The following is a 144,179-nucleotide window of genomic DNA, read 5'->3' as shown; positions in this document are numbered from 1 at the left end:
GTTGTGTCTGTGATGGCAGTAATGATGACTGATATTCTCCTGGGCGATTTTGTACCTACTGTCAGACCTCTATTTCCATAGTAGATTATAGACCAATTTGTGGGAAAACAAAGCTTGGATGATGTCATCAGTGATGCCATCATTAATGTCATTTGAGATGTCATCAGTGATGTCATAAATTATGTCACAGAATGTGTCATTAGTGATGTCATATGTGAGTATATGTACACAAGGGAAACCCAAAGGTCATAAGGACCACGGGCATTTGAGTAATTCTAGAGACAACGGCCCCTTAACAAAAAATAGTAGTGTTTTACTTTTAATAAGATGTGAGCTAAAGGTGTTATATTAATGTTGGTCACTGTTTGTCTGCCTGCATATGTCTATATGTCTTTTATTGTCAGTTTTTAACACCTGGTTGTCTGTGCATTATTGTTTTTTTTCTCATTGTTTGTTGCAGTTTATTGTTTATTTTCGATCTTGATATTTGGTTTATGAAACTATTCCGGCTGGGGTAATTCAAATTTTTGATTGAATTGTGGTAATAAAATTGAAAACTCTGATTATTGAATCTGTTTATGGAACTGATTTTTGTATCCAGAACAACTATATTTAATTTTTTGTTAAGGGGCCGCTGTCATATGTGAGGTCATAAGCAGTGAGTGGCAGGGTGCAAGTTATAGTTAGCGCTGCTAACTTTAACTGCTGAATTTCTGTGTTTTTTTGGTTCAAAATGGTAATGTTGTCACTGATAAATTCACTGAACTATAGCATTCTTTAACCTTTGATTTTTTTCAGTGAATTTCTAAGGTTAACATTTTTATTTTATTTTTATAACATCTACCTATAATGTTACGTTAAACTTTGTTTTTATTAGTGATTTTCTAGGGTTCTTTTAAAGTAATATTTAATTAATATACGTAAATGTAACCCCCTTCTCTTGGATGACAGGAGTGCATAGTATGTGTGAGTCGGGACTAGACCGTCCACTGAGACCTGTCTCTGCATGACAGAAGTGCATAAAAGGCTCATTCTGAAACTTTGCAGCAACAAATGAAAAAAAAAGCAAGCACGGTCTCCTAAGCTTGTTTTTAATCAAGTTCCTGGGTGAGCCAGGTTCCGGGGACATGTAAATGTTTATTTAAAAAAACGTGGGCCACATGTGTCCCGGGGCCACCACCTTCCAGGGACTACATAAACATACAAGGGAGCCGTGTGGATCCACCCCAGGACCAGGTGACCACCACCTCACTGGGGCTGCATTTAAAAAAAGGAATGAGGGTCATACTAATCCCCCTCCTTGGGCTTTTAAAAGCTCCCGGGGATCACCATCTTCCCGGGGATAAATACATCAAAATGGAGGGGGTCTGTGCAGACCAGTGGACCCAGGGACCAGCACTGTGACAGCTCCTGCCAACGAAAAGCAAGCACTTTACTTCAGCAAGTGGGAACTGTCAAAGTGCTTCCACTTGCTGGAAGTGGAGTTTTCAGCTCTTTCCCTGCCCGCAGAGATGAAACGATTTCTTTCACACACTGGGAACTGCATTTCTAGCAGCTCCCTGCATGCAAGAGCATTGCCAGCACCCGCAGGCTGGGACCGCAGGGAGCCATGTGGCCTCCCCACCCCCATCGACTTTGAATGTAGGGATGCAGGTCCGAGTCTTGGCAGGGACGCTCAACATCCTGTGATTCTGTGCAAATCACTTAACCTCCCACGTGCCTAACAAAATGAATGTGTCTGTCTGTAACACAACTGGTGCTCATGTAAGGCGCTCTTTTACCTTCCAGTCAAGTTTTAGCTATATAAAACTCCTCCAAAAAATCTGCAGAGAGTGGGGGGCGGTGCGGCCCCCCTCTGACAAAAAGGCCTTTTTGGCCCTTATACGCAATTCACAGAAATGAAACCTCAGCAGGAGGCTCTTACAAATATAAACATAGCATGTGCCCCCATTGAAGATCCATTTCTGTGATACTAACTTCTGGGCTTGGCCAAGGCAAAGCAAGTGTGATTTCTCTGCAATTCCTTATTGAAAAACGATCTTAAATCCTTTGTGGCAGTGACTGCATTGTTGATCTATTGCAGCACAATTTGTTGAGAGCAGAGTCCATGGTTCTTCCTTTAAATTACTATGAGTATGAAAATATGCAAATCACTTGGAAGCTTCACCCTTTTGGTACTGTCCACCTTAGTAATGTGCAAAGGTCTTTCTGCTTGTTGCCATGATGATGGACAGCTTTACAAGTGCCCCCCCCCCCTCGGCATTTCCTGCCAATTATGGTGAGGAGTTCTTGATGCTAGGGAATATGAGGACATCTCCATCAAACAAAGAAGCACTTACTTCATCTAGTTTGATGGAGGTCTGCCTCTTTGTAGTCTTGTTGTCTTCTCTATAGGAGGATTCATGTTTCACATATTTCTGGATAAAGAAGCACCAGGAACAATCCCATTGCCAAAACGAACACAAGGTCACTAGTGACATTTCCTCTTTCTCAAATAGTCAGCAGTAGTATAGAATACCTACTGGACATTTACCCAAGAAGGTAGCACATAGTAATTCGCCAGTAGAAAGTACTCCACTTGGGTATTTATTTTGCACAAAACAGTGGATAAAAGGGCAGGTGATGTTCCTTTGTGTCAGAGTCACTCGCACATCTACTGACACAGCACACAGACATTTAGACATCCACTCAGGTACTCACACACCCACTGACAGACCCACTCAGACACTGATATACCCACTCACAGACCCACTCAGATACTCACACACCCACTCACACACTCATTGCTTTAGAAACTCACAAAACAATAAAGGTTACAATAACATTATATTTAAAACAACATTACAAAAAGCTTAGAAATTCACTGAAAAAAGCAAAAGTTACAGGGACATTATAGTTAGGAAATATAATTTGAAAACCATGTAAATTCACTGAAAAACCAAAGGTTACAGGGATGGTATAGGTAGGCTCATATTTCACTTGTACAAAACCATAGGAATTCAGCAGTTATAGTTACCTTAGCTAACTATAACTTACGTCCCCACAATGCACTGCTTCTGACCTCACGTTACATCACTCATTACATAGGCCGTGGCATCACTCACTACATCACTGATGACATCTCAAATGACATCACTCATGACATTATCCAATGATTCAGAGTGTTTTTAAAAGTTTATAAGGATTAAACACATATATCAAGCTACCGCAGAAGTTAAATTAGTATAGTTGGTGTACTACTAATGAGTTGACCTGCATCACTTGACCCCAAAACCCAGAGTGACTCCAAGGGCTAGTTGGCTGGCCTCCTGATCTGAAGTCTCAGGAACATAATAGACTTCTAACCACCGTGCTTCTGCACTTGGGCTGTGCCATCTATGAGTCGACCCTGCCAAGTGGTACTACCCCAGTCCTGGAGACTTGGAAGCAAGCCTAAGGTGTTTGCACAAGCAGAACCAAAGTATTGCTGTTGCTGTGGAGATCAGAACAGGTGCATCGATAACACTGCATAGGTCAGCACCAACACATCAACGCTGCTGTGTGGATCGGAGGTGATGCAGCACCTTCAGAAATGTAACTGCAAGCCACTCTAGCCAGAGCAAGGTCCTTACACCCCCGTCAACGGCAGCCTCAATGATGACACTGAAGCTCTGTATCACAGCTTTCCTACTGATAGGAGCCGATACATAGCCTCAAATGCACATCTCAACCCCGTTGACGGCATCCTCGACATCGACTCATCCAGAACCAAGGTACTTTTGTTCAGTGGGTCAAGTCTTGTTGCTGGAAATGGCCCGCGCTCCATTAAAGTCGGCCTGAACTTTTGACTTTTTCCCAGACAAGAGCAACCAGCTATCCCTGTTAGCACTTTTAGCTTTTTTGTGCTATATTGACATATAGCGAGATCAATAGCTCCGGTTTTAGTTATTAGATGATTGTGGTTTAGATGTAAAATTATTTATTCAAATTGAATCTATTTTTCTAAATTGGTTTGGTATTTTTCCTGTGTTGTGCTTTCACTTTATTACTGTTAGTGTGTTGCATAAATACTTTACTCATTGTCTCTAAATTGAACCTGACTGCTTGTATGACAAGCTACCCCCGGGTAAAGCACAGGTTCATTTAGGGGCGCGTTTTGTGGTTCACCCTGCAAGGGATTGTGGCTGTTGCTTGATCAGGACTCATACCCTTGTCAACCAACAACCAAATTTCTCACATATATGTATGGGGAGTGATATATATATCTACATCTTATGTCACAACCATTCAAGGGGCCATATTGCATGCAGGAGTTCTGGGTCTCAACCTTGGTGGTGTGGTGCACTGGGATCTCCAGAGGTTGGTCCAACTATGACTCTGAAAACTGGGCCAAGTACACCCCTTTTGCACTTGACTCTCAGGGTAGCGAGGGTAAGTAGGCCAAGGCCTCTTAAGAAAGTAGTTTAGGGGTAAAGACTCTGAACTCAAGCAGTCAAACAATAGACAAAATGAGCGATAGTCCATCCCAGTGCTTATCTTTCAAGAAAAAGAGAAGTACTTTAATCACACCAGAACTCATTGCTATACACAAGGAATGTGCAGTCCTACAGGGAGGTTATTCTACTGATATTTACAGACAAACAAAAGCTGTTAGATTAATGTACAGATACATGTTAGCCATGGTGAAATAGAGTAGCTTTCCTGAGTTCCGTGACCCGTACCTCTGTTTGTATGCTTTGACTAGGCACTTTTCCTAAGTGACTTTCAATAATTGTAACAAAGTCTCACTAAAATCTGTTAGCCAAGTTCTCTGTCAATGTTCTGTTCAGGTGGTAGCATTACCTGAGGTGAATCTCACTTTGGATCTCCAAGTGCATGTATGCAGCCTTCAATTGTATGGCCCAGGAAAATCATACTCCAGGGGCTCGCTTGGGCAGTTCCACTACCTTCTGTCTGCGTCAGGCTGATGGAAACTACAGTTGCACAGGCAAAGGCACTCAGATCACTCGATTACTTGCAATCACAACTGGAGAATTCCTCCCTCTAGTACGTATGCAGGGTTGTGGTCCTCAGGGTGCTGCAAAGGTAGAGTCTGAGCAGATCCTCTGGTTTTCCTCTTTGGTGGTCACTGGAGAGGGCATACCCGGAGAGTTGCAAGTTCACATTGGCTTAGATTGGGCACACAGGGAGCCTGAGAAACATTTGGTTGCACTGGGTTAACTCTGGAAATACTTCCACAACAGTCAATTTCCCAAGGTCCACTCCCTTCTCTGGATTCAGCGGCTGGGCTTTTCCTTTAAACAGCTCCTGCTGGACGTATTACTCCATTTCCCATCCTAGCAGGCAGGTTCCCAGTTCTCTGTCAGAGTCACAAATCTTAAGTACATATGCAGTCTTGAGCTGAAGTTCCCTCAATTCTGGGTGAGCAATACTTGCTCTGAATAACAACAGTTCTCTGGTATTATGCAGAGTACCCCTACCCTTGTTCAGGTAAGAAGAATGGAATGGGAACAAAGTCTGAAAGTATGGGTCCCACCTTTATACACAGTTTCCAGGTAGGGTATGCGGAATCACTGTCTGGACCCAGTGGCCCTGAGATCCTGTGTAGAGTTCTGTGATTCCAGGTAAGGGATAAACAACCACATTATGAACCGTAGCATTACAGCATTCTTCAGTTGTGTGATTGAATATAATGATTCACTAGGTTTCTAGCCTGCCATGGTTCTCCCTTATATACACCAATTAGTCGTATTGTTTTCCATCCTAGTATCCGACTATAATAAATTCTGCAGTAATGTGGCCAAATATATAGTCATCTATTGTCAATATTGCAAAAAATGAAAGAGTCCTGTGAAGATTGTGATGTTAATTGATTATTTTTTAAATTGCCATTAGAATTAGAAGTAATATGTTGGTTGACTCTTTTCCTTTCTTACATCTATCTGTGATATCTCTCTACTATCCATTTATCTTTTCTTTCACCTTTTCACTCTTTTCAAATTGTCATTTTATTCACTTGTACAAACTAATGTTAAAACAATAATTATTGTTATTAACTTGGCATAGATTAGATAATTCTAAGCCCTGAGGAAGCAACAACATACCTATAGTGCTGTGAAATGTGTTACCCACTTTATGTCTTTGTTGAGAAGTTGCAGTTGATTTGGGCATCCATATTTTATTATCTATTTTGATATCAAATGATTTGAATCAATAAACTTCTTCATATGATGTCTGATGAATAAGGAGAACTATTGTTTAGTGTCCAATAGCTCGTCAGCTTGGGGAATCAGTTGTGCATGAGCCTTGACCACCTTACTAAGAGCCCTACAGTCCACATGCAAGTTTACCTCTATCAATACATGTTTAGGAACCAACACGACTGGGCATACTGATGGACTAACAAAGCGCTCAATCACTCACAGGTCCAATATCTTAGCAACCTCTGCTTTTAGGCACTCTTGTACCTGGTCTGGCATTCTGACATTCTGTTCATCCTTTTTTTATGAGCAAGCTGTTCCAGGTGTTTGTCATGTGCACAGATTGATGTCAACACTGGAGTCAGCAAGACACAATGAAGAAAATCATCTCAAGACCTCTCTACATTCTTCTTGCTGTCTAGGAGTCAGTTCAGGGCCACTCTGTACCATTTCTACAGAGATGTCTTTCTCATCACTGTGCCACAAGTCAAGGAGTGGTTTACGGTGGTCCCCAATCTCCTCTGCCATTGCTAGAATGTTCATGGGAAAATCTCATTAGAGGTATGGCTTCAGTGGGTTCACATGAAACACCCACGTTCCTGTGTTACACTTCTGCCCACCAAGTAGCCCACATCAGAAACCACATCAGTAGACCAGCCCACACTACCTACACTCCAATGTTGTGGGATAAATAAGTTTCAGTGCCAACACCTCCCAATCCTTTTGGTACACAGTCAGCATTGCTTTCTGGATTTACCATTGCTCTATTAGCTCTTGACTGGCCTGAAGGTTTTTGTTGGCCACACCCTTGTATTGCAGCATCATCTTCCTGAGGCCAACCACATAGTCTACCACATTTTTCTGGGATGACTGAGAAGTTACTTTGCTTACTTCCTAGTCTTCTGTTAGCAAGGTGAATGTGTACACACTATGTGTCTCAAGAGAAGATCAAAGGGACTGAAACCAAATCCCTTCTGTGGAATTTCTCTACAGGTGAACAATAGCCATGACAAGAGAAGATCCCCCTTCCTCCTGAGGTTATTTGGTAGAATTACCATCATGCTCTTAAGGGTCTTATTAAAGTGTTACACCAATCCATTGGTATGTTGATAGTACATTCTGCAGAAGAGGTAGGCCACATCATCTTGCTTCCATGTCTCTTTCATGTAAGAAGAAATGAAAAGGATTTCTCTGTTGGAAATCACCAACTTGTGAAATATTTCCTGTGAAAAGATTCCCTCGCTACTAACTTAGCAGTTGTGCTCCTCACAGGTACCGTCTCTGGATACCTGACATGATCCAATCTCCCCTGGATCTTTGTAATGCTCAAGTATCTCTTCAAAGTCACTTCATGGCCCAGTGACAACAAGAAATTCCTGTACGACACTAGCCTCTAACTAGAACCTGGTTCAGTCCTACTGGCTCACTGTAGAGCTGTCCGTCCTCCCAGCCAACAGTGTCTTCCTACCATTACCATGCTGACCCGGTTCTGGGCTTCCTTCCAAAGTTCCATCAGTGTAGGTGTAGGTGTAGTGTAGGTGTAGGTGTAGGAAAGTGTCCTGTTTGACATCGCCACCCTCCACCTTTTGCCTTGTATAAGATGTGTGTTCCTGCTAACCTGGTCTAAGTTCCTAGCAAATTATACCTCTGGTAACAAGAGCCTGTTCTCCTGTTTTGTTGTCGGTGGCTGTGGCGAGAGGCTGCGAGGCTGCGAGGCTACGAGGCTGCGAGGCTGCGAGGCTGCGAGGCTGAGATCGCGGTCACTTCACTCCCCCGCCTCTTCTGCTCTTCCGCTCTCCCCGCTCTCGATCGGCTGGTTATCGGTGTGTGTGGGGGGGGGATTACCGGTCCCCCTGATCGCTAAGGGCAGTCCTGCAGCAGCTGGTGCCGCGAGGGTGCCTCCGTTGTCGAAGGGGGAGCGAGTCGGAGGTGGCGGCCTCTCGGCCACGGCAGGAGCCAGGTGGGTCCCGAATTACACCGGAAGCGGCAGGAACCATCTGAAAAAGCATTAAAAAGCCCCTGAAAGCAAGAAAGCTGAGAAATTCATCCTGCTGCAGGAGTGCAAACTGACATTGGAGCAGCAGTCAGTTGTTGGTGTATGCGGTCGCATGATAAGTGGTCAAAACTGATAAAAGCTGATAAAAGCGGACAAAAGGGAGCAAAGGACCTTGCGACACCTTGTGAGAGGTGAGCGGTACAGCTTTGTTGGTAGTGGGAGCGCGGCCGTCATTAGTGGCGGTCGCTGAGTAAGAGCCCTCTGTGACTGCGGAGGCGGCCTGACTAGGTTAGGTGCAGCCTGCAGTTCTCTGTGTGCCCCGCTCACCCTACCGCAGCCTTTTCCTTTCAAACAGTGTCCACAACTGCCAAACTACCCTAGAGTCTTCTCTTAGCCTTTCACCCGCTCTCCCTCAAGGATAACCGTAAGCAAACTAGAACTTTTTGGTAGCACTTCTCCCTACACTTCTACCTACCTTCGAGATAACTCTGCATTACCCTGCATCATGCACTACTTTGCACAAACGCAACAGGTGAGCACCTAGTGGCTGGGTGTTTTAAATTCTCTTTTCTGCAAATTGTAGAGAGTACAACGCGGTCTCAGTTGCAGTAAGGAGTGACTCTTAAAAGGTGGCGCTGCAGCTTCCAGCTTACAACAACCTACCACAGCTTCATCAGCGAGCCTTAGTGAGCCTTGTTCTCACTAGGCCCCTCAATAGCCCCGACACAATATTACATAAGAGCGGCAAAAAGTCCTGAATGAGATCAGGGAGAATAAGAGACGCAATGCTGCCCATGCCGCTCAGGCCAAAGTGGAGAAAAGAAAACCTCCTGTGTTGAGCACAGCCCAGAATCTGAACTCATCACTACAGATCAGGACCAAAGAGAGACCGCAGTGCGGACAGGATCAGTCAGTGTTATGTGTTCTAACCAGCCCAAGATGCACACAAAGTTTCACTTTTTAAAGGATATTGGGTCGGCTCTTTACTCAAGTAATGCTGTCCTTACAGGCCTATAATCTCCGCTGCTGCCTTTACAGCCTCAATCATCAGCTTCAATTGCAGAACCCAGAGACGTCGAGAGGGCCCAATCCCAGGAGAACCAGGAGTATCATCAATCCCAAACTAAGCCTCAATCACGAGGTGGGCTTAGGACAAAAACGACAGGAATAACAACTCCAGAAACGCTTGGGAATTTAGGATCCTTTCCGTCAAAAACTAGTCAACAAGGCAGATTACAAGGAAACCCGCCCGCAGTTCACTTGTTAAAAGAAATCTCAGAAATCTCAGAAACTTCAGAACCAATATTACAACATATTGCTAGTGATGGAGGTCACCCCAATAATAACAGCATGGTAGAGAGAGCCACCAAAGAACATGCTAGGTGTCAAGCTGACGAATAAATCAGCACCGATAACATCACTAGCACAAAAAACAGTACGTACAGTAGCAATCACAATAACTACAATAACAACTTTAACAAGGAAAATGATCCAAGAAGCAAAAACTCAATAGAAAACCTCCCCTTAAATACCCATGGGAGCCTTCCCATTCACCAAAGAGGTGAAACAGAGGATCCAGGATTAACAGTTGTAGATCAGAAAGGATATTCAAGACTGGGAGGACATGCTCAAAGTCTACTTACAAGATCAAGACCAAGATCACAGGGGCATATTATCAAGGGGGTTTATCTCCGCTTTTTTGGCTTTAAAAGCCAAGAAAGCGGAGATAAAATTATCTCCCTATTACCTAGCTGTCGCTAACACCAGTTAGCGACAGCTAGTAGGAGATAGCGACCATCTTGGGCCCCACTTTGCATGTCAGTGATATTTATCACTAATGATATGCAAAGTGGGCGTGCCAAGATGTTTGCGACTGAAAACAGTCGCTAACATCGCTATCTCCTATTACCAACTTTTGGAGATATTTGCGCGGGGAACCTGTTGCGGGTGGTGGTGAGTCGTGGTCTTTCTGAAGCTGAAGTGGACGCAGCTGTGGTCTGTCCAGTGGAGTCCGGTGGAGTGGCTGAAGGAGATGTACTTGCTGGAGGAGAAGACTGGGTCAAGCGTGTGTCTGGCGTAGTGGGTAGGGGTGTTCACCAGTTGCATGAGTCCGAGGTTGGTGAGGTTGTCCAGCAGGGTGGTGGTGGTGTTGTTGTTGTTGTTCTCCAGGTGGAAGTTGAGGTCCCCTAGGAGGATGTAGTCAGCGGAGGCGAGGGCGTGCGGGCTAATGAAGTCTGCGATGTCTTCGCTGAATTGTGTGCGAGGTCCTGGGGGTGTGTAGATGAGGGTGCCTCTGGGTATGGTCTTGGGGTCGGTGTGTATCTGGAAGTGAAGATGTTAAGCGCCTGTGAGGGTGTCGTCTGAGTTGGTCGTGATGCGGATGGTGTTCTTGTGGACGATGGCGATGCCTCCTCCTGTCTCGTTGACGCGGTCTCTCCGGGTGATCTTGTATCCGTCCGGGATGGCAACGGCGATGTCGGGCGCTGAGGAGGCGTTCATCCATGTTTCTGTGAGGAAGGCGACGTCTGGAGATGTGGTGTCGAGCAGGTTCCAGAGTTCCACGGCGCTCCCGAAGACGAAAAATGGCTCGCGAACGGGTCAAGCAAGCTACTACGCATGTTCGCGGAGCTATGCGGAGTTCGCGGAGTGCAACTGCATCTTCGCGGAGCTCCGCGGAGTGCGGCTACACGAACTACGCCCAGGCCTAATCACCACCCCCTTTTGTACCGGTTTAAGATTAGAAGCGCCCCCACTCACCCGCTTAACCATCTGTTGTGGCACGATTAACAGCACAGGGAGCATTCCCAAGCCAGAGACTATCTTTAGTTAGCCTTGGAATCCACCAAACTCAAGGGGCTATGGGATGCCCAGATAGGCCATCATAACTTCAAAAAACTGGTCTGGAAGGCCATTTTACAAATTTTACTGGGGGAAGATAAGGGAACCTTTTTAAACAGAGCTCGTGCATGGATGACCCTCAACTTATATAAAGCACTTGCTCCCCAGATATACTTTCAACAGGGGTACCCTAAGGCAACAAAAATTAGCCACACAAAGCACAACATGAGAAATATTTGAGTATTAGTTCCCACACATAACAAAGCAGTGCACAAGAATGGACTACAAAGTCAATATCATTCTTCATTAACTCTAGCAAGTGGCAAGGATTATTTACAGGGAAGCACTACAGCTGAGGTATTGATTTTGCTAGGTCATGACACAACTTTTTCAAATACGTAGCTGAATTACTGCAAATACAAACAATATTATTCCAATCTTTGTCAAACTTGGTAAGAACGTTTTGCAGTAGCATTACAAGTGACAGTGCGTTCCATGTTTTCCAAATGACTTGTGTTTTCACCACTGTCCCAGATGCTTGGTGACAGAGCTATTTTCACATATACCTGTTACTACACCTTTCAATAAATGTTTAAAGCTTGGGCTGTTTAGTAATTCACCTACTATCAATACTGACTCACTAGAAAAGGGGGCTGATGTATCAAAGGGTTTCACCCATTCTCTGTCTGTGGGTAAATGTGATGGTACATATTAGGAAAGTGAAGATTCGTATGAGATCAGCCATTTTACATTTGATGTGATTTCTTTTCACATTTCATTTTCTGGGCTTGGTGCACAGTGATTGCTTAGAGATCTGGGTTGCCAGGTAAGACCACTTTCCCATTGGTAGGGATGAGGCTGGCTCCAAGTAGGAGCACCCTTAGCAAGAGCATGGTGTGAAATTCTGCACTTGGCTCTCATCAGCTTTCCTGGATGCGCACTTCAAGGGTAATAGAAAAGGACTAGGTCCTTGTCAGAAACATTTCTCCCTCTAACATATGAATCTGTTGACTCGCCAATAATTCTCTAACCATCAACCAAATAACAGTGCTCAGGAAGGACTAATCAGCATTCCTCTGCTAAAAAAGATACCATGAATTTCTAAAGGCAACCCATTCTCCATCCCTCTACACTTGGGTGTTTGGGGTTACTCCCTCTATCTCAGGAACGCAGGCAATATAGCAATATACATCCACTATCTCAGGAAGCTGTATCACAACCTCCATTTTGTGCCATTTCAAATCAGTGGCAATGTGATCCCATTGCATCCCATTGGCCTAGCATTCACAAACCATAAACAACATTGAGTCCAGCCAGCTACAATTCACTGTACATATATATGGATTCTACAGACATTCAGGACTGTAAGTGCAATGTCTGGGTATGGCATGTAAAATGAAGTTTACACAAGCGAGCCTGTAAGTACCACCCTCTCACTTTGAACAGGTAATAAGACCCGTCCAATACTATTGATTCAAAAAAGGTGTGCTGAAAGCACAGTTCACAGTGCATGTCACAAAGGACACAGGCAGTATTTTTGTGTTGGCTAGAGTATATGCTTCTGGCACCTGTCATCTCAGAACAGGCGCTAGGTCTTGTGGTCAATTTTCAGCCTAGGTGCCAGCGAGAACCCTGGATTGCATGTTTGCTGGGGCCAAAACGAAATCAGGATACCACTTTTATATGCACTTGTGTTACTCTGGGCAGGGAGGTACATCAGTTTACCATGCAGGGAACTCTCCTAAGATCCTAATTTGAGTTTACCCTGACTAATGCAAAGGTTGAAACCTTACTAGATGAAATATATAATGTTTTTACTGCTTGGAAGAGTAGTTAAATATATAAGTGATTTTGTATTTTGTTTGTGGAGGATTTCCATCAATTCAAATATGTACATAAAAAAGTATAAAATAGGAGGAGCTTCGCGGGCAAGCAAGATGGCCGCGTAAGCTCGGAGCTCCGGAGACCCTCCGACCCTCCGCATAAATCCTGGAAGAAATCTTGATCCACGGTGGTGGATTCTAATTGGTGAATGGTCGTAGACACGGGATCCACTTTCCGTTTCCAAATCCGACACTCCTGGACGAAGTTACGTCGTGTCGAAATCCGGTGCCAGGGGTGCACCACTGTCCCGGAGATGGCCGACGGCTGCGATGGCGCAGGGCATGATCGATATGCTGAGTGAGCGCCTCCTGTTTCGGCTGGCGGAGCGAACATAGCTGCGGAGTGGCCTGTTGCTGACTGGACATTTGTGGTGGCTACGCTCCGCATTCGCTTGAGTGCTTGAAGTGTTAATGGAGCAATACCCTTTGTTCTGCCTAGATCCAACATGGCTGGCAGGGGGGATTCTGATAGAACGGTGAACCGGGCTAGCAGGAAGACGGTCCAACCTCAGACCAACAAGATCGACCGGTACGCCCAGCAAAGGACCTCGCCAACTGTTTCCGCTCAATCCAAAGACTCTCTACGTGCGGGCTCGCCCGACGGGTCGGAGCCCACGTCCGTGACATCATGGGGGCTATCGCTGGCATCAGAACAGAGATGCACAAACAGCACGAGGTCCTGGCGCACAAAGTGGACACCCTGGCGATCGACCTCAACTTGATTAGGGCCGACCTTGGCAAAACAAACGATAGAGAGAAATCGCTTGATATTAAAACTGCCAGCCTCACGACCGATGTCTCGGACCTGCAAACGGAGGTCCGTAATCTGCGGTCCATCAATGACCTGTTCTCAAGGCGGCTGGAGGACTTTGAGGGACGTGCCAGGCGGCAGAACGTGCGCATTATTGAGGTACCGGAGGGTGCGGAGGGATCGGCCGCCGACCTCTTTGTCGAGGACCTGATCAAGACTCATCTGGCCCCGGCGGGCCTCAGCCACTTCTTTTTGGTCGAGCGGGCCCATAGAATACCGGGTGGTCCTCTGAAGACGGGCGTTGCACCGAGACCCATCATCGCCCGCCTATTCAACTTTAGAGATCGAGATGCGATCCTCCAGGCTTCGAGGCGACATGGGCCCCTCAAGTTCCAGAACGCGGATGTTAACTTTTACCCGGACTTTACTAGGACTGTTCAGAGACAGCACCAAAGTTTTGCGGGAGTGAAGCGGCGCTTCAGAGACTTGGGGCTGAAATACTCCATGATGTTCCCCGCTGAACTGCGCATTGAACGTGATGGCGGTGCTCTGTTTTTCGACATGCCCGAGACTGCGAGTGACTGGCTGGACACTTTGCCGCACCGACGCGAGGAACAGGAGGAACATTCCGAAGGTGCCTCTGGAGGCCCCGATCATCAGGAGTAGTACTTTTCACATTAACTTTGTCGGTTGGTGTGCCTGTTGACTATGACCTATAATGCCAAGCTGTTGCACTTTATTGGGTCTATCCTTTTTCTTCCATGGAGGGTGGCAGGGGGGGACTACGTGATCTCCTTTCTCCTCTAGGGTCTTCTTGTAGCTTAGTTTATGGGGCGACAGGCACACTGCTGGTTGGGGGGGCTTTTTAGTCTACTGCAGTGGTGCAGGGTGGGGGGTGGTGCGAGGGCTGGTTTTGTGTGTTTTCTTTGTTTCTTTCTTCCTTCTCTTAGGCAATGTACTGTATGCTCTGATTCGTTTAATGTATCGGTGGGGTCCTTTGGGGTCGGCGAAAACTTGAGGTACGACGATGGGGGGTAGGAAATTGAAAGTCCTGTGTTGGAATGTTAATGGCTTGGGTGATCGTATTAAGAGAGGGGTGGTATTGCAACTGTTCAAAAGACATATGCCTGATGTTGTTCTGTTACAGGAGACACACTTGGTGGGGAATACGTGACGGGCGCTCAACAGGAAAGGTTTCAAGATGGTGGCACATTCAGGGTTCTCTTCGGGGTCCCGGGGGGCGGGTGTTATGGTGCGCACGTCTCTCCCTTTCGAGATTGACTCCACTATCGTGGACGAGAGGGGGCGGTATGCTGCCGTCGCAGGTCGGTGGGAGCGGCGTGCCTTGATTCTGGTTTCGGTTTATGTTCCCCCGGGGCTGCAAAACAACACTTTTCAGGACCTTGGAAGCGCCATTTTGAACCTGCCTGCGGGGTTGCTTATTGTGGGAGGTGACTTTCATTCGGTCCGCTCAGAGACCTTGGACAGACATCCGCCTAGAGACCTCCATAGTTCACAATTGTGGCTGCCCAATTTCCTTGATACTATGGGGTTGGTCGATTGCTGGAGACTCTTGCATCCCACCCAACGCCAATACTCGTTCCATTCTGGAGCACATGGTAGCCTCTTGAGAATAGATTATGTCCTTGCCTTGGCTGCCCACGCGCCGGCGATCTCGGAGGCCTGCCTATTGGCAAGGGGCATCTCGGACCATTCCCCGGTGTGGGTGTCCTTCGATTTCAACATTGTGGTTGCCGAGCGGCCTGTGGTGGTCAACCCGTGGTACTTTCGGAATCCAAAGACGCGTGGACTCTTGGCCAAGGCTATTAAGCTCTACTTCACTGAGAATGTTGGGTCGGTTACATCAGCCGCCACCTTATGGGAGGCGTTTAAGGCGGTCTTGCGAGGTGAGGCCTTTGCCCTCACAGCGGACGTTCGCAGGAACAGGGACGCCGACATGGTCCGCATTGAGGCTGAGATCATGGAGCTGGACTCTCAATTGGAGGTGGGCCCCATGCCCGAGCTGCTTCATACCCTCTCTCTTAAGCAATTGGAATACCGCGATCTTGCCTCTGACGCTGCTATCGTCATGGGTAGAGAACAACAGGGCCGGATCTATGATGTCGGTGACAAGGCGGGCAAGCTCCTGGCTTGGCTTGATAAGAAGGAGAGAACCAGTCGCGTAGTCCCGGAGGTGTTGGGGGATGACGGTTTGCTGGTCACTGACCCGAGGGCAATCGTTGAGTCGTTCTCGGACTACTTTCGGGGCGTCTACTCCTCGGTCTCGGACCGGTCTGAGGCCGACTCTCGCGCTCTCCTGGCAGACATTGATCTCCCGTGCCTGTCGGAGGCAGATCGTGACGATCTGGACAGGGACATTACTGCGGACGAGGTTGCCCTCGCCATTCGCTCCCTGCGGTCTGGCAAGGCGCCTGGCCCCAATGGCATTCCTGTGGAACTTTATAAAATCAAACCGGAAGTAGTTTCCCCGCATTTGCGGAACATGTTCCTGGAGGCGCGGGAGGCAAGCATGCTTCCCCAAGACCAGAGGTTGGCCACCATTCTGGTTATCCATAAGGAAGGGAAGCCAAGAGATTTGTGCCGATCGTATCGCCCCATCTCTCTGTTAAATGCGGAGCCTAAGATTCTAGCCAAAATGCTCGCCAACCGACTGATTGGCGTCATCGGCGACTTAGTGCACCCGGACCAATCGGGCTTTATTCCACACCGCAACACTGCTCTTAACCTTCGGAGACTTCACGGAGCCCTGGCTAGGGCCCACATGCTTGAGGAGCCGGCTGTCCTGGCATCGTTGGATGCCAGGATGGCTTTTGACTCCCTTGAATGGAGTTACCTGTGGGCAGTGTTGGCGAAGCTCGGCTTCGGTCCGGAATTCGTAGGGTGGGTCAAACTTCTGTACGCCGATCCGTTGGCTAATGTAGCGGTCAATGGTCGAGTTTCGGCACCCTTTGTTCTTCAGAGGGGCACCAGGCAGGGTTGTCCTCTGTCGCCCCTCTTGTTCGCGCTTGCACTCGAACCATTGGCGGCCTGGCTACGCAACCACCCTGACTTACATGGCATCCGATGGTCCCCTGACTTCGAGGACCGGGTGTTGTTATATGCAAATGACATCCTTCTGTATCTCACTTCCCCTTGCAAGTCTCTCATTGTGGCCTGCGACGTGTTACGACTTTTTGGTCAGTGCTCCGGCTTGGTTATTAACTGGTCGAAGTCGCATTTGTACGTTCTGAAAGGGGGGACGCCTCGCCTCCCGAGAGGCTGCGGTATACAAGTGGCGAGACGGGGATTCAAATACTTGGGGATCTATATCTCCGCTGACCCTAAAGCGCGCTATGAGAATAATTTGCTTCCCCCTCTTCTCCGCCTCCGGCGAGACGTGGAGGGATGGCGTAAACTTCCGCTTTCTCTTCTTGGGCGCGCGGCGCTGTTCAAGATGATGTCCTTGCCCGGATTCCTCTATGCCCTGCAAAACACTCAGGACCCGGTCCCGGCCCGATACTTTGGTGAGATTGAGAGCTTGCAACGCGCCCTACTTTGGGAAGGTCGGCCCCGCATTGCTATCACGAAGCTTACGCTCCCGTGGTATGATGGGGGGATGGCGCTGCCTGACGTGCGAAGATATTACTGGGCCTCTCAGTTGGCAGCCACTAATCATGGCCTATATGGACCAGTGGACAATCCGGGGTACGCCATGGATCGGTGGCTCCTGGGTGGCGGGAAATATCATAGGGCACTGTACACAAGGTCTCTTGATAGGCGGATGTCTGGACCAACGAAAACTGCGATACACATCTGGAGAGCGATCACAAAGGCACAGGGGTGGAAAGACAGGCTTACAAAGGTGACCCCACTTTATGATTCTGACATATTGGGTAGGCTATGGCACACTAAAGGCTTTGATAAGTGGGACTTGATCGGCATTTCCAGGGTGGAGGACATGCTGCTGCGAGGGGAGGTAAAGTCTTTCACCCAACTACAGTCAGAGTTTCAGCTGGGTGAGACGGAATATTTCCGGTACGCTCAGCTGAGACATGCGCTGTTGTCCGCCATGCCGGAGGGTGAGGTGATTCCCGACAGTTCTCCCTTGGAGGATAGGGTACTGGATGGCCACATGCCGGACAGTGCATCTCCTTGATATATAAGAAGCTGATCAATGTTCGCACAGACCTCCTCCTGGGGGTTAGAGATCAGTGGGTGCGGGACGGGATAGAGATTGACGAGGAAGACTGGCAGTGTGCTGTGTCACCCCCAAGGAGGTCGCTATTTCCGCCCGTCTTCGGTTGGTGCAGCTAAAAATCTTGCACAGAGTCTATGTCACTGGCCCCAGGCTTATACATATGGGACACTCTGCTGATGGCCTTTGTAGGCGTGGTTGTGGCGCTCTCGCCACCTTCATGCACATCATTTGGGAATGCAATGTGATAGCTTTCTATTGGAGGCGAGTGCACATGATTATGAGCGAGGTGCCCGGGGTGGAAGTGCATGCGGAGGCCCGAAGATGCCTCTTGAATATCTGGGGCCCGACAGATCATAACATTGCCCAGACCCAATGGGTGACCCTTGGGAATATGGTTGCGAAACGGGACATCGCACAGATGTGGGGAGCAACAACAGCCCCGAAGGTGGTACAGTGGAAGGCCAATATGGATTGGTGTATGTTCCGGGAAAAGACTGTATATGTCGCCAGGGGTAAACCTAAAAAATGGCAGAAACTATGGGGGGCTTGGAATGAGTACAGGGGTGACATTTGCGTACCTCCAGAACCCGCTCCACAGGAAGAACACTTGTCCCCATAGCCTATGATTCCAACTGACGGTTCGATATCTTTGTTATCCTGTGTTTCCCTCTCCCACCGTTCTTAGTAACTCTATTGTACTGATTATCACTGTGTCATTGTGCTTAGCCGGCTCCTTGATTACGCCTCAGTGTTCATTGGTTTCATTGCATTCTTTCTTAGCGCCCGTTTCGGCGCCTCTCTCTGTATCTTTCCCTCTTTTTCCTTTTGTGACAAAAAATTAAAAAAACTTAACCTTCATTCGTTCTGACATACTGTTTCTTGCACTTTGATTTACTACATTCCGATCTGCTGCCTAGCCTCCGGGATGTAAGGCTGAATAGCTGTGTGCACTAAAATTAAGGTTTAAATTTTTTTTTTTTTTAAAGTATAAAATAGTGGACCTACTTTGCACGGCAGATAACTTTACCACAAGTGTCAAACACACATTTCATTACTTTGAGCTAGACTAATGGCCTGGTTTAGATTTCGGCGGACGGGTTACTCCATCACAACGGATATCGCGTCCGCCAAAATATAAATCCCATAATAACCTATGGGATTTTTATTTCGGCGATTTGTTGTAACGAGTAACCCATCCACCAAAATCTAAATCAGGACCTAAACTCCTGTGCTACAGATGATCATTTGTTTCACATTTGACCACAGAGGACTGAATGTTTTGACACTAGGAAGTGCTCAAGAATCAACAGAACCTGCCTTCTTTGCTCGTGGTGAGAAAAAACTCAACAAAACATAAGAACTGTAAAGGATGCTTAAGCTTTGACAATCAAATTGAATGCTAATAGCCATTGCTATTCGACAAGTAACATGTGTGTATCTTAAAATAAGGAGGGCCTTTAAAATAAAATAGGTAAGAAACTGCAACAACATTTTCCAATTAATGTATAGGAAATCTCACTGTAATTTTGATATTCACTGCTATGGGGCCCAAGTATTAGTGGCACGGTTCCAGACCCCAAATCCTCTCCCTACTCACCTCCCCCACCCCGGTATTAGCAATACAATTGCTAGGTTTAACCCATTACTTGCCCCATCAAGCTTACTGCCCAGGTTCAAGAGGCCTCAGTGATGAGTTGCTTTGATCTGTTTTCTCATCAAAAACCTTGCAAATTATGGAATAGCAATGAAGCCTTTTTCTGTGGTCTTTTTCCATTTTTTAAATTCATTTTGTATGGCTATTGAGGTAAACTCTAGGGGGTTAGCCTCTTGGAGTTAAAGTTCAAGGTCTCCTTTTTAGGTCTCGTCCTACGCAACTCGCATGCGTTGCATAGGAGGGGACCTCATGTAATTGACTTCCTTTTTGGGGCAAGCACTTGCACGCTTTCCATTGCCTTCAATGGCAATGCGTGCACATCAGGAGATTCACTCACGGGAGCGCGCGGCCCATCTGTTCGCAATAATCGCTCCCGCGAGTTATTTGTGCCCGCCCCCCTCCTCTTCCACCCCCACCCGCCACCGCCACTGCGCGAGGCGCTCGTGTTTGTTGCTTGTTTAAGTTGCTGTTTGTTCAGGGTTTACACTTAGAAGCTCCAGTACTAATCAGCATCTGTTACAAGCTCAACACAGTTATTGATGGCCTTTATTTGCACAATTGATTTTTTGCCTGCATCGCAGCGGCGCTGCAATGAAAAGTATTGTCTTGGAGCCGTAGGGCAGGCCAGCACAGGTGGGGGTGGGAGAGGGGAGCAGCACTGAGGCAAAGATGGTTGGGGGCCAGTAGACCATTCCAATCATGCTGCAAACATTTTAAGACCCAGACACCCATATCTGTGGCATACTATAGCTGTGTGTGTGCACAGACAGTTCAGCAACACTGATGCCTATGTCCAGCCAGAAAGAGGCTGTGGCGTAACCTCCAGAGGTGTTGACTCCTTCCTGCAAGTCTTTTTCTCTTCACTAAGGGTCTCTTCCGTCGCACACGCTTGACTTGACATTTCTCCCCTCGTTCTCTTTTTGCAGGTGTAAATTGAGTCGGTTACTTGCCTGTGGAGGGAGCACCTGGCAGTGTCAAGGAGGAGTGGTTATATAGGGAAGAAGCTGACAGTGGTCGGCATTCATGACTTGCGCATAGGATTCCTGGAACTGGGTGTGTGGACGGCTGCTAAATTCTTTGGATGTAGTGGATTTAGGTAAGTTAAATAATTAATGTTTAGATTGCTGGGATGTTTAGGCCTCATGTATTAGAAGTCTTCAGGACTTTTAATAAATGTACTTGTTCGAGTCCTAAGAAATCATGTCACACAGTCTTTTACACGAATTAAGTTACAGCAAAAATATAAAAATTGCGTAAACTGTGTAATGAATAAAATAACCCAGTGCCTCATGTGAATTGGCACATTACCTGTAGTTGTATTTTGTGTGCAAATAGTTCATATATGTTAAAAGCATATCATTTCTGGTCATTGGCGGCTCACGGAAGGACATTGACGTCGATTCACTAAAATGTCAGTGTTAGCGAATTTACTCACAGACTGGTTAACCCTAATTATAACACGGGCAGTGGCATCATGTGACCTTTGACCACGAGTATTTGGAGGAAGTTGTCACATGACCCTAAAATAACCCTGATACCATGATGACATCATAATAATTGCTCAAGTTTCATTATAATTACATTATTAGTATATCAACACAACAAAGACAACTGTCAATTTAGATACCACTTAGATTAGAGGGCTGAAATTATTTTTGAAAGTGGTGGAACAATATAGCATGAATTGCAACAAGTAAGTCGGACCCCTGTTGGTGGGATTAGGAGGGAGGGTCTCCACCTACAAAAATAGGTAAAATAGTGCGTTTAAAGCAGTTTTCACATAAAGTTGTACTTTGCGTACCAAGCCAATGAAACTTGAGGCTCTCCAGAAGTTGCCCCCGATTTTTTTCAAAATGTGCCATGGGTGCCCCTTATCCTAATATGTCCAAAATTACCTCCATTGTGCCAGGGCCATCATTTTGTCATGTGTGCCCTCCATTTTCCCTAGTTGGCCTGCTTACACCAACAACAAGGCCCGTCAAGGCACTGCCCCCGCTTTCATCTCCTCGCTAATAAATGAATACGTCCCTACCAGAGAGCTTCGCTCTTCTTCCAAATCCCTCCTCCAAATCCCACGTTTCAAACGTAAAAAGTGGGGTGGAACTAACTTCTCTACCCTAGCCCCCACGTTCTGGAACTCCCTCCCTGATCACCTCCGCTCTGCCACTCATTATCTTTTCTTTCGTAAAGATCTAAAAACCTTTCTCTTCAAACAGGCCTTTTCCGTGTAATTTCCCCTCTTTTCTACGACAGGTTTTATTTTGTCTCAGTTGCCGAACTCTCCACTAGCGCCAAGAAACCGTACGGTGCACGCTGCGCTTTATAAATGTTTTTTTAAAAAAAAAAAAAAAAAAAAAGCATTGGCAGAGCCAATAGGTCTCGCTTTTGGGACCTTTATAAGAGTTTATTTATCCAGCACAATATCTTTGGTGCAACAACATCAAGTGTTGCATGGCTAAACTCTTATAAGGTCCCAAAGATGAGACCTATTGGCTATGCCAATGCTTGTTGACTCTTGGTAAGTAGGACATTTTGTGGGTCACTGTCAGGCGTCAATGGTTGAACTTACATAGTGACAGCTATTTCTATTATACATATTTATATATATTTAATATATCTACATGATCCACTCCCATTATAATTCAGATATTCTGGAGGCGGCCATATTAATTCTGTTTAATTCTATTAATTATATTTTTTATCGCTCTGGTAGCATCTTTTGATTTGGCAGTTTCCAGTGGCACGCAATGTGCAATGCTTTGCAAATGATGTATGTAACAAAGCTTAAGAAACATGGCGGGCACCAGGTTCTCCTGAAGCATTCTTGTTTCAGTGCATTCCTCTTCAACTCATTATGGCCCACCAGTCTTGCCCCCCCCCCCCGGGGGGGGGCAAGAAAGAAAACATCAAAAGCCTAGGGGTATGGCTGGACAGGAGTCTTTCTCTTAACACCCAGGCCACAAAGCATTCCGCCACCTGCTTTGGACTGCTCAGGACATTGAAGAAAGTTCTTCCTTTGCTCCCAATGGAGGCAAAGCAGACAGTCATACAGGGCATAATACAGTCACGACTGGACTCTAACAACGCCCTCTGTGAGAAGTTGGCCTGGTATATAATGCTCACTAATTCTTAGTGATCACTTTGTACCATGCCAAGCAACCCTTATGATGATGGTTAAAATTCAACCTTGTAGACCAGTTATCCTAGTGGTAACGTGGACAAAGCAGTCTTAGGCTAAACTCTGAAAGGCATGTGAAGCCAGCTGTTATACCATACACAACCCCCTTGAATACCAAATGAAAGGGACACCACACAGATATATATTGAAAATATATATTGATTTATTAACTATAAAATCCCCTGGACTCTTTATGAGCACAGAAGCACAAGCGTTAAATCACAAGACAGTTTAAAATACACAAAAGTTGCACAATATGGATGAGCCCTAGGGGCCACCTAAACCATATACTAAGAAAGTGGTATAAGAGATACCAGGAGGAAAGTGAAGAGGCCTAGGGCCTGGGGAATCGCTGGAGCTATTCGAGACTAGCAGTGACTAAGTCGGGAGAGGCCCACGGGACTCGGGTGCAGTGTTCAAAGTGCACGCACTTTCCAATGCAAAGTCTATGGTGCGTAAAAAGTACAAAGTTAGAAAGTTAGGAACCTTCCGAGTGACCTACGGAGCTGAAACTTAAAACACAGGCCCTTGGGATGTGTACCAGTGCAGGAGCACCGGCGGAGCTGAGTTACCTCACCCACAGGAAGCGGGTGCACAGGGTCGAAGTAGTGTCGGGTTTCGTCACGCTGGTCGATGGTGCTTGGAGCTGAAGATGCTGCAGGCGGCTCGATGCGAAGAGTTCCGGTGGATGAAAGGGTGGATCTGAAGATGTGAAGACCTGAAAGCAGAGGGGACAGTGTTCAAAGTCACTAGCCAGTGACTACCGTGGAACCAGATTGGAACCAGGCGATGTCGGGTGCAAACAGGCGTTGTCGGGTAGCTTCTTTCTGCAGCCACGTGGATACCCAGGGTTGAGGACATCCAGGAGTCGGTCACGAGCTGTCACACGCAGGCTTCTCGCTGTTGGCGGTGTCGGCACCTTGATCGGAGCAAACAGGCCTTGGCAAAGGCAAGCCAGGCAGAAGTTGAAAGATGCTTTCCACTCGGACCAGCAAGGTCAGAGCGGGTGCTCCTTTTCACAGGAGCTTGGGTAGGTCTGGAGCAACCAGACCTGCTGTGTAAATCTTCGGGTTCGTCGCCAAGATGGCCGCTGACCACGTGGCTAGTGGACGGGATGGCGCGTCGAGTGGCACAATGCAAAAGGCCCCCACGCAGATCGTGGAGATGCTGGAGGGCTGATCTTCGGTGCAAGGGCTGCTCGGTGGTGGGGGTTTTCAGTCCCCAAAGCACAACATCGAGGATACCTCAGAAGCTGCGCAGTCAGCTTTTCGAGTGTCTTCCAAGAGGTCCGGTCCCACGTCACTCGGTGCCTCCACGGGTCCCTTCTTTGCAGGGACTGTGGATCGGGCTCTGAGAGGTCTGGGAATCTGGTTCTTGTTGGGCTTTGAGCTCGGGCTCCGGCGGGAGGCGGCGGCAAAGCAGATGTCGAGTTGCTGGTTGGTACCTGTGTTCACAGGGTGGCCACTCCTAGGCCACAAGGGAGATTCTTCTTCAGTCTTCTGTGCAGCAGAATGTCGAAGTCCAGTCGTCTTCTTAGTTTTAAGTTGATTCAGGATGATCTGCTGTGCAATGGCACTGCTCCCACTCTTATTCCCAATCTGAGGGGTGGATCACCTACTAGGTCCCTCCTCTGGGAGGAACCAGGAAGGGGGGCGGTTACACCCCCTTTCCTTTGTCCAGTTCCGCGCCAAGCCTGGGTCTGGAAAGTCCCAGGACCGGTTTGGACTGGCCTATGCACGGGGACACCTTGTGTGCCCCGGGCATGTCTGATTCTATTCAGCCCTGTCCTACCCAATACACAAAATCCTGTCTGGGGTGGTGCTCGCACCTCCCAAGGCAGGAAACCCTTTGTCCAGGCCACCATCTGCCGAGTTTCGGTCAGCAGCAGGAGGCCAGACTCGTGTCTGTGGTGGCAGCATCCATTTTGTGATGCTGAGGCTCTGTTTAACTTTAACCGGGGTTAAGGCTACACACATGTCGTGTCCCTCTAGAAGGGTGGAATGCTATCCCCGTCACCAGAATTGGCGAGGGGATAGTATTCCAATTCGTATGACACCTTACTTGACATGTTTTGATAAAGCCAAACCAAAGATAGCATTTAACCGCGAGGATTATAATGCACTTAAGAGTATATGGTATGGCAATATCCCGGAACAGCTTAGGGAGTGGTTCCCGACAGCTGCAGACAGGCTCAGCTCATGCTAGAGCGCCATCTCACATATTTCCAAGCACTCTGCCTCCAGGATTGATGAGGCCTTCCATAGGAGTGGCTGATAGGAACATATGTGTCCAGTTTAGGGTTAGGCACAGACATACTGTACCTAAGTAAGAGGTGGTTACACCGACTTACCCCAGCTGAGTGATCAGCCAGTTGTGTCAAATATGGAGGCCAGGCCAGGGGTGGCACAATACATGCTGCAGCTCCTGGTAGGCCTTGGATACACCTATGCCCTGGGCACCTAGGGTGCACTAATACAGGGGCTCATAAGGTGAACCAGTTCCAATTCGTAATGCACCTAAAGTGCATTGGCAGTAATTTAGAGAGAGAACAGCAGGCTGTGGGTCTGATTAGCAGGCCCACAGCCACATTAAGTCAGAAACCAGTGAAGCAAAAAGCAAAAATTTGGGGTGACCATAGGATAGCAGACCCTACTCTCCTACATAACCCCCCCCAAACGCAGGGACATTAGACTAACCTTGACCAGTTGTGTCTTCATGTTCTAACTGGAAGTACCTGGAGAGACCATCTGCGTTGCCATGGTCAGTCCCTGGGCGGTGCTCCACTGTAAAGTCCATCCCCTGTAGGGAAATGGACCACCTGAGTAGTTTGGGGTTTTCACCCTTCATCTGATTAAGCCATAAGAGGGGCTTATGGTCGGTCTGAATCTTGAAGTGAGTACCAAACAAGTATGGCCTCAACTTCTTCAGGGCCCACACCACAGCAAAGGCCTCCCTCTCTATCGCTGACCAACGTTTCTCTCTGGGGGTCAGCCTTCTGCTAATGAAAGCAATGGGCTGGTCCTGGCCATCTACATTAAGCTGTGAAAGCACTGCTCCCACTCCCAACTCAGAAGCATCTGTTTGGACAATGAACTCTCTTGAGTAGTCAGGACTCTTCAGGATAGGTGCAGAGCACATGGCCTTCTTCAGGTCATCAAATGCCTTTTGACAGATTTCTGTCCACTGAACCTTTTTGGGCATCTTCTTGGATGTCAGATCATTAAGAGGAGTCACAATGGACCCATAGTTCTTAACAAACTTCCTGTAGTACCCAGTCAGGCCCAAGAAAGCTCTGACCTGAGTCTGGGTAGTTGGAGGGGACCAGTCCTTGATGGTCTGGATCTTACTCTCCAGTGGTTGAACTTGGCCTCCACCTACAAGGTGGCCCAGGTATACAACCTTACTCTGCCCTATCTGGCACTTTGTTGCCTTGATAGTGAGGCCTGCCTTCTGCAGAGCCTCAAGCACTTCCTTCAGGTGGACCAGGTGATCCTCCCAGGTGGAGCTAAAGACAGCAATATCATCCAGATAAGCTGCACAAAAGTCATCCAACCCAGTGAGGACTTGATTCACCAACCTTTGGAAGGTGGCAGGTGCATTTTTCAAACCAAAGGGCATCACCACAAACTGATAATGCCCACTAGGGGTAGAAAATGCTGTCTTGGCTTTAGACTCCTCAGCTAACCTGATTTGCCAGTAGCCAGCTGTCAAGTCAAATGTGCTCAAATATTTGGCAGAAGCCAACTTGTCAATGAGCTCATCTGCCCTTGGAATAGGGTGTGCATCTGTCCTGGTGACAGCATTGAGTCCTCTGTAATCCACACAGAACCTCATCTCTCTCTTGCCATCTTTGGTGTGAGGTTTGGGGACCAGGACCACTGGGCTAGCCCAGGGGCTCTCTGAAGGCTCAATGACACCTAATTCCAGCATCTTTTGCACCTCAGTCTTTATACAGTCCCTGACGTGGTCAGGTTGCCTGTAAATCTTGCTCTTTACAGGAAGACTGTCACCAGTGTCCACCACATGTGTACACCAGTTAGTCTGACTGGGTGTCAATGAGAACATATGCCTGTATGCCTGTAGAACTTGTCTGCAGTCATGTTGCTGATGTTCAGTGAGGCTGCCACCTAAGGCCACACCATCAACTGAGCCATCCTCAGGGTTCTGAGTGAGCAGGTCTGGGAGAGGGTCACTCTCTTCCTCCTGCCCCTCATCTGTAGCCATGAGCAAGCCCATGTCTGCCCTGCTGACATATGCCTTCAATCTGTTTACATGGAGCACCCGGTGGGGGCTCCTGGGAGTTCCTAGGTCCACCAAGTAGGTAACCTCTCCCTTCTTCTCCAGAATTGTATAGGGTCCAGACCATTTGTCTTGGAGTGCTGCTGGGGCCACTGGCTCCAACACCCATACCTTCTGTCCAGGCTGAAATTCAACAAGGACAGCCTTTTGGTCATGCCAAGCTTTCTGTAATTCTTGGCTAGCCTCAAGGTTTTTGGATGCCTTTTCCATGTACTCTGCCATCCTGGAGCGGAGACCAAGTACATAGTCACTATGTCTTGCTTAGGCTTTTTGAGAGGTAACTCCCATCCTTCCTTCACTAGACACAGGGGTCCTCTTACAGGGTGCCCAAACACCAATTCAAAGGGGCTGAAGCCAACCCCCTTTTGAGGGACCTCTCTGTAAGCGAACAAAAGGCAGGGCAGCAGGATGTCCCATCTTCGCCTGAGCTTTTCAGGTAATCCTTTAGTCATGCCCTTTAGGGTCTTGTTAAATCTCTCAACAAGCCCATTGCATTGTGGGTGATAAGGAGTGGTGAACTTGTAGTTGACACCACATTCCTTCCACATAGCTGTCAAATATCCAGACATGAAGTTGGCACCTCTATCTGATATTACCTCCTTAGGAAACCCCACTCTGGAGAAAACTCCAAGTAAGGCCCTGGCCACAACAGGAGCTGTTGTGGTCCTAAGTGGAATTGCCTCTGGGTACCTGGTGGCATGATCCACTACCACCAGTATGAATCTGTGCCCAGATGCTTTAGGGGGATCCATTGGACCAACAATATCAATCCCCACTCTTTCAAAGGGAACTCCCACCACAGGTAGTGGTATCAGGGGGGCCTTTGTTGTTCCACCTGCTTTACCACTGGCTTGGCAGGTTTCACAGGAGTGACAAAACTCCTTGGTGTCTTCAGACATGTGAGGCCAGTGAAAGTGAGGGACAAGCCTGTCCCAGGTCTTGTTCTGGCCTAGGTGTCCTGCTAAAGGAATATCATGGGCCAAGGTGAGTAGGAAGCCCCTAAATTGCAGAGGTATAACCAACCTCCTGGTAGCACCAGGCTTGGGGTCTCTAGCCTCTGAATAAAGGAGTCCATCGTCCCAATATACTTTATGGGCACCTTGAGCATTCCCAGCAGCCTCAGCAGCAGCCTGCTGTCTGAGGGGTTCAAGAGAAGGACAGGTTAACTGAGCCTGCCCCAAGTCTGCCCTAGAAGGTCCCCCTGTCCCCAGAAACTCAACCTGATCAGGTTCAAGTTCTTCAGAGACAGTTCCTTCAGGGGTCTCAAGATCAGTTTCCTGTGAAGCCTGATCCTCACTTGTAGGCAGTTGGGAAGGCGCAGCCTTAACCCTCCTGTTCTTCTTCTTGGAAGGTACTTGGTCCATTGTTCCAGGATCCAAGACCTGAGGTTCAGAGAGGCACTTTTTGGCCTGTGACCTGGTCACAGCAAGGACATGTGATGATATCCCTAACATCTCTGCATGAGTCCTGTACTCAACTTCTGACCATAGAGAGTTCTCCAGGTCATTGCCCAACAAACATTCTACTGGGAGATCAGCACTAACCACAACTTTCTCTAGGCCAGTTACCCCTCCCCAGGAAAAGTTAACAAGTGCCACACTATGTGTAGTAGTGACATTGCTGGCATTGGTCACCAGGTAATCATCGCCTGGCATGTATTGTCCAGGGTCCACAAAGTTAGGTGTCACCATAGTGACACTGGCACATGTGTCCCTGTAAGCTTGAGCCACTTTGTTGTTGATCAAAGGTGTCTGTCTGTATTTGCCCAGGTTACTGGGACTTATGTCAGGGGTCAAATCTATGTCCCCTTCACAAACCAGAACAGCCTGTGTAAGGGTTCTGACTAGGTCAGAATCTCCTTCAGTTCCCAAAGTGATACCCACTAATCCCTTGGCTTGAGGACCAGCACTGCTAACTGTACTAGTGGGTGCAGGTGCCTTAGGGGCTGCAGTGCTGGGGGCTCCACCCTTTTTACACTCACTTGTCCAGTGAGAGGTGTTCTTACAAGTTTTACACCAGGGTTTCTTCTGACCTTCTTTCTTCTTCTTCTTGGAAGTTTGGGACCCACCCTCTGTCTCAGTTTGGGGCCCTGTTGAAGACTTCTGGTCTTTAGCTTTCTGCTCCCCACCCTTCTGGTCTGTTTTCTTCTGGTCACCACCCTGGTTCTGGTTCTGGTTCTTTTGCTTAACTCTGGTTCTTACCCATTTATCTGCCCTCTTTCCCAATTCTTGGGGAGAGGTCAAATCTGAGTCAACCAAATGTTGATGCAACTGCTGGTTCTGACAATTATTTAAAATTTGTTCTCTCATCAGCAAATTATACAATCCTTCATAGTGTGTAACCTTGCTTCCCAGCAACCATCCCTCCAGAGCCTTAGTGGCACACTCAACAAATTCAGACCAGTCCTGAGTCTGTGTCTTCTGGGTATCTCTGAACATTAACCTGTACTGTTCAGTGGTTAAGCCTAACCCATCAATCAGAGCACTCTTCAGGACCAGGTAGTTTCTAGAATCCCCATCACTAACTGTGAGGAGTCTGTCTCGGCCTCTACCTTCAAAGGAGAGCCACAAGATTGCTGCCCACTGCTCCTGAGGGATCTGCTGTACTCTGCAGGCTCTCTCCATTGCAGTAATCCATTTATGGATATCATCCCCAGCTTTGTAGGGGGGCACAATCTTACTCAGGTTTCTATTATCAAAAGACCTGTCTTTATCCTTGTGGATATTGCTGCCACCAGTGGGTTCTATTACCCCACTCTCTCTAGGCTGTCTTGCTCTAGCAAGTTTCTCTTGGGCCAGGGCAATCTCTAACTGTTGTCTCTGGACTCTCAATTCAGCCTCTCTAATTTGAGATTCTCTCAATTTGGTCTCATGTTCCCTTCTCTGAGGGCTAGTCATCCTTCTTCTGGAGTGACCATGAGAACCTCTAGAAGCATGGGAGTTGTCAGAGTCACCTGAGTGAGTCCTTCTCCTCCTAGGCTCCTGGTTAAGTCCACCTGGGGGTCTGAATGGGTTGTTACCTGATTCATTCCCAAGTAAGCTTAAGTTAGCCTGGTTCAGTCTACTGACCAGCACCTGACTATTTCTGTCATCATCTGACTCACTGCTTTCCACCTCATCCTCCTCTTCCTCTACATCTACCTGAGGAGCTCCAGTGGTGGAGGCTTCCTCATCTACCAGGATGATAGGGGCAGGGGTGTCTACAGTGTCATCCTCTGAAGGATGGCCTCCTTCAGCATCCCCTGTGGGGTTTGCCTTAGAGGGCTTTAGAGTCTCAGACTGGTCTAAGAGCTCTCTTAGGTGGTCTGTAGTAGGGGAAGGCCCTGTCTTCAGACCCCTTAAGAAACAAAGCTGTCTTAATTCCTTAAAGGAAAAAATAGCAAATTTGGATGGTGCCCTTGGAGGGTCACTCACAACACCTATCTAGTAGTTGTAGCTAGGGTGTGCTACTCCCTTTGCTCTACAACAACTAAGTTCAGTAGAACTTAAGTATACTAGTCTTGTTTTATATGTACCTAGCAGGTACCTGTATGATCTTTCAAATGATAATCTCAAAGATTGTAATGGTAAAACAACAGCAAGCTCAGATCCCAATCCGCTGCTCACCAATGTGAGAAGTTGGCCTGGTATATAATGCTCACTAATTCTTAGTGATCACTTTGTACCATGCCAAGCAACCCTTATGATGATGGTTGTAATTCAACCTTGTAGACCAGTTATCCTAGTGGTAACGTGGACAAAGCAGTCTTAGGCTAAACTCTGAAAGGCATGTGAAGCCAGCTGTTATACCATACACAACCCCCTTGAATACCAAATGAAAGGGACACCACACAGATATATATTGAAAATATATATTGATTTATTAACTATAAAATCCCCTGGACTCTTTATGAGCACAGAAGCACAAGCGTTAAATCACAAGACAGTTTAAAATACACAAAAGTTGCACAATATGGATGAGCCCTAGGGGCCACCTAAACCATATACTAAGAAAGTGGTATAAGAGATACCAGGAGGAAAGTGAAGAGGCCTAGGGCCTGGGGAATCGCTGGAGCTATTCGAGACTAGCAGTGACTAAGTCGGGAGAGGCCCACGGGACTCGGGTGCAGTGTTCAAAGTGCACGCACTTTCCAATGCAAAGTCTATGGTGCGTAAAAAGTACAAAGTTAGAAAGTTAGGAACCTTCCGAGTGACCTACGGAGCTGTAACTTAAAACACAGGCCCTTGGGATGTGTACCAGTGCAGGAGTACCGGCGGAGCTGAGTTACCACACCCACAGGAAGCGGGTGCACAGGGTCGAAGTAGTGTTGGGTTTCGTCACGCTGGTCGATGGTGCTTGGAGCTGAAGATGCTGCAGGCGGCTCGATGCGAAGAGTTCCGGTGGATCCAAGGGTGGATCTGAAGATGTGAAGACCTGAAAGCAGAGGGGACAGTGTTCAAAGTCACTAGCCAGTGACTACCGTGGAACCAGATTGGAACCAGGCGATGTCGGGTGCAAACAGGCGTTGTCGGGTAGCTTCTTTCTGCAGCCACGTGGATACCCGGGGTCGAGGACGTCCAGGAGTCGGTCACGAGCTGTCCCACGCAGGCTTCTCGCTGTTGGCGGTGTCGGCACCTTGATCGGAGCAAACAGGCCTTGGCAAAGGCAAGCCAGGCAGAAGTTGAAAGATGCTTTCCACTCGGACCAGCAAGGTCAGAGCGGGTGCTCCTTTTCACAGGAGCTTGGGTAGGTCTGGAGCAACCAGACCTGCTGTGTAAATCTTCGGGTTCGTCGCCAAGATGGCCGCTGACCACGTGGCTAGTGGCCGGGATGGCGCGTCGAGTAGCACAATGCAAAAGGGCCCCACGCAGATCGTGGAGATGCTGGAGGGCTGATCTTCGGTGCAAGGGCTGCTCGGTGGTGGGGGTTCTCAGTCCCCAAAGCACAACGTCGAGGATACCTCAGAAGCTGCGCAGTCAGCTTTTCGAGTGTTTTCCAAGAGGTCCGGTCCCACGTCACTCGGTGCCTCCACGGGTCCCTTCTTTGCAGGGACTGTGGATCGGGCTCTGAGAGGTCTGGGAATCTGGTTCTTGTTGGGCTCTGGGCTCGGGCTCCGGCGGGAGGCGGCGGCAAAGCAGACGTCGAGTTGCTGGTTGGTACCTGTGTTCACAGGGTGGCCACTCCTAGGCCACAAGGGAGATTCTTCTTCAGTCTTCTGTGCAGCAGAATGTCGAAGTCCAGTCGTCTTCTTAGTTTTAAGTTGATTCAGGATGATCTGCTGTGCAATGGCACTGCTCCCACTCTTATTCCCAATCTGAGGGGTGGATCACCTACTAGGTCCCTCCTCTGGGAGGAACCAGGAAGGGGGGCGGTTACACCCCCTTTCCTTTGTCCAGTTCCGCGCCAAGCCTGGGTCTGGAAAGTCCCAGGACCGGTTTGGACTGGCCTATGCACGGGGACACCTTGTGTGCCCCGGGCATGCCTGATTCTATTCAGCCCTGTCCTACCCAATACACAAAATCCTGTCTGGGGTGGTGCTCGCACCTCCCAAGGCAGGAAACCCTTTGTCCAGGCCACCATCTGCCGAGTTTCGGTCAGCAGCAGGAGGCCAGACTCGTGTCTGTGGTGGCAGCATCCATTTTGTGATGCTGAGGCTCTGTTTAACTTTAACCGGGGTTAAGGCTACACACATGTCGTGTCCCTCTAGAAGGGTGGAATGCTATCCCCGTCGCCAGAATTGGTGAGGGGATAGTATTCCAATTCGTATGACACCTTACTCGACATGTTTTGATAAAGCCAAACCAAAGATAGCATTTAACCGCGAGGATTATAATGCACTTAAGAGTATATGGTATGGCAATATCCCGGAACAGCTTAGGGAGTGGTTCCCGACAGCTGCAGACAGGCTCAGCTCATGCTAGAGCGCCATCTCACATATTTCCAAGCACTCTGCCTCCAGGATTGATGAGGCCTTCCATAGGAGTGGCTGATAGGAACATATGTGTCCAGTTTAGGGTTAGGCACAGACATACTGTACCTAAGTAAGAGGTGGTTACACCGACTTACCCCAGCTGAGTGATCAGCCAGTTGTGTCAAATATGGAGGCCAGGCCAGGGGTGGCACAATACATGCTGCAGCTCCTGGTAGGCCTTGGATACACCTATGCCCTGGGCACCTAGGGTGCACTAATACAGGGGCTCATAAGGTGAACCAGTTCCAATTCGTAATGCACCTAAAGTGCATTGGCAGTAATTTAGAGAGAGAACAGCAGGCTGTGGGTCTGATTAGCAGGCCCACAGCCACATTAAGTCAGAAACCAGTGAAGCAAAAAGCAAACATTTGGGGTGACCATAGGATAGCAGACCCTACTCTCCTACACCCTCTATCTGGGTGCTCCAGAGTACACACTAAAGAGACTACAACTAATACAAAACTGTGCTGCCCGCACTCTACTGCAGATCCCACGCAGAACCCCAGTCAGAGAGGCACTGACCAGCCTACACTGGCTCCCAGTGCGTAAGAGAGTCACTTTTAAGGCAATGTGTATTGCTCACCAGGCCTTCTGGGACTCGGGGCCCCAAATCACGCGTAGCCTAGTTAGTCAGTATCGTCCAGGCAGAGACCTGCGCTCTAGCCAGGCTTTTATGGCAACAGTCCCTAGAATTAAAAAGACAAGATCAGGCGGAAGGATGTTTGCCTTCAACGCCGCTAAGATCTGGAACTCCCTTCCTTTTCATTTGAGATCCAACCCTGACCTCGCTTCTTTCCGCAAACAATTAAAAACACACCTGTTCAAATCTCTTTAATAAACTCAGCTTTACTTCCCTCTTTCCCGGTCTGCAAACCTCACTCAGACTTCCAACAGGTTCCTATAGCGCTTGGACGCCTCAGGGCAGCCATTTGCGCTCTAAAAATCCACTTTCATTCATTCATTCATTCATTCATTCATTCATTCAGTAATTGCCATCTTCTCTGTGTCAGCATATCCAACGTATCGCTTACGTGAGAGAAATGTCCTTCTTTGTTGGTGGTATTGTAGGGAGAGTGCATGCTGAGATACAAATTATTTGAGTTTTCACGACTAGCCCACTTTTTGGACTGGCTCAATCCTGCCTGCCTGTAAATGCAACGGCTCTAGTGAACATTTGTGGTCTGAACTTCAAGACAAGTATCGCGAGCTCTGTTCGTTCTGTTGACATGATGCTTTTGTACTGGCACACATGAGTTCAAGACAGCAAGGGAAGAGTTTTAATATTTTTATGTTTAAATTGTTCTTTGAAATTTCTAGGGAAAAAAGAAAATTGTATTTAAAAAAAGAATAAAAGGAGGGAGGTCCTTTATCTCCTTTTTTTACACACATTTCTTAAGCCAAACAGTGGTCTTTAGAGACCACTATATAATCTTCCCCTTAGTTCTCTGTTTTCATCATGGAGCACAGAAAGTACTCTTCTAACAGGCATCATTGTTCAAGGGATGATAATGGTGCTAGGAAAAAGCAGAGGCAAGATAGGTGTCCTGTCTCCGCTTGTGGGGACTGCAGCTCTCTAAGCAACAAATGCAATATTTGATTGCCTCTTTTTGGATACATCAAGCAGTCAATATTCTCCTTTCAGCCCCACTTCTTCAGTTTCCACCATAAATGTTTCTTTGTCCTCATCTATTTCCTCAAGGCCATCTACCAAGTATGAGAAGGAAGAGGTTCAGGATCCTAAAACAACAAATAGACATCAATTCAGTCAGACGGCTGAACTCCCCTTTTTGTATATATCTAGCTGATAACCTTTCTATTCTTTGGAAGATGAGATGACAAGCATGAGTACCGGTTTGCTCAAACATTTACAATTTCACCCTCTGACTTCTTTGGCTATAAACAAGGAAGACATGGATCTACTTTTAAGTTAGTGTAGAAATCCAAAGAAGGCTAATCTTTCAAAGTGTCTAACTCAATAATTTCCTTTAGCAAAAGGTGATATGGAAATTCCTTCGGCCATTAAAAATGATCCAATTTTGACTTGCCTTGGAGATCGTGCTACTGTTACAGCTGAGACAGCTCCAGTTAAGAACATTGTTGATTGGCGTGTGGAAGCATCCTTGAAGAAGGGCTGTGCAAGGTTAAACCCGGCCTTAAGAGCAACAGTGTATGCTCTATATGCTTCTCAGTCATTGGTGAAAAATTTTCAGGCTGTAACTTCCTCCATTCAGGAGAAGACAGAGTGCTCTAAATTATTTTCTGATATTGAGATGCATGACAAATTCCTTTCAGATGTTTCTTGAGATATTTTGAAAGCTTCTGCCTTTTCTATGTTCCCCAAAGTGGTTGATAGATCCCAAATTTAACTCAGAGATTAAAAGGTAGAGGGGCCTCAGAAACTGGGATGTCTCCTTATGCCTTTTTCTGGAATCCAGTTATTTAGAGATTAATTAGAGGATTGGCTTCAAATGGCTTTTACGAACCAGAAACATGCACAGCTGTTCAGAGCCCAGGTGAAACCAGACACCTCTAAAAAAAGTATAAGGAGAAGATGTCAGAAAAGCTTTCAATATTATTTTCAAGCTGAAAGAATCAAACCCAATTCTAACAGAGGGTCAGAACGCAGGGCCTCATCCTCTACTAAAGTCCTGGAAGCGCTCCTTCTAAGCCGAACACCTGGTCAGAAGATGCCTATCCTTATTCCTGTAGAAGTGGGAAGACGATGTTTCAAATGTATGGGTTCTGCGGATACTAGAAAGAGTAAAAGTGTGGTGAATGTTAGAATGAATGGTTGAAGAAAAACAGCTGTGGCTGACTGAGATTCAAAAATAAGTTTATTTGACCTTTTTAGTCTTACACTGAGCCCTGTCCCGTTCGTTTAGGGGCCCCTCTCATTTTGCCTTCCGGTACTAGAAAGAGGCTATGTATTGGAATTTGAAAAGATTCCTCTACACATGGGTCTAGTTCATCTAACCTACTCAAGAGATCCAATGCAAATCTTGGCCTGCGTTTTTGGTCCCAGGCTCAGTGGCCATCTAGGTAAATCTACCAAACCCAGACATTTCGGAAAACTAGACACCCATGGGAGTCCAGTGATGTGTGGCTTGCGTGGATCTCCCAACATTTTCCTCCCAGAATCCCCGGCAAACCTTAAATTCTGCTAAAATAAACCACATTTTCCTCACCTATTTGTGTGGCATCACGGGCTGCCCCAAATTTCTTACCACCCAGAGTTCACTCAGGTCTCCTAATAAAAATGGTACCTCACTTGTGTTGGCAAGCATAGTGGCCGCATCAGGAAATGACCCAAATCATACTGTGGAGACTTCAAAATACCTACCATAAAATAACCTGGTTTTGCAAGGGGGGTTACCCTGGGTGTTTAGTCCCGGGCTCGGCGGCCATCTAGGGAAACCTACCAAACCCAGACATTTATGAAAACTAGACACCCTGGGGAGTCCAGGGAGGTATGGCTTGCATGGATTGCCCAACGTTCTCCTACCCAGAATCCATAGCAAACCTCAAATTTAGCTGAAAAAATATAATTTTTCTCACATTTCTGTGTGGGAAAGTTGCGGAATCACCAGGCTGACACATATTTCCTACCACCCAGCATTTCCCTGGTGTCCTGATACAAATGGTACCTTACTCGTGTGGGTGGGCCAAGTACCCGCGACAGGCCAGGGCCCAAAACTTATTATGGAGACATCAAAATTACCTATCAAAAAACGACCTGGTTTTGCAAGGTGGGCACCTGGGTTTTTGGCCCTAGGCTCGGCGGCCATCTAGAGAAAACTATAAAACACATGTAATGGTCTTTGAATCATGCAAAAAGAAAATTATTTTTAGAGCACAATATAAAGTCAGCTCTGTCCCTGCATACATTTAGGGGCACATTACGATCGCGGACGGACTTGTGTCCGTCCACGAGCCCTGAGTAGGAGGGAACGTCCGCATGGGCTGCGGCGTTCCCTCCTGTGCAATTAGGATGTGCTGCCACCCTGGCGGTCACATCCTCTATGTTTAACATTGCGGCTTCAAGCTGCACCCGCCGCAATGTTAAAAATGCATACATTGCATTTGTATGCAGAAAGCGGCAGGCACCGCGCGGTGCCTACCGATTTCTGCATACACATGCAGGGGGTTACCATAGGTACCCCCCATGTGCACCCCCCACCCCCTTCACCCATGGGGCCCGCTACGGGCCCCCGAGGTGAAGATCCGTATGCTTTCCCACGGCAGAGAACCCTCAGCGGAAAAGCATTTTTTGACAGCTATCCTAATATGTCTGGCGGTGTCTGAGAGACACCGCCACCATATTAGGGCTTTTCCGCCGCAGTTGTAAGCCAACCGCGGCGGAAAAGCGGCGGACTGAAACCAAGACCCACCAGCCATCCTAATGTGGCGGTGGGTCATTGGTGGGTCCGCAGAGGATTTTCCGCCTCCTCCGGGCAGACGGTGGCTTCCGCCGGCCCGGAGGATGCGGAAAATCCTCCATCATAATCGGCCCCTTATTATGGGATATAATTTAGTGAGAAACTCACTTGTGGTCAATTGAAGTTTAGGAGGCCCGTTGCCCTTGCAAAAACCTCAGAGGCGGTTTTCAGTCTTTCCACTAAAATAGGAACTGAGGTCCTGATTTTCATCTTGGTTGACGGGTTACTCCGTCACAACAGAGACGGATATCCCAGCTACCGAAATATAAGTCCCATAGGATATAGTGAGATTTATATTTTGGCAGATGGGAAATTCATCACCTTTGTGATGGAGTAACTTGTCCCCTAAGATATAAAATCAGGCACAACACACATTAAAGAGCTTGTCAAACACAAATGTTGTACAAATGGCAGCTATGGGGCTGGTGTCTGGGGATTTGGTGACCAAATTGGGTTGAAGAGGATTGAGAAGGGTTTTATCAAAAGGATATTAGCTGTTCTGAAGTCCACTAGCTCTTTTATGTGCCACTCAGAAACTGGGCTAGGGTTTATTAGTGACCCTATAAAATTGCAGCTACTTCTTCTAAGGCTCAAAATATGGACAAAGACCCAAACCTCTTTTAACTAAGCTGTTCTTACTGAGTTCCTAAAACTGGATCATTGTCTGAAACTTCCCTGGAACAGGTACATTTTCAACACTTGTACTAATTTGGACAGGAATATTGCAGGCCAGGTTCCTGAACACTTTGAAAATAGTATTTTTAGATAAATGTAATGACAAGAGATTGCGACTAGAAGCCAATAAACCCAGTGTTCGGGTATACACTGGAATTTCTACCTGTAATGGCATCGAGCCGTATCTAAATTAGGTCACAAGTCCGAATCATAGGCTTCTGCTGGTGAGATTGAGACTGAATACCATTCACTTTTTAGTAGCATATCCTATACAGGGGACGTACATTGTCACTCTGCCGATAATGGCAAGGTGGGACCCATAGCATAGGCCATGATTCGAACGACCCCACTCTCAATTCCGTTGTATTACTTGGCATGCCCATAGTATGTGAAAGAATGAGCCAAGACACTCCATAACCCCTAGCACACAAAGCAGTCTTGCACCTCCGAAGGTGATGTAATAGTGTCCTGGAGTAATAGGGCGGAAAAAAAGTAGGTCCACTCGATCTATCAATTGCCATATGTTTATCCAATGAGAGCAACGCAGCCTATTCAACCTGATCATCTCCAATCATGTGACGCACCCCATATAAGTGCCTCAACTTAAAATGGGTGCTCCTATGTGGCATAAAGCCTGATTGGTTGAGGTGTATTTCTGTGAATATGAATGGCCCCAGTTTATTTGCTAGAACTTTGGCTAGGACCATTACCTATAGATTCAGCAGCAAAATAGGTCTATATGAGCTACACAATGTAAGCCCAATTCAACTAGGTAAACATACACTTTTGTGTAAGTTTACTACTTTAAGGTATTCACAAAGGTATACTAAGATCAAAAGTCTAAATTTACGACTTTTGGTATTCACAAAAGGCATTTACAAGTAGTATCTTTACATCCGCAGTCTGGGCAGAACCGTCGCACTGTGTGCGGAGATTCCAAAGCAAGTGCAGAGAGTACACCGATTGCGGGCGTAAAGATAGCACTCGTACTGAAAGCCGTAAACTTAGACTTTTCGTCTCAGTTTACCTTTGTGAATACCTAAAAGTAGCAAACTTACACAAAAGTGTAAGTTTACCTTTATGAATCCAGCCCTGTAGGCGGTTTATCCTTTTTGGGAATAACCACCATTGATACGATTCTTTGATCTTCCAGTAGGCACCACTCATCCAGAGCCTCATTGATCATGTGCGCAATGTGTCCAACTACTTTGAGGACCACACACTTATATAGTTCCACCGGCAGCCCATTAGGGCCAGACGCCTTGCCGGACTGTAGGTCACAGATTGTCTGCTCAACCTCATCTGGTGTTAGATCCTGATCTAACGTTGCTGCATGTTCCCTTGAAAGGTTCAATAGGGGGATATCCCTCAGTAACTTGGCAAAGTCATTCCCCGTCCTGTTAGATTTGGAGAAGTATATGCTCTCATAGTATTTAGCGAATACTTCTGCTATTGCTTCTCCAATCATATAGAATGTGTCATCTGCATCTCATATTTCTAAGACCCAGTTCCTCTCCCTATCTCATTGTTCTAGCAGGCTATCAATTTACTAACATTATCGCTTACATCGTATAGCCTGTGCTGCATAGCTAGGGCATATGTATGGGCCTTCTGTTCTGCCATTTCCTTCATTTTGTGTTGCTTTAGGCTGAGTGAATGGTGTAGGTGTGGCGCTGCCCCCTGCACCCCTTTGAGCACTTGGGTTTCCAGAGCAGTAATCTCTCTTTCCAGAGCCTTGCACTGTATTTTCTGCTCTTTCCTCGTACCCCATATTATTGCCTGCATGTATCCACGGCGGACGACTTTAAGTGCCTCCCGTAGGACGTAGGTCAATCGAACAGTACCCTCATTTTCTTGAAAGTACTGATTGGTTCACTCAGATATTTCATCTTGGAAGGGCGCCTCTTCAAGATACCAGGGGTCAATCCTAGGGAGCAGTGTAGTATCCCTGAGAGGGCCACTCAGGAGTACCTCTACAGGGGTGTGGTCTGATACACATTGAGCCCTATATGTGGCGTTGCGGAACCGGCCAGCAATGTACTTGTGAAAATATGATCTAGTCTAGAACGACTGCCATGTACTGCCAGAAAATAAGTATATTGTTGTGTGTTCACACCATAAGTTTACCAACCCCATTGCCTCAGTGAAAGCCTGCAGTGGACCAGTGTGTCCAGCCGTGAGGGATTTAGGGTCTTTGTCAAGCACTGAGAACATTATCGCATTAAAGTCCCCTCCTAATATGAGAATACCAGGAGGCACGTTCAGTAGTAGAGACCCCAAGTGCAGGGAATGTCTCTGCCTCAAGCCGCGGCGGGATGTAGGCCCAGAATATATTGAGTGTATGTCCCTCCCAAGTCCCCGTCTGTACCACAAAGTGTCCCAGCCGGTCTGTCCATGAGCGTACTGGCATATGGGGTATTGAGTTTCTGAGCAGTAAACCTATGCCCCTGGAGTTAGTGGTTAAGCCCCATGTGCCCTTAGGACATATCTAAGGTGGTCAAATGCTTTATAATGATTGCCTTTCCAGTGGGTCTCATGGAGGAGGACTATGACTGGGGCCTGCCTGCAAAGATATTGTAATACCACAGTTGGCTTGATTTTCTTGCCCAGGCCATTAGCGTTCCACATTAGGACCTTTAGTGCCAAGTGAGTATGGTATACCATGTAACATAGGTAAATATGCGGTCATGTCTAGGCATGCATGGATAAGGTAGTGTACCAACCTCCTCCCTATGCGCCCCTAAAGCCAATTGTTGTGTATCTATGTCCACTGAGCAAGAAAAGGAAAGCAATAGAAGAAACACTAACATTGATCTGATCTTCCCAACTGTGTAACTCCACCCACCTCATCACCCTGCATAGTAGGCTTAGAACTGCTCCCCTCCCCAACATACAGAGTGCCTGTCGCCCCAATAATAGCATACTGTTAAAGAGGGCTGGTTAGCATCGCCACGATCGGTCAAACTGATGCAATAATAAATACTTTCCCCTGTAGCAGTTTGCAAGTTCCTTGTCGGCTTCAAATAATGGTACATCTTCCATCGCTCCCCTCCACCCTGGAGTCCCCATCATTTCATACCTGGGCCCTGATACCTGGTAGTAGTCCATATATAATCAACGTGTCTCATAGTTTTGGGTGACTGGAATTGCTGCTCAGGGAAGTCTTATATTCAGCCGTTTCCCCCAAGCCCCATCTTTGGATTGGCCCCATAGGTCTCAGGGTCAGCTGCTCCCTGCCACTGGGCTGGGCGCCCCTTCTTCGCATCTCATTGAGAGCGACGACCTGTAACATGCCAGCCCTCCAGCCACTCCCAGGCCTCTTTCAAATTGGTGCAGTGCCATGATTTGCCATCTACCACAACTCAGAGCCTCGCTGGATAGAGCATCATATCTTTCAGTTATTTGGCCCGCAGTTCCTTTCTTACCGCCTTGAAGCTTTGGCACTGACACTGCACCTGTAGGGTAAAGTTCAGAAAAAAGGGCACATCACCTTGGTAGTGTGATGCCTTTAGGATGGCGTCCCTGTCTCGATAATTGAAGATCCCGGCTATTATTGGCCGTGGAGGTGCTCCAGATCTTGGTGGCGGGATGGGCGCTCTGTGTGCACATTCTATAGAGAAGAGGCTTGAGAGTCGTTTTGGGCATAGCTTTGTAAGGATTAAGTCTTCTAGGAAAGATCAATACTGGGCCCCTCTGCCCTTTCAGGGACCCCCACCACCCTAATATTGTTCCGTGAGTCCTTCTCTCATGGTCCTTCAGTTTCTCTGCCATGTCTTCCTGAGTATTGAGGTACCGAACCTACTCTACCAATTCTCTGGACTGTAACTGGTTAATATGGGATTCAGCCATTGTCACTTTGTTGGAGATCTTCTCAAATTTGCTTAAGGGGAATGACATCCACAGTTACTGCATCTATCTTTGGTTCCATGGTGCCCTTCAGGTCGCTTATGTCTGCCATAATAGCCCTAAGGGTTGGTTCAGTCATTTCTGTTTGTTCCGTCTGGCACAGTTGATGCTGGTCATGGCACAGCGTATTTGTCCATCTTGTTGGTTTGTGCCTGTGCCACTCCTTTAGACCTCACAATATCCCCTCAGGACATGTATATCAGATTTCACCCATAGAGCATCCCAGGCCCTGCACTTTTCTGAGACTCCGACCCCAAGAGGAACCACTTCTGCAGATCGCTGGTCGGCTAAATCTTCTTCTGCTTGTCGTTAGTGGCACCAGCACCTGTCTGTGCTACTCTGTCCCAGGCCACTTACCCTTGGCTCACATTTACTGCTGGACTTTACGCCTTAGGTGGGGGAACATCAGGCCTCTAACCCGGTGCCTCATCACGTATGTTGTTTCAGCTTCATCACGTATGTTGTTTCAGCAAAGTCCACAATATAGTGCACAGTGAAATTTCCACAGTCGGAGGGGCCTGTCAACCACTCCTCTCTGATGCTGTCAGTCTTGGTACCCCTCAACCTCCGCAGGCCCAACCCTCTGTTGCCTCTCCACTCCCTCTCAGCATCTAACAGTCAGCCACAGCATGTCACTTGCATGGCTACCATCACTGCATTTCATTTCTGGCTATCGCCCCTGAGCAGAATTTATCTCATAATTCCACATTGCAGGACTCTTTTTGGGTGCCCTATTAGGCAAGGTAGAGTATTGTTCACGGGGAGACTGGTTCTAGTGGGAGAGCAGCTGGGGGAATAATGGTTTGTGTGGGGGTAAGGAGTCCCCCAGCTTTTAATGGAGCTCTCTCACTTCCTCAACTCCGGTGAGACTGAACGTTTCAATGTCCATTGTAGGAAGCCTGATGATGGCATCAGGTGCAAGCCCCCCTCCAGCAATCACCCGCTCCAAGGCTCAATATATGTCTGCTGCCCGGCCTGTACGTCTACCCACCCCTATCATCATTGCGCCACACCTCTCTGCAGGAAGGCGGGTTCGGGCCTGTCTGCTCTGTCCCGTACCTAAGGGTAGCTTGTGTGGTGAACCTGACAAGATTTTGGAATAATTACATGGGACGTATTCACATCCTCCCTAACTAATTACGTATTTTCTTTAATTTTTCATTACTGTAAACTATGTCTCTAAATATACTACATTGCTACGGATGTAAACCTGTTGTAAAAATGAGGAAAATGTATCCCTGTTACTTTTATACAAACACTCTACAGTTAAAATAAATAACAAATAATATACATATTTAGCCCATAGGGATGATTTACTTCCTCTGTGATTTGTTTAGAAAGAATTAAGCCTGAGTTTACTGAACTAATGTAGAAAGTACTTTCTCTGAGTTGGTGTGTCTTACTCGAAGCTGAGGAGTGACCGAGGGCCTGATTTAGAGTTTGTTGGCTGGGATACTCCTTCACAAACGTGATGTATATCCTGTCCTCCATATCACAGGTCTCATTGAATATAGTCCACTTGTAACATGGCAGACGGTCTATTATAAGGCAGAGTATCCCATACTTCAAACTTTAAGTTAGGCCCTGAGTCATTATTTACCATGAGTAAAGCATGTTTGCTCATGGAAGATAAAATCTTCAGAACCTCGGCCCGTGTTTATCATAGGATTGCGTGACCCTTGGGACACGCAGCGTGGCGCAAGAACAACACAGTCCTTATTTCAGATTTACCAAAGCCTTGTGTGGCCCAGCTTGACATGGTGAATCTGGAGTAACGCAAGGCAGTGCAAGTCACTACCTTGCTGTATTCTGCGCCAGGAAGGTGTTATATGGGGGAGCGCCGGTGTCCTCATGCATCCATCCATGTATTTTGGTGCATTCCCAGATTTATCAAGACTGGTAAACCTGGGAATGCTTCAAAATTGTATGCCTTCTCGATAGAAGTGCAAAAAGGAGAAATATCTTAACTTTGTCCCTCTTTTTTTAGGTGTGCTGCATTATGCAGCACACTTAGAAAGTGGAAAAAGCCGCTAAGGATTGTTTTTGTGCAGGAAGGTGTCATTTACTGCACAAAAACTGCACTATAGTGCAAGGATGCCTGTGTTGGCACTAGGCAGCCACAAGTGTGCCAGCACAAGGAAAGAGCAGGGATGTGCCACATCCAGACATGGCGCATTCCCGCCTCTTCAATTGAAGCAGCAAAGCAAGTTGTCTTGCGGCATTGTGCTGTGTCAAATTTTGATAAAATTGGCCCCTGGTTTGTGTCTAAGCATGTCTTTCTTCTGGAAATTTAATAAAAGGTCACAAGTAAGTGAGTACTCGGAAAAATAATTCATGAATCTTGCCTGTAGGAGGAAATATTTGAAAAATGGGAATCGGGGGTTCAGGGAAAGTACATATATATTTTTGAAACCATTGCAAATGATGAATTATACCAACAAAAGGTCAGTTACAGCGAACCTGAAAAAATAGACTAACCCTTTTTCTGAGAAAACAATATATATATATATATATATATATATATATATATATATATATATATATATATATATATATATATATATATATATATATATATATATATATATATATATATATATATATATATATATATATATCTATGGGCATATTTTAGTTCAAACAAATAATTCAGTATTTAGAATGACTTTTCATTATGAAGTTCAAAATATTGCATTTCATTAAACACACTTAGAAAAACAAGAATTGTGTATATGCCAGATATAATAATCCAAATAATTTGATAATACCAGCTGAATGCAATTTTCTTTTCACAAATTGAATTTCTTTTATAAATTCTGTCAAGAGGATTTGCATATTCAAATTGTACTTTTCTTTGTCTCTATTCCTTATTTCAAAAGACATATGTAACACACACGCACACACACACAGTTTTAATTGTTCTCACATAGTTATGTGTTTTATCTGTGGCTTCCATTGTTTTTAAAGTTTCAAATAACGATATTCTGTTGCCTTGCATTCTTTGGAAACGTGTTGCATTCTACCCTGTAATCACATGAGCCTGATATATGAACCTGTCACATCTCTAAAGTATGCTCATTCCACCACTTCCCAGTGACTAAAGAAAGGGCAGAATGCCTTGCTGTGTGATAAGTTGCCTTTGCTCTTACAACAATGTCAGTTTCTACCCTCTCATCACAAGCAGTTGATATAAACGGTTCTATTCTAATTGCCTAGAAAAATCTTGGTCCTTTAAGAGTGCTCTGCAAATTCAGTCAGTTAACCCATGAGGAAAGGAAAAGCAAGTGTACATTAACGTATTATCTTTTTCTAGTCGGTCAAAAAATTCACTTGGGCCAGTGAATGGCTGTAGGAAATGGCAATCTTTTAGTGTGGTGTGCCCCCAGATTTTAGCTCTATCTGTTTTTGCTGTCTGTAGAACTCTTGGGACTTTAACCCTGCTAATAGCAGTAAAGTGCCTAATCTCCTACTTTTAACAATTACATTGATATACTCCTAATTGGCATATTTAACTTACTTATAAGTCCCTAGTATATTGTAGAAAGTGCACCCAGGGCCTGGAAGTTAAATGCCATTAGGGGACTGCTGCACCTACTGTGCCATCCACTACCGTAGCAGTGCAAACAAGGCTTCAAGTCTACCATTGTAGCCTGACTGGTGCAATTGCAAACTGCATTTCAACCAATCGAAATAACCCCCTTTGACAGGTCTAAACCTTTCTTTTAAATATTATTAGGTCATCCCCAAGTAGGACTTGTAGTCCACAAGACAGGGTGAAAGGTATAAAAAAGTAAGATATGTAGAAGTGTAATGTTAACGTCCTTACAGTGATTAGCATCAAAAAGCTATATTCACTGCAGGAAGGCTGGCTGGCCCTTAGAGAAACCATGAGAAGCAAGATTAAATATTTATTCTGCTATATCAGGATTATGACCCACAAGAAATATAATTCAACAACTCTTTTCAACATTTACCCAAAGGCCAATTTAATGGTAAAGTATGTCTATGACAAGTTAAAGGAAAAGTAACTTTTAGAAAATTACCTGATCCCTGCCTGAAATTCCTAAAGACTAATTTATATGAGCCTTCCAACTGTCACCCAGCTGGTGAATGGCCCTGACTTAGGTGTGAAAACTGCTCCTTGAGTAAAGAAAAAAGACGGGGTGGGGGGAGGGGAGGGGTGATTTTGTTCCTCAGGCAGGATGACCATTTGGGACTTAATTTACTTAAAAGAAGTCTTGCCTGTCACAGGCAGGTTTCAGAAGATATCTAGACATGCCTCTTCACAAATTCCCACAGTCAGGCAGACACTAATCCCAGGTTTGGAGTGAGAACAAAGGAGGGGCAACTCCTGGCCATGTCTACGACTGGGCACACAGGCTCTGCACAAGGGGAGAAGGGTTTAACCATTTAGGATTTAGGAGTGAGGGCCATTGTGTTTGCAGTATGACAGACAGGAGCTGCTGCAAAACTGCTGCAACGTGGTGCGATTACCCCAAAACCTTTTATCTAATTGGTTAGAAAGGGACCAGGAGTCACCCCACTCACAATCTATTGCCCGGCTTAAATGTGGCACCCTCTTCTGAACACTTTCTGGACTTCATGTAAGAACATAAGAGGACTGAATCTGTTGTCTGTGGTACTAACAGAAACCCTGAAGAATTGGACCTGCTCCTCCCTACACCCGGGACAAAGAAGTGGTCTCAAAGGGTATGGGTGAGTGCGGTATTATCTAGTGAACTGGTTAGGCTTGACAATGCAATATCTTCCCATTACCCAAATAGGTTCTTTGAATTCACCCTAATAGATCCCTAGCTCAGACTTGTTAGTGTGGTGCACAACAGGAACATGTGTTAAGCATGCCAAAGTACCAACATGGATGATAAGTAATTGTCACGACTCAAAAGAAATTCAACACCAATTTATAAAAATAAAACAGATTTTTACATAAATTTAGACAGCAAAACAAAGACAATTGGGTGAGTAAAACAGTAGCCGCCTGAAACTTGCTGGAGGTCAGGACTATGTTTCCCACAATGCACTAGAAAATTTACATTTGGATGATCCCTCGGTGGGTCCGATGGCCAGTGATTCTTTGGTCCCGGGAATGCAATTTTCCTGCAGGCTGCATGTGGCTAGTACCTCTAATCTAAGTGAGTTCTGGTGTTGCTTTTGGCTACAGAGAGGTTCCTCTTTCTTTTGGAGCTGATCTTTGGTCCAGGGCAAGTTGTGGTTGTGCAGATGCAGGGTGGATGCCGCATGTGCATATTATTTTGCCTTTGCTTTGTGCAGGTTCTCAAGTCACAGGTGCAGGTCTGTTTTTTGTCTTTGGTCGCAATCAAGCTGATCTGAGGTACCGGTGCAAGGGGGGCATCTTAAATCCTAGATTATGGGGTGTTAGGGGTGTGGGAGCTAGTAACCAGTGGGCTACTAGCCGCAACGGCTAATCTGCCCTGAGGTTACCAATTCCTGTGGAGGGTGGCACCTTTCCTACCCAGAAGCCCCTATTCTGCCATTTAAAACAAAAATAGCAGTACTCTTCTTCAGCTGTACTGACTAGGTACTGACCAGGTAAGCCACCTTAGGGGTGTAGCTATGCTTCTGGGGGTGTACACCTCCTGAATACCTCATTTTCCAACTTGCCCAGGTTGCAAATGTGCCTGGGGCATGGGCGTTGGCTTTTTCCTCCTCTGGGAGGCACCCTGGATGCATATCAGTGAGGGCTTTGAAGCTCACCACTTCACTATTTATCCTAAAATATAGGGGGCGGTGACAAGGTAGTTTGCACTGGCTGACAATTCAGGTTTCTCCCAATAGGAATGTGTCCATTGCTGTAAATCTGATTCAGTGGGACCTCACAGAGATGGTATCCGGACACATGGAGGCTACTGGCTGCTAATTTACGCTGCTTAAGATTTTGGATATCTATTTTGAGACTGTCCCAAGGCAAAACCTTTGACCAGGTTGAACCTGGTGTGTATCCGACCTCCGTGCTCCATTGCGGTTAGTCTCAACTCACGCCTAGGTCCTGGTGGAACGCGACCATTTAACCACAACTGGAACGTAACACCTTTTAGGGCAATTTCTGTTTAAAAATGTTTTATTTATATTTCTGGTTTCTTGTATTAGATTTTGGCATTTTGGTGTAATTTTATTTACAAAAATTCACTCTAATTTTCTAATTCAGTTTGGGATTTTTTATTGTGTTTTTTGTATTTATTACTGTTTTTGGGCTGCCTAAATGCTTTACATTGCTTTAAAATAATCCTAAATGCTTCCCGGTGCTGCAATCAAGGGGTTACAGTCAGGTTAATTGAGCGAATTTAAGAGTTCACATCAACAAGGATTTTGATCATTACCTAATGATCAATAACCCAATTTCTTACATTGGTGTTCAGTGTTGGGTGTCCTGTTATTGTGTTTGCAGTGCCACTCAGTGATATAAGTTAAAATGAAAAATCTCTTTTTAAATTGACAGCAAAAATTTACTTTTTGGATTTTTTGTTGCCTTTTCATTTTTATTGGGTAATTATAATAATTTTTCTTAAATTCATTTCTCCCCTCAATTTTTGTACCTTACATTCTTGAAAATATGAGGTGGATTTGAGCTGAAGAAGATATGCAAGGAATGGGAGCTAAGGCTGAGCAGGTAGTTCGAAATGGGGGACTACCATATTGACCTCCTAGCTTCTGAAGAAATCCGGCAGGTACAATTCACCCTACAGGAGCATGAAGAGAAGGTTCAAAGAGGGAGAGGAAAATGACATTGAGAAAGCTCCAGTGGTAGGAGAGTGTGTAACCACAGGAGCACCGTTGTCTGCATTGTCCAGGGTAGTGAATAGTATATCAGCCCACAGTTTATTCTACTCAGAGTTGGAATACAGGCATGAACAGAGGACTTTGGAATTGCAGTTTGCAATCCTAGCCTTGGAAGAAAAATAGCTGGCCCTCGCTGCTAAAGAAAAAAGGCTGGCCTTAGCTGCTGAGGAAAAGAAGATGACCATTGCCTTAGAAGAAAAGAAAGCCTTGCTGGCCCATGAGAAGAGCTAGTGCAAGATGGACTTCATGACCCAGAGCAACACTGAAGTGCTTAGGAGAGGTAAATGCAGAGTCCACATACCCAAACAACTGGTGCCTAGTTATCTTGTCGGAGATGGCATTGATTAGTGGTTTGCAGCTTATGTGGTGGCCTTAGAGATGCATAGAGTCCTAAAGGAAGACTGGAGGGTAGACTGTGGAAGCACTGGGTGAGCCAATATGACTTAAGACTGGTGTCATCTGGTGTCTGCAGAGCAAGGTCTCACCTGATGTGGTCCATCAAGTAATGAATGCTGACAATCAGGTCAGCTACTATCCTGTGGTGATGGTTCCCCAGGGTGGTGTCACTCGTTCTGGGAGTCAGAAAGACCTGGAAAATGAAACAATGGCCCAAGTTCCAAAGAGAGGGCGTCTTAGAAACAAGCCACTAAGTTTCCAACTGTACGGGAGGAGTCACACCCTCAGTGCCTACAGGGGAAGATATATCTGCCCTTGGAGACCTGCCAATGCGTCGCGGTTCCGTGCTATAATTGTAGCAACTGTAACAATATCATGAAAGGCAACACCATCCACCATCCCAGGAAGGGCAATATCATCAAACTCCACGTAAACGCAACATGCAACACCGCCAATGTTATTTATCTGCTCAAATGTCCATGTGGCCGTTGTTATGTAGGCCATACAGAACGAAAAATCAGGATTAGAATATTGGAACACAAAAGTAACATTCGTACCCAGAATTTGAAATCTACTGTAGCTCCGCACTTTGCAGAAAACAGACACAATGTCCCTCAATTGAGATTTACTGTACTAGAACTGGTGTCCCAGATTGAGGGCACTAATAATAAGAATTGACTACTCCAGAGGGAAAACTTCTGGATTCGATACCTGTGCACGATGCAACCCTCTGGGTTAAATGACAGCATAGAATTTCTTTGTTATTTATAATTCATGTATGGTTTGAAGCTCTCTCTTATTTGTTTTATTACTATCTTGCTCATTGTGTTTACTTATGTTTGATGATACCAGTTCCTGACTCCATTTCAATATGGCGCTCATAATTACTTTGTCATGCAGTCCGCTTTCTATGTTTAATACAACACGCACACACACTGTCACGCAACTTTATTTCATCTCCTAACTCATACAAACGAGTAACCGCATGGATCCGATTCACGGGATACCACTATGGATACTATCTATTGAACACTACACCCGTAAGTACTCTCTTTGTAGCGACCACGTCATTTTAATACCCGTTGACTCGCAGCCCGTTAATGACAATGTTTGGGCTTTCTTATATTTTCCAGCTACTTTCATGTGGCATTCATTCACCAGCCCGCAGGTATCGTTTATTTTCACACGCTTTTCACCTCCCCTGTTATGACATTATGCAACGTATTTTTCACGTAGCTTCTACTTCCCCGTAACAGCTCGTACACGCTGCACGCTTTGTAAGCCTTAAAGACTAACACACCGATTTAATTCACTTGGGCATGTTCACTAAATCATCCACTTTTCATTATACCATTTATGCACGTCCTTGAACACCGTTTATTTTTCATTCGTCATTTAACACTGCATGTTGGTTACACTGATGGTACCATACGTTTAACAGTAAGAGTCACAGCTATCACTCGTTGCTAACCACAATTCAGATTTGAATGGCCATTTCCTTGATACCAGACCGTTTTATCCTTTTCTGTTGCAGAAATTATCCCCTGACAAAGGGCATTAACTTGCCCGACATGCATAGGGATTGATGAAAAAAACATGAATGAAATGTTTGATATGATATAATCAACCTTAATGCCAGAAAAAAAGAAAATTGGACATTGGAAATTATGAATTAAACACGTGAAACTTCTTCAAGTTTGGATCTACTTCATTATACCAGTTGTTATCTCATATGCTGTGTGCAGGGGGACAACTCCTAACAGGAATTGCATCTTTGACAAGTCTGGGTAATGCCATTTGGGTTGAAAAATCCCCCCACCACATTCCAAAGGTTAGTCAGTAGGGTCCTGGCTAGGTTAGACATATTTATTGTTGCCTACTTAGATGGTATTGCATTATTCATCTCCAGCTGGGATGACCTCCTGTCTCACATGTAGGAAGTGCTTCAGGCCCTGTAGCAGGCAGGACTGACTAACACGGCCAGGAAGTGCCTGAGAGGGCGGGGTTTTGTTTTATAGTTGGGCCACCAAATTGGAATAGGACACATACAAACCCTCCAACTCAAAATTCAGACCAGCCTGACTTCGGAGCTTCCCAAGACTCAGACCCAGGTGAGACCCCTTTTTGGGCCTCCCAGGGTACTACAGGAGGCTTGTGAAAGGGTATGAGGCCATTGCCCCCCCTCCTGAACTCACTTCAAAGAACCAGGCCAGAGATGTGACCTGGACAGACATGTTTCAAAAGGCGTTTGACACCATGAAGCAGGCCATGTGTTCAACACAAGTGCTCAAAACACCTGACTTCAGTGAAGTACTTATTATGATGGTTTAGAGCATGGCATTGGGGCAGTTCTCTTACAGCTTAATGATGATGTTATGAGAACAGATTTGTGCCTGAGTGCACTGACAGCTGAAATAATTGGCTTTTAAAAGTTGCACCTCATGCATATTTTGATTCACTCAATATTTTTCCTTCCTTCATTAAATAGACCACATTTTGCTCTTTCCAAGGAACTGATTATTTGTGTTGTAACAATTAATGTGCTTTAGAGGCAGCCTACCTGCTGTGTGAACACACATTCAATGCTCAAGGTAAACACACAACATCTAGTTTGATTGAGCTTAATTCATTTTCTCAAACAAGCATTATGTAGTAGTGAAATGTAATTTCCACTTGATTCATACAGTATTTATTTTTATGAGGGTATGATTTACATAATATAATTTCTAAAGTGTTGATTGGTCTTTATTAGTGCATCCTATGGTGCCAGTCCATATCAGGTAAAGGGCATGTTGCTCTACTCTCCTGAAACTATAAAAGGCTCTGTTTTTGCGATGTATGTCAGACTTTTCCTTGCTCTTATCAGAAGCAGGTTTCATGTCAGTCCTCCTATTCACTCTCTACTTAAACTTTTCTCTTCATTTATAATTTATTAGTGTTGATTTGAAATGACTAACAAATTACCTTTTTCATTTCTCCAATGATTCTTAAATTGTTTATAAACCTTCATAGTTTAAACTTTGAATCCTCTCCTGTGTTGGTTTTCCTTTGTGAATTTTCCTTTATTTCCCTAGGGACCCCATCCTTTGGAACTCACACGGCCCAATCCATCCAATAGGCCCATTTATAAGTAGAAATAGTTGACAAGGGCCTAGGCCAACCTTCTGCCTTCATCAGCAAATAAATACTACCTAGGGAGCAGAGGTGTTGTGTATTGAAAGGGAAGCATTTGCAATGGTTTTGTCTCTGACGAAACTGAGACCATGCATGTTTGCTAATCATTTCTGGATTCAGACATCCCACAGACCTCTTAGGTGGCTTATATAAAGTGGGAGGAGAATCCAAAACTGTTAAGGTGGTACATCTCCCACCAGGGTATGTACTTCATGGTAGAGCACCTCCCTGCGACTGACTGCACCAATGCTGATGGTCTTCCTAAGTTTATCTGCCACAGCGATGAGAACTCCCATGGGTATGTGTAGTTCTCCTCACCTTTTGCTGGAGAGTAGCTGTTTAGGGAATGGCCATCCTTTGCTTAGTGTGCTCCTAGGTTTTTACCCTATCTGATTTTGCTTCCTGTAGAACTCTGGGCACTTTACCCCTGCTAACAAGTAGTACAGTGCCTGTTCTCCTCTTTTTAACATGGTTGAATTTATATACTCTTAAATGGCATATTTACTTTGTGTGTAACCTGCCTTGTATATGACTGAAGAGGGAGGCTACCATGCATGTACTTAGTTAGAGAATTGAATGAAGTATACAGAAAAAATGGACCTTAGTCATTTCCACAATATGGAACTTTTAAATTACGGATTCTTGAAAATCTGAGGAGACAGTGATATGATATTAAACTAGCACTAAGACCTATGCAGTTTGAAGCACTTGGAGAATGTGAACATGTCGCCCATCAGAAAGAAAAAGATAATTATCAGGGAAAGTACAGAAATACCTTAAATAGGTATGTTGAAGCTAGATGGGATGCTCAACAAATAGCATGGAGAACAAACATAGCGCAGGGAACACAAATGTATCCTGCATTAGTTGCAGAGAAAGGGGAAAGAGAGAAATGTACAAAGAAGAAAAAACATCTTGAGAACTATCAGACATTGGTATTGACTGACGAGAGTGAGAATGAAATAGATGATCAATTTTTAAATAAATTATTGCTAAATCAACCTCCATCGTATAATGAGGATCAATCTCAGGATACGCCAAATCCTTTTTATAAGAATATTACAAGACACACCTTCAATGCCCACAAATTCAAACTCACATAACCCTCTCCTAACTGGAGTAGAGACACCCAGAGGAGCAGCACCTAATAATCCTATGACACCAAATGCTCCTAATGCTCTTTCATTTCCAGTGATAATAGGGCCTGTAGATTCACTTTATCAATCAGGTAGTGGAGGAAAGCAGGTACATTAATTGATCATCCCCACTGGAATGGGAGGAACAAACACTATTCTTCTGAGATTGAGTACAGAACAAATTAACCAAAATTCTATAATTTTGAATTCAGACAATTCCCTTCAAGGAAAAGGATTGGGATCTATTGCATATACAGTTCATCCGAGTGTATCAAATAACTAAATGGGATGTACCCAATTACCAGATATAACAGAAAGGAATATGGAAACCCCTAGTAGAAGAACTCAAGCTATGACAAAGTGAACATTACAAATGGGTACTCAAAATTCTGAAACACATATTACACTGTGTTTGGAGGGAGCAAGTGGAGAATCACAAGGAGATATTTCAGAAAGACAGATAGGTCCTACCCCACAATAACTTGATGTTTATGTAAAAGAGATAGCCCATCTACATTTGATAAAGGTATGGATGTTCAAGCAACCACTGTACAGAAACGCTCGAAAGTAAAATCCCTTGGTGTAGTTAAGCTTAAAGTGGAGTTAGAGGAAATTATTTTGGATGCGGATGTTCAAGGAACCACTGTTCAGAAAAGCTCAAATGAAAAATCCCTTGATGTAGATAAGCTTAAAGTGGAGTTAGAGGAAATGATTTTGGGTACTATCAGTCCTGGTAGAATTAGTCACTATTGGGACAAGATCATACGCGACAAACTAGAATTACGATAAATTCGCTGATTTAGGACAGAAATATGGGGTAGATATACAAAAATCAAAGGGCCCGATTCACAGAACTAACTTAAGACAAAATCCTAAACTTACTACTTTTGGTATTCACAGAAGTTAGGATTTTGTCTTAAGTTTGTTTTAAGACAGACTTAAGTTAGGATTTTGTCTTAAGTCTGTCTTAAGTCTGTCTTAAGACAAACTTAAGACAAAATCCTAACTTCTGTGAATACCAAAAGTAGTAAGCTTTAGATTTTGCCTTAAGTTAGTTCTGTGAATCGGGCCCAAAGTCCTTACTGAAAACGTATCGATTAGACTTTAGTAATAGAGACCTTGAGAACATGAAGCATTCAGGGAAAAGATTACAGATTAAGGAATTTTTGACAACACTTAGAAAATGGGGTGAGATGGAAAAATGGCAAGGCAGATAGGCTAAAAATAAGGAAACCAAGAAAATGATTATGCCAATGTATTCATGTTTGGGGAAGAGGAAGAAAAATCCAGAAGAAAAATACTTCCTATGAGAGAGGTGCCTGTAGGAGGTTATGTTCATGGTCCATGGACAAGACCAGACATATTGTCTTTTACAAATGATTTCCCGAAACTGAGAGAGAAATGCGTTGAGTGGTACAATCAATCAATCACTTAATCAATCAATCAGTCATTTATAAAGTGCTCTACTCACCCTGAGGGTCTCAATGCGCTAAGGGGGAGGGTGGCTGCTAGTGCTCGAACAGCCAGGTCTTGAGAAGTCTCCTGAAGGTCAGCAGGTCCTGAGTCAGTCGCAGGTGGATGGGAAGGGTGTTCCATGTCTTGGCAGCGAGGTGGGAGAATGAGCTACTGACGGTGGTTGTTTCAGTGGATGCGTGGAACGGTGGCGAGGACGAGGTCAGCAGAGCGGAGCTGACAGTCCAGGGTGTAAAAGGTGACTCGTTTGCTGAGGTATGCTGGCCAGCGTTGTGAGCGGGAGTACAAGCAAGTGTGGAGATTTGTCAAAGTGTCAAAGGTTTTGTTACAGGTTTTGAATACGTTATTTGATATTGTAGTCCCAAGTGATTTATGGGTCAAATGCAAAATTACTGTAGATTGGCCTGAGACAGAGCATGTTAGAGATCCAAAAACAGGTGCCCGAGGTAATGAAAAAATATGATCAAGTCATTATATATTTGAAAGGAAACATTTCTCCAAAAGAAATTGATTGTGTAAAGACTGACAGGTCAGCCCAAGAGTTAAAGGAGAAAGTGCATGAGTATTATGAATGGCTTCTGCAGGCATTCAAAGAGTACAATAGTATGGAAAATATGACAGGAAAGGATATGGGACATTTTGTGTATAGATTAGGACCCGAAATAAGTACAATAGATGAAATTTTCCGATATGCCAAATATTGTGGAGATGAGCTAGACTCCAAGCATAAGAGGCTGAAAGAAAAGTTGATGTTAGTTCAAATGAGGGCTGTAAAGAAAGGTTACATGGGCTTTGGTGGAGACTGTGCAATTGTAGTACAAGGAAATGGTCAAGCAAATTTGGGAATGTGATGAGTAGCAGCTGCACAACAACAGGGTGCTCCAACTCAAGGTAGAGGTAGAGATGTACCAATAGAAATGTTTAAAAACACTAATCCCTGTCACATTTGCAGCAAGTTCAAGCATTGGAAGCACAAATGTCAATTTAGTCTATTAAATCAATTAAATAGACGGGTACCACAGGGTGGGAATGAAGAGCCTCAAGTGAGTGATACGATGCAGAATCAGCAGACTCAAAGACAGAAAAATGTAAACCTAGATATGCCACAAGCCCCGATTCCTCACATGAATGATAAGTTTCAAAAATATAATGTAAACAAAGGATTTTATACCAGTGGTCAAATTGACCAGAGAGGTTCCTATATTTGACTGGCAAGCTGTTTTGTTCCTTGTTGACACTGATGCTACACGTTCCACTGTAAGAACAGCAAAGGTTTCCAACCTACCCCTCTCGGGAGAAAGAATCCAAGTTGTAGGAGTTTCAAATTGATTCATGTAAAGTCCCGTAACTGAACCAGTCACTGTGCAAATTGGGTCATTTGAGGATTTATACAAGTTTGTCATTTGGGATTCTAGTCCACTAAATTTATTGGCACGCGATTTGTTGTGCAAACTCAATTGTTACATTTATTGTACACCAAAGTGAACTGAATACAATCCGAATGATGAGGATTTTGTATTTAGTATGGCAAAACAAAAATCTGAAGCATAGGTCTATCCCATTGTTGACAAGTGATGATTTGCCCTTAGAATTAAGAGACCATGTGTCACCTGAAGTTTGGGATTTTACAGGAAAAGATATTGGATTATCAAAGGGGTTGCTCCAATACGCGTTACTTTGAAACCACATGCAGAATTCCCTAGAATCCCTCCACATAACTTGAGCCCAGCGACAATTGCAGGTATTACACCATTAATTGAGTCATTGATCGAACATAGGATCTTGAAAGAGATCATGGGAAGTATATGAAATTCACCAGTTATGGGAATTCAGAAACCAAACGGAAAGCATCAGATTGTGCAGGATTTGTTCACGATTACTCAGATTCTAATCCCATATTGCCCGATTTTGCCAATCCAGCTGTGCTACTATACCAGATCCCCTGCGAAGCTGGATGGTTTTCTGTCACTGGTTTGTGTCAAGCTTTCTTTTCCATTCCATTTAGCCATTTTTTATTTGCTTTCTGGTTTGGAAATCATGTCTTGGCATGGTGCAGAGTTCCCCAAGGGTATACTGAAAGTCCTTCTATGTGCAATCAGATTTCGAAGTAGAATCTGGAATCACTAATGAAGCCAAGTCACTCTGTGTTGATTCAGTACATTGACGACTTGGTCGCATCAGGTACTCAGGAAGCTTGCATAAGCAACACCATCCCAATCTTATATAATTTGAGAGTAAACTGACATAAAGAGTCACCAGTAAAGTTACAATTTTGCAGGAAAGAAGTCCTCTACCTAGGACATCACAGGTGGGAAAGGAGCCAGAAAGGTGTCACAGGATCAGATTACTGCAATTTTACAGATGAATCCGTCTAGCACACAAAAGGAAGTTCCCATGTTCATGGGAATGGTTGGTTATTGTCATAAATGAATTCCAAACTTTTCATTGACCGCCTAACCATTTCAAAGACTTACACATAAAGATGTGTGAGATCCGGTTACATGGAGTGATGAATGTATGTGCTCTTTTAATAAACTGTGAGAGAGTCTTTTTCGAACTTCAGCATTGTGAATGCTCGACTCTAAAAAAAGCTTCACTCTGTTCTGAAGGCATTGTCAGTATTGACGTCCATGCATGGTACTGCCCGTCGACCTGTTGCATATTTTAGGCAACTTTAGATCCTGTAGTCGCAGCTTTACCTGGATGTCTAAAAGCAGTTGCTGCAACATGTGTGAGCTTGGAACAGTGTGAAAGCATTCTAATGAGTCATCCATTGAAAGTGCATGTGCCACACTCTGTTGAGATTTTGCTTACTTGTACTCGAATACAACATCTCACTATTAGATGATTGACAAAGTACGAACAGGTGATCCTGGGTGCTAAGAATGTGACACTGGTGCGATATACGAGCTTGAATCCTGCAAAACTGATGCCCTTGCCTGGAAATGAAATTGTGATTGATGAAGTGGATCATGATTGTTTGGTTGTGATGGAACTTTCTACAAAGTCTCGACTGGACATTCAGGATGTTCCTTTACCTGAGTCAGATCATGTAATGTTTCTGGATGTATCATGTTTGCAGGATGCTGGGATGCTTTGAAGTAGTGTTGTGGGAGAGGGGGTAGCTTCTTGGTTGCAAGGAGTGTATTCTGCGCAAGTTGCAGACTTGGTAGCCTAGAAAAGGGTCTGCAGCATTACTGAAAAATTGAGAGTCAGCATTTTCGCCAATAGTCAGTACGGCTTGGGGTTGTACATGACTTTTGGACAGTTGTGATCTAAGCAGGATTCATGACATCTTCAGGTTCGCCTATTAGAAATGGAGAGTCCATGAGAAATCTATTGCTGTCATTACAACTGCCTCCCAAATTGCGGTGGGTAAGTTTCCTGCACATTGACAGGGGAATGATTATGTTACAGTCGTCCACTATGTGGATGAGACTGCACACTATTACACTTTAAATTCATAAATCTTTAATGGAGATCCCTTGAAGGAGAAAACTGATGTCAGGGTATCTAGGCTGATGTTATCAACTTTACAAACATGGGAAGAAATAAGATGAGGTACCAGACACTGTAAGACAGAGTTGGATCCCAGCGGGGTGCACACAGAGATAAGATTATGAGGTCTGGGTATACACAGATGGAAGAACAGTTTTGCCAGATAGCTTGTTATCACCTATGGCGAGGCATTATCATGGTCCTGCACATGCTGGAAGAGATGCAATGAAGTGTCTTTTTCGTCAAACAAGGTTAAATCCCAATTTTAGAGCAATTGCAGAAGTGCTGTGTCAAAGATGTATAGTGTGTCACAACAAAATGTGGGAAAGAAAACATTGGTTACCATAAGTCATGTAGGAAGATCTGGGGGACCCTTTAATAGGATGCAGCAAAATTTTATTGAGATGTCTCCTTGCAATGGTCTGAAATATGTTCTGGTAATTGTGTCTGTTTTTTCGTTTGGTGGAAGCATACCAACCTAGTGGAAGCATACCAACCTAGGCAAAATGACAGTCTAACTGTAGCAAAACTACTTCTTTGAGAACTGATACCGCGTTTTGGATTTCCGACTTCTTTGAAATCGGATAGAGGAACTGTGCATTCGCGTCTCAAAAATAGCCTGATGTTTTTCCCTTGGTGTTGATGAGTTTGAGAAGTACCCCAAACAGAAGAACTTGACTGTTCCCACATGAAATTATTATGGTGAGGGCTATAAGAGACCCTGCAATTCCTGCAAATTCGTTGATTAATATTACTGATGTGGCACTCAATTACTTTAAAGGATTGGCTGATGTGGTGCGTTCTGTGTCTCAGCAGGTTTGGGAGCTGCAACTTTGCCTCTACAGGAGCAGTGCCATGGCCTTAGTCTCGGTGACTGGGTCCTGGTTAAGAAACACATATGCAAGTTGTGTTTGGAACCTCACTGGTGTGGGTCATACCAAGTGATAGGAGTAACCACAACTGCTGTTAAATGTAGTGGTCTCCCTAATTGGGTACATGCTGCCCATGTCCTCTTGTTACAGTGAGATACCGTCTCAGCTCAGTCAAGCTGTAGAGGGGGCTCCAGCTAATGGGTCTCAAAGCACTGGTTCTAGAAAGACAAGAGAGTAGTACAGAGGGTCCCAGAGAACTGACTAGGTTAGATACTGACCCAGTTGAGGCAGACAGTGCAGCTGAAACATGAGTAGTAAATGGAGACCGTTGGCCCAAAAGACCAGACAGATTGGGACGAATACCCAAATAAGGCATTGTACCCCCAACTGTTATCAAATTCTGACGTTCCTCTGAACAGAGTGACACTGATGATGAGGAAACATCAGTGAGAAGGTAAAAAAGAACCAGTGTACCAAATTACCAAATCAAAAATATGCTGCACCTGAATGGACTTACTTGGCAGTAACTGTAAGCCTGTGCTTCCAATGCTACTAGTGCGCTGCATCACCGATTGTGCCACCCACAGAAGCAGCCTTTCAAACCTGTCTCAGGCCTGCCACTGAAGTGCCTGTATGTTTCAGTTTATTGGCACTTTGACTTGGCAGTTAAAACTACTTGTCAAGCCTTAAACTCCCCTTTTATTACATAAGGTCACCCCTAACATATGCCCTAAGTTACCCTAAGGGCAGGGTGCTATGTAAGTACAAGGTAGGACATGTACCTTTGTGTTTTGCATGTCCTGGTAGTGAATGACAGACAATTTATTTTCTCACTACTGTGAGATTTACCCCTCTCATAGGCCAACACTGGGAATTCCATAATATGCTTTTTAAGCTGTTATTCCTGATCAGAGAGTAGTAGCTTTTTCATGTTTGATATGTTTGGAATGGTAATGATATATCATGCCTACTGGGGGAATTAGATTTAACATTACTGTTTGAGAAATGTCACTTTTAGAAAGTGGATATTTCTCTGTACTTATTGCAAATTGTACCTGACAGCCAGTCTCCAATACACATCTGGGTTGGGAGACATCTACAGTTTTTACATTCCCTCTAGACAACTGCAAACACATGAAGGTCAAATTAATCTGCATTTTGAGCACTCATCTGCATTCATCTGCATTCTGATGGGTCTTACTGGACAGGGAGGAGGTGACACACTTCAATAGGTAGTGTCCTTTCCTCACACAAAACACTGACATTCCCCCCACATGTAGCCTGGCACAAAGGACTGGGTTGAAAGTGTTTCTTGTGCACTTCAGAGAGTTTCTTTGAAGTCACACTCTACATCAAAGGCACTTTTTGGTATAAGTACTGGATCTCTGAGGGACTGCTGTGCTGCGTAAAGGACTCAATTGGACTGCTTTTCTGGAAGGACTGCTTACTGTCAAAAAGAGGATCAACTTCAAGCTTCTCTCCCACGCCCACAAAGCCCTCCACAACATCGGTCACACCTACATGAACCGCCGCCTCTCATTCCACGTACCCCAAAGATCCCTCTAATCAGACCAGATCTCCCTTGCGACGGTGCCACGCATCAAGAAGACCAGAACAGGAGGCCATTCCTTTGTTTTGGCCAAGGCATAGAACACCCTCCCTCTCCACCTCCACCAGACACCAACACTCTCCAAGTTCTTGAAAGACCTCAAGACCTGCCTCTGTGACAAACCATCATGAACATCCAGGAGCTGCGCAGACCCTAGCGGGTATTGAAGGACCACAAGACCTGGCTCATCGATAAATGCCCATGAATGTCCAGGAGCTGCATGCCCCCCTCAGCCCCCCCCAGCGCCTTGAGACCATTTCGGTGAGTAGTTGCACTTAACAAACCCTGATTGATTGTTTCTGCTTGTTGCCCTGCTGCCTGCTGCTCCCTGACTCTGCTGGAAGGACTCTGCCTTCCCTCCAAGTGATCCTGAGGGGCTTGCTGACTTGCCTCGTGTTTTCTGAAGTCTCAGGGACACAAAATACTTCCTACATTTTTGCAGGTGCACCTGGACTCTGCCTTCTGTGAGTTGTACCCTTGCCTGAGGGGCCTCCCCAAGCTCTGGGCCTCAGAAGTGGGTTCTGCAGCTGTTTTCATTAACAAAACAATGATTTTCATCAACTGCATGAGTAATTATGCTGCTACACCCTTTGGCACTGACCAAGAGGCTGCCCAACAACAGTGGTTCCATAGCCTCCACAGCTCAAAGACTAAGCTCTGCCTGGCCCGACAACAAAGCATTGCATTCACCTCGATGAAGCTCAAAGACGACGCAGTACCTCCTTTGTGTGGCTCAGTGAGACGCAATAGACTCTTGAGATCAACAAAAGCTCCATCCATGGAATTTCTTCAGCTGGACCTGTCTGCGTCCTGTAGCTGGCCTGCCATCGATAGCGGTCAGCCCGAACTTTAGATTTGCAACAGTCCAGTGCAACCTCAAGTAACCTTTTGACTGTTAGGGACTTATAAGCACTATTTTTTAATTCAATCTTTAAAAATTCATATCTCAACTTCTACTGATTGGATTTTGTTCTGTATTCATTGTGTTGCTGTGTGTGTGTTACACAAATACTTTACACATTACCTTAGTAGAGAAGCATAACTGCTCTGTGCCAAGCTACCAGAGGGTGAGCACAGGTTATCTTATTGTGTATCTAGCTTACCCTGATTAAACTGGTGTTTCTTGTCTGGCCCGGGTGCATTACTCAGCCAACCAGGAATTCCAGTTCTAAAAGTAGCTGAAATGTGAAGGCTATTGTTTGTAAACTTCTGAATAAGGCCACTAACTACATGATTTTAATTAATCAATAGAAAGTACTTTACAATGTAAAAAGTGTCACGTGCAGTATTGTGATATCTTTGTTGCTGAATACGAACCTTCCAACAATCATTGCTCAATATTTTTCCTAGCAGCGGTTTTGTTTTGTAGGGGTCATATTTTATTTATCATTTTCATTTCTAAGCTGAACTGTGAGGATTGCTTACCACAGTTCCCCTGATGTGTGACTCCTGGAGATTCTTGGCTTTACTGGCACAGCAGTACGTTTTTGACTGAAACATAGCTACAGATGTCACTTGTACATGAGTTACGGTCAAATGGTTTGGAGTTCATGGTATGAGTTGGGGTGTAGTGCTTCCAGCATTGCAGATTATGTTCACCCTGTTTCATTCTAATCTAATTATTTTATATATAAGCCTTTCGGTTCATAGACATTCCCGATTCATACCTTTGTTTTGTAATGATGAAAGATGTTTCCTGACGCAGCAGCAATTGTGTCAAGACTGCACATTGTAGAGTCTACCAATTTGGCAGTGTCTACCATAGAAGGATAAAATATGGCAATCCAGTATTGGCAAACTTCAAAAATAGAAAACCATCTCATCTACTTTTAAACAATATAGCAAGTCAAGTTAGGATCATAGAAAGGAAGTGGTAAAGAAAAGTTCACAGTCTATAACAATGTAGGAGAATGTGAAACTATATAGAAAATATAATTTTACTACTGCATATGAACACTACGTGGTCTATTAGTATGTTGGGCCGATCGCCACCGCCCACATGGCGGTGGCGACCCGCCGCCATTTTCCACCGCCTGCATCCCATTTCCCCCCGCCATATTACGATGGCAGGGGGACCCCAGAGGACAGAAAGATCATCCGCCAGTTTTCCTGCCGGTCAAACAGGAGACCCGGCGGAAAAGGGGCTTGATATGGTGGTGGTGTCTGCAAGACACCGCCATCAATATTAAGATGCAGGCAGTGATGTGCCTTTCCATGGCGGAGTTGCTGCCATGGAAAGGCATGCAGTGTCTGCATGTGGGAGACTTTTGCAGGCCCCCAGGGTGTTGGGGAGTTGAGGGTGCACATGGAGTGTACCTATGGTACCCCCGTGCATTTGCACGCACAATGTAAAAAATGTGTGAGTTGCCCGCCAGTGTGGTGGACGCATCTTAATCTTCCCCACGGGACCACCGCACAAAAGCCCCTAAATTTGATGTTCATAAATAACAAAACATTATTTTTTACTGCTTTTCCCACCATAGTATATGTATCTGCCACAGTGATTACAGCTAAGAGAATATGTGTCAATATGTTTTGGACTTATTTTCTACTTGCATTGCACAGGAAACATCTGACGTTGAGGACTGGACTTGTAATTATGTTTGTGAAGTAGATTCATCTGTGTCCAGAAACTCAACAGTTTGGTTTCTCATTCAAACCAGGCTGCTGTTCAAATGTCTATAATGTTTCAGTATGGTCAGTATGCAGTTGTGTATTAAGCGGAGTTAGTTTCACACATATTTGATGAGGGCTGTTGGATCCTATTTTAGTTCAAGAAAATGAGCTGCATTTTGTAATAAAATGATTGCCTTATTTAATTGCAATCACAGACATAGCGGTCTGCTGACCCCAGTAGACTCCCAACCCTTGTGATGGGAACAAATCATGGTGGGCCATCAAATTGCGACCTCCCTTATTAGTATTAAGGAGGTAGATACAATTGCAATCCACTGCAATTTTATATTTTGTGAACCGACTTAATAGTACTTAGGTTGGTTTGCAAACCACTTTTTATAAATGCATTGTATGTACTTCTACTTCATATTTACAATGTTAGTTTCTCTTGGTTCAACACCTGGTGAAACATTGTCACTAATTATCTTTCAATAAGCTGTTCTTTAGATCCACGATGCATAAGAAGGCTAATGTACACTCTGAGGGGGATATTCACAACCATCAGCAATAATTATCGCTAAGCTTGGTTAGCGTAACTTTTGTTATCGCAGCGTAACGCCGGAAATTATCACCTTGTTAGCGGCGTGTTGTGTTATCACAACACACCGCTTGCAGGTGATAGTTTCCTGTACCAGTTCAAAAGTCAAGCGTTAAGATTAGCGTTACAGCGACAAATATTCTCACGCTAACGTGAAAAAAGTGGCGATGGGCAAATTATCAGCGGCAGACCTGCATTTTCCAAGGTAGGTGGTAAAAATCACAATAAAACACCCGCTAAGCAGCCCAAACACCCAAAAAAAGCAGGAAGTTTTGAGAGAAACCATGGAGGAAGCTGTACCAAGCACAGAGGCCAACAACAACCTCACTAACACCCAGGAGGACCAGCCAGAGACCCAGAGAAAGGCCAAGGAGAAGAGGAAGAGGAAGGTGTTGTTTAGTCAGCAGGAAAACCAGGTCCTGATTGCGGAGGTGACCGATCACCAACAACTTTTTGTCACCTCCACTGTGTCATTGGCAACCAAAAATGCGATATGGCAGTCCATCGTGTCCGAAGTGAATGCTGTCGGAGAGGTGAGGAGGACATTGGGCGATTGCAAGAAGAGCTTGCATGATGACAAGTGCAAAACCAAGTTGAAACTTGCAGCCAACCTGAAAGCAGCAATGCAGACTGGAGGTGGGAGTACAGCACCACAGGAGGAGCTGGATCCGTTGGAGGAACAGGTGTCTGCTGTCATCGGCGAGGAGAAAGTGGTTGGAGTTCCAGGACAGGATACTGCCGAACAGGACCAGTCACAACATCAACAGGGTGAGTACCAACCAGGGACTAGGGGGACGTGGGAATGCAGCATTAATGCAGAATTAAATATATTGCAGTGCACAACCACAATGAATGCGGATCTTGTCATAGATCCCCTTGGCCAAGATGGCATTGACACATAACACCCTACTCAACCAATAAATTGCAAGACGCATATTGTTGGGCTCACAGATCTGGAAATGTGCTCTGAAAAGTCAAACAAATATAGTCCAAGTATCATTTCACACCACACAATAAGGCCTACGTGAACGAGCAAAGGCACACATTGATTGGAGATGCAGCAGGATGTCAAAAAGGCCCTCTCACCTCAACACCATGCATATGCATGTGCCCGTATGTTGGAGTTGTGTGCAAGATTGTGTATGTGCATCAAGGGTGACACAACTGCACACAACCAAGACACTCGTGCACAATGCTGCATGTCTGCTGACACTGGTGGCGGCATGCCCACTCATGCACATGATCAGTTACACACCTACTGCATCCTCATGTTTAGCATCAGAGAGATGTAGCCCTGTGCATACACAATATGTATATGTGTGCTGATGAGGCAAGGTGGCTATGTAGACATCCTGCCACATCTCCAGTAAATGTGTCTGCCTGCTTCTCCATGAGGTGCAGTCCTGTGTACACAGTGATGGCTCGCAGTGGGAGTGCTGCGGGTGGTGGTATGGGGCGGTGGTGCAGGCGGGCGGGGGAGGGGCCGGATGGGTGTAGTGAAGTTGGACACATGATGGGCTTGAGTTAGGTAAGTCCATAAATAAATCTAACTAATTATCTCGCGCTTGCTGCATTGCCAATTTGCCTATGTAGCAAGTGCAAGGTAACGAGTTAAGATCACTTATACACTAACCTAACTCCAGCCCTCGTATGTCCAAATCCACTACACCCCATCCTGCCACTCCCCCTACCTGCAACAATTCACCGCACTAATGCCTCGCAGCACTCTCACTGTGAGCCTTCACTGTGTATACACCACGTGACAAACATCTATTGAGTCTGCATACCAGAAACACACGTAATGTCATGATAAAATGATCAAGCAGCCTCCTGGCACAAAGGTGCATATACCACAATGCACACAAACAGGCGGCAATGCCTACAACACCACAGTGCAGGGACAATGCTTATCAGGAATGTGTCAACAAAATCTGTACTGCATTACTTGTCTGTGTGCCAGACTCACAGAACTGCATTGTCCCTGTAAATAAGTATGACAACCAAAGTATGACAACAAGCAGGTAAAGCAACCTTGTAACTAATAATGACAACTAGCCAAATGGCACACTCACCCCTTAGGTCGGATTTGCACGCCTACTCTCTCAAGTGTACACATATGCCATACCAAAAACACCACTGAACATCAGTCCTGGGGTGAGTTGCACATCACACCATAAGGTGCATGTAAACCTATCTGTTTGTTAAGTCAGTAAACAAATATGTAGTCATGGTTGTTATCACCCACACGCAAAGCCATTAATTGAATAATCTGAGCCAGGACAGCATGTATCATCAATGTGAACAGCTGCATGGCAAAAACAGGAACACACATCACCCTGTCATTTGCAACTGTTGGTAGGCTGGTGGTTACAATTTCTGAGAACCACAAATACACAATAATAAATCCACATCGACAAATCCAGGCCCACTAACACACTGCATGTGGTGTCATCGTTGGGGGCGTAATGGGTGTTGACACTGGATGACTAACTAAATAACGAAGGTCAAAATATCGACCTACAAAAATATCGCAGCAAAAATACTGAGGACAAGAAAATTAACATCCTATCTACATTAAGGTAAGTACAAAAATATCGGGAAAAAAATATTGATATCAAAAATAGCGTTAAAAATATTGTTTTTCATTTAAGGAAAAAAAATAATGTAAAATAAAGTAAACAATAAATATAATTAAAATAAACATAGTTAAAAATACTTTTAAATGCTTTGAAAATTTCAAGTAATATATATAATTTTAAAATACATATAGGGGCCGATTCCGATTCGGTAAAATCCCGTACGAATAGCCGTATGGACCATTTTTCCCGTACGAATCGTATCCTTGAACGTCTCCGTACGTACGATGTAGTACGATGCATACCCAAAGCAGTTCTCCATCCAAATCGTACCAAAGCCCCTACGACTCAATAATCCATACAAATCGCATTCGGAACGCGCAGTACGCGATGTCCGTACGGATCGAAGCATAATTTTCTGACCCAGCAAGTACGATTTGTCCAGTCAACACTCCGTACGACTCTTTTTTTACGAGAGCTCAAAACGTCCGGAAAAGCAGAATTTGACTCGAAATGCGTGCAAAACGGACCCCCCGGTACGGTTCGTACACCCCAGGATCTTAGTGGTACGGTTCGTACACCTACCATCATGGGGTACGGTTCGTACACCCCATGATCGTAGGGGTACGGTTTGTATACCAACGATCATGGGGTGTACAAACCATACCACTACGATCATGGGTGTATGAACCGTACCTCTACGATCATGGGGTGTACGAACCGTACCCTATGTGATTGTGTGGCTCTCCGTACGAATTGCTCATATGCGACGTTTACCGTACCAATTGGGTAATCATTCCTCAGTCCGGATCGTACTTGTCGGGTCGGACGGCATGTTTATGATTCGTATGGTTCACTTTCAGGGTCTGTATCGTACGGATTTTCCCTTGCGTTTTGTACGGTTCTCAACGATTCGGACGTATTTTTTTACTACGGATCGTAATACGCAATTCGGACGGATTTGTACGATTCGTACGGAAAAGGCCACGAATTCGAATGGTCGTACGGGTTTGTTTTCCAAATCGGAATCGACCCCTAACTATATACATATCATATAGATATACTTACTTATTAATATGTTTAATATGATTTTTAATCACTTATAAATGGTCAGTTTTATCTTTCTAAAATTAATTATACAGTACATTAGCTAAAATAATACAAAAAATATTAGATAGCGGAAGAAATAAAATTACTATTCAAAACCAAGTGACTGCAACAGTAGGAAAAGTGTTGAGATAGCGTAAGGGTAAAAATTACAATCCCCTTTCCAGTGAGTGCAACAGTAGGGAAAGTGCTGGATAGCGTAGGGGTAAAAATTACTATTCCCACTCCTGTGAGTGCAACAGTAGGGAAAGTGTTGGATAGTGTAGGGGTAAAAATGACTATTCCCACTCCTGTGAGTGCAACAGTAGAGAAAGTGTTGGATAGCGTAGGGGTAAAAATCACTATTCCCACTCCAGTGAGTGCAACAATAGGGAAAGTGTTGGATAGCGTAGAGGTAAAAAATTACTATTCCCACTCCAGTGAATGCAACAGTAGAGAAAGTGTTGAATAGTGTAGGGGTAAAAATTACTATTCCCACTCCAGTAAGTGCAGCAGCAGGGAAAGTCTTGGATAGCGTAGGGGTAAAAATTATTATTCCCACTCCAGTGATGAAACAGTAGAAAAAATGTAGGATAGCGTAGGGGTAAATTAAAATACTTATAATAAAAAAAATCACATATTTATAATTATTTAACAATAAAAATATTAATAAATACCTATTAAATTAATATTGGCTTAAATAACATTAACATTAAATCATTTCCCACCATATTTCCCTATAAACACACAACGCGCTACACATACATTTAATTATCAATTATTCCATTAAAAAAATGAATTACCAATTAATAATTAATTAGCAATAAATTAATTAACAATAACAATAAATAAACACATATTAACTCATTAATTATATTTAAGGTACTTCCCACCCTATTTCCCTATAAACCCACAACCCGCTACACATTAAAAATAGCATAATTAATTGAATTAACAATTAAATAATTAAAATTAATTACCAATTAATAACTAATTTACAATACATTAATTACCAATAACAATAAATAAAAATTAATAATACATAATGTATAATAATATAATTATAAAGTAACCAATTAATACAAATTAATTAACTATTTATATTAATAAATAATAATATGTAATTAACAATTAATTAATTAACAAGAACAAGAAATAATCACATATTAACTAATTAATTATATTTAAATTACTTCTCACCCTATTCCCCTATAAACCCACAACCCGCTCTGATACTAAAATGCAAAATTTACTTTAAAAAAATTACTATTTTCTAAACATTTAATGCATATATTTAAAAATAATGTAAAAACTTTTTTAAAAACGTTAAACATACACATAAAATACATACTAAAATACATAACACAAAAAGATCGATATTATTTACAACTATATTTTTGCAAACTATATTATTTACTTCGATAATACATACTTCGATATTAAACAAATCGATATTACTTACCTTAAAGTCGATATTCTGGTCAACGATATTCTTGACTTCGATATTCTATCCCTACGATATTTAGAACTCGAAATTAGTGTTGGTCGATATTTAAACTTTGATATTTTGACTGAGCACCGTAGACACTGTCTATCCAGCAACAACAATAGAAACTCACGCAGCACCATACACACAAGGGGTAAGCCAACAGGAGCGCAGTAAGCAATACATGCAAGACAAATCACAATAGACAAAGCGACCTGGAAGCAAATGTGTACAGCATAGTGCAGCACATATTTAAACAGCAAATAGGCCTTAGTAGCTAATGTGCATGAAGGGGGCCCTCCTCACTCATAACTAATCTTGATACTATCACATGCACATGTGCACTACCCAGCAAAGGTGCGGGTCTGTGAGCCACACTCACAAGGCAAGTGACAGTGCATGATGTATAGCATGCCTGCCCCCCCCAAACTTCTCAACTTGGTGCAGGCCACGTCACTGAGGTGGCTAAGTGTGGACCACATCCTTAAAGAAGCAGGTCACACACTGACACATCCTCGTGTACATACAACCCCTGATGTAAACAAGACATCTGCTGACAATAAATGCACAAGTGTCCCAACTCTGTCAAAGACACATGTATACCCCAGGTTGCTACATCGCAGCATTGTAAACAGAGGTGAAGCCTCACTGCCTGAAAGGGATGGGGGTATTAAATTACAGCTGAATGTGCGAGTATCCCACAATGTAGTGCACACACATCTAAATCGGAGCTCGTCAACATTGACTACAATGTGGGACAAATTGCATCACTTCCTCAACTGAACAGAGGACACAATTGGTGCTGCTTGTGTGTGTAAACTTGCCAATCACATTTGTCGTAGCTGTAAAATGTTAAATGACAATGTACAAGTACAAGCTCTAATCCGTGACATAGTAGAACAAAAATCTACAACCTGCAAAAAATAGGCATCTCCTCCCAAACAGTCACAATGTACATTGTTATGCAGTCTGCTTGTAAGCATATCCAATACATGATCACACATGAAACACACAGTTAAAATGCATCTCCCCATTACATTGCAGAGGGAGGTACAGCACTTCCTGAACAGCAACCTGTCCCACTCTTCACTTATGAAGAGGAGGAATTTGCTTCCATCAATACGGACACCCTCCAAGAGCTGCTAGACTACATCAGCACCCCATCTCCAGGAGCAGGACCCAGCTGCATCGTGCAAACCCCACCCCCTGAACAACCACACAGCAGCAAGCACCTACCATCACAGCTGTCTCCCAGGACCTCCAGGACCCACACCTGTCATTCCAACGCTGTGTGTTAGAGGTCCAGCAGGAGATGGCTCATCAGGTGCGGGTGGGGTTTGACAGCCTGGCGGCCAAACTTGATTCCGTAAGTGGGTTTCTGAGTTCCATCCGCGACCACCTCAAAAACATCACAGACATCCACAGTCTGCTCAATGCTCTCCAACACTCCATAGCTGAAATCGCTGGCATCCTGACTCAGAGACAGGAACACCTGTCTAGTTAGAGTGGCTCCAGCAACGGCAGCCAGGAGTTGGCCCGCATGCGGAGGATAATGGAAAACATGGAGCGGATGCAGGTGGAACAAATGGCTGCCACAGCTGCTCACCAGCAAGATGTAGCTGGCATTTTCCATGCCCTGCAGATCATCATCACTGCATTGCTGCAGCAAGGTCTGGCACAGATAAATGCTGCTGCTTCTACATCCACATCTCCAACCCCTGATGTGTTATTGCCTCACAGTGCTGCAGCCAATATACCACCACCAACATGTGAGGCACATGACACATCAGAGGACAAAGATGTGGATGATTCTGTATTTTTGCCTTCTAATATCACCTTCCACTGTCCCCCGATACACTCTGTGATGCTCACCTTGGACCTCAACATGGACTGCCATAATATTTTCTGGTTACCAATGACACAGTAATCAACCTGCTGACTGAACTCTTCCTCATCCTCACACTTAAGATGTAGAACTTCACAAACGACTGCCCCTACATTAGGAAATAAATCCTACTTGCCCCACTGTTATCCATGCACGTTTAGTGTGCTCACATCTAAGGTAGCCTGTCACAAACCATCCTGCTAAGTTATGACCACACTTACAAATTCAACGGAGAACCCAGTGATGAGATTACATGCATACAATCCAAAAATTAACACTCAACCATATCACCACTGACATAAGTGCAAGTAGAATTGCAAAATAATGAACATTTATTGTAACATTGGGGGACTGAACACTGACTTGTACATAAGGTGCTGTACCTCTCTCCACTACTAATTCACAATAGGTGCCGCAATAATGTTTGAAAGTGTGATGCATCCTGTACTCCAAATTTTCACTCATGCATCTGTTTGATCCGCTAATATCACACCGTGTTACATCAAAATACTCAGGCACTTACAACGCAAACGGTTACAATGCAATCACCATAGTGACGGCACCTTGGAGTCATGATGGTTATAGTGTTGTTATGTGTAATGTTTTCTCACAGATAGCGTTCAAGAGGCATGAATTGTGAAAAGCCAGGTTTTTGAGGAACCTGCCATTGATATGCTTGGTGCAAAATCTGCACTGCCACTTCTGTGAAGCTGTTATGCACCATACCTAACAAATCAGTGCAGGCCTGAGTCTAAGCACACACGGTCTGCAAACAACTGCCTAATTGTGCATAATCGTGCACACTTGCACTGTCATCTCACTCAAGGATGTATATGCATTCCATGTCTGATGATACTCATCTGCAACACCACTTGCATGTCTCCTCCCCTATCAGTGCAATCTGTAATCCACATGCATGTGCTGTTGTGACCGAAACCATATACCCAATCACCATGTGTATCACCGACTGGGCATGTGCAAAGTTACAACTGAGAGACAAATGCATAGCTCCACCTTCACTTACAGATTTGTATACACTTCTGTCTTCCACAATACATCATACCATGTGTATTTGTAAAGCGCACATTCATACCAAAGAGGTATCTTGGCAATGAATAATAGATGTTTATTGTTACCCAACTCAATGCTTCTCATTTGATCAACTGAGTGGACCCGCCGGGAATTTAACCTGTGACCATGAGGTTGAACACCTGCAGTGGATTCTTTTGTCCACTGAGCCACCAGACACTGCACTGTAGTCATTTTACATGTGATATACACCCATACTGCAAACTACAACATTGGTCATTTGACCCAGACAGTCACCACACAGCACTGTGACAATATATGATGTACAAACTTACCAGTGGCGTGTGGGTCCTTGAATCTGTCTATGTCCTCTGTGTGATGATCGGTCGTCCAGCTGTGAGACAACAAAAGTAAAGTGTGTTGTTATCAGGCGTTAAATCACAGAGGTTATATTCATCATATAAGTCATCACCATAACATAAAAAGCTACATTACTGTAGGGTTGTATTTCATGTTGGCTATATGATTGTGTCTACTTTGCATGACATTCACACAAGACCTGTGAAGGCTTAGTCGGGTCAAACAAAACAATATTATTAGCAAACCTGCACATACTAGTTGTGTGAAACATTCACAAGGCCCCATTTCTACACACCACATGATGTAATACATGCTCTGTGTACAAATGCATGGCGCAGATCGCACACAGTAGATTGTGTAGTTGCTATAATCAATTTATAGCCAAGCTTGTTCAGTGCCTTGCATTTACTCCAAGGCAAATGTGTCTCTTGTACACACAAGATATTAGGATTTATCAACCTTAAATCAGCAGCTATTCGTTGCCTTTTGTTTACATTATTCAATCCACATACATTAAATGTGCAAATGTGTAGCACCCTATCAATCCCTTTAACTGCCATTTATCAAAAAGGTTTCCCAGTTGCATATCATTCCTTTGTAGATTTCTATATAGCTCATATTGTAAATCAAACTAAACCTATTGTTCATGCTATGAATTGATTTTTTCCCCTTTATTTTTAACCCCACTCCCCTCATATTACCCCTTAGTGACCCTCCCCCGCTACACCAACCCCTTAGACCCCCCAAACCTCGCATCCCCTTGTGTCCCTTCCCCATTATAGAGTCTTTAGGGACAATCGCCATTGTGATGTTCAGTGAATAGCCCACCTAGTGCTCAACCATTACCCAACACAATCTTACTCACAAGCCTAACCCTTTTTCCTGTTTTTTCTCTTTTTCCTCCCTTGACAAGATACTCTTACTGCCCTCCCATAGTATAACTATCACACATAATCACATCTCTCAGAAAAAGAACCCCTATTGTAAAGTCACATCAACTATTGCACAGTCAACAATCTTAATCATAAGGACTGAAGGTATTCCTTGGCTTCAATGTCCGAAGTAAAAAGCTGTGTTTGTCCCTTATTTACATCCTTAAGAGTAGCCGAATTTAGCAGAAATACTTGCGCCCTCTTCGCTTGAAGCGGATTGATCAATTGATGCATCTGCCACCTCTTCTCCACTGTATATTGACAATAATACGGACTAACAAAGAACTGTGTACCCTTCCCTGACCTCTTCCTATCAGGCCGCGCCAAATCATAAACTGCCTGTCACGCCAAGAAGCTGTTCAAGAATATCGAATTCACACATGGTTGTTATTCAGATTGACCAGCTTTCGCTGCTCGCTGTCAAAAATGGGAATCTATGCATCCTTTGCACTTCTAATTTCCAATTCCGTTCTTTCAATACTGAAAAAACTTCTTCAAACATCTCCACCATGAATTTTCGGACATCCTGCCCCCAAAATTCTAAGAAAATTTCGACGCAGGCGATTTTCAATGTCTACAAGCTTAATTTGTATGTCATCTTTATTGGCGCTTATAGCTTCTGCGATTCCTTTTTGTATCTCCATCTGATCCTCAAACTCCGAGATTCATGCCTCTGCCTCTGTCATTCTCACTGTGAAGTCGTTGCATGTTTTTTCAAGCCTTCTAACCGCGTTTTGAGGTTTCCTACATGCCTTTTGAGTTTTCAAGTTCTCTGATCGCGTTTCCGATCTGTGCTCTGGCAAACATCTGTAAAATGACGCCAGCAATATTTCCCTCTGCCCTTTTTCGACCATACCTCCTGCCGCCTGGTCAGCAAAAGTCATTCCTTCTGGTGTCATCTCTCCTGAAGATGAGAAATCCCATTGAGGAGGATCCATCCATTCTGTACCTAGCCCTCCCCCTTTGTTCATCTTACATTCTGTGAATGTCCCCAAAACAGTGTCATCTGCATCATGGCCAATATTACTTAGGGATTACTTAGGGATCCTTGTAGAGAATCAGTTTAATACACTTGATGATCCTCCTTCTCCGACACATCCGAATGTTCAGAGAGAGAAAAAAACCACTTTCCTTACAGCTAACACCCTCGGCCTTATCATCCCTTACTCCAGCCATAACTTCTATTTCTAGACTCTCCTTGTCCTTATCCTTATTCATATCTGCTTTTTTTCCCATATCTGGACTCCGGAGCACTGGCAATAGTTGTCTGGTCAGCTTCCAAAACAGACAAAGTTTTATCCTTTTCTGTTGTGTCCAGTTCTTGGGGAGCTTTACTAACACTCATTTCTTGTTCCTCATTTCCGATATTTTGTTCCTCAGTTGCATGGATGTCTTTTGGGGTAATATCAATTTCTTCCTAGCTCCCAATTGAAAATTGTTGGGAATCTTGCCAGCTTCCATATTTTGTTCCTTGCTTTGTCCACTACAATCCCATTCCCCAACTTTTATAGATTTTTTAAGGTTTTTCCCACCTAAAGCCGCTCTAGTTCCCATCAAAGTTTCACCAACCGTTCTTGTTTTCCCACCACGGGCGGTTTTAGGTGGCATTACTGCTTCTCTTTTATGTATTGTTCAGCTACAAAAATAGTTAAAGTATGTCCGTACTCCGTTAGCTCACCGGCACCTCAACAGCTTCAACTCTCTGCTCCTGACAGTCATAAACGCTATAATCCACTTTCACAATGCTCTGTGGGCTGCTGAGGCGGCACTTGCTGTTAGCCACTTTACTTCTGACTCATAATCAAATAATCATGATTCCCCTAGCTAACAGAAGTTTTTACCTGTTCTGGATTCTATTTCGTTACATCCTGCTTCTCTCAAAAGGTCTCTAAACTCCCCGACACAGTCATGAGTCCGAAGTTCATATCCACTGTCTTCCGCAAGCTACAGTGATGCCACTTACTTCCCTACCAGCACCGGGAGCGGCTCTACTGCCACGCCCACTAACAAGCCATCTCCACCCCCTTAGCCTTCGGCTGCCAAACCATGCCTTACTCGCACGCGTCTCGCTGCTCAGGAGAGCTCACTTTCCCAAGCTGGTTCCAGCCTCCGTTAGAACGTCTTGCAGTCCGCCACATTGAAGTCCACTTTCATTGCATTTTCCTTTTTTCTCTCGCCGCTATTGCCTTTCCGAACATTACACCATCAACAGTCTATCTTTTGCTTCTCACTTCTGACCCGCTGTAGCGTTTCCACCTTCCTCGCCAGGATAGGTGAACTGTTCAGGAGCCACTCACACACACGTCCAGCCTGTGGATGCCCTCTTGCCTCTGTTATTTTTAATGTTATCAATAAAAAAATGTATAAAAAAAGAGGAACCTTTGCAAAGGAGATGAGCTGGAGAAGCTGAGGAGGAATACTGCCCCTGTGCTGCTTTGCTGTCTGGTGTTGGCCTGCAGTGGCTAATTGCTGCCAAGGAAAGGAGAAAGACTTTGCTGTGTCCCCTGCTTGAGGAAGATCTCCAAGGGCTTGAAATAGAGCTTGCCTCCTGTCCTGAAGTCTCAGGGACACAAAGACTTAACGTCCTCTGCCTTTCTGCATCTGGAACTGCTGTTTCAGCTGCCACTGAAGAAAATTTCAACACTGACGCCGGTGAGCGATGCCGTAACCTGCACGAAGCCTTGGGCACTGCTCATGAAGAGCACGCCACACCACCCTGACTTGCATCATAGGCCGACACCTGCTGATGCTGTGGCGCATCAAATCCGAAGCCTTCACTGAGGCCACTGCTTGCACCGGAGCCCAGGACACCTCTTGTGACATCCATGATGCAACATATCGGCTCGCACAGCAACCCCGACTTCACCGACGCCGGTGCTTCATCAACATGGAGCTGATACTTGACGTGGGTGAATCCCGAATATATCAACACCGCACAGTCATAAGGAATTAATGCCCCTCCACCACGGTGACGTCACCTCCCCGACACAGTAAGGAACTGACAGGCACATGCATCAAGCGATTTAGGAATCGCAAACGGTGCGAATCGCAAAATTCGGCCGTTTGCGATTCCGAAATCACTATTTGGGATGCATTATCCTAAAAGTGAAGAAATCGCTATTTTTGCGATCTTTTAAAGTGCGATTGCTTTTAAGGAACGCAATTTTGCGATTCCTTAAAAGCAATGCATGAAACTGAAAAAAATTGCGATTTCGCAATTAGAGAGAAAAAATTACCATGAGGTTGGACCTCATGGTAATTTTGCGAAATGTTAGAAAAATGCAATTTTGTGCATTTTTTTAACTTTCATTTTGTGCACACACATGCCCTTAGGGCATGTGTGTACACAACATATGTGCATTGTTTGATTTCAGGGGTGCAACAGGGTGTCCTTTGGAAACCCCTGCACCCTTGAAATCGCAATCTCAATTTGCGATTAGCTAATTGCGAATCGCAAATTGAGATTGTCTTCCCATTCATTCCTATGGGCCTCTAGAAATCGCAATTACTTAGCGATTTCTTAATGCATAGGCATTTGCAATTCCCTAATTGCGATTCCTTAAAAATCGCAATTAAGGAATCGCAAATGCCGAGATTGATGCATGTACCTGTGACTTCTTAACTCCCCAGGGGTCGTAAGAAACCAACGCTGACTGGCACCAATGAAGACTCACCTCCCCAACACTGTGCACTGTCTTTGCTTTCATCCTTTCCAAGGTACTGTTCTTTAGGGGTTTGCTGACTCCGCTCCTAATGCTGTGCTCTTCGAGGATGGTGCCGTACTTTGGATCTTCATCTGTCACAATGTCGTAATAACTCCAGGTGGATTTATTAGTTGCTACAAAATTTATGTGAGTGAATAACCTATAACCTATTTTTAAGGATATCTTGATAACCGTATTGTTGATTTTTTTTTGTTTTGGTCTTGTTTGGTTTAAATGAAGATTACTTATTTTTCTAAACTGGTGTGGTGTCCATTTGCAGTGTTTTCACTGAATTACTGTAGGTGTTCACAAATGCTTTACACACAAGCCTGCCTGCTTGTGCCAAACTACCAAAGGGGGAGCAGGGGTTATTTTAGAAGTGTTTCCCCTTTACTCTGACTAGGAAGAGGGGCCCCTACTAGGACAAAGGTACCTACCTCTGCCAACTAGAGACCCCCATTTGTAACACCCTTGTTTAAATAACTGTTATCGCATCAGAAAAGCTTAGGTTCTTCAAAATGTTCATGTATAAGCTATCATATATAACTTGTGAAGCCACTGACTATTTCACAGCATAATAATTAGGCACCAAATCTATTGTTCTATGGACAACCAAACCTATGACTGCAATAACACACACAAAGTTATGAAACTGATTGGTAGGTGGTTGACCACTCCTCCCATAGTTGACTAACAGGGAACATATGTGTCTAAAAATAGATCTAAATTGACATCTCTCTTGCTCCTCTTCCATGCATCAGCAATTCTATGGGGTGGCTATACTTAAAATCATATTCCCTTGTACCTAATGAGTCCATGGGCACCACATTTTTCAAAGTCCATTCTCCTGTGCACAACTGATGTCTCTTCTGTATGGCGTGCATATGTCATGATCTTTGTTGCAGACTCACAGTTGGCAGGCGCACACACACAATACTCTGAACTCTAAACACCACATACATTCTGGAGAAGAAAAGGGTGGTACTGCACCCAAATGTATGTGTCATTTGGTGAGAGGATTTGCTTATTTGGAAGATGCATTATACAAAGGCATATGGCTGAGATACCCGCCACCCCCTCTCAACACAATCCCCAAGAATTGGGAAACCGGAAACAGTTCTGAACTCTTGGAAGGCGGGAGGGAGTTACCCTCCCGGCCGTATTTATCAAAATATGAAACAAAATTAAAAACATTAAAATAACAGTTTCATATCATGTACAATTTCATATCCACATTACGATGTTTTGGCTAACCTTAACACATTTCTAATACAAAGGTTCTCCTAGCCGATACTAACATCCTTACAAATGCATTTCAAATTGAAATTGTACATCCTAACGTTAAGGGCCAACGGCAAGGTCGTAACCGGTGTCAGATCCCTAAACCAGAACTCCCCCCTCACTTGTGAGGGGCGGCCGCACAGAGGACTGCACCTCATGTGCCATACCAATTTCCCTTGTCTTGACGGGGGCCCCTGTTAACTCGACGCCATTTACGTGGTCGTCCGAGGACTCGTGTGAGGTGTCTAGAAGGTAGCGTAGACCCCCCTCCCCACCCCACACAACTTACCACATCTGCCGTCGCAGATGTCCTGGCCCCGGGAAATTCCCAGGAGGGGCCCGTAGCCCCTCCTATCCAGGGAGGGGCCTTGACCGCCTTCCCTTTCCTTTAGGCGTCCCGTCCTTTAGAAGGGACCGCCTCCCCGTTGAGGGGCCAATGGCCACCTCCCCCCGGGCGCTCCCATCCGTAATGGGTGAAGCCCCCCCTAGGGATCTTCCAATGACTGCTCACCGATCATGACCTTACCGCCCGACCAAACAATAAATACGACAAGATTAATTACTAAAGAAAGAAAGGACATTTATACCTTAAGCAGATCAAGTATAAACTCTCTAAAAACATTACTGATCACTCTGATGCAAGTCTTTAATAAAGCATACTGCGAAGAATTATCCACTTTATTGCAACCGAATCACAAACTTTATTCAGAACAACCTGTAAGAAAACAACTACTACGTCAAATGACTTTATTCCAAAACAACTTGCTGTCTTCAGGGGCTGGTGGGTGGGTCAAAATTGGCTCTTCGTTCCGTCTCGAGCTCACGTGCAGCGAGGAGGTGCAGCTTCAGAGCACAGGAACAAGAGGATGCTTCCTTGGACTATCGCTCCTTTTATTCTTCTTTTTGGGCGGGCGTAAACCCGCCTCCTCCCGCCTCCGGGGGCGTGGCTGACGGCTTCAGTGTCTAGGACAACCCACTCTTGGGCGGGAAAAAGCGCGCCCCGGCTACGCCGCTTTGGGCATACCAGCCGAGACGCGCCTCCCGCCCAAAATGGCTTCCCGGGGGGATCGGGGTACTCCACCATACGTTCGGGGGGACCGAGTGGTCGCCCCTTTCCATATGGCTGAGATACCCGCCACCCCCTCTCAACACAATCCCCAAGAATTGGGAAACCGGAAACAGTTCTGAACTCTTGGAAGGCGGGAGGGAGTTACCCTCCCGGCCGTATTTATTAAAATATGAAACAAAATTAAAAACATTAAAATACCAGTTTCATATCATGTACAATTTCATATCCACATTACGATGTTTTGGCTAACCTTAACACATTTCTAATACAAAGGTTCTCCTAGCCGATACTAACATCCTTACAAATGCATTTCAAATTGAAATTGTACATCCTAACGTTAAGGGCCAACGGCAAGGTCGTAACCGGTGTCAGATCCCTAAACCAGAACTCCCCCCTCACTTGTGAGGGGCGGCCGCACAGAGGACTGCACCTCATGTGCCATACCAATTTCCCTTGTCTTGACGGGGGCCCCTGTTAACTCGACGCCATCTACGTGGTCGTCCGAGGACTCGTGTGAGGTGTCTAGAAGGTAGCGCAGACCCCCCTCCCCACCCCACACAACTTACCACATCTGCCGTCGCAGATGTCCTGGCCCCGGGAAATTCCCAGGAGGGGCCCGTAGCCCCTCCTATCCAGGGAGGGGCCTTGACCGCCTTCCCTTTCCTTTAGGCGTCCCGTCCTTTAGAAGGGACCGCCTCCCCGTTGAGGGGCCAATGGCCACCTCCCCCCGGGCGCTCCCATCCGTAATGGGTGACGCCCCCCCCTAGGGATCTTCCAATGACTGCTCACCGATCATGACCTTACCGCCACAGGCCGGATAGTTGACCGGCTATCCGGACCCCCCACAAAACTCCTACCTAAAGGTCATGCTGTAAACTCCTTAACCAGGCTACGAGGTCTCCTATGAGTAAAGAATTCCCCACCCGGGACAAATGGACCCCATCCTCTAGATACATATTGTCCCCCCTGATACAACCATGAGGAATCGAATGCAATGTACTGGTACGGAACAGTCTACCAAGCTTGTTATTCACCTTTTTCACAGAATGATTTATAGCAGACACTGAATTAGCCCCCCGCCACACCTTTCGTGGAATCATATGGGACCATGCAATCGTGCACCCTGGAACCCTTCTCGCCAACCAACTTACTGTGGATAGTATCGCCTCGAGAAGTAGTCGTCTACCAGTGGTCACCAAATCATTGCCCCCAAGATGTACTATGATTATAGATGGCGGTGACCTTGTCCGCCCTAACAAACCCTCAAGAAAAGGTTGAAACTGGTCAATACAGAGCCCGCCCCTTCCGTAGAAGGTCACCCTGTACCCGTATTCCCCAGCCGTGTGAATCATGTCACCTGCCTTGAATACGTCCGCGGCACGCCTCACGTATGAGTGGCCCACGACCCACACCACTCTTTCATCAGCCGGTGATCTCTGACCGCTGGTTCCCAGGTGTCGGGTCGACTGCACAGTCCGCCCCGCCTCGTAGGTTTGCGAAACTGTAACCAAACAAAGACAAGAAGCGTGAGTACATGATATCAGCTTCACAACATGTGCAACCGCACATACCTTTTGTAACAATTCGAGGACCAACGCCCCAACTGTTTCACTTTTTCCACACTCAGACCCCTGGCTGTAGCCTCTGTAGCAGCCCCTATCCGGAAGGAATGGGTCCCAAACTCGCCCGGGTTCAAGCCCGCGGCTGAAATTGCCATTGCAAGCACCCGCTGGAACTGAAACCTCGTCAGTGGGGTGGCATCTGCGTGCCTCAGCAAGGTCCCCCCCCATGATGCCGCCCTCTGCGCCAAATACTCCTCAACGCATGCAACCGGGCACATGGGAGATCCGGGAATCCGCTGGACTACTACACTGTCCCCGATCGCCCCCTGATCGGTCTTGGACCTGACAAACGAGACAATCATCGTCTCCCCCTTTACTTGAATGTGCTCTCGGCACAGTCCACCCCCCGTATCCTGCTTGTTTTTTGCCACCAGTTCGCTTACCCGCATAGCCCCATGGAATGCTAATGCAAAAGCGGCCCGGAATAACACTGTTTCCGACTGGGATGAACATGTCGCAGGGAGTACGGACAGTAACAGGGCCAACCTATCCAGACCTATCGGGTGCCTTTCATCTACTCTGCGACCCTCAAGGCGTTGCCACCCACGCAGCGCTTTCTGCACTACGAAAGACGCTGTAGGGTCCTGGATACCATGAGCCTGCGCCATGAAGGAAATGGCGGCCCGATGCCTCTGGGCCGTGGCCACCGATTTGCCTGCCCTGCGTAATGACAGTAAAAACTTTATGACAAATTCTTCCAGGCCCCAAAGCTCCCCCCTAGCAGAACCCAAAAAGGACCAATAGGAACGGAACGCCCCTTCATATGCCTTCCTTGTCCTGGGTGCTAAACTCTCTCCCACGAGGTTTTGTAGTTCGGGGCACCGAGAGACCAGAGAGCTTCGGGAAATGGTGCCGCCACCGGGTCCGCTGTGGGCAGAAAACCCCAGAAGGCCTGCATACGGAAACGAGAAAGCGCATCAGCAGCCTGATTCAGCACCCCTGGCACATGCCTCGCCCTAAAGAGCACGTTCAATTGCATACATAGTAAAACAATTTCTTTGAGCAACCTCAGAATCCATTTGCATCGTGCTGCCTGACTATTGATACACTCAACCACGGTCATGTTATCAGACCAGAACACCACAGAGTGATCCCTAAACCCCTCAGGCCATGTTTTCAAAGCCACCAGAATAGGGAACAGTTCGAGAAAGGCAATGTTACTTGTAAGTCCACACTCGTGCCACCATGACGGCCACGTTTGAGCCGACCAGTGATTGCCAAATATGGCGCCAAAGCTTATACTCCCCGCCGAATCTGTCCACAGCCCCAACTCCTCGGAGGACACCGCCGGCTTGGTCCAGACAACCCGACCATTGAAATCCGCCAGGAATGCCAACCAAATGCGCATGTCCTGGCGAATCTCTGCCGAGAGCCTCGTGCGGTGATGCCCCTCTTTAAGACCGACCATGGCTTGTGCAATCGAGCGGGAAAAAGGGCGGGCCATTGGCATTATTCTAAGGGCAAAATTCAACTGACCCACAGTCTGCTGCAATTGATGCAAGTTCACCTTAGTCTCCCTAATGCATGCCTCAAGCGAGGCCCTGAATTTCCGCACTTTCTCTTCGGGCAACCGGAAGCAACCTTCTTCGGAATCGAGCTCTATTCCAAGAAACTCGATCGAAGTTGATGGCCCCACAGTCTTACCTGGCGCCAATGGCACACCAAACTGACTCATCAGACCACAAAATTCTTTTAAAGCCTGTGCACATTCTGCATCCCCGGCTGCCCCCAGGAACAGAAAATCGTCGAGATAATGCATAACATGCTGAAACCCCGTCATTCTTGTGAATGCCCATTGCAGGAAACAACTGAATTTCTCAAAATAAGCACAAGATATGGAACAGCCCATCGGCATACATTTATCCATGTAATAGCGCCCCTGAAACATAAAACCCAGGAGACGCTGATCGTCTGGGTGTACCGGGAGCAACTGGAACGCTGACTCGATGTCTGACTTGGCCATCAGCGCCCCGGGCCTCAGGCGATTCAACATGGCGACGGCATCATCGAAGGATGCGTACCGCACCGAACACACCTCCGGGTCTATCGCATCATTCACTGACAGACCTCTCGGAGCTGACAAGTTATGTATCAGTCTAAACTCACCCGGGTCCTTCTTGGGGACCACTCCCAAGGGTGAACAAACAAAATTAGGAACTGGTGGCATGTCGAATGGTCCGGCAACCCGACCCCGGGTCACCTCTCTCCCAATCTTCGCTTGCACCACCGCCGTATTCTGCAGGACCGATAGTTGGTTCCTACAATGCGCTTTACCCTGAAAATTCCCCACCGGGATGCGGAAACCATACGAAAAACCGTCTCGCAACACCCCAGCGGAGACATGATCCGGGTATTCACTGAGCCAAGGAATCATTGCCATGGTATCAACTGGTGTAGGTAAAGGCGCCCCTCGGACTATGTCAGACCTGTTTGGCGCTTCCCCTACTTCCGTTATCACCTGTTTTGGCTCTGCACATGGTCTCGGGATGCGAGGACTGTCCACACCCCCCACAGTCGTGCCTAAACTTGCATGACCCCTGGGGCCTCGTACACTTTCCCCTGTTAAAATTCCAGCATACCCCTTTCTTACCTGTATTGCCATTCGACCTTGGGTGATGCTCATTACTTGCCCCCGCCCGAAAGGGCGCCCCAGATGAATGGCGGGAAAACTCACCCCCGTTCCCCCCCAACAATGGCGCCTTTAACATGCCTGAATTCTCCATTTTTTGCCAAGAAATGGAGTCGTAACAATCCCACGTCAGGCACGTGTCGAACTCGTTGGCCTTGCGAAAAATATTATCATAGCAAAACCACTCATTGCCCGCATATGTCTGAGAAAACTCCATAATACGTGTCTGGTACACGGGTAACTCGGCCAACAGTTCAGGCCTCCGTTCCCCCATAATTGAAGTGAATATGCCAAATGCTCTGCCCCAATTACCTATCGTCTCATCGACTCTAAAAGCGGCCATTTTGGCGCGCCAAACACTCGGGTGCATAAGCTCTTTCTGAACTTTCACATGCTCAATCTCGTAATGATCCGTTAGCAAGGAAAACATATTTACATATTTCTCAGCCCATATCCGTTCTTTGATTTCCATCGGGATATGCTGAGCCAATTTCTCCCTTCTCAAGGGTACAGACCCCTTCCCCGCAATCGGCATTAGCTGCTTACCTGAGCTAGAAGCTGTAACCGCAGTTGCTGCCAAACTCGTGCCCGCTGCGGGTTGACCTACTGGAGCCTGCGGGGAAACAAAAGGACAAGGTGGTTTTGCGGCCTCCCGTGACTGCCGCAGCTGCCTCATTAATTGCTTGGCCTCCTCGGCCGTGTCCCCCGGAGCCACGGAACCCCCGCTGCTATTACCCAACCATGCCGCCAACTGGGCGGCCAACTCCGGGGGCATGTCCCCCTCGTTCACTGGGGTAACCACCACGGGGATCCGCTGGCCCTCGACGGGAGCCGGCGCGGGAGTCTCCGCTGGTCTGGGAGGGCTCACCGGGGGAGCCTCCGGAACTGGGACCTCGTCCGCATTTGCCCCATTCCTGGCCCTCTTCCTTCTCCCGGCCGGGACCTCCACCGGGCTGGATCTTTTTGGCCTTCCCGCACCGTCCCTGGCCGCCATTTTTCTCTTCATCTCTGCCATGTCTTTCATCAACATCCGGAGCATTTGGTCGGTGCTGACCTTCTTTGCGACTCTTTTTCCCGGCATTTTCCCCACGTAGGTGGAAGGTCCTGGACTAGATTTGTAGTGCTAGAAGAGAAAAAAGAGAAATTACAAATTTCAAAATTGGCTCTTCGTTCCGTCTCGAGCTCACGTGCAGCGAGGAGGTGCAGCTTCAGAGCACAGGAACAAGAGGATGCTTCCTTGGACTATCGCTCCTTTTATTCTTCTTTTTGGGCGGGCGTAAACCCGCCTCCTCCCGCCTCCGGGGGCGTGGCTGACGGCTTCATTGTCTAGGACAACCCACTCTTGGGCGGGAAAAAGCGCGCCCCGGCTACGCCGCTTTGGGCATACCAGCCGAGACGCGCCTCCCGCCCAAAATGGCTTCCCGGGGGGATCGGGGTACTCCACCATACGTTCGGGGGGACCGAGTGGTCGCCCCTTTCCATAAACTTGGAACTACCTTTCCCATAAATCCTTAATTCTCACAATGCTTGGATATAGCACCAGCCATTTTGAAGATATTATGCATAAGTTTCCTCATGATTCAGAGCATCCTTGGGTGGGGAGGCATGGCTAGCAAGCCATGATGGAGGACGCACTCTGAAGAGGCTCCGTCTTATGGCCTATTAATCTGACATTAATTCTGCGCTTGCTGCTGCTATTGAGCCGCCAGAACTGGCCCACTGAATGCTGTACATCGGTGAGCATGGGTGCTGTGCAGTTTGAGGTGCCCGGGGGCATTCTGACTGCAGTGAGGACTAAGGCGCAGGGACGGTGGCTCTGGCAAACCGCGTTCAGGATGAAACACAGAGGCGGACCTGCTGATGGGAGCTCCTCGTGGGTGAGTCCAAAAGATACCAGGGACTGTTGCAGCGCTGTGGAATGCCCGCAGCGTAGCAACTGAGTGAGACTGTAAGCAGCGGCTGCAGGAAACCGGTGTAGTGAGCTGCGGAATACCGCTGTCATAGGTAATCAGTTATGTGTGAGGCGGTAGGCAGACAAAATATCGATTTTTAAATATCAACATACAATAATGTCGATGTTTAAATATCGAAGAGACAGAATATAGAAGATAAGTAATATTGACATTTTTAATATCGATGGGACAGAATTTCGAAGGTAAGTAATTTCGATTTTGTTAATATCAATGTTAGTAATATCAATGTTACTAATATCGATGTTAGTAAAATCGATGTTACTAATATCGATTTTTATATGATTTTTATGTATATTAATATGTATTTAATATGTATTCTTTTTTTTAATGTCATTTTATTTAAATTTTGTATGTTAGTATTGTAGCGGGTTGTGGTTTATATTAATTGGTAATTAGTTTAAACTAATTGATTAATTGATAATTATTTTCTGCAGCGGGTTATGGGTTTATAGGGGAATAGGGTGGGAAGTAATTTAAATGTAATTAAGTAATCATTTATTTAAATTAATTGTTTTTGTTAATTATATAATTGGTAATTAATTATTAATTATTTTTTATTAATTGATTAATTGGTAATTATGTTCTGTAGTGGGTTATAAGTTTATAGGGGAGTAGGGTGGGAAGTATTTTAAATGTAATTAGGTAATAATGTCTTTTAATTAATTGTTTTTGTTAATTATATTATCGGTGATTAATTATTAATTGGTAATTAATTATTATTAATTGATATTTATTATTAATTTAGTTTTACTTAATTATTCATTGGTAATTATGTTTTTAATAATTATGTTTTGGCATTTGTAAATAGTTTAGATGTATGTAATAATTAATTATTTTTATATTTTAAAATATTAGTTTATTTATAAGTATGGTATTTTTAACTTCTACGCTATATAACACTTTCCCTACTATTTCACTCTCTGGAGTTGGAGTAGTAATTTTTACCCCTACGCTATCCAACACTTTCCCTACTGTTGCACTCTCTGTACTGTTGTTTTTTTTGGAGTTATAATAGTATTTTATTCCCTCTAATATTTAATATATTTTGTATAGTTTTAGCTAATGTAGTATATAATTTTAAAAATATTAAAAGTAAATTACATTTTTTAGTTTGTTTTGCATAATTATTTATTTTTATTTATGTTAATATTTTATGTGTATAGATGAATTTGTAATTTATAATATTTTTATTTATTTATAATGTATTAAAATAATTATTAAAAATGATTATTAAGGGGCTGATCATGATTCGTTAAACTAATCCATACGACGAATCGAATCTGTAGCCTTTTCCGTACAAATCGTACAATTCCGTCCGAATCGGGTAGTACGATTCGTACAAAAAATATACGACCGAATCGATGCGAACCGCACGAAAAGCAAGGGAAAATCCATACAATACGGACCCTGAAAGTGAACCGTATGAATGGTAAACATGCTGTACGACCCGACAAGTACGATCCAGACCGGGGAATAAGAATGCGATTTGTACGGAAAACATCGCGTATGAGCTGCGATTTGTACGGAAAAGGTCGCATATGAGCGAGCCACACAATCAAATACGAGATGAACCCACACTGAACGAAGCACACGCGAACCCCTAAAAACGTCGCTGATGAGCGACCCACACAATCAAATACGAGACGAACCCACACTGAACGAAGCGCACATGAACCCTGTAAAAATGTCACGTATGAGCGAGCCACAAAATGAAATACGAGATGAACCCACACAGAACGAAGCGCTCGCGAATCCCTTAAAACAGCACAAGGAGGTTGAAACGACTCATACCGCGAGGACGTCACTTTGTACACACAAATAAACAGAAGCAAATATAAGTAAATGAGCCGTACTGAACCACGCGGACACTGTAAAACAGCACAAGGAGGGTGAAAACGACTCACACAACACCACAAAATACGTCTCCAGTGTACAAACCATGGAAATGAATGTCCTGGGAAGATCCAAACAGGCAAACAGAGGGGCTAACACACCCACCAAAAATTTAAACTAAGCCCCATCCACAAATGGACCAATAAAAAGGGCTCACACACACAAACCATGATCCTTTGCAACAGACCCAATTTGCAAGAGACATTGACAACACACCTCCGACTGCACACATCCACCTTCACACATACCCCCCTTCACATTCAGACCCACACACCCACATCCAAATACACCGTCACCCCACACCATATCCGCACAGAAGAATCCAAAGTTCACAAAGGAGGAGATGGAGATCCTTGTAAATGAAGTCATCAGCGTTGAGCCACAGCTGTTTGGCGCATTGGTCAGATGGACCAGCATAGCTGAGAAAACCCGCCTGTGGGAGAGGATAGTCAATAGGGTGACTGTTGTTGCACTCATCAGACGCACAAGGAAGGAGTGCCAGGCCAGGTGGTACGATCTGTGGAGGATGATCAGCGGAAAATGGACGAAGAGTACGCACAAAGCCAGCACACTGGAGGTGGTGGTCCCCGCAGACCAGTACAGTACCAGCCCTGGGAGGAGAAGGTGATGGCCCTGCTACCACCGGTGGGTGTACATAGAATTGAAGGAGTAGTAGAGCCTGGTGAGTACACAAACAACTCATGTAACATGGGGGTACTGGCATCCACACCCCAAGTACAAAAAATGCCTGCACCAACCCCCAAGCGCCCACCGCCCAGAACTACATCCCAAAACAACGCTAATGCCACTAACATGTGTATGCCCCATTGAGAAAGCAAGGCCAAGCTATGTCCCATGCTACAGGAAGCACACACCAAAAAAGGGATGTCCGGTATGCTGGGAGGGTGGGTGTCACAAAATACATTGTGAGACTCCAAATCAGACCCAATTGCATGGGCGTCTGCAGGGGGGGCAAGGGGGGCGCTTCCCCCCCCCTTGGATCGCCAGTGCGTCAAGGGTGGGCCGGACTAAGTTCATCATGCTATTGAAATGGTGCCATTGTTCCAGGTGGCAGCCCCCTCCATTGGATGTGAAGGGTGCAAGGGGGTTGCCGAGAAGGGTGCAAGGCAGAGGGGAGAAGGATACAAGGCGGAGGGGAGAAGGGTGCAAGGTAGAGAAGGGTGCAAGGCAGAGGGGAGAAGAGTGCAAGGCAGAGTGAAGAAGGGTGCAAGGTACGGAAGGGTGCAAGTGGAGGGGAAGAAGGGTGCAAGGCGGAGAGGGAGAAGGGTGCATGGTGGAGGGGGTGAAGGGTGAAAGGCAGAGGGGGAGAAGGGTGCAAGTTGTAGGGGGAGCAGAGTACAAGGGGGAGGGGAGAAGTGTGCAAGGCAGTGGGGAGAAGGGTGCAAGGGGGATGGTGATGAAGTTAAAAATGTGCCCACTCCTAGAAACATTTCTTTGGATGCCCATGCCCAATTGCCCTCATCCCATATGGCCCAGGTACACACCCATGCACCATGCTCAATGCACAGGGAGTGGGAAAGCACTGACAAGATAGCTGACACTGGTTCCTGGTGTAGGCAGCACAAGGCCCTCCTGTGACCAGTGCAAACACAAACACCAGGACAACAAGGTCAGATATCTTGGCCAGGAACTCACAACCACTGTCATGGCAGCATGCTCCATGTGGGGACAGCTGCTCCATGGGGGGACAGCTACACCACGAGGAAGGCCCAGTGCCAACTCAGACTCCAACTACCAGCACGGCCTGTTACACACACCCCTTACACAAACATACCCTCAGGCAATGGAGTGCCCCACTGTCACAATGGACATGTAACACAACAAAACCAATACAGATCTGCTAAAGCATCCAAGCAAAAAATGCACGGCGCAGATTAACAAGCCCCTTGCACCTCTTTCGCGCGCCGTTGCGTCACCTTTGTGACGCAGCGGCGGCACAAAAGTGGCACCATGGTGCTGGGTATTTATAAGGTGACGCATCTGGGAGATGTGTCATGTTCTATAGCCCTGCCAGAAGTAGGTGTTCTAGCGTAGAGGGTGGGGGGGGGGGGGGGGGGGGAGGGCTGGGCATTCCGGCGCAGGAACGCCTTCCAAAAGTGGCTGAGGTAAATCTACAAGATGTCACTCAGTCACTTTTAAGCTCATGCTTCGTCAAAAAACTGTGCATGATTGAATCAGGCGTAAGGATTGAAGGAGCATTGTACAGATAGGGCCCCACAGAGCATTGCTGGAGCTGGCGACGCAACTCCAGCAATGCGCCACTTCTACGGCACCGATGCGTGATGCAACTGTGCCGTTTTTCCCCCATGGTGCTCCGCATTGTAAATGTGTTGAATACATGCTGGCGGAGCTGTGGTGCACAATGACTGGCGAATCCCTGCTGATATGCAGAGATGTGCCAGTTATTGTAAATATGCCCCCACATGTCAATGACTCTGGAGCACATATCAATCTGACCTCACAACATACCCATCCACAAGTAAACATTGAGGACAATCCAAAGCATGGACAACTACCAGGGGGAACGGTGCCAACTACAATGTGTATGAAAAATGGATGTTGCATTAAATGGCATGAACATTGTCTCTCACACCCACAGGGCAACGTGTAGAATCTATCCCCAACAATGGGGGAGATGATTCACAGTCCCAGGCTGCGCAGGACCCTGATCCCACCGACAGCGACGCCTCTCACCACTCCACGGATGACCCTGACCAACCTGGCACCTCTGGTGGCCAAACCCATGCAGCACCTGGATCAGGAACATCTGCGCCAACCACCACCACCATTTCTGCCACATCCCAGCAGACATCTAGGAGCCCTGCCCACAGTGAACAACTGAGCCAGTCTGGGATCCCGTCGACCCGATGTGCCCACAATGGCAGGCCAGGCTCGTGTGGGCAGGGGTGGTGGGAGTGGCGGCAGGCGGCAGCGAGAACCTGACCAGCCAGGTAATGGGGACCCTGCCAGAAATCAAAAACCTGCAGGCCAAGCAACAGGCCAGTCAACAAGAACACCAAGGACGAATGAGGCAAGACTGGCTGAGCTCCTGGCGGTGCAAAGGGACATAAGCCATTCACTCCGTCGGATCGCAGACAACATGGAGCACCCTCCCTGTGTCACCAGGCAAGACACTTCTAGGCGAAGACCGCCACCAGGCACAGGGAGGGACAAGGAGGAGGAATAGTCTGACGGAGCATCCCATGCATCATCAAGGTCGGCATATGAGGGACCCCCCAAGGAAGGTGGGTCATCCACGGAAAAGACAGTGAGAGGCAGCGGGCCATACACATCTCCCAGGTCACCTGGTCTGGAACATGGACTGTGTGTGCAACAGCATCACCTCATTGACTGTCCTACTCTGCCACATGGATTTGCTGGTTGCAGTCTGATCAATGATGTCAAGCACTGTGGTCTGGACTCTGGTGACTCCAACTGCAAGGAATCACATCTCCCTCTGTGAACTTTGGATTCTCTGGATTATTGTACAGCACCTATCACTTACTCACGAATCACGCACCTGACAGATAAATAAACAAAATAATCACAAGGAAAATTGATGTTGCAGTCATTTAGCATGAGTCAACAACATACGTGTGGGGAAATGTCAAAGTATGCCTGAGTGTGGAACAAACTCAAACCATCCATACACTGGGATCTGAGTCCGGTCGAGGACACACATAGGTCACAATGTATCATCAAATAAATACATGGAGCGCAAAACTCACATGTGATGGTTTCAAGCTGTTGTGGGGGGGCTTGACATACTGCTCGGACAGACAGGTTTGGAAGAGTATCATGAAGGCGTAGAGGTCATGGGTCATGTGGAGGTGCCCGGGGAGTGAGCCCCAGGTCTGTTTGGCAGGTGGGAGAACTATCTCCTGCATGCAGTTGTTCTGTGAATGTGATGAATGGTGGGCAGGGCAAGGTTGGCTGGATGGAGTTGGGGCAATGGGGTATTGGATGAGAGACGTCCAAGGTCGTTTTTGGGTCTGGGGTTTAGGAGTGCCTCCTGAGTGCGGCTGAGGAGTCTGAAGGTGATCCTGCAGTTGACAGTGAGCCATTGTAGGTATCTCAGGTGGACGGTGATGTGGCTGTGGCATGAGATGTTGAGGATGAGGTATGCGGATGCACCCTGGATGTGTACAAGTCCTCCTGGAGTTTGGCTGTTGTTCCTGCGTAGAGGGCGTTGCCATAGTTGACCTGGCTGGTGTCATGGACCTGGGTGACTGTCTGTCTTTCCTTGGAGTGGATCTTTCTGCAGATCATTTGCAGCATGCGGAGGGTGTTGCAGCATGAGGTAGAGATGGTGTTGAGTTGCATGGTTATTGTGAGCGAGGAGTCTACGGTGAACACCAGCTTGCGTGCATGGCCACAGGGTGCTGGTGCGCTGCCCAGGCTGTAAGGGGACAATCCTCAGATGATGAGCTCAGTCTTGTCCAAGTCCAGCCTCAGGTGGCTGATGTTCATCCATTCATCAAACAGACCTCATGCCATCTTGAATGTTGGATCAGTGGCTGGGTCTTTGGTGCAGCCGGGTGTCAATGGCATAGGACATGATGATGAGGTTGTGTGCGCGCGCATGTGATGGTAGAGAGGGTGTCATGGAGACATTGAAAAGCGTCACGCTGAGAGATGAGCCCTGGGGCATGGGCCAGATGACCTCAGTGTACTACGTGGTGAAGGGGGAGGCGGACTCCCTGGGCTTTGCCGGTGAGGTACTTGGCAATTTAATTCTGGGCCCTCCTCTGGATCCCAGTGTTGGAGATGTGTGATCTGACAGTGTGGTAGCACATGGTGTAAAATGCCGTTGAGAGGTCGAGGGGGGTGAGGGTGGTGGTGTCACCATTGTTCAGCAGGGTCCAAGATGTCGTTGGTGGTGGCAACGAGGGAGGTTGCAGTGGTGTGATTACTGTGGAAAATGGACTGGGGTGGGTTGCCTGGAGGTGTTTGCTTGGGGGGAGTTGGGCAGTTGCTCGTTGACTGTCTTCTTGATGACATTTGCCGAGTAGGGAAGCAGGGTGATGTTCCAGGAGATCCTGTGGTAATGCCTTCCATTGTTTAATAAGGACCTGGGTCTCTGCATGCCTCCAGCTCCCATGGAATGTGGCGTACTCAAAGGAGACATTCATGATGTGCCGGAGGTGGGCTTCAAGGATGGGGTATGCTGTGATTGAGTTGTTGTTTGGGAAGGGTCCTGATGGATCCCCGGAGTGGATGGTGTACATGAGCCGGGTGGTGTCTTTGCTGCTGACGGAAGTCCAGAACCCGGGGTCGGGATATGTCCTGTGGATAATAGCGCTGTCTGATTCAGTGTGGCGAGGCTGTCGTGTATGTCCCCGAGCTTGCAGTGGAAGAATTTTTGCAAGGGATTCCCTTGGCCTTGCAAGGGTGGGATGTCTTTTGGAAGGAGAGCTGGGGTTAGATCATTCACTCATGATGCCGATGAGCTCCTTGATGTCGTATGTGTTGGTGCCCAGGCCCTACCTGAAGGATGTACTCTTGTCCGTGCTGATAATATGGTGATGTCTGTGTGTGGCGGTTTTCAGGGCGGAAAGATAACTGATGGGTGTTTGTTTTGCAAGGTTTGCACAAGAGTCCGGCTGGATCTGTATGAGTCCAGTAGGTCTGCCTTGTCCCAGGTGGCTTAACTGTTGTTGTGCGTCACAGGAAAGTCCACCAATATGGCAAAATTGTTGGATCAGTCGCTGATCCAGTGTGTGAGGTTGCAGGGTGTGGCGGCGGTGTTAGTTAGAGTGTCCTGGGCAAGGGTGCCACACAGCTCGTCTGTGGTGACTTAGATAAAGCATCTTTGGGGGATCTGTAACGGAGTGTGGGGCAGTGTGTTGCTTGTCGGAGAACTCAATGCAAATGTTGATGTACCAATGAAGGATGGTGGTGTGGTTGTCCTCCAGCCAGAAGTTGCTGTCCCCTAGTCACATGTAGTCTGTGGAGGTGAGGGCCTGCGTGCTGATGTAGTAGTTGATGGCTTAGCGGAATTGTGTGTGTAGGCCTGGAGATCTGTAGATGAGTGTTATTCTGAGGGTGGTCAGGGGGTTGGTGTGAAGCCTGACGTGCAGGTGCTTGACAATGCTGAGGGTGTCCTTGGTGTTGTATGTGACTCTGAGGGTGTACTTCTGAAGGAATTGCAATTCATCCTCCTGGATTGTTGGTGCGTCCCTGTGGGTGATCTTGTATCCGTCTGTGATGGCAATGTTGAAATTGTGTGCTGAGGATGCGTTCAACCAGGTTACTGTAATGAAGGTGATGTGTAGGGCTGTTGTGTTGAGTAGGTAACAGAGTCCAATGGCGTGCTGGTGGACGGAGCGGGTGTGGAGTAGGAGGCACATGACTGATTTGTACGGACATGGTCTGGTAGGCGGGTCAGCGCGGTGTATGCAGTAGGAGTTGCACACCCAGCATGCGAAGCTGTTGTGTGTGCGCTTAGGGGTTGCCTGATAGCAGGTGGTTGATTGTCCGGTGTTCATTGCTTGGAGGTTGGCTGGAGCATGAGTCTGTTGTGTTACGTGGGTCATGCAAGGACCAGAGGGTCTTGCACTGTGCACGTTGCAGACGCTGACGGGCGCTGACGGTCCTGCCTTTGGCACGGCATTGGCGCAATAGTGACACAGACACGCTTCTGCCTGCATTAAGAATGGGTGGAGGAAGGGAGGAGCATCTGGGAGGCGTGTGGGTTGCAGAATCAGGGCACTCGGTGGGGCGGTGCCGCAGGGGAGGCAGCAGCAGGAATGCTTGAACACCTGATGGGGGAAGGGTTGAGAAGCTAGGCCAAAACTAGCACACAAAGACAAGGATGTTAGAAAGGCACAGTGTAACAGGTGTATGAAAGGAAGGAGTGTGTGGTTACTCATGGGTCACTCAAAGAAAATGGATAAACAATCACAAAAAATGACGGGCACAGGATCAGGCTCCAAAAGGCCAAGCTAAACCCAGGACACATAGCGTCAGCAGGTGTTGCATGCCCGTTGTGGGTAGCAACCTGCACAAATACATACACAACCAAGTACTTCATGCACAATTGGGATCATTAGCCATGGAGAACTGCATGCATGTTGCCACAGTACACATACACCCATATGCACAATCTTTGACAATTATGCCATAGATGAAGCATGCAAAGTGGCAAGAGATCTGTGGTTACAGAGATGAGGCACATTGTACTGGGGTGAGCACATTTACTACACAAACGGATCAAGTACTTGTTGAGGCCATGCTGCATGAGCCAATGTCCATGGCCAGTGCCATTGCTCTGCAGAAAATAACAGTCATGTAATGAGTCTACCTGTACTGCTGTTGAACCAATGTGCACATGACTGCCTGTGACTGTCCTTGGAAACGTGTGATGCTCAAAGGGGTCCATCTCCCGATAGCCCCTTGGTCTGTGTAGAAATAACAGACTCAAAAGGGTGATCAGGCGAGGGAAGGAAAGGAAGCGAACAGCAGGGAGGGAGATCTGAAACAAAGGTAAACAAGCATAAGGATTTAACACTTCTTGTCACTGAATCACAGAATACCTCAGGACCTATACTGTAACAGTAATACCTGTAAAGAAAAATAACAGCCACTGTATCCTAGTTGGGATCACAGTAATGAAAGTGCTACTGGATCTGAGGATCGAAAAAGGACATTACTACACACTTACAAAGAAGGCTGTTCTGTTCGTTTCCATGTATTTATCCAGCAGGTAGCAACATACCCAAAAAAGTTTTAGGAGCCACGTAACTGGGGAATTTGAGCTTTTTTCAGGACGAGCTCTACAAGTCCCTGCTGTGAAAACAGAGATGAACAATCCACATGAATTCACAGCACATGGAAAGGTGATGAAACACCATAACACACCAAAGATAATGTTGTACGAGTTGCAAAAGAAATGGCCAAAATTATGATCCTGTTCCAAGGATTGTGCAACTAGCACAGGGCTCACCGAAGAAACATAAAAGGTAGCAGAGTATTGCAGCGATATGAAGGGGGTATAGCGCTCTGCAGGCTGCTTTAACGCAATTAGAGCCTTGGGGTAATCCAGAAATTCACAGTGTATGAATAAAGTCCAATAAACAGAAATTCAAATGCGCTGCTGCGCATCTCACACAAAGCGGACAATCCGTAGTTCCCCCAGGGAATCAGTAAGGGTCAAGAATGGAAATTACCCAGCCCCCGCAAGAGCCTTAAGAAGATCGTCCAATGAGGGAGGGAGGGAGGGAATTAAGTAAACACAAGGAAGCCCCACAAGAGCCAGTCATCGGCTCGTCCAACTGGGTTTTGAAATGCCAAACAGAACAAGTTGCTGGGACGGAACTCAACAGAGAGTAACGAGGAGCGATGGTGCAAAAGCACCCCTACCGTGACCAGGATATGCAGCACACCACAAGAGAATCCTGGAATTAACAGCACCCGACTGGTGCCACAGATGCGTTTACATTCGCTTCCGTGCAACGTCATGACGTCATCAGCACCACGTTCTTGGCTTCATAGGAAATGTAATTTCTCATCCACTTGCCGAGAAGGCTTGCACCGCAGTGTTCTCCACCGGCCCTGAGAAAGCAACGTGACAGTGACATGACATACTGGCACAAAGGATGCATCCATACGAACAGACTCATAGGACAGTTGACAGAACATGTGGGACATACGCTGGCCCCCACCTTCACAACATGGATGTTTGAAATCCAAATGTACTGGCACACAAGATTAAGGGGAATGAGCCAAACACATCCTGCTGCACACAGAGAGGCTGCAATTCCCCATAGAGCCTGTTGTTGTGATGTCCTACACAATCTCAACCCGTGGCATCTGCAATGTGTCAGGGGCGAGGTTTATACACATTGAGGCCTTCACCAGAGACCACATTCCACTACAGATGACTGTCAAGAAGGGTGACTGTCATGTCATGGGAGTGTTGCTACATGTTATTTGATCCATGGTGATGAGACATGTATGCATGGTACTACAACATGCACAGAAACAGTTCCCACACATTCCCAAAGCGTACCAACACCAAAAAGCCTGTTTGGATCTCCTACACAAACTGATATTTACATATGTCCGTGCATGGAACGCTGATTCAGCCCACGTTGCAATCATCATGAGGAATAGCAGGAGGACAAAGATGACATGAGCAGACAACAGGCACAGCAACCTCGGAATGACACACAAGAGGTCACCTGTAAATATTTTTGCAGCAGACATGGACAGTTATGAAACATGAACAATGTAGGACACATGCACATTTCATAGAAAGTCATTGCGCTTTACTGTGTGGCATGACATCAGCAAGAAGTGACACATCAGAACACACATCAAAGTCACTTTGCATACAGTCAGCTGGGCCCACACATTGCAACAAATGACTCCAGATATCATCCTCCTCATCACTTGCATCGTGACCAAGCCCTTGATCTCAATGGGTGGATGTTCCTGCTCCTCAGGATCCAGGATGAGTGGCACTGCCTTCTCAACTGCCATGTTGTGCAGCATGCAGCACACGATGAAGATCTTACAGACCTTGTCCGGTGCATATGGAAGGGATCCGCCTGTCTTATTAAGGCACTGGAATCGGCTCTTCAGGAGGCCAAACGTCCTCTCAATCACTCGCCTGGCCTGCCCGTGTGCATTATTGTACCGCTGATATGCAGCTGTTCCTGGGTTGCGGAGAGGTGTCGTTAGCCATGGCATGTTTGGATATCCCGAGTCCCCTACATAGATACATCATGTAAATAAGTGGTTCAGGAGATGCCGTCAGAGCAAAAGATACTGAAACACACAGGACAAACAGAGTTTACCCACCAACAAGACATGCCCACTCATTGCATAGCTGCAGCATCATTTGTGGCACCCTGCTACGGCTCATGATGAATGCATCGTGTGCGGATCCTGGAAAACGTGCACAAGCATGGGAAATCAGCATGTTAGCAAGACACACCACAAGGGCATTTATTGAATGGTAATGTTTACGGTTGCGGTAAGCTTGCTCCTGTGCCTGTGGTGGCACCAAAGCCACATGTGTCCCATCAATGGACCCAATGACATGTGGCATCCCTCCCAGGGCATAGAAATCACCCTTGACATCTCTCAACTCTTCAGGAGTAGGAAATTTGATGAATTCATCAATGTGCTCCAACATGGCTGCCAAAACATCACGCAGGACACGGCTGAACATCGTCTGTGACATTCCACCAACATTATTTATTTATTTATTTTATTTAATGATTTTATAAAGCGCGTAGTAACTCAGTGAGCATCCCAGCGCTGGCCTGATTCTCCATAGGTTACTGCCAGCCAATGAAGTTATGTCTGCGGGAAAAGGAGGGTTTTCAGAATTTTTCTGAAGTGGAGATAGTTCGGTTCTGTCCTGAGTCTGCGTGGTAGGTTGTTCCACTGTTTGGCCGTGTGAACCGAGAAGCGACGGCCGCCGGTCTTGGCTTTTCTGGCTCTAGGGACAACGAGAAGGTTTTCTGTACTGGACCGGAGATTTCTCTCCGCTTTGTAAGGGATTAGTACTTCTTTGAGAAGAGGGGGGCCGGTGTTGTTGAGGGTTTTATGGGCCAGACAGAGGGCCTTGAAGACGACCCTTTCTCTGACTGGGAGCCAGTGGAGAGATCTTAGGGCCGGTCTGGCGGAGGATCGGCCTGGTGTGCCAGTGAGTAGGCGAGCTGCGGCGTTTTGCACTTTTTGCAGGGAGTTCATGGTGGCTTCAGGGGCTCCCAGATAGATGGCGTTACAGTAGTCTAATCTTGCCAGGATTAGACCCTGAATGAGGAGCCTCCTTGCGGTATCAGGGAGCAGGGGGAAGATCTTCCTGCAGGCTCTAAGTAGTCCAAAGCATGTCCCTGCCGTTTTCTTTGCCTGGGTTCTGAAACTCATGTCCTTCTCGATCCACACACCAAGGCTCTTGACCTCTTCCTTGGGTGCGGGGGGGTCACCTAGGCAGTTGGGCCAAAGGTGGGGTGGCAAAGAGGGCCCCTTGTGGCCCATCAGGAGGATCTCGGTCTTAGACCCATTCAGTTTCAGTGAGGAAAGATTCATCCATCGATGAACTTCTGAGAGGCAGCTGTGAAGGTCGGAGGGGGTGTTATGGGGGTGAGAGAGGGTTACGACCAGCTGGGTGTCGTCGGCGTAGTTGATAATGGACACGCCGAACGAGCTGACTCTCTTCTCCAGTGGGGCCATGTATACGTTAAACAACGTAGGGCTCAAGGATGAGCCCTGCGGCACTCCACACCGGAGGGGGATGGTGGATGAGCAGCTGCCGTTTTCTTGCACTTGGAAGGAGCGTTCGGTTAAGAATGATTCAAGCCATTTCAAGGCCGTGCCACATAGTCCGATTTTTCTTAGCCGATGGATTAGGGTAGGATGGTCTACAGTGTCGAATGCCGCACTGAGATCCAGGAGGATCACTGCCACTGATCCCCCTGTGTCCAGAATGCTTCTGGCCTTCTCCACCGCTGCCAGGAGGGCGATGTCCGTGCCCTGACCTGGGCGGAACCCTGTTTGGGAGGCTGCCAAGAGGTTGTTATTTTCTAGGTATGATGATAGTTGTTTGTTTACCAGCTTCTCTGCAACCTTGCTGCTTCCAGGGAGAAGGGATATAGGCCTGTAGTTGGAGAGGTCCTGCGGGTCCGCGGAGGGTTTTTTCAGTAGGCCTTTGACTACTGCCGCTTTCCAGCTGGGGGGGACTGTGCCCTCCGCAAAAGAGGAGTTGATCAGGGCCGTGAGGGGAGGGATGATGGTGTTCGACACTGTTTTTAGGAAGCGGAGGGGGGCCGGGTCGAGTGGGGAGCCGCTTTTAATTGAGGCCAGCGTTAATCCTACTTCTTGCGTTGTGACGGGGCCGAAGGTGTCCATGGAGGGAAGGGGGTGATCTGACAGCAGAGGAGGATTGGTGGTGGAGGTAGTGAGATCCTCTATGTTGTCGTGTACGGGGGGTGGTAGAGTGAGAAGAATTTTTTGAATTTTTTCGTCGAAGAAGGTTGCTAATTTATTGCATTTGATTTCAGCTTCTGTGGGGTCGAGGGGTTTGAGTGGGGGAACCGGGGCGTGGAGGAGTTCTTTGAGAACTGAGTAGGTTTCATGGGCCGAGCAGGCAGCGTTTTTAATTCTGTTTTCATAGAAGCTTGCTTTGGTGTTGCGGAGCTCTTTTTTATAAGATTTTACAGAGGCCCGGAAGGAATCCTTATGAGCCTCGGTTTTTTCCTTCCTCCAGGTGCGTTCATTCCTTTTGCAAGTTTTTCGCAGAAGGTTGAGTTCCGGGGTATACCAGGGTGAGGGGTTGACTCTCTTGATGTGTTTCAGAGAGTGGGTTTTCGGTAGAATGGCGTCGAGTGATCGGGTAATCCAGGAGCTGAAGTCTTTGTCCCCTACTAAGGTGTCCTGGGGGGAGTGGGGAACGTTTTCCCTAAGTTTGGCTGCCCAGACTTCTGGTTCTAGTTTCTGCCACCGTCTGGCGTACGTTTTGGTTTTGGGAGGTGGGGGGGGTGGAGAGATGATGTCCCATACTAGGGAGACCAGGAAGTGGTCTGTCCAGGGGAGGGGGATGTGGTCAAGAATTTTGAGATTGGGGATGTTGGAGAGAATAGGATCCAACAATTGCCCTCTATCATGAGTGGCCTGTGGGTTTTTGAGGTCAAGGCCCATTGAGGAAAAGTCCTGGAGTAGTTCGGTGGCCTGCCTGTCATCCGGGTCTAAAAAATGTATATTCAAGTCTCCTAGTAGAAGGTAGTTGGTAGTTGACGTGCATTTGATGGAGATCTGGTCAATGATTTTGTTCTGGAAGTCTCTGGGGTAGCCTGGCGGGCGGTATACCAGTGTTCCTGACAGCGAGGTGGTTGGGGTGATTATTATTGTGAAGTGGCAGCTTTCATACCCCTTGATGTTACCATCCGCTATGGTTATTTGAAACGTACCTGTAGCAAAGAAATGTAGGGCTGCCATCACTTTATCTTGGGGATCAGCGCAGTAGGATACCTGTGTTGCGGTTGGAGATGTGGTGCCAGCTTGTTCGTCAACTCCTGAATCAACTGTTGAGTGAATCTGTAACGTCGGATGCAGGCACGTTCCCTCATGGTAACCAAGTCTGGGAATGGCCTTGGTACAGGCGGTGCCCTGCAGGACGTATTTGGGAATAATGAAGATTGACAGTCAGCCACATCAATGGCAATGTACATAGTACTTGCAAAACTGCTACTAGACATCAGGTCACTATGGAGTCTGGCGTGTGCAATACATCCCGGAAACATATTCCAGCTTGCTGGCACTTCTACGAAAAGCCAGGTACACCTGTTGATTGATAAATCAACATGACATGCCCTGAAATGAGCTGCTGGGCGGGTCTGAGTGAACAGCCTGAGATATCACCGGAGCGACACACGTCACCATACCTGCAGTGGAAGTATGTCATTCCATCCAGACAGCTGACTGCAAGGCACACGCACAGGTCACATGGAATGTCAAATGTACATATCAAACACATTGCAAATAAGGTGTACAGGTGACAAGAAAACAACACAGCCATTGACACGACGCAGACATGTATGCCTGGGGAAATATTATGTCTGATGCACACAGACCCAACAGCCGTGGGAATCCACATGTGGCATGGTGTGAGTAGATGTGAAACCATTCCCATCTCAACACAGACCCATGTTAGATGCACCAACAGCAGATGTATCTTATGGAAAACAAACAGCAAGCTCAATATTACACATGACACACACCTGACAAAGTCACACAGGGTCATGCTGAGCGTGATATGTCAGTTGACAAAGTACCCCAGTCCCTTGCATCAGGAGACAGGTGCCGGTAGTAATGACTGTACCATCCCAGTGTTGCTGTGCGTTTCCAAATCGGACTAATGATACACATGTGACAAGTGTCAAGGTGATGTGTGCCACATAGTGCCCCATCACACATGCCATGTGTCCACAGGTCATCACACATCAATTGTGCAACAAGATTAGATGCCCTTTGCTACATCACTGGCTGCCACACCTAGGGTATACACATGAAAGTATGCAATGACAAGTACTCAATAGACATCCTTGTGTGAACCGTACCCCTACATCCCTGCCGTGTGTGCGCCTCGTATCAATATTGTAATGGTGCCATACGCAAGTGTGTGAAACGCACCGTACCCCTGCATTCGCATCAGCAGGTGAAATGCACCGTACCCCTGCATTTGCATGAGCGTGTGAAACGTGCTGTACCCCTGCATTCGCATCAGCATGTGAAACACACCGTACCCCTGCATTTGCATCAGTGTGTGAAACGCACTGTACCCCTGCATTCGCATCAGCGCGTGAAATGCACTGTACCCCTGCATTCGCATCTGCGTGTGAAACGCACCGTACCCCTGCATTCGCATCAGTGTGTGAAACGCACCGTACCCCGCATTCACATCAGCGAGTGAAATGCACCGTACCCCTGCATTCGCATCAGCGTGTGAAGCGCACCATTCCCCTGCATTCGCATCAGTGTGTGAAACGCACCATACCCCGCATTCGCATCAGCGTGTGAAACGCACCGTACCCCTGCATTCGCATCAGCATGTGAAACGCACCGTATCCCTGCATTCGCATCAGCGTGTGAAACGTACAGTACCCCTGCATTGGCATCAGCGTGTGAAACGCACCATACCCCTACATTCAGGGCGTGTGTGTGCCTCATATTACTATTGCAATGGTGCAATACGCGAGCAAGTAAGACGGACTGTACAAGTACACTTCCGTTGTTGCAGTACATTGTTCTCACCGTATGCGCCGTCGTCGGTTTCTGTGCACCAGGTTGTAGACGTACAGGACTGGGATGACACAGAATATGGGGTTCATGCCTTGTATGTCGCGTACCGGGATGCGGTTCGGGTTGGATCTACTTTTACGGACGTTTTGAGCTGCCATAGAAAAAGGGTCGTACGGAGTGTCGCAGAGATGAATCGTACTTGCTGGGCCGGACACTGCTGCTTATTTACGTATGGACGTCACGTAATGCGTGTTCCGGATACAATTCACACGTAATTTTTTGTCATACGGTGTTTAGTACGATTCATACGGAGATCAGCTTTGGATCCAAATCATACTTCATCGTACGTACGAGGACGTTTACGGGTACGATTTGTACAGGAAATATGCTCCGCACGGCTATTTGTAAGGGATTTTACCGAATCGGAATCGGCCCCTAAGTAATTATTTATATTATATATTATATGTATGAATTAATTTCTTATTAAATTCTGTATATTACTTATTAATTTTAAATATTATAAAATATGTTTAACTATGTTTATTATATTTTTAAGTATTATTTAATTTATTTGACATATTGTTTTATTTAAAAAAACAATATATTTTTAACAATATTTTTGACATCAATATTTTTTTTCCGATATTTTTGTACTTACCTTGTTGCAGATAGGATGACGATATTGTTGACATCGATATTAATGCTCCGATATTTTGTACCTTGATATTTTGTCTTTCTATATTTTTTCAGACATTCGTGTGAGGCCCAAGAATGGAGATAACTGCTTTGAGGCCCAGGGGATTTGCCGGGTCTGGATTTGGACGAGAACGTCCTGCGGTGACATCCGGTGAGGACCCAGCGCGGGGCCTATGAGTAGAGTCGGAGACAATACAGCAGGCGGCTGGCCTGTGACTGAAGCGGCTAGGAACACGCTGCTGCCATCGACTACAGGCCGGCGCAACGCAGGATCCATGGCTATAGCCTTGACACTCCTTGCAGTAGGGCCAGAAGGTGACATGGACGGAGTGGTAATCCAGACCGAGCAGGCCGCCGCGGTGACAGTCACATTTTGAGCCACCTCATGAGATGCTGGGCAGGGAGCTCGACGCACATAGAGAAAGCCAAGTAACGATGTAATACGACCGCTCAATGCAGTGGGAAACATACAGTAGGCGGTGAGCTGTGGTGCATCCAAAACAACACAACTGATGTCCACACGGATCCTGGACCTGCAGGCAAGTGACTGCTTGAACCCCACCATACACCCACTGACAGCCTGAGCGACGGATAGTATGGAGGAGTGATGTAGTTGCAGGCTACCCACCGAAAGAGATCAGACCTCTACCGGGGCTAAACCTGTTGGCGCAGTGAGACACGAAGTCGGTGGCGGTGGCGGGGTCAGGGAACAAAGAGGAGGCGCAGATGGCCTAGCCTGGGCTAAAGGCACTTGCCTGCACCAGAACTCTGAGTGCAAACAACAGAGGCCCGGCCACACGCAACGATCCAGAGCACCGCACAGAAACACCTGCTGAGTAGGGAGGAATGAGCCTCTCTGGGTGCTCAAGCAACAAAGTGGCATCAAGAATGTGCATAGACTAAGCATTGCTAACTTTCAAAGATGGGCAGACAGCGTTCAGGCATGGGTGCAATGGCCACACAGCCGGAACCAACTCCAAAACAAGCCAACCAGGCGTCAGAAGCACCGGAGACCTCAAGGACCTTCACGCTAGAATCCAAACTAGACTCGGTGCTCCAAGCAGTGGCCCCAGCAGTGGCCCAAAGAGGAGTAACACTGTACATGACTGTAAGGTTGTATAGACAAAATCACATCAGACTTCACGCTTTTACATGCGGACCACAGGAAATTAGCTGGGATAGTCAATGAGCTAACGGCAGAAGTCGAGGAGGAAACTCGTGACACAAAGGTGATGCCACTGAAATAAGAGAACTCATGACACGACTAAGTTTGCTGGAACGTAGAGAATATGATGCGGAGGGCCGCTCCCGTAGAAACAACGCCCGAGTGGTCAGGTTACCAGAGGACATGGAAGGTGGCAATGCAGTGTCGTTCACTGAGACGTGGCTGAAATCCCTGATGACAATGGATTCACTCTCCTCTTTCTTTGCAGTGGAAAGAGCACACAGAGTGCCGACGAGTCGCCCGTTATCGGGCGCAGGGCCCCGGCCATTGCTATTCCAACTTCTGAACTTTAAAGATAGAGATGCGATACTCAGAGAAGTTAGAAAAATGGAGGCGGTCAAGGTGGACAACTCCCAGGTCCTCATCTTCCCAGACAATGTCTTGGGTGTACAGAGACAGTGGAGTACATTCCTGGCGGTCAAGAGGTGAATACGGGACCTAAACATAAAATACTCCCTCAAATATATATATATATATATATATATATATACGCGTGGTTGCTGATGGGTCCACTCATTTTTTCAACAAAGCGGAAGTAGCATGGGACTGGCTTGAAACCATAGGACCTCACACCTTACTAAGCCACAGATATAACAACAATGAAGCGAAAACAGGAGCCCATAGAAGCCATCACAGGTGAAACAGACTAGGTACTGTGGAGCCACCGAGACAACTTAAGGTTGTGCCCAATGTGGAACAGATGCTGCCGGAGCAACAAGATGCCTTACAAGCGGGGGCAGCCATGAGGCACAGATGCCTCCTCTGATCGATCCCTGAGTGAGGACAGTTCATTGGCCATGTGGCCCACAAACGAGGACTTGCAGAAACTCCCAGCAGTAACACCCAAAACCACAGATGACTTAATTCTTAACAACTCGCAGAACTCCTATGACACCTGGCGATCTAATATGCTCACACTCCTCACTGGGTTCCATGTGTTACATGATGGGGAGCCACGGGCAGGGACAGTTCCATTCCTCTCTTCCCAGATAGGAGGGGAGCTACACAACGCATAGATGATGGTGCAGAGCGTGCACAGAAATCTACATACCAGGCCTAACAGCCAGCCCACCTCTTACAAGCTTCATCCCACCCCTCTATTCCAAACAGCGAGGCGTTCAAAGCCAAAAGTTGCAATATGGCATTGTTTGAGCAGACACACGTTGTCCCTCTGCTCTATCCCAGTTAAACCACACATGGTTCCCTTCCTCAGAGACAGTCTGAGACAACACAACCACAAGACTAACAATACCACACCCCATATTCATTAAATGTCTGACATACCGCCGCCTGGCCTCCAACACACCACATCACCTACACATATCACTAGCTTATGATTCTGACACATGCCGCCCACAAACATAGTTACTTGGAATGTTAGAGGGCTACAAACACCTGCCCTGTAGATACAAAATATATGCATATCTCAAGTGGCACGCATCACATGGGGCGCTGTTGCAGGAGACGCATATAGTGCAGCCAGAGATCTGTAAGTTGCAGAAGAGATGGAAAGGTAAAATACTAGCCACAGGATATTTGTCTTATGCCAGGGGGGGCCTTAATTTGGATTAGACCAGGGACTCTGTTTACCCCCGAGGAGACTGAAGTAGATAAGTTTGGCCGATTCGTACTGACAAAGGGTCGGCTTAGTGGGAAATCGATAGTGTTGGGCTCCTTATATGCCCAAACACAGATCCGAACGCCTTCTGGCATACACTGACAGAGCTGCTTTCATGTTGGTGTATGTATTGTATTGGCATTTTATATAGCGCACTACTTACCCGTAGGGTCCCAAGGCGCTTCGACCGCTGCGAAACCCTTCCTGGCTTCCCTGAGAGATGGTCCCTTAATGGGTATCTCCAGGGTGAGACCAGGCATCCCCGGCGGTCTGGTGGGGCCGTTAGTGAAGATGAGGCAAGCTAATGCCCAGAGTTGCCGAGTGTGATCGCTGATCAGAGTGGGCACCGAGGCGAGAGAATTATCGAGTCCGCTGACCCTGGTCCAGAAACCTGCCGCGCCGGGAATCGAACCCTGGTCCCGGGCCGTCCCCTGCTCTCGGGTCTGCCGCCTCTAACCAGTGAGCCACACTTCTCCCTGGTTCCCTGGTTGCTAGTTGGTGACATTAATGCGGTACATGACACCAGTCTTGATAGATCTTTCCCTCCACTGCCACAAACGGCTGCAACATCTAATGCCCGAAGCCTGGGTGTATGGCTATTTCTTTGGGGCCTAACAGATGCATGGAGATCTCTCAATCCGCAAGCGCGCTATTCCCATCCGCATAGATTGCATGTTCGCATTGATCGTTTTGTAGTAAGCTCATCAATACTGGTGCAATGCCATAGCGCAGACTACCTCGGCAGTACCCACTCTGATCACAATCCCTACATACTACAAATACAGGGGGGATGACGCGGGTACACACCACTCACCTATGGAGATTACAGCCCCTGGCATTAGATGATCCCCCATTTAGGGCAGCAGTAGGCGTGGCAATAGATGCACAGGTTCGGTCACTGCCGTGGGTGTGCTGTGGGTTGCAGGCAAGGGTGTGATTAAAGGGCAATGCTTCGGACTGAGCTGCGGTGTCAGACGACAGCTTGACCGCAAAGTAAAGGGCATTGAAGATACCCTGACCAAACTGGAAGCTGACCAGGCACAAGGCTTTGCCATGCAACAGGCCCTGGACATGCAGAGGAAAAAGATATTAGAAAGAGTACACAGTTTGAACTATGTGTCACATGCGGCGCACATCCATGCTGCGGCTGATGGGGCGGGTAGGCTGCTAGCGAGGATGATCCAGCAAGAGCACACACAATTACCTATACTGCGGCTGCAGACCATAACAGGACAGGTACTCACCAGACAATAGGATATTCACTGCGAATTCATTGCACACTACACCAGAATATACAAATAATGATCTGTGCTACATCGGCAGAGCTGGACTCCTTTCTCTCCCCTCTTGTCTTACATTAGGTGACGGAGGAGCAGAGAGATGAATTAGACAAACCAATAACTTTACTGGAGGTACAAGGGGCAATAAGAGAACTGGCCACAGGTAAAGCACCAGGGCCTGATGGGTTGCCGGATGAATACACAAAGCATATCAGCTGGCCCTAGCCCCGCAACTCCTTTCGGTATACCAGGGCGCGCAGGACTCAGAGATACTACCAGGCACACTCCATGATCCTTACTGGTGTTGCCAAACAGAAATGCAGAATTGACAGGCTCGTATCACCCGTTAGCATTATTAAACATGGACTACAAAGTGCTCGCTAAAATATTGGCATGTAGACTGGCCCCACTAGCATTGCAACTGGTGCACACACACTAAAATGGGTTTGTACCTGCTCGCTGCACATCAGTAAATTTACAGTGCTTTTCAGGGTAGAGCACTACTCAAGAGTGAGTTGGACGCACTCAAAGTGCTTAGTGCTGGACTTAGAAAAAGCTTTTGATGCCCTAGAATGGGGATTTTGATTTGTCGCACTTCTTAAGTATGGCCAGGGAGACAACTTTCTAGGGCTCATTATACTACTCTATATGCAGCCCATGGCTTGGATTAAAACAGGCCCGTGTTTGTCAGAACCGACTCAATCGAGCGAGGCATGCGGAAGGGCTGTCCACTCTCCCAATTGCTATTTGCGTTAGCCATGGAGCCACTAGCCGCGTCACTGGGCAGGACACAGGAGGAATGGGGTATTTCCTTGGGAGACGGAATACATGTGGTCTCATTATATGAGGACAACCTACTAATATATCTCAGAGACGTATGGTTACCATGTGCAACAATAGAAAAAATATTGCTGTATTTTGCCTCTGTCTCAGGTCTCCAAGTGAATTGGGAGAAATTGTGTCTCTACCCTTTCTCTGAGTCCACTCCAGACCCGCAATTGATTATTAATGGCACAGCAGTGCAATGGCGACTATCAGTGTTTTGCTATATTGGGATACTTATATACAGGGACCCAGTGGATTGCTTGAGGGTAATCTTGTACAAGCTGTTGATGCAGCGCTCCCCCAGAGATAATTTCTAAAGACATGTCACCTCTCCCTGAAGTATAATTTCTAACATACTCTCAAACAGTGGGGCCCATAACACTGCGAATCACTCTTAAACACTTACTCTTTACTTCATGGATCGGTGAAAATCAAAGGAAAAGCTGCTGTATCGTAGTGGAGTATCTAAAGACTAAATTGCATATTTATATTATTTACACCTGCAGTTTTTAGATATTTTTACCATGGTTTCATAAAATACGACTTTTATTAGACACACTACCATTGAGTTCGATAGATCTGCTAGTAAGAAAATTAGGCGTAGGAAAACTCAAGACCAGCTTGATTCTCTATTTATCTAATTTTTATTAATAGCAAATTCAGCATGTCTAAAGTCATTCACTTTTATTTATTTTATTTCAGAAAATTCGACATTTAAAATATAACGATTCAGATTTAGGACAGTGAAATAATTTATTTTAGAAAAATCCAAGAATAAACATTTTCATTATTTGAATAGATCAGATATTAGTGAAAGACAGATAGTTCCCAAACCATTCACCTATTCTCCTAACATCCCTAGCTAAAGTCTCAGATAAAGTGCATTTCCCTGTAAAAGAAAACAGAGTTAGGCAGATTTCTTACATCTCAGGAAAAACGGCAATCCGGCAGCATCTCAGGAGGAAATGGAAGGAAGCGATCCCCTTCCTTAAAATCAGCACTTTTTATACCTTTTTCACTAGATCTATCTAACTAAAATTGTATCTTTTAACTTAAATGTGAGTTCTGATTGGACAGTTTTGGGGTGGATGAGCAGCATCTTGTCATCGAAACTTAGATTTCCTTCCGTCCGCAATTTTTCTAATGGATCTATTGTTTTACTCAATGTCCAGCCTAGTCTGGTTCTCTACTTGCAACGTCCTATAACTTTCCCACGTTCTGTACCACTGTGCTCATCACTTGGCAGGCATCTGCACTTCCAGTCCAGAACAACCTTGAACTTTACTCAGCCCGGGCTCAAGCTACTCGCATTCAATTTTTCAAGCAGTTCTTACTCCATTTTCTCTTAGGCCTCACTATTCAGTAATGGGAACTATCATAGAAACAAACACAAATGAATAATATTTTAAATCGTTTAACCCTTCTGTTTACCTCCCCCTTACTAAGGTTCTCCCAGTTAGTATTTACCTAGCAAAATAGCCACATTTAAGCGCAATATACTTACTTTATCTTCACGTTTTTGCACAAAGACACATAAACAAAAGCACATTTAGGCCACATTCTATTAATTTAAAAGCTGCTTATTAGTTTCAACATAACAAAACCACACAATTAGTTGATTATGATTGCAACATAAGCAAGATTAAATTCCCACATGTATTTGTGTAGGTGCATTTCTTATTTTACGTTGGTTACACATGCACGACATTTCATTAGTACAAGTTATGGTTATTGGAGTATGATTTCACAAGGGTACACAACATTTTGTTTCATCACCTTGCTCCATCAACTCCCCCCTTTGGTGATTTATCACCAAATACCACCCAAAATTAGAAATGTTTAACTTTTCCAGAACATGTTCCAAATTCTTCTGGTTAGTATTTCTACACTTTAGTATCCTTTTCTCATGTCTATTTAAAGACTTTCTCTTGAAACCCTTCCATTTCTATTTCACCTTTTTCTCCTTCTCTTTCTCGTCTTTTCTGAATCATTTTCTTTAATGATTTTCTAACATTCCTTCTTTTTCTATTCATGCAACGTAACATTATCCTCAAAATGACTAATACTATTACCGTTACTGGAATTAGTATTTTACCTATAACTGAACTACCTATTTCTTAAAACCAATGTTTAATAGCTGTTATTGTTTTACCAAGTCGTTCAAGGATACCATCAACCTCCAGTAGTTCAATTTTTCTATGCAATTCCGTAATATTTGTCATATACTTTTCAATGTTTTGACTTTTATCTAGAATATATGTACAGCAGTGCTGTACCTTCACAATTCCACAAACTCCTCCTTCTTTTGCTAATATTATATCAAGTGCAAGACGATTTTGCATTACCATTGTTCTCATAGCAATCATTTCAGTGTGTACTTTTGGGAATCCACCAGCTGTATCTGTTGACAAACGATCTACTATCGTTGACAATTTCCGAATTCGATTTGCATTGAAAGATATTCCCACTGCTGGTATCAGTGCTCCAAAAACATCACCTATTATTTCTATAACACTCTCTCTTTTTCTACGACTTAAAGGTTTACCTATATCATGAATTCCATTTGTTCCTCTATCTGCATGGAAAATTTTAGGAAAGACCAAACCCACATAGCATGTCCCATACCAACGGTCAGGCAACCTATAATAAGCTTCCGCATATAAAATAAACTCCAGGAAAAACAGGATCATTCCCACCTTTAAATCCCCACCCCCCCTAGGATGCGATAAGTATCTTCACATTGACTTGCTCCCACAAAATAGTTGTCATACATGGTATTGTTTCTCCTAATACAAAATTTCCCTAACAATGGAGTGTCTATATTTATTGCTACATTCATATTTCTTTCATCAATATTTTCATCATTAAATGTCCAATATTTTGATTTTTCAAGCTTTAATTTCTCTTTATGTTTATAAGCAATGCGTCTTTCTTCAACCATATCTTAAAACGCCTTTTCTTCTACTCTCATTTTACAAGTTAAATTGTTTTTGAATGCATAGTCATGACTTAATTCATCTACTTCTAAAAAATATTCTCCCATAACTGTTGCAGGTCTTTTCTTATTTAATGCACTATCTATTTTAAATTTTGCAAATACTTCATCTGAATTGGAATAATGATACTCCAATTTGCCTGTTTGATAAAACAAGCTTGCAGTCACGCTACATGTAACTCCATATGTAAGTGGGAGATGATGATAGGTCACCCCCTCAAAAACAGATGCAGGCAACTTTACACACACATAGCAGTCACTAGCATCCATTGTTCTAACATATTCAGTTAACAATTTTGAAAAGGTGTTGTTCGTGTAATCACTTATAGAGCTATCTTGACGCAATTCTGGTCTATATACATGCTGCTTATCTGGTTTAGATTTAAAATTTGCTTCATTTGAACTCTCATTATGTTTCAGTTTTACTAAACTATCTTGGAAAGGAATAACAATAGCTAAAATTATCCATATCAGTATTAATAATCCAGTACAAAACAAACACATTCTACACCATTTTCTAAAAAAAGGACATTTCGTTTTATGCTCATTAGTGACCATTTTTTTTTTTACACAGCAAGTTTGGCTAACAAGTTTTCTTTGACCTTATGTCGCCTATAAGTTCTAATGCTTCTAACAAGTTTTCTTCGACCTAATGTCTTTACAAGCTTTGGTTTTCAAACAGGATTTCTTTGACCTTATGTCACTTACAAAATTTTCCTTTCTACTTACAATCCTTCTTCCAAAATTTCAACATTTTACTTTTAATCAATTACCACTTTTCTTCTTGGTTCAGCCTTTTACTCACTTTTCCCATTTGTCTTTTGGTAACTCAAATTCTCTTGACTGCTGTTTACTTCCTCAATTAGAGGTAGTACTATGTAGGTCCACTCAGGCGATTTATACTTCTGATTTGGTCTTCTTTCTCTCTTTGGCCTTTGTACAACTTCTATTTTCTTTCCCAATGCTTCTCTTTGACTGGTTATGTCATTAACTTGTTCTTGTTGTCTTTCTTTGTTAACCAGTTTAACACCGTGGCTGCTAAGGCAATTCCCATCCTGTGCTGGAAATTGCTATTCTTCTTTATTCATGACGAGCTCAGCTCGTCATAAGCACAGCTCCAGTGTGCCTCATGATGAGCTGAGCTTGTCATGAGCAGGGAAGGGGTTAAACCTCAGTCCATCATTCCCTTTAGGCCAATTATCTCCTTTACGAAATCTTTTTGTCTTAGGTTCTGTGGTATTATGTTCCACTCTCCAAGCACTCTCATCAGTCTCACTGTCAGTGTCTTCAACAGTTTCATTGATGATGATTTTCACAATGTATTTCTCCTTTTCAGAGTCAGTTTTATCTTTAGACAGTTCTTTCACTCTGTTAGGAACATCTTCATAGCTGGTACTTGAAATCTCATCTTCTTCATGAGCTTTTTCCGCCTTCCCAGTGTCAAGATTTTCGTTCCTGCCTTCAGAGCTTTCAGTCTGTGTCTCAAAATTGTCTTCTCCACCAGCTTTATTTTCACTTTGCTCAGTGTCCTTACCGGTGTCTGTCTTTACCAATTTTCGATCTTCAGATTGATCTTCAGAATTCGCTATCTCAGTACTTTCTCCTTCTCCTTCAGATGCAGAACTACTGTCTGATACTTCCAGATATCGACGTTCCTGTCGATCTTCAGTCTCTGGTTCACCTTCTGAATCTGAATCAGTTGTGCTTTCACCTTCCTCGTCAAGATTTTCAGGTTCAGGCACACGGATGGTATGACTTGCATGTACCCATCTCTTCACTCCAGCACCTTTGACTGCAGTAGTGCTAACCAAAACAACTTGTCTTGGTCTCTGCCAACGTGGCACCAAACAGTTTCTTCTGCGGTGTGCCTTTATCCTCACCCAGTCTACAGGGACTAGATCATGTGCTGGATTTTTCTCTTTGGTGTTTGATTCGGTTCCCACCTGATGGAACACAGAAGTTACTACATCAGACAGGTTTTTGCAGTAATCCAGTATGATGTCATCATTAATTGTTAACAATTTATCAACTGGTACATACGCTTGTCTCATTACCCTGCCCATCAAGATCCCATGTGGACTCAATCCAGTTTTCCTGTCAGGAATGCTTCTTAAGGTCATCAAAACAAGTGGAAAGGCATCAGGCCACTTTAATCCTGTTGCTAGGCACATTTTTGCAATTCTGTTTTTAATTGTTCCATTGACTTGCTCTACCACTCCTGAAGCCTCAGGTGGGTAAGCACAATGCAGTCTCTGACGAATGTCCAGTGCTTCACATACCATTTGTATGAGCTCATTTTGGAAATGTGGACCACGATCAGTTTCAATCATCCCTGGGAAGCCGAACCTAGGTATAATCTCTCTCAAAAGCAATTTTGCAACAGTTAGCCCATCATTCCATCTCGTAGGAAAGGCGTCTACCCATCCGGAGAACAAACAGATGATCACCAAAACATATCTAAGCCTGTTACATGGCGATAGCTCTATGAACTCCAACTGCATTCGTGTAAATGGACCTCCCTCCTGTCGTATGGTTCCTAAACTCACAATTGTTTTCCGGTTTGGATTGAATTGTTGACAGACAAAACATCTCTGACACAGACTTTCAGCTATGATCCTAAACTTGGGGTTATACCATTTCTGTCTGAACAAGCGAAGCATGGCATCTCTTCCAATGTGTGCTTGACCATGGTACATTCGGGCCATATTTGAGATCATGCTATCAGGCATTACTGGTCTTTCATCCTGGTAAACCCAGATTTCATCTTCCTCTTTTTGTCTGCACCCTGCTTTTAACCAGACTTTTTTCTCTTCCTCATCAGCTTCTTCCTGCATTTGCTTTACTTCCTGCCATGTTTCAACTACAGTGGTTAGCATTAAAGGACTTGGAACATGCTCTTTCACCCGTTCCTTATTAATTGATGCAAGATTTCTGGCACAGTATTTAGCAATTGAGTCTACATACCTGTTACATTGGGTGATATAGTCATCCCCCTTTTTGTGTGCTGCACATTTTACCACAGCCAATTTGTCTGGCAGCTGGATGGCATCCAACAACATTCGTACAAATTCAGCATTTCGTTTGGGTGATCCTGCAGAAGTCATATAACCTCTTTGCGATCACAGTTGTCCGTAATCATGAACAACTCCAAAGCCATACTGACTATCAGTCACTATGGTCACTTTGATTTCTTTTCCCAACTCACATGCTCGAATCAGGGCAATCAACTCTGCTATTTGGGCAGATCGAATTCCTTTCAAACAAGAAGCTTCCAGTACATCTGCCACAGTACAGATAGCATATGCTGCACTTAGAGCACCCTCATGTGTTCTCAAACATGAACCATCGACAAACATCACATAGTCTGATTCAGGCAAAGGCTCATCTCTAATGTCTGCTCTTGGTTTGGTACAGTATTCAAGAACATCCAAGCATTTGTGATCAACTTCATTTCTCACTTCTGTTTCCATTGTATCAGGCAACAACGTTGAAGGGTTCACATTTACACATCTAGAGATGGTTACATTTTCTGCTCCTAGAATTACATTCTCATACTTGGTCATCCTATTGTTGGTCAAATACTGTGTTTTCGTTCTAGTGAGGAGAATCTCCACAGAGTGAGGTACATATACTCTTCCAGGAAATCCCATCACTATTCCTTCACTTTGTTCCAAACTGACACTTGTAACTGCTACTGCTTTCAGACAACCTGGCAATGCTTTTGCAACATGGTCCAAAACAGCGGAGAAATACGTAATAGGTTTTCTCAGTTTTCCATATCGCTGAATAAAAACTGACAGTGCACATCCTTCTCGCTCACTGCAGTATAGCTCAAATTCTTTTTCATAATTTGGCATCCCTAAAGCTGGTGCTTCTCATAAACTCCATTTTAGATGCTCAAATGCTTCCGCTATTGACCTACCTGCCACGCCGCACAGCAGACACAGAAGCCGCCACCGCAGAGAGTCATCTTGCCACCGAGACCCGCACCGCCGCTCCGGGAAATACAATACCCGGCAGGCCTCGCGGCGGCGCGTTGCGTGACGCGCATTGAGAGCGCGAAGGACCCTTAAAGCAGGGGAAAGACCGGCAGAGCGGGGGGACCGCTATTGACTTACCTGCCACGCCGCACAGCAGACACAGAAGCCGTCACCGCCGAGAGTCATCTTGCCACCGAGACCCGCGCCGCCGCTCCGGGAAATACAATACCCGGCAGGCCTCGCGGCGGCGTGTTGCGTGACGCGCATTGAGAGCGCAAAGGACCCTTAAAGCAGGGGAAAGACCGGCAGAGCGGGGGGACCGCTATTGACTTACCTGCCACGCCGCACAGCAGACACAGAAGCCGCCACAGCCGAGAGTCATCTTGCCACCGAGACCCGCGCCGCCGCTCCGGGAAATACAATACCCGGCAGGCCTCGCGGCGGCGCGTTGCGTGACGCGCATTGAGAGCGCGAAGGACCCTTAAAGCAGGGGAAAGACCCGCGTCGCGGGACGCCCGGGGCTAAGCCCGGGCAAAGGGCGGGCCCTCTACGGCCCTCAGCGGCAGGAAGAGGCTGGGCTGGGCCAGAAACGCTGTTGAAAATTTGCTGCAGTCATCATACAAGTAAGACTTACTCTCCAGTTCCCCTTTATTTTCTTGTTTAAACATTGGCCCTGTGTGAATATTGTACACTATGCCTAAGAAACTGGACGAAGTTCAGTCCAACACCATAAATAACTATCTGGTGCAAACTGTCAAAAAAATTAACATGCAGAGAAGAGAATCCTTGGGACTGAGCCAATCCCCCGATATGAGTTGTTTGTCACCTACTACATCTACTTTGACCGATGACACCATCTCGCAAGAAGTTCACTGTGTGGAGATTTCCAGCGGCCCTATTTCCCAAGGCTCTATTGACATATCTATTAACGTTACCCCAGCACTTGAGGGATTACACGAGGAGGCTGAGGGTAATATAGACATGGATACTGAACTTGAACTGGAAAAACAGATTTGTGTATCAGCTGATGAGCATTCTCCCACAAGACGCGGTCCTAGGCCAAGACGACTTTGTACCAAAAATCCACCAAAGAGGGTAGGGCTTCGCTCAGGTGCAAAAAGAAAGAGGGTTACTACCCCTAAAGCTAAGCAAGTGATTAGCGATGATGATGATACACCAAAACTATCTCTTGAGGGTGCTTTTTATGAAAAAATTACAGATTTCCTCGAGATAAAAATTAATACTCTCATCAAACCCCTAATATCAAAAATTGATAAGTTACAAGCAGAGGTCAAGAAGCTGAGTGGACTTCAAACTGCGGTTGCTGGTGGGATAGAAAACATAACCACGCTAGTTACACATCTAAGCGATAATACAGGGGGAAATGTTGTTGGAGATGTTGTAACTGAAAATGTAGCAAATCAATTACCAGGGGAGATATTACCATCTCAACCATCAATACCTACAGTTAACAGCGAGGGCCCCTTGTCAGTTAACATTCCCACAGATATAATCCCCCAGGCAAATACTCCCTCAGCGCAAATTCACTCATTAGTCCCTCTTCAATTCTTAGTAGAAGCTACACCTGTGGTCCTAGTTTTAGCAAATGTGCCTCCATTGGAAGAGGGTATAGTGGAAAGCCCTACTTCCCTTAGTAGTAAGGCCCTACACTGGCTGACCAGTAATACACCATTTGCACCAGGGGGAAAGCGACATCTGGCTAGTGTCATTAAGTCAGTAACCAGGGTCCCTTGGTTGGGAAACCGACCAAAAAAATTCAAAGGGGACTGTGTGGCAGTGAGCTTTTCAACAAATGATGTCCTTCCCAATATCCTAGCTAATATCTTCCCCCCCAACGCAGACGGGGTACTGTTGTTCCCTTGACCTTAAAGTTCCTTTACGGTGAACAGCAGAACGTTACTTACCCTAGAACCCCAGCCCCGGGATGGGATAGTAACTGGGATTCGAATTTTAGATGGGATCAGGACTCTAGGCAAAACATAGCAGCTCACCATTGTTATCCAGGACAGTTTAACCCAGTTGCTCAACCCCTCCAATTGTTCAACCGCTATGCTCCATTATCCTTTATGGATCAAAACGATTGACTCTCCCCAAGACAAGATAATACAGGTGATGGTCCTTTGCCTGCTCCTAGTTCATTAGTACAGAGTTCCGCAGGAGTCAGAGTTTGCAAAATTCTGAGTTGGAACATTGCTGGTCTTAGAGCCAAATTAAATGATAAGAACTGGCTGGACATAATTAGTTCCTACGATGTTCTTGCTTTCCAAGAAACTTGGGAAACATCAGACAGCCTGGTTCTGGATGGTTTTTCCCACTTTTCGGTACCTGCGGACCCTAGTAAAGCAGGAAGGGCGAAGGGGGGCTTGGCTATATATATTTCTTTAGATCTTCAAGGAAAGCCAAGACACATTAAGTCTAACTCCACTAACTGCTTAGCGGTAGAACTATCCATGCCAAATTCCTCCCCCATAGTTTTAGTTAATTTTTACAATTCGCCTGTCAGGCAAACTATTAATGAGCATTTGGCAGCTTTAGAGGAATTCCTGTCTATTCACAGTGAGAATAGTACACATGGGTACGAGGTGATCCTTATGGGAGATTTTAATATTCATCCTTGCCAAGCGGATTGCCACGTGGAACAAGAGGATTTCCTTTTTTATTCCTCTCCACCACATTTTGAACATACATCACGTGGACAGATGTTAGAATTGCTCTTAGCCACTTTTAACCTGTATGAGTCATCTTGTTGCCCAATAGGCCCGAGGGTACCGACATACGTAGGCAACAACACGGGCACAATCATAGACTATATTTTTTTATCTTCTAGTTTCCTACCTGAAGTCATTAATTACAAGGTAGAAACTACAGTTTTTAGTGATCACAATCCTGTGATTTTAGAGATTATATCTCAAGGAGTCTTGGGAAAAAGAAAGGCCGATACTTTATGTGCAACAGACCTAGTCTTAAAAGACCAGAACCGAAGACTAAAGTGGGACCAAGTGACCCCTATCGCCTTTTTACAGGAAACCCTGGCAAAAGTAGAGGGGGAGGATGCAATTTGTCTGGATAATAGGAACCCTGGTCCCAACTTGATTGAGGCATTTGACGCCATTTGCCGTCAGGTTAACTTAGATCTAACTGTAAAGACAAAGGCAAACAAGATCAGGGGCCCCAGATGGTTCGATTCAAACTGCTCTAAGGCTCACTCAATTCTCTTAAAGGCTTTAAAAAACAAACCAAGAGACAAAGCACAGATAGCCTTGCTGAGGAAGCAATACAATCACGCTATCAGGCTTAGGAAATTTGAGATAAAAAATGATGCTTGGAGTGAATTATTATTGCCCGAAACACAACGAGATAGCGCTAAATTTTGGGCAATCATAAATCATCCATATTTTGCTGGAAAAGATAACCAGAGAGCAGATTGTATCATACCAGACGATCAATGGGTGACACACTTTAGTAATATCTATAGCCACCCTGATACTCGCTCAGATTGCGAGACGCTACCTTCGCAATCATCAACGACTACAATCCCCCCCTTTACCCCTGATGAGGTTAAGAAAGCGATCAATGATACACTCTGTAAAAAGGCACCAGGGCCCGATGGGGTCCCTGCAGATTTTTTCAAGAGCGCCCCAGAACTTAGTACCAAGATTCTTACAAACATTTTTAACGTTACAAGGGACCTGATTTTTCCTATTAGCTGGACAAAGTCTATCATAGTACCTATTTTTAAAAAAGGACAAAGGACAGACCCGGCCTGTTATAGGCCAATCTCCCTTATAGACTCAAGTGTTACATTTTTTGGAGAGTCCTTTTAGGAAGACTGACCCAGCTCATAGAGGGCAAGGAAAATTTATCAAACGCTCAATATGGTTTCAGAGCAAAAAGGGGCACCATAGACCAATGCCTAAACCTGGAACTAATTTTAAATAAATATGTAATTGCCAAGGGGGGCTCTCTGTACATGGCCTTTATGGATCTCTCGTCAGCTTTTGACCTGGTCAACAGGGGTAAGCTGTGGGAGATCCTTTTGGTCATGGGCATTGACCCTCCTTTGGTCAATTACTTAGCGGAACTACACAGGGAGCTCAAGACATCGGTCAGGTTGACTAGGGAAGGAAGATGCACCTGCCATTTCAACTCGGAGAGGGGGGTTAGGCAAGGATGTATCCTTGCCCCCCTCCTCTTCACTCTCTACATAAACGATCTTGAGAAAGTCATGGCCGCATCTCACATCGATATTCCACGTGCAGGCGAGACAAAGTTACCCGTCATCCTGTACGCGGACGATGCAGTCCTACTAGCTCGCTCAGGAGTGGCCCTAAACAAACTCCTCTCATCCTTTGGAGATTTCATGGCCTCGTTGGACATGAAAACTAACACAGAGAAATCCCATGTGATGATTGCAGGAGCAGCAGGTAGGAAAAGAAAGACCAAAACATTTTACTGTACAGGGAAAGAGGTCAGGAGAGTCCCATCTTTCCCATATTTAGGTGTGACCTTTGATGAAAAGGGCACTTGGGGCCCCCAGCAATCCGTTAAAAGCAACGCTGTTGCTAGAGCGGCTGCAGGGTTGCTCGGTTTTGCTAAGAAATTAGGTGCCCGTCCCATGGAAAGCATCATCAAAATTTACAAAGCAAAATGTGTGTCCATTGCCCAGTATGGCTCTGCTATTTGGGGGTATACTAGCCATGATAAAATCCAGAAAGTAGAAAATAAATTCCTGAGATCTCTGCTTTCAGTCCCCCAATCGACTCCCACTTATATATTACATGCGGAGTTAGGTTTGGGCTATATAATGGACTCTCTAAAATTAGCCCCTGTTATTGGATGGATGAAAACTTGGCTCAACCAGGAGCTTACATTAAATCATATTATCTTAAAAGATTGTTTAGCCCTGGATAGAGCCTTATATATCCCGTGGATAAAATTCGTACAAATACAGTTGACTCTTGCTGGTCGGCCAGAGCTTTTTTCCTCTCCAGACTTAACAACTCAAGATGATCTTAAAACAGTAAAAAATACCCTGACTGAGTTGTATGGTCTGGAGAGGGAAGCTATAGAGTTAAGTAAACCCACGGTAAGGAAACATTGTATGTTGAAATCTGGCCCAGGAATGGAACCATACCTTCTCCTGGTAACTAAACCATACCATTGTTTCCTTTTAACGAGATTTCGTTTTGACCTGATCCATCCTATCTTAGGCAATTATAAAACTTGGAGTAGACCTGTTGATGCTGAACCATGTGACTGTGACCACTTTTCTATTCAGGACACGACACACCTCATTATGTGTTGTGAACATTATATTGATATTAGAAAAAAATATCTGTTTCCAATCCTGCGTAACCAAGGTTTTACTCAGGTTAAACCAGCCCTGATGTTTCTGCAACTCCTTCCTAATGCAAAAGTTGCCTTCCATGTGGCTAGCTTCTTAGTTGCTGGAGCACGGATAAATAAAAACCGCACTAGAGTTAGGCACCTTACTGACCATTGAATAATGTCTCCCATTTTAAATTTTAATTCCTTGTCTTCCGGAGGGTCTCTTTTTAATACTTCTTAATATTTTTAATGTATTTCGTTTATATATTGTGATTTTAAAATGTTTTTTAAAGATGTTGATTATGTAAACTCATGTATGAATTTGTGCTCTGATGAATTGCTATATATTTATGCTCGTTTCTTTTATGATTTTTAATAATCGAATAAAGATAAATTGACTGACTGACTGACTGGCTTCCATTTCAGTTTTGGTCAAAACTATAGGGTGTCTGATATCTGCTTTTGTTAATCTTTGGAGCGGTTTTGCAATCAATGAAAATCCACTAATCCATTGTCTACAATAATCTACCATTCCTAGGAACATTTTCACTAGTCTCTTGGTTTTTGGTGGCTGCATTCCTTGTATCATTCTGATTCTTTCAGTAGTTACTTGTCTGATTGCTTTAGCAATTTTATGACCTAGATGCTGTACTTACTGCTGACAAAATTGCAATTTTGATGGAGACACCTTATGTCCCTCTTCAGCCAAATGATTCAATAGTGCAATAGTATCTGTCACACACGCATCTTTTGTCTTTGATGCCACAAGGAGATCATCAATGTATTGAACCAGTACTGACTCTCCAGGCATACTCAAACTTTCTAATGACTTCTTTAACAATTGATTAAAGATAGATGGACTCTCAGTATACCCCTGAGGAATTTGTCACCATGCCAAAATGCGGTCTCCGAATCTGAACGCAAAAATTGGTTGACTCTCTGGGTGCAATGGAACTGTAACGCATTACACAAGTCAATCACAGTGTACCATTCTGCATCATGAGGAATTTGGTATAAAATCACTGCTGGATTTGGTACAATCGGACAACATGGGACAACTATTTTAATAACCTTTCTCAAATCTTGTACTATTCTAAAAGTTCCATTTGGCTTTTTCAATCCCATTATTGGCGAATTACAAGGACTACTTTCTATCTCTCTCAGTATACCTTGCTCAATCATTTTGTTTATCACTTGGGTTATTCCTTCAAATATTTCTGCAGTCATCTTATACTGAGGAATATTGGGATAACTTGCACCTTCTTTTATAGAGACTTTTACAGGATCTACATCTTTCATTAATCCAATATCTTCACCTGTGAAATCCCACACTTTTTCTGTCACTACCTTTTTCAACTCATCCGATATCTTTTCTCGGTCAAAGACGGGAAACAATTTATTCTGTTCTGCCTCAATCATAAGCATGGTCATTTTGTACAGACAATCTTCATCTGGGGTTTGCAATTCTATGCCAGCTGGTGAACAGTATATGGCACAGTTCATCTTATACAGTATATCCCTTCCTAATAGATTTACAGGACTACTTTCACACACCACAAATAGGTGCACATCTTTAAAATTTCCAATTTTAACTTCAACTGCTTGTGTTAAGGATATTTTGATCTGTCTTTTGGCAACACCTACAACTTGGATCGACTCACCCGAGAGAGGAAGATTCTGAATTTCCACTGACCGAACAGTACAACGAGTAGCACCAGTGTCCATGAGGAAGGTTATTTCTACATTATTTACCTTTCCACTTACAAATGGACCAGACTGATCTACTTCAAGAGTGGCTCCACGCACACACTCTTCTCCCTCTCTCAGGCACCGTCAGAAACTTTTATTGGACTCACTCCCACCTTCCTCTTGCAACCAATACTGAGGACTCACATTCACTCTAGACGATCTATTTACCTGCTCGACTCCGCTGAATCCTGTCTCTGCACTGTATCTCTGTTGTTTTACACTGTGTGGAAGTGGTGGTTGTGGCACCTGACTTTGCTGATTAACTATCTGCGGCTGTTGCGGTTGTTGCTGAATTACCTCATTCTGCACCTGCGGATTTAATGGTGCATTTTCTGTGTTAACTCTTGGTGGACACTTACACTCTTTTCTCCAATGTCCTAACCTGCAACAATTATGACACAGTAACCTCTTTTTGAGTTCATCTATATTCCCTACTAATTTCGTTTTGGGGTAATTTCCTTTTGGTTTTCCTTGATTTGTATCACCCTTTTTATTTTCCATTTGTGCCACTTGGTGTTCTGCCACTTTCACTTGTGCCCACATAGCTTTTTCTTTCAACTTCTTTTGTTTTGCATCTATCTCTTCACTACAATACTTTGCTTTTCTTAAAACGTCATCCACAGTTCCTTACTACCAACCTATCATGTTGTGACGGATCATGTCCCCAATCTCTGGTCTCAATCCATACACAAATCTGTAAATAAAGTGGCTCATATCCTTCTCATTCAACTCTTCATAACCACTATATTGCTTAAATACTAATAACAGTCTTTCATAAAATGAATGTACAGATTCTTTCGGTTCTTGGGTGGTTCTGTCTATTATTACCCAATCCGTCTCTTTTGGTGGAATTTTATTCTTTAAAAACGCAATCACTTGTTCATATTTTCTCATTACTTCCGGCGATGGGGCACCTATTACTTTGTCCCGAGGATATTCCTCTTTTGGCCAATTTACAGTAATTTTGCAGTCAGTCCACAAATCTGCTGGTACAACTAAATCAAACAATCCATCCAAATCAACCCACAGGACTTTTGAGACTTTCACAAATCTATCTACTTGTCGATACCATTCTACCAGTTTCTCTCTCAATCGAGGAAAATCATTTGTGAATGATAATATATCTTGTCTGCTCCATGGGACATGTACATATCCTACTCCTGGTATTTCTCTCATCGGGAATTCATTTACAACTGCTTCTTTTTCCCTAGCTGGAAACACTAATGTGGATTTGTCACTAGTCTACTCTTTCTTATTTGCCCATTTGCCTCTCCATTTATTCACATTGCCCTATTTTCTCAAGAGAACAATTAGTTATTTTATTTGGGATAATCTTCCTGCTGTATTCATATTCTCAATGTCTCTTTCTGAAAAATCTACTCTATAGGATTTCTGTAACGATTTATTCTTTGCAAACTCTACTTCTAGTTCACTAGCCAAATTTTCCAACTGATCATGTATTGATTTCACTTTCCATGTTATACTTTTACACATAAACATAAGTTCATCGTCTTGGTACGTTTTTAATCTCTCCGTTCCAATTGTTCCAATAATTAATTCTTCCATATCTACCTTTCATTTTGCTACATCCAATACTTTAGATTCATGCTCCTTTAATTTCAAAGTTTTAATCCAATCACTTAATTCTTTTTCTGATGGTCCTACAGGCGTTTGTGTTAAATCTATTTTCTCTACACTTCTTTCAGAGGTAGCAGAATCAGATTCTGCTCCAGTCGGGTATCTGTATGGTATACTCTGATTAAGGGTCAATTCAGGCGGATTCACATTATTAGTTTGCCTAATTTCTGACAAATCAGGATAAATGTTCCCTTTTATTTTCTGCAAACTCTGTTGTAAAGGGATTGTCAAACTGGGCTCTTTTATCCTTTGATTCTCAAACACTGGAATTACAGGTCCTATCGCCACTGGAACAGTTACTGCTTCCATATTTTTTGTAAGTTCCTGTATCTGCTCTGTCAAAGCATTCGTAGATCTTATATATTCAGCAGTACTGACTTGCTCTCCAACTTGACTTTCTGCACTATTTTCCTATTCTTAGTCCATTACTCTGCTTAGGGGTACCAGTAAGTCTTGGTTCTGTCATGGAGGTACTCGGATTATATCTCACTTCCATTTTTCAGGCACCTCACAAAAATTTGAAAATTGTTTTGGGCTTTTATTAGCTCTTTCCTCTACCTTTGGAGCATTCGGGGTAGTCCATAAAGAACCTGGTTGATATGGTGGTGGTCTTCTATTTAATATCTCCTCCAATACAGCATCCTCTGATTTACTTTCACCATAGCTCAGATTCCCTGTTTCTATATTCTTTCTCTTTTCTGTACATTTCCGCCCTTCATAATCATCCACTAATCTGACCAGATACATACCATCACACATGTTAGCATCTTTCCAGCTACGCATTCTACTCTCATGTGTTTCTCCCCAAAGATTTCTAGATCTTCCTCTGGGTCTGATATGCCTTGACAATCTCTCACTTTCCAATTTGTGCATCTCATCCTCCCATTCAGCTAGTGCTTCAAATTGAGTCGGCCTAGGTCTCGGGTCAAGATTCATCATTTTATCCCTTAAATTTCTCAAAATTGCCACATCAAATGATCCTCCTTCTGGGAATGCCAATACACCATAATTTCTAGTATACCTTGCCCAGTTCTCTAACCAAACACACGTATGGTAACCATATTTTGATAACATGTAAGAAGCGGGCGTTTTTGGTGGAGGAAGTATTTTTCCCTCTCTTGTCACAATTTCCTTATCCTTTACAAATACACTTTTTAATGTCTTAAACCATGAAAGTTTCTTCTTTTTTTCTTCGTAATAGTAAGACATTTTTCTGATAAATTCCCTGTCTTTCAAAAGATCGAACACTTCCCTGTTGCTGTTCCGTATCACCAACCTATCACAGCGCAGTTCACACTAACGCACCAATTAAAACAAGATACCTTTTCTTAGTGCTTAACCAATCACTTTGCTGCTTTTTCGTGATGAACCTATCAGCTCCTACTCTGTCTTGGTCACGAGGACCTATCCCAGCGCAACACTTTTGACGTCACCAGCGTTCCGGCTTCTGCAGCGCTGACTGACCCCTCCTTTACAAGGATTTTCCAAGAAGCTGTATTTACAAGATATTTTACAAAATCAGTTAGTGACTTACACAGAACAATTTCCACTAATCTTTTTCTCTAAAACAAAGTGATATATTTTCAATCGCTCACGTATCCCACAATTGGAGTAGCCGACGCTTATCTCCACAGGACTTTAGACTCATCGATAAAGTAGCACAACCTCTACCTTACCCTTCTATCAGGCAATAACGAACCCGTTTCTCTAGGAAAGCACATACAGAGATCTTTTCCACCTCCTTAGAGTCAATCCCAGAGTTTCACAAGAACGCATATTGCTACTTCATTTACACATGTTCATATGGAAATCCCTATTCATTAACACAATAATTCTGTATTTCCAGTAGGCAGCCCTTACCTCTAGCCCACCACAGTATTTCTCTATCGTTAGTAAAGTAGAAGCAACTCCTTTACCCTTCTTTCAAGCTCGGGTTAAGTCCTACTACTCTCCCAGCAGTAAGCTTTAAACCAGGATACACAATGATCCCTGTACTTGAAGGCTAAAATTTCATAGACTGCCCTCACTATGCATTTATCCTTTCGCACCTTAGGTCCCTAAACTTGTGATGTGCGACAACACCACTTGTGATATGCGCAAATACCACCGTAGTATACGACGATACTACCCTTTGAAACAGACTAATGCACTGTGCGACTTCACTTGCCACACTTCCTCTGCCTGCAGACAGAGTAACTAGCTTCACGCCACACTCGGAAGCCTTTTCAGGACTACATATAACGCAATACAAACTTGACAGATGTTAGTCATAATTCTGTACATAAAAACTCTTATGAAATACTTTGTACACAATCCTAGCTAATTCTATAGCAACAATCCTCTGCTACCAAGTTTGATTACTGATGCAGCGCTCCTACGGAAATAATTTCTAAAGATATCTCACCTCTCCCTGAAGTATAATTTCTAACGTACTGTCAAACAGTGGGGCCCATAACACTGCAAATCACTCTTAAACACTTATTCTTTACTTCATGGATCGGTAAAAATCAAAGGAAAAGCTGCTGTATCGTAGTGGAGTGTCTAAAGACTAAATTGCATATTTATATTATTTACACCTGCAGTTTTTAGATGTTTTTACCATGGTTTCATAAAATACGACTTTTATTAGATACACCACCATTGAGTTCGATAGATCTGCTAGTAAGAAAATTAGGCATAGGAAAACTCAAGGCCAGCTTGAATCTCTATTTATCTAATTTTTATTAATAGCAAATTCAGCATGTCTAAAGTAATTCATTTTTATTTATTTTATATCAAAAAATTCGACATTTAAAATATAACGATTCAGATTTAGGACAGTTAAATCATTTATTTTAGAAAAATCCAAGAATACATTTTTTTATTATTTGAATAGATCAGATATTAGCGAAAGACAGATAGTTCCCAAACCATACACCTATCCTCCTAACATCCCTAGCTAAAGTCTCAGATAAAGTGCATTTCCCTGTAAAAGAAAACAGAGTTAGGCAGATTTCTTACATCTCAGGAAAAAACGCAATCCGGCAGCATCTCAGGAGGAAATGGAAGGAAGCGATCCCCTTCCTTAAAATCAGCACTTTTTATACCTTTTTCACTAGATCTATCTAACTAAAATTGTATCTTTTAACTTAAATGTGAGTTCTGATTGGACAGTTTTGGGGTGGATGAGCAGCATCTCGTCATCAAAACTTAGATTTCCTTCCATCCGCAATTTTTCTAATGGATCTATTGTTTTACTCAATGTCCAGCCTAGTCCGGTTCCCTACTTGCAACGTCCTATAACTTTCCCACGTTCTGTACCACTGTTCTCATCTCTTGGCAGGCATCTGTACTTCCAGGCCAGAACAACCTTGAACTTTACTCAGTCCTGGCTCAAGCTGCTCGCATTCAATTTTTCATTCATTCGCAATTCTTATGTGGCCACAATTATCGAGAGACTCCATTTTCTCTTAGGCCTCACGATTCAGAAATGGGAACTATCATAGAAACAAACACAAATGAATATTAATTTATATCGTTTAACCCTTTTGTTTACCTCTCCCTTACTAAGGTTCTCCCAGTTAGTATTTACCTAGCAAAATAGCTACATTTAAGCGCAATATACTTACTTTATCTTCACGTTTTTGCACAAAGACACATAAACAAAAGCACATTTAGGCCGCATTCCATTAATTTAAAAGCTGCTTATTAGTTTTAACATAACGAAACCACACAATTAGTTGATTATGATTGCAACATAAGCAAGATTAATTTCCCACATGTATTTGTGTAGATGCATTTCTTATTCTACGTTGGTTACACATGCACGACATTTCATTAGTACAAGTTATGGTTATTGGAGTATGATTTCACAAGGGCACACAAAATGTTGTTTCATCACCTTGCTCTATCACTGTCACAGCAATAAGGGCGCAAGTGGCTTTTTGGGGCACTCTGCCCCTGACAGTCATGGGGCGTATTGCACTTCTGAAGATGGTGGTACTTCCACGCCTCATCTACCATTTCACAAACTTACTATTACATGTCAAGCCTGCACTCTTTAGAGGGTTCAAATGAGATATGAGGCAATTTATCTGACACGGGACGCGCAGCAGGGAAGCAGTAACCAAAATGTACCCCCCGACTGATTGACGGGGCCTTGCAATACCCAATATGGAGCAGTATTACCTGGCTGCACAGTTCCAAGGGTAGCCAGATGGCTAAGTGCATGATTTTTAGAAGACACTGCTACACTAGCGCTGGGGTTTACCCATCCCCAATTAGTAACGCTATTCCATCGAGGCAGAAATGGCAAATCACCTGCCCAATTACTAGTAAGAGTGGCTAATAACTATTTCCGCCACAGTTTATGAATCACAAAACCGATCACCCATAAGAGACGTCTCTCCCCATACTTGGCACGCATAGGGGACGCCAAGCACTTATTAGATCAGAACTTTCCCAATGGGAAGAGGCAGGAATACAAACTCTGGGGGACTAGTACAGTGAAGGGAAACTGTTGCCATTCAAAGTTCTCATTGAAGAATCAGATTTCCCACAGGACCAGTTTTTACTGCATGCAGCTGTGCTACGTATGTTACGTATGTTATGGGGAGACATAACGCAAGTACCTGCCACCCACTTAAAAAAAAAAAACCTACATGAACTGGGCATGGGCTGGCATCTTACCAAATGGTTTGCGGACTCTCTGAGATTACATACAACACCGCCACTGCTATTTCTCCAGGCCCACTGGGACACCGACCTGCAGAGACCTAGCACACAACGGGAATGTGGGAATATTCTAGTGAGTCCCACACGCATCCCTCGAAATGCCAGATTCCGATACATTCAGTATTCCATAAGGGAAACGGCTTTTACAACGAAGCCGTTTCCACGAAATCTTTAACCACGCATGCAGTACAACGCATGCGTGGTTACAACTAATGCCTTTACCACGCATGCCTTTACTACGATGTTTGTAGTAAAGGCATATGTGGTAAAAGTAAAAAAAAAAAGAGGGGGCTTGGGGGGGTCTCCCCCCCAAATAAAACAACTCACCATAAGTCACGTCGGCATCAGAGTCGATTAAGAGAAATCGGTAAAAAAATGCCGTTTTTTTTTAACGGCGTATGACGTCACCACGCAAATAGTCGGTGAAAGGTTTATGCGTGCTAAACGAATTCCGTTGTAACGCATGCGTGGTAAAGGCATGCGTTGCAACGGAATTCGTTGTATCATCATATATTCATTCCATAATACACAGAGCTTATCGAACACCAGCAAAGATAAACCAATATTTCAATCGTAAAGATGCCAAATGTCCAAGATGTGATGCTATAGGTGTAGACCTACTACACATGCTGTGGGCCTGCACAGTTATTCAATCGTACTGGTACATAGTCACCGGACATTTAGCCCAATGCACAGAACGCACACTAGTCTGGTCATGGGAGACATGTATATTTGGTCTATATCAAAGGCCCAAAAAGTATAGAGTGACAACCCACTATATAGACTTGGGGCTTATAGTGGCCAAACGACTGCTCACGCAGCCCGGGAAATCCCCTGAACCCCCAGCTGCGAAGGCCTGGTTTCAATCACTTCTTTGCTTGGCGCAGTCGGAAAGTATAGCACTCCGTCCGAAGGCGTGGTGGGGAATCGTAAACAGCAGCTGGCGGTAGAGTGGGATACGATACTGTCAGACGTTTGCACATCATGGCAGAGCTACTCTGAAACGCTAGATAGCGCGTCCGATGAGGAGTAAGAACCACTAAATAATGCAGAGTACAGGACGTATTGAAGCGCAAACAATAACCTTAGGCTTTAGGTATGGTATGCCCCTTACACTCATCCAGGCGACACAGGGGTGCTCAAGAACCAAGCGTGACGACATGGGTGTGTATTAATAATAATGAATAATAAGAAGGTGTAAGTGAGGGCGGGACAGGCGAAACTCGATAATTACCGATATGGTGTGCTAATTTAATGGCTCAGGAACACGAGGAAGGGTAAATGTACTGTATTATTGTTATGTCAATTATATGTTGCACAATGTATATCTTTAAATGCAATGGACATCACAACTACTGTAAATGCACTAGCTATGGCTCTGAAGCAATTAATAGAGGTAAATCACGCTATAAATAAGCCCAGAAAAGTCTATTTGTGTAGATTGGAGCATGTTGTTGATGTATGGCCTAACGTGAAAAACCTGAAATTCAATAAATAAATGTAACAAAAAAATGATTCAGAGCATCCTTGTTAGGCAATCAAGATACTTTGTTGTAGCTAGGACCTTGTTAAAAAAAGCTTTTATAATGTGTTTTGGATTCAAAGTTCAATTCAAAGAAGTATTCTCAGGAATGAATTGCATTTTATGAACTTGAATAATTTAGAGAGCTATTTCAAAGATAAACCTTGAATCAGTATTAAGTCTATTTTGTTACATGTTGGATATTAGGCCACATAATAAATGGTAAAGATCCTTATTACCTTAAAGACTGTTGATATTTACACTGTGTATATATTGTATTTGAAGTAGTGGTAGGTCCGTTGCAACAGAGGAGTCTTTGTACCAACATATAAATCAGGTCCCAAATAATTGGGGTATTAACTTTAGTAAACATTTACAAAAAAACTTTACAAAAAACGTAAAAGATAGAAAAATGAATCATGATCAAAAGCAACTTCTTACTACGTGTATGCCAATCACAGATGGTATAACTATAGCCTTAACCGTAGAACAGATGCGAATAAATATCTCAAAAGAACATCTTTATTACTTAGGCTTTCAAATTGTGCAGAAAGCCCCCACAAATTCGGGACTTGAATATAGCCCTCTGACTAGGCGTGCGAAACGGGAATCAGGGAGATGAGCCGCTTTACCCCATCAATAATGGACAGGAGTTCTCCCTTCGAAATGATCATACTACTACAGGACATATATGCTCTAACGAGTTACCCATTTTAGCTAACACCACCATTTTTTCACACCATTCAAAACATGCTCACTAGATGTCTATGAGCAACCGGCACCCCCAGATAATCATTTAGGAAATATGTTCAGGCCCCATATAATGGAGGATTGGGGACACCAGACATTTAGCTGCGCTTTTGGGTTTCTCAGCTTCTCCCGATTATTGACGGGCTCGGTGTAGAAAAGTTGCTCGGCTATCAGCCTAGAAAAGGAAATCCTGGACTCACTCCACTGGACAGCAATGTTATATGTCCCACTGATTCCACACTTACCTCCCACCCATAACTAAATTACATATTAAGTGCTGGTGCGAGGCTGAAGTACATAGAATGCAGGGAACTCTAACCAATGAAACCCCACAAGGAGAAGTGTGGCTCACTGGTTAGAGGAGGCAGACCCAGAAGCAGAGGTCAGAACCGGGACCAGGGTTCAATTCTCGACACGGCAGGGTCTTGAGCCCAAATGTCCACGGACTCGATAATTCTCGCTTCGGTGGCCACTCGAATCATGGGTTCACACTCTGCAACTCTGGGCACTCTGGGCATCCCCAATGTGAAAGCCAGGCATCCCGCGGCGGGATGCCTGATGCCCAGTACGGGTTATCTCACAGGGAAAAGTCAGGACGGGTTCCCAAGGCAAGTCGAGCGCTATATATAAGACTGTACAATGGCATGCACATGGCTCGCACAAGCATCGAGACTCCATGGTTTTCAGACACTATTCACATTAATCTTTTGAACAGCTAGCAGAGGAATATGATTTAATTAGAATGCCATTCTTCAAATAAATGCCAGGCCAGCATGCCTTAGATACATACTAACAAATGCTGCAGAGTTTAGCCCTCTTGAATCGAAGATGCCGATTGAACAATTAGACAGAAAGGGCTTCTCGAGTCTTTGGACCCCCCCCCCCCCCTCCCCCTCAGTAATTGACAAGCCTGCTCCCATGATCAAACTACCAGGGAAGTCGGAAACAGACCTGGGAGAAATGAAGGATGAGGAATGGGTTGCAGCAAAAATGTCAGCATGCACTCTAGTCATCTTTTCCTTACACTGACTAATTTAATTTCAATATTTCCATAGAACATATTAACAATTACTCCCATATGCCTGAGGTGCAAGGCGAACCGCAGTGACTGTGCCTAGTGCCCCAGATGTGCAGGAGACTTCCAGGATGCTTGAGGATTCTGAGAGCAGTTACGAGCCAGATGAGCTCACCCAAGAGATGGCCCACCTGGAGGGGCTGATGAAGGACCTGAACGCTATCACCACAGCGTGACCACCTGGGACAGGAGACCGCGCCGGGGCAGCATCCCAGCCACAGGGGCTTTAATAGTTACTTTGGGTCACCAGGAATTGACGGGGAAGCGAGCTAGGACTTGCGACTCAAGTCAGTTCATATTCCTGTTGAGGAAAGACTTACTTTCTCCTGCCTGTCAAAGGGCTCGCCGGCTGCGATCCGTCCACCTGCTGTGTACAAGGCTCGGCACTCTTCAACATTCAAAGGAGCCCCCTCCATGTCAGAATCGGGTCTCCGTGCTGTGCTCACCACGCCTTTCCAGTGTTGGACAGTTTTGCATATAATGTACAATTTTACCTGAGTGTTTAACTTATTTTATTATTTTTTTTATATAAAAAGAAAACAAACAAAAAAAAATAGAATGTGGGGATGTCCCATCATCTCCCAGTATTGGAAAGAAACAAATACATCAACGTTTGAGCGCCGTGGTGGGAAGTGTGCTGGTACCCCATGCCCAACTGGCAATGCTTTGGATAATGGATGACTGGGAAGGACCTGCTAAATGCTCGCATCTTGATTGGAAAAGGATTCTAGTGGCAGAAAGGGAGACATTGCTTAAAGATGGAGAGATGTCGACACACCCTCTATTACAGAATGTACTGATGGCATCGACAGCTGTGCAAGGGCAGACGAAACCGTGTATTTCATGAGAGGATGCTCTAATGGCCTTCAGAGCATATCGGGTCCTGGGTGGAACTTCTCTGTCGTGGGAGGCCAGTGATATTATTACACCACTACTAGAACCCAATCTATAAAAATAAAATTATTCTAGATGTGAAACGAACCTGCTGCAAATGCAGGACTATTTTATATCACATATATCTTGACAGTAACAAAATTGAACGTTTAATTGTATTCTTGAATTGATATTGACAATTAATAAAAATATTTATTTAAAAAAATAACTTCTTTAAGAGGATAAATATAAGTGCGTAGTTTGGTACTAGAGAAAATAGTCATAGATACACGAGTATTTCATATCTTCATCAGTGCCTTATGCTCTGCAGTGAAACCAAATCACAGCTAAATGTTTGCTACAGAACAGCTGAACTTGGAGGTTACATGTAACCTGCCCTTTATCCCCCATCCTTTAAGTTTGCTTCAAACAGTATAAAATGCACATGCTAATGATCCTGAAATTACAGTTCGTCGGTAGATTTAAAATATACCTGTCAGTCAGTAGGAGCTGCAGTCTAAAAAATTACCATATATGATTATATCCTCATTATTGCTGATTGCAGCAGTGCCCACTAGCGATGCTCTAGTTAAGCTTCAGATCCAATATTAGCGTTAAACCAAGATTTTCAAACATCAATAACCTGATACATATGCATAGTCTAACATGGCATAATGATTAAAGGTTTTCAGTTTTGAACTATGCATGAACAGTGTCAATTCACTTAGTGCCATATTTATCAAATAGTTGTGTCACACTTGCACCACGCAACGGGGTGCAAGCGTAATGCAACGACTAAGTAAGATTTATCAAGCCATGCAACGCAGCACAAATCGCTGGGTTGCGTTACTCTGTTCCAGGAAGGCGTTCCATGGGTGGTGCGTGGGAATTCCCACGCAACACCCACAGTTTTTGACACATTCCCAGATTTACCATTACTGGTAGACCTGGGGATGTATCAAATTGCTACGCCTTCCCAGGTGTGGCATAACGAGGAGAATATGTTTATTTCTCTTCGTTTTTCCCTCTTTCTGTGTGTGTTTCATTCTGCAGCACACACAGAAAAAGGAAAATGCCCCAGGGGATTATTTTTGTGCAGGAAGGTGCCTCTTCCTGCACAAAAACAATCTTGCATAAAACATTATGCATTATGGTGCAAGGGTGCCTGTGTTGGAGCTAGGCAGCATATTGTGCGACAGGGCTGGAAAAAGACAAGAGTGTACCATATTATTGTACTGTTTTGTACGTGCATTTATATAACGCTTACTACCACTAACGAGGCATCAAAGGGGTTTTTCGGCGAGTAGCATGCTACTCCGGCACCCATAAAGAATCAGTGGTGAATTAGTACAGTGAAATTTGAAAGTATTTTGAGTGGTGGATATGTTAGTAAGTTATTTGGATTAGGAAGGATAGTGGAGGGATAGAATAGGGAAAGATTTTGCATTTATATAATGCTTGCTACCACTGATGAGGTGTTGAAGAGCTTTTCGGCAAGAAGCATGCTACTCCAGAACCCATAAAGGATTAGTGGTGAATTAGTAAAGTGAAATATGAAAGTAATGTGAGTGGTGGATATATTACTCATTTACTTGGATTGAGAAGGATAGTAGAGGGGTTGAAGAGGGAAAAGGTTTGCATTTATATAGTGCTTGCTACCTCTGATGAGGTGTTGAAGCGCTTTTTCGGTGAGTAGCACGCTGCTCCAGAAACCATAAAGGATTAGTGGTGAATTAGTAAAGTGAAATATGAAAGCAATTTGAGTGATGGATATGTTAGTCTGTTATTTGGACTGAGAAGGATAGTAAAGGGATAGAAGAGGGAAAAGGTTTCCATTTATATAGTGCTTGCTACCCCTGATGAGGTATTGAAGCTCATTTTTGGCACGTAGCATTCTTCTCCGGAACCCATAAAGGATTAGTGGTGAATTAGTATAGTGAAATATGAAGTAATTTGAGCAGTCGATATGTTAGTCTGTTATTTGGATTGAGAAGGAGAGTGGAGGGATAGAAGATGGAAAACGTTTGCATTTATACAATGCTTGCTACCCCTGATGAGGTGTTGAATCGCTTTTTGGTGAGTTGCAGGCTACTCCAGAACAGAGTTAGTGAGAATTAATAAAGGGAAATATGCAATTAAATTTTAGTGGTGCACATGTTAGTCTGTTATTTGGATTGAAAAGGAATAGTGGCAAGATAAAAGAGGGAAGGGTCTAGAGTTATATATATATATATATAAGCAGACACTGATCTAAGGAATAAAGTTTGGATTCAGATTCACGGAGTCAGCGCCTTCTTCAATCGTATGAGCATGGTATGAAAGAATATATATATATATATATATATATATATATATATATATATATATATATATATGTGACCAAGGGCACTAGGTGCTCGAAACGCGTAACCAGCGAGGTTTTTATTAAAGATCTCCTTGACTGCAGCCATTGGGTCCGTGTCTTCATTTCCACGACAGGAGTGTGGTTTATTTGAAGATTGCTTGGTTCATATATATATATATATATATATATATTTTGGTGTATAGCCGTAGGAGGGGGTTTGGGATGAGTATAGGGGAGGTGGAGGGGGTTAGTATAGAGAAATATGAAATTAATTTGAGTAATGGACATGTTAGTCTGTTATTTGAATTGAAACGGAACAGTAGAAGGTTTAGAAGGGGGTAGAAGGAACAGAAGAGGGAAGGGTCTAGAATTTATTTTCTCTTTTTAGGAAATCACAGCAGTAGGAGAGGGTTTGGGATGAATAAAGGCGAGGAGGAGGGGGAAGAGTCAGAGGTAAGGGTTTAGAGAGACTTGTTTCAGAGATCTGAATAGTAAAAGATGTGTGAGATCATGCAAGTAGGGGTAGATTAGGAAAGAGTGTAGAAAGGGTTATTTATTTTGGGGATTATAGTAGTGGTATGGGGTTTGGTATGAATGAGAGAGTGGAGGTACAGGATATATTGATAGAGATATAGGGTGAGAAATAGGGTAGTGCATTGCAAAGAGTAGGAGAATGAGGTTTGAGATGAGTCAGAGAGTTGAGTTAGAGGATATATTGAGAGCGGTGTAGGGCGAGACATAGGGTGGTGCATTGGATATGCTGATTTTGAAGAAAAGTAATGAATATGTAGATACATAAGTACATGGAAGGAATATATATACATATGCATAAGGAAGTTAGTATATGTAGATTAAAGATGCACTTAATAAACTCCAGCTTTCAAGTGTTGTGCTTTAAATATTTTATATTTATTTTTTGTAATTCAATAGTAAAGTGATTGTAGATAAATAGTTATGATAAAAGATTCACTTATTTATGCTGTCACTTATATACATGTTAAAAACATAGATTAATGTAACTATAAGTAATATGTACATTTGTGAAGCAGAACTAACGAACATCAATGGGCCCGATTCACAAAAGTAATCTGAGACAAAATCCTAACTTTACGACTTTTGATATTCATAAAAGGCATTTAGGAGTAGTAAAGTTAGGATTTTGTCTTAAATTTGTCTTAAATTTTGGTCTGAAGAAAAAATCCTAATTTAAGTTAAAGTTAAGTTAAACTTAAGTTAGGATTTTGTCTAAGGCCAAAACTTAACACAAAATCCTAACTTAAATTTATCTTAAGTTAGAATTTTGTCTTAAGACCAAAACTTAAGACAAACTTGAGACAAAATCCTAACTTTACTACTCCTAAATGCCTGTTGTAAATATCGAAAGTCGTAAAGTTAGGAATTTGTTTCAGGTTACTTTTGTGAATCGGGCCCTATATTTAAAAAAACGTAATTATTGTACTCATTTATACAAAGCAATACACATATGTGGGTACATAGTTATAGTCCAAATAAATGTTTATATACACAGGGATATGCAGCATATATCTGTTTGCATATGGTGGTTATGTGGCGAAGAGCCAATTCTTATAATAATAATATTCCACATTTGTAAAGCGTGAACAATCCCTGTAAGGGTCTTCAGGCGCTTGGGGCCATCAGTAAGATTAAGCAAGCTATTGCCCAGAGTCACATGGTGCTGGGCTAATCTACCGTCGGAGATTGAACCATGATCCCCAGATTCCAGCGTCAGTCATCCTGGCCGCGGTGCCACACCTCTCCCCTTGAGTAGTTTTCTGAAGATAATGTGGTTATCCACAGATCTTAGGTTGGGGGGGGGGGTAAAGATTTCCATAGTTTGGCTGCTTGAACAGAGAAGGACGTGCCACCCATGTTTTTTTTCTTATACGTTGGGATTTTGAGGCAAGGTGCCACTCTAGAGCGGAGGTTCCTTTGTGGCACGCATTTGGTGATTTTACTCCTGATAAAGAGCAGTCCTGTTCCATGTATTGCTCTGCGGATGATACAAAGCAGCTAGAACGTGGATCTTCTGGCAAGCAGTAACCAATGCAGGGCTTTCAAGGTAGGGGAGATGTGGGCTTGGAGCTGTATATGTAAGAGTAGTATGGCAGCCGAATTCTAAATCCGTTGTAGTCTTTTCATAGTTTTTAAAGGTGATCTGTGATAGAGGCTATTGGCATAATCAAGTTTGGACAGAATAAGAGATATGGTAGGCTGGACCTTGCGTCGAAATTCCAGATGGGGGAAGATTCATAGCAGAGTTTTATAGTAACAAAACTCGATTTTGCTAGTTTGCCCACTTGGGCATTCATTTATAGCTTGGATCCCTGTTCATTCCGAGGTTTCTTACTTCCTTCGATACATTAGGCAATGTTCCAGATCATCAGGCCAGGCGGAGAGCTGGTCATAATTTATCCAATCGCAACACGTGAGTATTTCTGTTTTGGAAGCATTCAATTTGAGATGGCTCCACCTCATCCATTGATTCATGGCTCTGAGACAACTGAAAACTGGTGAGTTTCCAATGTCTTTTGGGCATTCCAGTTGAAGGAGTATTTGTGTGTCATCTGCATAGTTAAAGTACATGAGGTGAAATTGATTGATCAGTGCCAGTGACTACATGTAGATGTTGAAAAGCATGGGTGATATGATAGAGCCTTAAGGGGGCCCTGCTTTTGTGAAGTAGGGTTTGGATGAGAAACAGGGGGTATGGATGACATTAGTTCTGCTGTGAAGGTAGGATGTGATCCAGTCTATAGCAGTCCCTTCTATACTGGCTTCGTAGAGTCTTTGTATCAGAGTGTCATCCCAGATGGCAACAAGGGCAGATTCTGTGCGTCTTCCTGGACAGAATCCATTTGGAAGTCTGAAAGTATGGCATTATCTTCAATGAATTGTGACACCTGGGCGAATGCTCCTTTTTTATGTTTGAAACTGTGTCTAGAAGTGTGTCTGGGAATTTTGCATTGCTAGGTGGAGTTCTGTAAAAGAGCAGGAAGTTACAGGAGGAAGATGCAGTAGGATTGAATCAGGTGAAAAGGTCCTCACAACCTTGTATGGAGAGGTTGTCAGCTTTAGTGATATGTAATCTTTTTCCTTAACACGACAGCCACCTCCTCTTTTGCCTCTACGATTTTACGTGATCATTTGATAAGCCTAGAGGAATGGCTTCATGCAGGACTGGAGCCATATTATCTCCTAACCATGAGTCAGTTATAAAGATTATGTCAGGTTTTGTGTCAATGAGAAGGTCATAGACGTGATGTTTGTTTTTAGTCTGGAAGCTGGGTTTATGTTTGTAGTTTGTAACGGAAAGAGATGTATGACGTTACAACGCATACTTTTACAACGCATACCATTACAACGCGGTATTTACAATGAATACCGTTACTACGCATAGCGCTTAGAGGTGCTGGATAGTGGTAAGTATAATTTTATATTCCAACTCCAGTCCCCGTGGACACTAGGGAAGGTGTTGGATATTAAATTAAACTTATTCCCTATCCTAGAGCGCCCCCAAGCGCAATGCGTTGTAATGGTATGCGTTGTAATGCCTGTGTTGTAGTGGTAGTGCGTTGTAAAAATTGCGTTGTAACCGTTGTATACCAACGGAAAGTATTATGATGTGTTGTGTGTGAGAGATTTTGTTGTGCTGGTGTGTGTATAATGTTTTGTTTTTGCGGAGTTGTGAAAGGAGGTGCTGATGTATTTGTTTTCTGACAAGAATTTGTAGAGTATTGTTTGAGAGTGAAAGTTGTATGGTAAAACGGTGTTGATGTGTTTGTGAGTAGAGTGTATTTTTTCTGTTAGGAGGATGAACTAGAGCTGAGTGTTTGTGTTAGATTTGATTTCTGCAAGAGGTAATATGTGTAGTGCAGTGGAGTGTAAGTGTAAAGAACAGGAGGTTATAGGTGGGAGAAATGATGGATGGCCGAGTATACATTTGTTAGTGACAAAAGAGGTCTGTTAGGAGTAATTAGAGCAGGGAGCGTGTGTCTTGATGGGATATAGTTAAGTATCATGTGGATTTGGGTGTGTTAGTGATGAGTGGATTGGTTAGTGGTATAGGATAAAGTTGTGTATTGTTTGTAAGTAATGGTGAACATGTGTGGTACCTGGGATGGAAGGGTGCATAGGTTTGATTTCTGGAGTGTTGTACTGGGTGCTGAGACATTGAGCTTTGTCTTGGGTTAATTTGTAGCAAATGTGTAGAGTATATGTGCTGAGTGTGTTAATCTAGTTGTGGATGGGGTAGGGTGGGTGCTGGTGTATCATATTGGGCAATATTTCTGGCCATAGTCCCGACCAGTCTAGAGCAGGCTTGACTGGCAGCTGTCCTTGTCCTCTCTGCCCTTAGCCTTGATGCCTGGGCTGAGACGCCCTGAACCCAGGCCTTAAATAGCCCAGATAATCCATTCAGCCAATTGGAACCCTAGCCTTAACCCTAACCAATTACAACACTTGCCCTAAGCCCTAGAACCATTAGGACAGCAGCCTCTTATAGCCAATCACAGCCCTAGTCCTAGCATAAGTCATGAAACCCTAAGCCCTACATTCAATAGAAACCCTAACCCCAGGAACCATTCAGAAACCCTAAACCGATCCACCAATCAGATCACTAACCCTAAGCCCTAAATCCAATAGAATTGCTGACCCTGGAACCAATCAGCACCCTCAAATACTCAACCAAGGAGAAAACTAACCCATATCCAATAAAAACACCAGAAACAGCCACCAATCAGTGCACACATGTAGCATCCAGTAGCAGCCTATATAAGGTGCCTGGACCTCAGGCAATCTTTGCTGGGCAGGGGGCTGGAAGCTGCTCCTTAATTCAGAATCTCCTAGGAGACAGACTGGCTCAATCTACTCTCTGGAGTTGTACAGATAAGGGCCTAAAAAGTTGCACTCTGATAATACTGCTTTTCCAATACTTAAACATTTAACTCTCCTAGCCAAACAATCAGTGTCACAATCCCTTTCCAAACACAGTTTAAACGACTGACAGCAGAGTACTGTAGTGTCAGAGCACCCTATGTTCTCTCTTGGCTGTATAATATCTCAGTTTCTAATGGGGAAAGGGGGGAGACATTTTGCAAATACAATTGATTTTAAACTGCAAAGCTCACTATGCAACAAGTAAAATGAGACAGTCACTGGCAAGTAAAACTTCAACTTTTTAAACAAAACAGGTGAAAAATTATGCCATAACGGGCTGGGGAATACTTCAATCTCCTTGTAGAGAGACAGGCTGAATCCACACTCTGAAGTTCTGCAGGTAAGGGCCTAAAAACTTTGCCCTTTACCAATACTTCTTTTCTAACACTTAAACAACTCACTTTTCTAGCCAAAAAACGAGTGTTACAATCCAATTTCAAACAAAGTTTATGTTATGTGTTATGTTAAATATAATGTATGCCTGCCCTTTCCCTGTCACGCAGCACAGCACAGTGAGCTGGCTTTCTGTGCATGACTTAGAGACAAATATGCTCCTTAATACTTATCCTCATCTTTGTTGCTGAGCAAAACATTACCTTCCCCAGGATGGAGCTTGCTGAGACCCACTCTCTAGGGCAAGACAGCTCAATTGCCCACTGTGCTAGTGTGCCATTTCCCCTTTATTGTCCAATGTGCTGTTGGGTGGAAATGGTGGGTTAGGCAGTAAAATGGATCACTCAACCGTTTTACTGCCCACTATATCAATGAGAGTCTCTCTCTGCCCAGGTGATTCTGACCTGGTGGTCCCTCCACCACCCCCTTGGAGAGTGATAACTGTTTTGTGAAACAGGTAGTCGTGCGTTTAGATGATGTGGCATAGTTTTGATGCAAGAGCTTCATAGGTTAGATTTTTATTTGTCATGCATATGTTAGCCTACAAATAAAACAAGCAAAATGATGCAAGCCACAGTGTGTTGAGTTGCACAGCTCAAAACAAAACAAGGCTCCCTCAAGAGTTACTTCAAACAAATTTCAAAATGTGGGACCTTGAATGCCACACCTGATTTAATATGTATTTGTAATAAAAGAGAACGTGGGTAAAGAAAAAAGGGCCAGGGTTGACTCGACTTTTTATGTTATCGTGGGGGTATATAGGGTCTACGGACCATTGGATTTCAAATGCATTTCTGTCCCTATGACGCAGGGATAGAAAATACTTATTATTTAAAGAGCCCTGCTGTGTAATCCTTTGACTACTAGTTGTGTCTGCTTGTGCATAACTACGTCTTACAGGCATTGCATATTCGAACATGTATATGTAAGGCACTGGAGTGGATCATCTCGTTCCTCGCCGGAAGGACACAGAGAGTCCGCCTCCCCCCGTTCAGATCAGAAGCCACCGAAGTCATCTGCGGCGTTCCTCAAGGCTCCTCGCTCAGCCCAACCCTCTTCAACGTCTACATGAGCCCCCTCACAGCCATCGCACGCCAACACAACCTCAACATCATCTCCTACGCCGACGACACCCAGCTGATCCTCTCCCTCACCAACGACCCCGCCACCGCCAGAGCCAACCTACACGAAGGGATGAAAGACGTAGCCAAATGGATGATGAACAGCCGCCTGAAACTGAACTCGGACAAGATGGAAATCCTCATCCTGGGATCTTCACCCTCCGCCTGGGACAACTCCTGGTGGCCCCCCGCCCTGGGCAGCGCACCCAAACCAACAGACCACGCACGCAACCTGTGCTTCATCCTGGACTCCTCCCTCTCCATAACCAGACAAATCAACGCCGTCTCCTCGTCATGCTTCAACATCCTGCGCATGCTACGTAAGATCTTCCGGTGGATCACCACCGAGACCAGGAAGACGGTCACCCAGGCCCTTGTCACCAGTCGTCTGGACTACGGCAACTCCCTCTACGCCGGTACCACCGCCAAACTCCAGAAGAGGCTCCAGCGGATCCAGAACGCCTCAGCACGTCTCATCCTGGACATCCCCCGTCGCAGCCACATCTCCGGACACCTGAGAGACCTGCACTGGCTCCCGGTCAACAAGAGAATCACCTTCCGTCTCCTCGCCCACGCACACAAAGCCCTACACAACCAAGGCCCAGGATACCTCAACAGCCGCCTCAACTTCTACGCTCCCACGCACCAGCTTCGATCGACCGGCCACGCCCTCGCCACCGTCCCCCGCTTCCGTAGAGCCACCAGAGGGTGAAGGTCCTTCTCCTACCTGGCCGCCAAGACTTGGAACTCCCTCCCGACCCACCTCCGCCTGACCCAGGACTACCTCGCCTTCAGGAAGCAGCTCAAGACCTGGCTGTTTGAGCAGTAGCGGACCCCCCCTCCCCTAGCGCCTTGAGACCCTCCGGGTGAGTAGTGCGCTTTATAAATGCTTTGATTGATTGATTGATTGATATGATCTCCTTACAAGGCTTAAGTTAGGAGGTTATCCCTCTTGCCAATGATATCTAACATGGGCAACTAGGGGAACAAGGATATTGGGGCCTGTGTATGTTCTTGTGATAACTTAGAAATGGAAAATAAGACATTAGGATTCATTGTCTATTTTTTATGTTCTAACATTTCTGTGTTAACATCAAATATGCGGAGAGACCCTGGACATCAGAAAATAGTGGGATGGATAAATTCACTTTGTATCCTTAGCTGGCTCTAGGATTTGCTTTGCGGAGGGGCATCTTCTGCTTTATGCAATGTGGATCAGGACAAATTTATGAAACTTACAGCCTGATTCATGAAGTGAAATTGCGCCCGCAATCGCTGCGAAAACGCAAATGCGGGCGCAATTTCCGTAATCGGCATTCAACAACAAAATAGCGAATTTGCTAACACATATTTGCGAAGTCGCTAAAATAATCGCAGAATCCCTGCTGCAGAGCATTAGCGAATTGGAATTAGCGACACACCACGGAATCTGCGAAAAAATAGCGAATTCGCTACCACATATTTGCGAAGTCGCTAAAATAATCGCAGAATCCCTGCTGCAGAGCATTAGCGATTCGGAATTAGCGACACACCACGGAATCTGCGAAAATAATAGCGAATTCGCAATAGAAAATCGCCATCGGCATTCAAGAACAATCGCAATGTGCGAAAAAGCCAAAAATCGCTATTTGCACGGCGCAAAATAAGGACAACTCAAAGCAGGTGGTAACCATGAAAGGCATAGAAAAAATTTTCAAAAAACCGTTGACCTATCACCAACAGGGCCAGGCCTGACCAATCACACATAAGGACATTCAGCAGCAGCATTAGGCTTTCCACAATGCCAGGGATGTACATGGTGGTGAGGCGGCGAAGGCTACAGCGAGCAGCACGGAGGAGACGCATGAGGCAGGCAAGGATTTACCGGCTGCGGGTCACCTTGCTGGGCCAAACCAGAGAACAGATTTATGCTAAATACAGGCTGAATGGGGAAATGATCACCTGGCTGATACAAGAACTCGACCCCATCATGCAGCACCCAACAAGGCGAAACAATTCTGTGCCCACACATGTGCAGGTATTGTGCAGCCTGCACCTCCTGGCCTCCGGCAGTTTCCAGGGCATAGTAGCCGCTGCTGGGGGGATATCCCAGCCCACCATGTCACGCTGCCTCCACACTTTTGTTGACGCCATGCTCAGCCAGCTCCACCGGTACATCACATTTCCCACGAGCCAACAGGAATTGGACCTCACTAAACTACAATTTTATAATGTTGCCCATTTTCCCCATGTCCTCGGCTGCATAGACTGTACCCACGTCGCCATCTGCCCACCAGCTGGCAGGGAGTATATGTACCGCAACAGAAAGTGCTACCACTCCCTCAACATACAGATGGTCTGCAATGCCAAGAGCATCATCACTGACATTGTGGCCCAGTACCCAGGGAGTACCCATGACTCCTTCATCTTCAGGCACAGCGGACTCCACACACGACTGATCAGGGGAGAGCTTGGGGAAGGACACCTACTTGGTAAGTACACTTTGTCGACAATGTCACATTGCTATGAAGTAACTGCGCTGCACAGGCAATCAACATCTGCTCCTCTCATTCAGGTGACAGTGGCTACGCCCTACGGGAATACCTCCTGACCCCTTACCTCAACCCTGCCACACCTCAGCAACGGCGCTACAATGTTGCGCACATC

This window comes from Lissotriton vulgaris, chromosome 4_1, assembly GCF_964263255.1.
Source record: "Lissotriton vulgaris chromosome 4_1, aLisVul1.2, whole genome shotgun sequence".
Classification (NCBI taxonomy): Eukaryota; Metazoa; Chordata; class Amphibia; order Caudata; family Salamandridae; genus Lissotriton; species Lissotriton vulgaris.
This window is presented reverse-complemented; position numbering follows the sequence as displayed.